We start from the raw sequence: 136,503 nt of genomic DNA on the forward strand, positions 1-136,503 counted from the left end.
CAGGACCGCCCAGCTGGTCCCTTGATCGAAAATATTATGCCCTTTTCGGTAGAAACACAGATGTGTGCCTGTCAGGTTCCATATACTGAATTTGCTCTCGACATGCCTAGGAAGAGAAGCGTTCGTGAAAAGTACTAGAACATCCATGTTCGTGTTTCAACAGCTCGATTTTTCAGGCAGTAGAGCTGAATTAATCAGAGAGGAGCCCAGACGTTCCACAGGCAGGGGCGGGGGGGAGGGCGGCGGAGAGACCAACGTCGCAGAAAAGACTGTGACTTATCAGTGCACGCTTGCCCAGAGGAATACTGTAGTGCACTGAATCTAAACCATGGTAGTCACAGAGGAAACCATTAACCACGTGACCCGCGTGAAAAATAAAAAGTTCCAGACGTAATGGAGAGAGCCAGCGTGAAGAACACATCGTGTAAGGCATCCTGCTTCTCATCCCTTTACTTGACACACCTGTACGCGCTTGCAGCAGCGAACGACACAGACGTTCGAGGACCGTGTGCCAAGCAGCAGACATTTCGATGCGGTGGGAACGAGTTACCTTAAATGGCCCGTGCGGTCAAAGGACACGTGAGGGGACGGGCACGGGTGCCGGACATATCGCGCATGCGGCGCTCACCAAAGGGCACATATACTGGAAACCTGCACGCCTACTCCACCGCTGAGCAACCCTGTGCAGGCACGTGTCATGGCGGCTACGAACTTGACCGCCACAATAGCGACATAGCTTGACGAGCTGCCGCACCTTTTTTTCTGGATGTAGGTCTCTGCGGTGTGCCAGGATGAGTATCGCTTCTTGAAAGGTAGCCCCTACAGTGGAACAGGCGAACTCAGCATTCCTGCAGCGCGTAGTTGTTTTTGCTAAATGTCCACTTTTGGTGTAGCCATCGCATTCATAAGTACACTATCGCTGCAGTATATACGTAAGTATAGACACATATGGCTTTAGGCTGCTAAACAGGCGGAGGGACTGAATCCAGGGAGAACGACGAGATGAAAGGCAGAGCCCCTGTTGTGAAAGCCCTAGGTTGGTCATTCAAGCGCCTCCAGTCTCGCGCCCGCCCTACTGTCGTTGTTGTGAAAAGCCTTCCTTCTTTGAAAGGAAAAACTAAAGCAGCTGCTAAGTTCTCGCGGCCGTTTGGCGCAACAGTTGCTGCCTGCAAGTGATGGCCTCAAAATAACCATCAAATGGACGTCAGCGCGTTCCATTTTGCGGCGACACTTTCACTGAACTAAGCAAATTCGGCAGCGGCGATACGGGGTATCACGCAGGGTCGCCGCTGTAAAAAACTGCTTCTTCTCAGCTAGTCTAAAGCAAGCACCGTGCGACCGGCAGAGTCTCCACGCGTAGCTCCGGATGTCGCAGCGCCGCCCGGGGCTACCCTCGCCTCACCTGCCGAGTGTTACTATGTGAGTGCGGGAGGGCACTGAAACGAATCTGTGAGGAGCGACGGCGAGTGGGATCACCGAGAAGCAAATCTTGACCAGTAAAGGAGACTCGAGGCAGCTGAGCGGTGAGCGTTCTGCTCTCCTCAAGTAGGCTTTTCGTTGTCAGCTCTTTTTTATCGCTGCGGCAGTCTTCTCACGCGCGGTTGCGGCAGGCGGAAACAGTGTGTGGCGGTGCGCATGCAGAATCCACGCGGCGAGGCGCCCTGAAGCACACTCCCAGAAAAAGCCGCCTCAAAAGGCGTGTCAGCCGTGCTCCGAGCAGCCTGAAATACAGAGAAATCCCGTTGCCCCCAGTTCTACGGCGAGAGTTCAAGTCGTGTCTTCAAACGAACTTTACGGCAGTGCGAGTGGAAAGGCTTGGACACGCCGCTCCGCCATGGTCCCTTCCTGGTTCAATTGCCGAACGCGCTCGGGGCTATGTCTCTCTGGGCTTCCACCGCACCCGGTGCCTTTGGTATATTCGAACAAATGTTCGCCCCTGCGCCGTAGTGTAATAAGCCCAAACGTTGGCCGCGTAGGCATTTGCTGGTTCACACACGCACACATGAGGCTTTATTTACAAATATTCTCGAAATATGTAGGTGTGCTGGAGTTACATCCAAGTGTAGCATGTTGCCACAGCTTTTTGCTGTGTCCCGGTAACCTCCAATAGTACCCGAAACATGCAAGACCCATCATCGGGGCGGCTTCCTTATCACGTTAGTTTGCTGGACTCGATTTTCCAGACGCCTCGCAGCCTCCTGCGCCTTCGCCTCTCAAATGACCTTGGCCGTCTTCTGTCATGCGCTCAACTCTCTAGCCCCAGGGCTTCATGATCTCCCTCTGCGTCCTGACGTTATGTCCCAGTGCCTTTGGCGCCGTCGCCGCAGCGAACTGCGTCTACCTGGCTCGCTGTGCGGCCCTCCTCCATCTCGCCTGCGCCGCGGGTGCTTCTTCGTCTACCTCGCACTGCCTCTCTCGCCGCCTCGCCCCGTCAGTTCCTGTTGCTGCCCTCTCGTCTCTCTCTCTTTCCCCCTCTTCGTTCGAATCAGAAAACGCGTCGACGGCAGAGTCTATCTCCTCCTCTCCTCGGCTCAAACTGGCTCGGGCACTCCACTGCTGCGGAGTCGCCGCCTCGGCGTTCCTTCCTTCGCCGGCATCCCGGTTCTCTGCTGCCTTGCTGCCAGGCGCACGCCGTCGCAGTGCCTCTCTCGCAGGCGCGTCCCTCCCGGGCGCTAGCTTCTGCGGCTTCGCTCCAGCCCCCGCGTCTCCCGCGGCGGCTCCTGTCGTAGGTCTTCGGTCTTCCCGCACGACGAGCGGAAAGTGGAGTTTGAATGCACAGCGAAGACAAATCCCGCATTGAACCAGAACCTGAGGGCACCAGACAGGACGCGTGCACGCGACAGAGGCCTTCGAAACGGAAATGTGACAGCTCGACCGAAGAACGGCACCTCCTCCGCGAGCAATACTCGCGCCGGGCCGGCGCAGTTCCCCCACAACCCCCCCCCCCCCCTCCCCGCGCCAGCACTTCCCGCCCCCTCTGCCAGCACTCCCACGTGCCCCCGACGCTTCTCAAGCGCGTGCACGCTGAGAGAAGCGAGCTGCGCCACGCGGGGAGAGAGAAAAATATTACGGGCGGAGAAAAGCAGACGTCCTCAGCGAGCAAGCGCACCTCTGGAGAGGCCGCGAGAAAGAGAGTCGGCTCTCCCTACCATGGCTGTAGACTTCCCAAAGAGAGAAAACAGACATTGCGCACTCGTTGCGGCGCCTCTTCAAAGTCTGAGGCAACGCAGTTGCCGCCACTGCATGCGAACTGTGTAAAGAATCGCACATACAAACGCCGGCGTAAAAAACACGCCAGTCGTGAGTCTCGGGCACCGCGCAATGGATACGCCAGTACCTACACAAATGCCCTAGGACGGGGAATCTAGAACGCATATGCACATATAATCATATATCTACATACTCATGGAGGCACTCGAGCAGACGAAGGCAAACACACACACTCACCGTGTATAAAAAGAAGATACGTCGCGCTGGAAACGCATGGAAACACGGTTGCATGTGTAGAATCTCCCGTCCTCTCCCTCGGAGCCGCACCAGAGTCTGTATCCCTGTCAGGTGGACGCGCGGCGAGCGAGAGCGAGAAGCCTTTCTCCTTTCTCTCGCTCGTCACTTACGCGCTTTCTGTCAGCCCTCGGCGGCGAGTTTTCCCCCTCCTCTTGCTGGGCTCCGCGTGTCTCTGCGCGGACAAACAGCTCGAGCGTGTAGGTCCGCACCGCGCGGATTTTCTCCTCGAGAGCTGCGTCCGTTCTCCCACGCGCGTGCGTCGCCCTCTCTGCGCTGGTCTCAGGCGTCGCCCGCTGTCCCTCGACAGCCTGCGCGCGGGTGTGCGCTGAAAACACTCGCGCGGAGGAGAGAAGCGCGGGCGACGCCGAGCCGTGAGGACTTGCGAACGACGAAGAGACAAAGAGCGGATGGGGGACAGGAGGTCGCAGCCTCCGGCGAGAAGGCGCTTTTGCGCTTTCTGCTGCGCTGCGCTCGGGCAGCGAGGACGCCTCTTCGCTTCCAGGAGCGTCGGACTTGATGAGCGTCTCGCGATTCTGCTTCGGCGACCCTCGCCCTTCATCCGCCTCGCCTTCAGCTTGCGCTCGCGAGGACGGTAAGCTCGTGCGCGCGGCATGGGCACACGACGCGCTCGAGGCATCAAGTGGCAGCGAGCCAGACGCACAGCCGAGGTTTCCACAGGAGACTTCGCCAACCCCCGCGCGCGCCTCTTCGCTAGAGCGCCACCGGAAGCCGACCTGAGGAAGGCACATGCCCGACGCAGGAGCAGAAAAAATGCGGTGAGGCCCTTGAGGCACGCGGAGACACCCCGGGGGCCGCGGCCGTGGCAGAGACACGACACAACCGCCGACAGACGCAGCATCGAAGGGCGCCTTTGTCCACATGCGCAGGCGTGAATTCGGCAGACTCGCCGCCTGCCTCGCAACACTCGCAGCTTCACCTAGCCGACGACACCGAGTCCGACGCCGAGGCAAGAGAAGACGAGCGAGCCTCTCGCGCAGGGCGTCGGCCTGTGTTTCGCAGCCAACGCAGGAGCTGCGAAGATGGGAAACGCAGTCCGCGTCCTGCAGCTGCGCAGAGGTTGTCAGCTGCCGCGCATGCGGCGGGTTTCCTCTGCGGGGCGTCCGGCTGACATAAGGGCGAGCACGACGCACTCTACCCGCTACGGCCGCCTTGAACAGAAAGCTGGCGCTGCTGACCTCTGCGCTGAACGCCCGCCGCGGCCTGCGGCGCCCGTGATGCATGCCTCGAGTCACACTTGAGGTGCTTTGGTGGCGAAGCGGACTGAGACAAAGAGGATCGCTCCGCATCGCTACAGGCGCGCAGAGGGACAGGAAAGCTCCACAGCGGCAAGGGCGACTTACGCGGCCGCGTGAGAAGTTCTTGAGGTTGCACACGACGAGAGGGAGGAGGTTCGCGTGCAGCTGAAGGAGCGCGACCCAGGACGGAAAGGGAGGCGGAGGAAGGCATGCTGAGACCAAGATGAGGGGAAATGTTGAAAACTGAAACGTCGACGGAGGCGAAGGCGGGAGACCTGAGACGAGGGAAGTGCGCGAGGGCGCAGACAGCGCAGACACGCCATGGGAGCGACCTCGCTCGGCGTCACTCGCGCCCTCGAGGCCGCGAAGGCGCTTCCGCGGCTCCTCGCCGAGCCCGCCTTCAAGCTGGAGGCGCTCTTCTTCTTTCCTCTTCATCGTCGCCTTCACTTTGACGCGACCCCACGACAACGGGGGCGGCGGAGGGACGTGTCCTGGCTCTCCGAGGGCTTCATTGTTTCTCGGGCTCTGGCACGTTGGGTCGCAGGCTGCGGAAGACGAGAATGAAGGAGAGGAGCAATCTTCTCCTTGTGCGTCTTCTCTGCGCGGTCCGCCTTCGTGCGTTTCTCCTCCGGCGCGCGTGTTTGCGGCAGAACCGCGCCGCGGTCGGCTTTCTTCGGCACGCCGCGCAGGAATAGACAAAGCGGCTGCTGCGCCGCGAGGGAGGAGCGCGAGCATTCTGTGGTAATTCAAGATGGGCAATCCAGACACGGGCTCCTGGCTCAAAACTTCGTCCCTCCGTCCTCGTTTTAGACTCGTCGCCGCCCCCCTTTCTCGGCTCCCCACCGTTCCGCGTCCTCCCTCTCGCCCTTGGAGCCTCGGCATCGTGCTGATCTACTCGATTGAGCCAGGCGCTCGCGGCCGTGGCGGAGGCTGGAGTGGCGGTCTATGCGGAGCAGATCTCCAGAGAAATTCCGGCTGCCAATGATGAGGAGAAAGAAGAAGGCATGCCTCCCTGCAGCGCGCGGCTGGCCAGGGTGGCTCGCAGTGTAGAGACAGGTCCGAACGCGGGCGAAAAGACGCGGTAGGCGCTGCATTGAAAGAGAGCGAACACGGGAGATAGAAGCCCGTGCGCAAAGGGAGCAGCGGAATGCTGGGGAAGGTAACCCTCAAAAAAATGAGGGCGCGGGAAGCCCGAGGCAGAGAGAGGAAAAAACAAACGACGCTGTGACACCAGTAAGAGAAGGAGAAGACCCCGCGGAGCCGGAAGCGAGGAAGCGGAAAGGGGAAAAAAACACACGTGTGTAGGGAAAGGAATCGAAACACGGAGGAAAGCAGAGCGACGCCACAGGAGCAATCGGGGTGAAAATAAGGAAGGGAGCCGAGAAGACTTCATGTGTCTCCTCATGTGCCTCCTTGTCTCCTGCGGAAAGAGAGAGCTGACTCGCTGTGCCTCGATGCGACTCGCCACACGCGCATCACCGCACATCCAGGCTTGTTCCCGCAGGTAAGATCTCTTCGACCTTCTTCGTTTTCTCTCAACGACCGTCAGTTTTTTCGTCGTCCCTGCCGTCTCAGTTTCCGTCCCGCTCGCGCGGCTCGCGGCGTGCGCGGAGTCTCTTTTCGCGCTATCAGCGACCTAACGGCAGCTAGGGGGATAAACAAAGGAAGACGGTCAGCGACCTGAGAAAAAAAGTTCGAAAAGGAGAAAAGAATAGCCTGTCTGTATAGCGAACACTGTATCGCTGCAGGCAAATGCGTTTTCCGCGGGGGTGTTCATCTTGCGCGTTTCCAGTGACACGTTCTAGAACAGTCGCCGATGCAGCCAGCCGGCGCAAGTGTAGAGACGGGCTCGTTCTCTCTGAGATTCTGCGTCTCTCCTCCACTGCTGATCTGTCAGGCAAGCGTTCAGTAAGGCTATTCCCGATCTTCGAGACAGTGGAGAACTACATCGTCCAAGGGAGACACCTCAACTTGGCGCCAGACACGAACCCGCCGGCAGAGGCGAATCATTCATATGCATATCTGCCCGTACACACGCATACGTAAACTCTCTCTCTCGATATATGCATATATATGTATGTTTATGTACACATGTGTCTCTACTGGCATATACGCACGTCAGTGATATGTAATCATGGACGTAGGCGTAGAGGAATCCACTTTAGAGGAGAAGACTGAGGAACAGGAGGTGCAGAAGGAGCGCTGTGTAGAGCAAGCGACTTCATGTGGGAACTACTGACAGTTTCCTTTAGCATCTGAAGGGCAAATTTAAATGGCTTGAGGGCAAGCAATGTGTCCCAGAGGAAGAACGACGGGGTGCGTTTCCGGTGCGTGCATATACGTAGACACGGCTATCTGATGTATGACATTCACCACATGCAAATATACAGATGCACATATATATATATATATATATATATATATATATATATGCACGAATGCATTTCTTCTACCTACTTTCCCAAAATTATAAGAATGTCCACCTGATATTTACAGACAATGTATAAATCATGAGAACATGTGATGAACTTTTTTTTGCAACTTAAATTCTCTACACATGAGTTATAATTGGAAGTTTTTGACACTGTTATATCGGGGAAAGAAAAATAGATATATACTAAATAAATAGATTAGTAGTACAAACTAAAAGAAGGCTGCAGATTTTTTTTGAGAGAAAGTGTCTTCCAAAATAACATAAAAAAAGTATACTCAAGTGCAGAAGGCACAGCCTTTTTTAAAGCATCTTCTAAAAAAAGTATGAGGTGAATACGCTGATTGAGTGAGCACCCCTCCATTAGGTACCCGATGCCAATATTACTATGCAGCTAGATGTTGTTATATCAATAAAACGCCAGTGTATATATATATCTACCTGCAGTTGCACAGAAAGCTTGGCGCCGCAGCATTCTAGGGAAGCCGGCCAATCAGGCGAGCCCACGGCGTTCTGCAGGTTGGGCGGCCTGCCGTTGCCCGCCCCCCCCCCCCCCCCCTACTCCTAAAGATGGCTCGATGTTCATGTATATGCATGTATACATGCATGTTATATACATCTTTAAGTGTAGGAGGGCTTGTCAAACACGCGAGACTTGTGTACGGGGCAACACTCGGAGTAGGCAGACAGCGTTAGGATTCACATTCAGTAGATATTTGAAAGCGCCTGCCGGTCCCGTTGACCGGGTGGAATTCATTTCAGCGGAGGAAAACGAGGTGATATATTGTGACAGGAGTGACGTTTCCTAGGACGTGTTTTCGTATTAGTCCTTTCATCGCCATGCAGACAATTAAGGTTGCATGATGCTGGTCCTGGGCGAAGACCTCGTGTGTACGCGGGTAGCGTCAGTCCACCTTCTCGAATCACTCTGGAAGCCAGGGAGTGGATAAAAGATCTCGATGAGTCAGGCCCTGATCTACACTTCCTGCCTAGAGGTGTCTATACTCTACCGAGCGTACCGGAGTCAAATCTTGCGCTGTGCCAGCCTCCATGTTCCAGCTACTTTTACAGAGAGGTTTTCCATCACGCACGCGTGTAGTTTGGTTGAACGAACTTCGGATCCACATACAAAAGTTCTTCTCAATTTATAGTGCCTCTCTGAGGAGGCTCTCGACATATCTCCGTCCGCCCCCAACACCCGGCCCCGAAGAGGCCTGATCCTTTTTCATACTATGTGTTGCAGTGCTGCTGGATAAAGCAATGTTCGCTTCGCCTGAGAATGGATTGCTGCCTCGCTTCCTCTAATGCTCCGCTCTCCCCCCTACTCTTTCGCCTTTTTTAGACACTTAGAACGATGGAAGAAGAATCTCGGAGGAGGTCGAGGAGGCGCGACCGCTTCCTCGAGTTCAGACAAGGCGTCTTGTGCTTGTTATTGAATCACTGCATACTGGCTGAGTGTTGGACTCAGAGCGAGCGACCTTAAAGTATGCGAGATGTGAAGACTCATCAAAGTTATGAATGCAGCTCGGGGTACAAGTTGAATTCACTTTGCATAGAGGAGACTACGTAAGCTGAGAGGGCCAGCAGAAAGCACGGGATATATCTCGATAGACAACGAGGTATGGAGGCGAGCGAGAACCTCTCTTTCCCGTAGTATGTCTCCATCTGGCGACGCTCGAGACATGTTGGCGACTGTTCAATCTCTAGACGGTCTGCCAAGAAACGGTATCGGATTTCTCATGAATAATGAAGGAATTTTCTCGGCATGCACCCGGTTGTCTGGGCTCTGCACCAGCTAGCTCGTCGGACGCCTACGCATGAATTTTGCCATATAATCATCGAAGAGCATTTCCTTGATCTTTTTTTACAATCAACCCTATCTATGCCGCTTTTGCTTTGAAGAATACACTTGACGACGGATTTTCTGTAGCTGTCTGTCCATCCATGCTCCGTCTGCGCGCCGGCGGTGCCTTGTCTCCTTGATTCGGGTCAGCGAGCCATTTCGATTGTCTTTGTTTCTTTTTCACGGTTGAAAAAAATTGCATATTTCGCGGCTCTTGCTTCTGTTGTACACACAAAGACACAGCCAAGTGTAAGTCTTTCCAGTCCCGAGCTCCTTAGCTGGCCTTTTCAAGGATAAGGCACGCCATCAGCGCCTCGCGGAGGTCTGCTGATTCACAGTCCTCGTCACGGGTTGGTCTCGCTTCGAAGTCGACAGGAAAAGGGATTTTCTTCAACTTCTCACGTTCTCGCTGATCTTCGCTGAAAGAACGCAAACCTGCTGGACTTAAGAAGACGACCCCTCTCCCTTCGCAAATATCAGCCAAGATGCCGGCCGACGTAAGGCAGCTCGGCGGTGTATGTACACCGCGTAGAGGGCATCCCGCACGCTCGCGGGAACTGCGAGTTTTCCGTTTGGTATTTTACACTTGCGGTTCCGCCTGCTTTAGATGTTAGCGGGATGCTCTAGCTTATCTCTGGGTACTTTTTTCAAAGGTGATGACGCGCGATCGCCGTGCGCGTTTCGTAACCGCTAGGTAGATTGTGCAGGCTGTTTCCTCCCTGTTCCTACCGCCCCTCAGCCCAAAGAATTTTTGCTTCTTTGAACCAGACTCTGTCTTACAAACAAGTTGCGCTGCTTGTATGTACAGCTGGATATTATCTTCAAAGTTTTCGACAGCAACGGAGACGGGAAACTGAATTGCCTGGAGATGCACCAAGCGCTCGGAGCCGCAGGCTGCTGCCCCTCGTAAGCTTTTCTCGTGTAGCCGGCTTCCACCGTTCCCCCATTTTTCCCGTGTCGTTTTGACCGCAACTGCGCCAGCGCACTTTCTGTTTCTAACGGCGGGAGACGGAGGCGAGGACCTTCGCGTGATTCTTGAATTCCGCGCTCGCCTCCGAGGCACACTCAGCAAGATATCTAGGAGCCCCCAAAACTCCCGTAAAGGGTCATATGACTTTGCGTCGATCTTCAGGGCGCAACGCCCGTGTCCCTACATAGGGGTATCGAGTCACTTATATATCTGTAGATATCTGCGTGTGGTGCGGGAGTTAAGCCGATGTGGGAGCTGCTTCAATCCTCTTCCAGCTGTTTTCCATTATTTGATCTTCGAGTGTAAAATCGATAGATCCACTCTTAGGAACGCGCGCAGTGATAGGGCCCAGTGGACGAGGCCGGCCTCTGGCATTCTTTTTTTGCCTGCAGAGTGGAAGATGTGCAGGAGGCTGTCAAGGCGAAGGGAGGAGACACGGGGGACTTGGCCGCGTTCAAGGAACTGTACGCGAAATACAGCGAGACGACAGTCACTGCAGCAAGACTAACACCACTCTTTTCGGTAAGCATGATCTACGATCTCTTTTTCGAAAGTAAACGCTCCAGAAGAAATGACCTTTTTGATCACAGCGCGCGTGAGCCACTCGCAATGCAGACGCGGCGGAAAGACTGTGTGGCTGGTCCATCCTCTCTGGTCTTCCTGGAAGAGGGCTATGCGGCGTATCATGTGGTATTCGAATGCGCTGCTACTTGCGCCCATTATTTTGTGGCTGGGCTGGCGCCCTCTAAGACAGCGTTTCCTCTTTTTTTTCTCCCGTAAGACGATACTTGCAAAACCTTTGCCGGGCACTGGAGGGGCCTCGGCGCCTCCGCGATGTCGGATCAAGACCCACGCAGGCATCTGGATGATGCGCAGCCTTTGTCGGATATTTGTTCTTCCCTGTTTTACTCGAGTTTCGTGCTCGGAGTCGAAATAGATGAAGCTCGGCACAGGCATCGCGGGACGTAGGCGTCTCCGAAATTTCTGGGGCCGGCGCGAGAGGCGACGTGGCTGGTTGGCCGCTATCTGCGCAGGCCGTTTAGTCTAGTGGTATGATTCTTGGTTTGGGTGCAAGAGGTCCTAGGTCCAGTTCCCGGAACGGCCCTTCTTCGCCCACGCCCTGAGTGGCGCTGATATAGAAAGAGAAACTCAGGCTTTCTGCCGAGCACCGCGAGGCTAGAACTGCGAGCAGCAGGGGGGAGAGGGTGGAGTGCGGAGAGCGCCTGACAGAGAGGGGAGGCGACGCGCGCGCTTCTAGGCAGCAGCGAGAGGCCATTGCAGGCGAACACGCATTCACACACTCGCTCGCTGTTCGGAGACCCTCGACTCGTCTGTGGCCCCCGCCGCACTTCTTTTCTTTCTGCTCGGCGTGTTCAGGTGGTCGACCCTGCGAAGAAGGGCGTCGTGGATGTGCGATCGCTGAACTACCTGCTGACAAACTTCAATGAGCGTCTGACGCAGGCCGAGGCCGATGAGTTCATTCAGGGCATGCTGGGCCTCCCGAAAGAGGGCACGGTCCCCATCCCGGACGTCGCCCGGAAAATCGAGAATCTGCAGAAAGCGTGAAAGCGCCCGCCGGCCCGCCCAGTTGGGGGGCGGGAGGTCTGCACGGGGGCACATGTCGCCGTCAGAACACAGATGCAGTCACAAAGCGGCAGACCGGAACCGGACGTCTGCGCATGGATTAGACGCCTTCTAGTGCGTGGAGTCGACAGAAAGGCCCGTTCATGGCCTCGCGTGCGCGCCGCGGTGCGGCTCAAACACGCGCAACTGCTCACACACGAGACGGCAATATTCGTTTATATATGTGTATGTCTGTATATATATGTACAAGAATATGTGCATGTGCACGGAGTACCGGTCCTGATTTCCGGGCTCGCGGTTCGAAGGGCTTAGGTGAGGCGAATATGCCAAGCCATGTCCGCTGCGGAGGGACGATAACCGAGAGGGGACAAGATCGGCCGAGGGCTCCGGGGCGGTGTATGTACACCAGAAGGGCCGGAGCCGGAGCGCTGTGCAGTTAGGAGAGGCCTTTGAGCTTTTCTTAAAGCACGTGTTTCCAGGAAATCGTTCTGTGCCTTCTGTTTCCCTTTTCTGATTGACGCCGTCGGCTCGCGTCTCTTGCGTACGGCCCGCTTCTCTGCGTGTGAATGGGTGATCTAGTCTCTTATGAATCTGACAGCTTTCCAGCAGGAAGGGCGGGAGAGTGACTAAGTTTTATTGTAGCATCTTTGAGGAATCGCGTCTGCGCGTGCTCGTTTGTGTTGAATCGTTTTGCTGAAACAAACTCGTGTTTTTCCTGTGAGCTTTACGTTGAGAATTTCCGCACTTGGAGTCACAAACAGTCCGCTCAAAGGCGCGCAGCTGCACACGCTAGCCAAGGGAAGCTGTAACGCCTGAGAATAAGAGGTCTACGATTTTTCGACACGTCAAGATCTAGCAGGAGTTCGCATCCATCAAAGAACCTGAAGCAGGGATCTCTCTCAACGGAATAAGGCCTCCACGAGATGCCTCTGCTACACGGGGCCTGCCCCTTCGTAGTCGTAGCTCCGTTCATGCGCCGCCAGCCGCGGCACGGGATCCCTGAAGACACCTAGCACGAGCTACAGTGCCAACTGTGTTTGAGCAGCGCTTGAACATTGACACAAGCGCATGCACACGGTGTGTTTCCGTTCGTGCGGCCGCTCTCTGCGCCATATGGCAGCTCAGACCTCTGCTGATACGCTGAAAGACTTCGCGCAAAGGCTCGTCACTGTTCTGTGAAATCAAGGGTGGAAACGGTCTCTTGTCGTGGCGAGGCTAAGCTGCGTATTCGCGGATGACTTCGAACCCAGGCCCGCCCGCAGAGGGAGAGTGCGGCGCTTCTCACGCCTGGGCCCATGCAGAGTGGGGCAGAGGCCTCCAGAAAGGCGACAGGCCCCGACGCCAGCGGCGTGGAGGGGGATCAGCTTGTCTGCTTGTCTTTGACGAGCCGCATGTTCGCTCCGAGGAAGTCGTTGCGGAGGTTTTCCATCGTCGCCGCCTTGCGTTCTTCCGCGAGGTTTTTCGCTTCTTCAAAGCCATGGAAGTCTGCGCTGAAGCCGCGGGACATGCTGCGCCCGTCCGCGTCGATGTAGCGGCATATCCAGCTCCCAGTCACTTGGTCAAACGTGACGCCTGCGGGGCGAGAGCGACAGCGGCAGATCAGAAACCGTAACGCACAGAGAGAGGAAAACGCGAAACGCGTGAGGCGTCGATTCTCTATTCTCACGGGCCAGGAGCCGGCGTGGAGAGCCGGCAAAGAGACGCAAAATGAACTGGGGAAGGGCAGATCCTGTAGCACGCGTTTGTTGCCACCTTTTCACCCACCTGCAGCACAGAGACCTGGTTTAGTGCGCGCCCTCGTGAGAGAAGCATCTGTTTCTTGTGAAGTGATGCCCGCTTCTACGCGCTAAGGCCAGAGAATCTGCTTTGGCCTCACCTTCCACGCCTGACGCGAACGTCGGCTTCTCCAGACGCCCTTCCTCCTGAGAGAAGCGAACAAAAAAGACAACGTGGAGGTGGGCAGAGACGGAAACGGATGCGGGAATCCAGGTCGATACAGAAAGGAGGCCTCGACAGCGATTTTTCTTTCTGCGGAACGAGAGCTCGCATTCCAACGTCAACTGGAGTCGTCCTTCGCTTTCGTGTACGAGGCGCGCCTGTCCGCTTCCGCGTAACCTCTCTCTCGCGGCTTTTACACATGTTTGCTTCAGAATTCTTGACATGGGTTATGTACCCGCGAGGCTCAACTTGTGCTCACCTCCATCTGCTTGAGGAAGTCGAGTGCCTCTCGCTTGGCCCGCGCAATGCCGAACTTCTTCACGGGGAACGGCTTGGCGGACTTCTTGCGGTTTTCGTAGAAGTAGACCTCCCACGCCTCGTTCAGCGGCTCCCAAATCACGCATGGGTGCGGCGAGACGAAGTAGCTCGGGTGTATAGACACCTCCTTCGGTCGAGCAGCATGCACTGGTCGGTATCTACACAGACACGAAAGGCAGCACAGCATTACAAGGAAGTAAAACCGAAACAGCGTAAGATGAGTGAAGGCAACGAGAAACCGAGGCAAGGAGAGAAGAGAGGACATCAAGGCAAATTGTCACCTGTCAGTTGATACAAACAGCAAGCACGAGGGAGGAAGAAAGGCACAGACGAGAGTACGCGGGAACGAGGAGAGAAGATATGCAAAGACCACAACGGTCAGCACTCTTCAAGTCAACACGCATGCCGATCAAAACTAGCTAGAAAACCTGAGAAACAAAAGCAGAGAGTTGCCACTCCAAGTGCACGTGTCTGTGGCTCAAACACCTATAAAAAGGAGAGGCAGAGCAGAGACAGGAATAGGGCCCTGCGCAGGAAGTTTTCCCCGCTTTCCTTGGATGAGTTGGCCGCAGACACACAGCCCTTCTTCTCCTTCTCACCTGTTTACACTGATCGCGCGGAAGGCGTTTCCAATCCCCCACTGGAAGACGTGTTGAACCATGCCCTCGGGCTGTCTGTACACTGTAGATTCGCCCCCCTCCTCTGTCTCTGTCTTCTCTGTCTGTTCATGAGTTTGCCAGAAGTTCCCTCCGGGAGGTGTCGCTTGCTGGCTCAATACTGATGCGGATGCTGTGCCTGCTCCGAACCCCCTTGCTTCAGATTTTTCTTCCGTGTGTTTTTCTCCGAGAGGCGCCGGCCGTCCTTCGTTCGGCTCTTCTATGACGTTCACTCCACGCATTCCACCCTCCGCACCGTTCGTCCTCTTTGCCTCCCGTGCCTCTTGGCTGGAAGTCGCAAAGCGTCTTCTGTTCTGTGAGGCACTCGTCGGCACAGACGGGTGGAAAAACGGGAGACTCAGCGCCCTGGCGAAGCTGCCAGCACGTGCATGTACAGCGCGCTCCTCCGGGCTCAGGCACGGCCCGTCTCCTCGCCCCTGCACGTCAAACTCCGAGACGGTGAGAAAAGAAGGTTTCGACGGGCGAAGAGAAGACGAGAAAGCGAGTTCTCCTGACGCCGGTGAAAAGTCGAGAAGGCAGCGGCTTTTGGGATTACACGAGAAGACGCATGTGTGGCCCAGGCAGACAGAACTGCGAGAAGAAGTCCGTGTGGCGGCATGCACTCGAGACTGAGCAGAGACAACAGTTTGAGGACGAGGAATGGAGAAAACCGAGTCAGAAAATAGAGGTGCAGCAGCAGAAGAGACTCGAGTCTGGAGAAGAGCGTCGGAGGGGGTGGGCGGAAGCCGACAAGGAAGTTGACATCCTGGGCGGCGCTGCTGTAGTGTATGTACACCGGAGTACCTGCGTCTCCACGCGGGAGCTAGAGGCGTCCGCACACCGAAAGAAAGGCTCTGCAGCATGTTTACACGAAGGTATTATATATTCACCTCCTCAGTTCGGCAACGATGGCCAAGCAGGGACGGAAGGGAGAAACGAAAGAAAAGAAGACAATTCGCTGCTCGTCCACGCAGCCCTCTGCTGGTCGCTGCAGGAAGAGCCTAAGTAATGGCATGGCACGAGGGAGACGGGGGACTCCCGGAGCTCAATCGAATCAAATGCGCAAGCTGGACATAGACGCAGAGTGGAGAGGAACCACTAGGAACGCGCAAGAAACGACGCAGGGGAGAGAGGGCTAGAGGAGGAGGCAGAAGGTTACCAAAAGCAGTACAGAGAAGAGGAGGTGCTGCAATGCTCGTCACGCTGCGGCTGTCGCAGCGAAGGCGCGCATCTTGAGGTGTAAGCGTACTTCGGGCACGTGGTAGAAGAGAAGACGGATCTGTTTGTACACGCAACTGCAGCAAACAGACTCCAACTGAGCCCTCAGATTCCCGCCGTCGACCCTCTCACCATACAAAACCTCTGGCACAGTCTAGCTCTCTATACGAGGGCAGGGCTCTCCACTCCTGGATCAATAAATTCCCTTCAGGAGCTACGGAAACCGAAAAGATACGCGGGAGAGACGACGGGAAAAAGGAAAAAACGGGCCAAGAGAGAGGCAGCGAGCACGACGAAACACGAATGCGGTGTCACTCGGTTTTCCTCTCGTCGGCGCTTCTGCATGCACTGGAAAAAATCCACCAGTGTAACGGTCGCATAGGCGTACTCTTTACCGGGGCTAAAAAAGACACACGAAAGGAAGCAGAAAAACGCAGGAGAGAGGAAGAAAAAGGAGTAAGGAGACCGAAGAGCTTGGACGACGTCAGATCGAAGGCGCTCGCCGCTGAAGAACGGGAAAACGAGTTTCCTCAAAACGCATGCAGTCTTTCCAGGGAAGACGTCAGGCAACAGTAGGCGTGCAAAGACGTCAACTCAGCAAAGAGACTACGACAGTCCAGCCAGACACGCGCTTCAAAGCCTTCCGCAGGGCTCCTTCGCTTTTTCCTCGGCCTCTCCCGCAGCACACAGAAGGGCAGGACAGACCTGAGACACGCGTCTCGCTGTCTCACATCGAAATCGCGCCTTGACGCGAAGAATCCCCGTACAATCACGGCGCTTTGTGTGCCTCGGCGGACGCGAAAGCGTCTTCAAAGACATGTATGTAAAGACAGGAGTCGGTGGGTATACACGTGCGCGTGTGCATCGATGGCCATATAGACGAGCACTTTGCAGGTACTTGCAAGTGAATATACATCATTTTGTAAGCCTCCGTAAAGAGGTGAGCGAGCACCGTGCAGCTTCTCAGTGTGACAGATGGCGGACTGTGTCTCTATGACCCCTGCGCGCGCCCCTAGTGTGCGTAGCTCTTTGCTGTTCGAATTCTTTAGCTCATTTCGCAGAGAAGGCGGAACAAGCGTGTCGGCTCGGGGGGGGACGGGGGGGGAGAGGGGGGCGGTTGGGGTCTGGCTGCGGCAACTGTAATGCTCCTCGCCCCGGTACACAGCGTGAAGAAAGGCTCAGCACAACGTTTTTACTTTCGTAGCAGAGAAACCTCGAGCCTTGTCCTTCCGCCCCGTCGCCGCATCGACCGACGACCCGAGATCAGGAGTCCGCGATACCTCCAAGACAGGAAAGTGCTCCCTTGTCGCCTGTATTGCGCTAAACACGCATCTCTTCCTGATGTAACCTTCCGCACACAGCTATCTGCCCGTACGCTCGAAGTTCGTCCGACAAGCCTCTTGTGGCTTCGTCTACGCACACTTTCTGATATCGAAGGGCGTTATTTTGCCTCAGCGTGCGGGCGACGTGGCGCCGCGAGACACGGCTCATGGGCAACGCATTTGTGTAATGGCCGAAGGAGGTCTCTCCCTTCAGCCTAAAACTGCCAGCGAACAGGTGTTTCGGCGACAGCCTCTGCGTTGCATGGCTCTCTACCGATCCACGCTCAACTCACACGCGCCTGCTTGAGGGAGAGGAACTCATTTTCTTTTCTCGGCAGCCCGCGAGGCTCGGGGTCGCAGAGACTTTTTAGGCGCCGCGCGGTTCCGGGGAATCGGTGTGAGAGACCGAAGCGGCAACCTATAGAGGAGTCAGGGTCCGCGGAAAAAGAGTTATGCTACGAGGCGGCGGCAACTGGAACTGACGCCGCCTCCACGCCGCGTTTAACGCCTCCTCGCACACGAAGCGAGAATCGCTACAGGCTGCGTCTGCATTCAAACTCTTGTCCTTTCTCGCGTCCAAAGCGAGATAGTAGACGGCGCGAATCGGTGAACGGCAGGTGACTCGGACGGAAGGCCGTGCATTCTCGCCCTTTCCCTCGCCAGAAAAAAACCCGTAAACCCTCACATCCGCACCGCTTCGGCGTCCGCCTTCCCCATACATGAAAATATTTATGCACACATATATATGTACACATACATATCTAGATATATATATACATGCATATGTATGTATATCCCTAAGCGTGTGCGGTTGCATGCGTTTTATGCGCGGAGCTCGTTAGAAAGAGGAGGCGAGCGAGCTCGGCAGGCGAGAGAAGTCAGACGAAAAGACAGACGGCGCACTCCCTAGGAGAGCTGCGGAAAGCTCAGCGGCTCCACGACGTAGCCGAAACCCCCCGGTTCAAAACTGAGAGCAAGGTTGAGGCGACACAGCGGGCAGCTGTGTTTCTCCTGGACGCACACCACCGCAAAAAAGGAAACTCATCCCATCGCGACGCGCAGCCAAGCGAGGATCCGCTGGAGGCCTCTACACATTTCCGTAGGCCACTGCCCATATACTTATACATATATATACAAATATATTCATGTACGCAGGTAGTGTGGGTAGTGCTTGTGTGGAGAGATGAGACTCGACTCCTGACTTTCCTCAAGCTGTCTGCGGCTCCTGCAGACAGCCTCCCATCTCTAGAGCCAGAGCGAAAAAGGGGACAGACAGTCGCACAATCCCCTAAAGCTGTTTACCTCATCCCGCAGCCTCTCGACGCGCAAGCATGTGCGCATCTGCATGCGCACGCAGAGATATACGTATGTATAGATAAATATATAGATATATCAAGATGCGTAAAGAGGGACTGCTAACATTTTAGCGGAGGCATACCTGAAGCCAGCGCGCAAGGCAGCGCGTGTGGAAGGCGTGCAGGCACGGCAGCCAGCGAATCCTGCGAGGGCGAAAACTCAAAAAACAAGCAAAATCAGAGAAACGAGAGGAGGCGCCAGAGAAAGTGAAACACCCCAAAAAGGTGGATTACCCCTCACACGCCAGAGATAACAAGCTAAGAAAGAATGTAAAGATTCAAGATGGGTCCGCGATATCTCAGAAGAAGAGAAAAGCGAGACAGTCCACCCAGTTTTCGGCGGCGGAACGCACAGCGGCGGACACACGCAGAAGCGGCGAATCCACTCCTCTTCCCTTTACGTTGCCTGTCCTTAATTTGTTCGTTTTAGAGCGCTGAGTAGGGATTTCGCAGCGCCCTTCCGAGGGAGCCCGCGCCCGCATTCTTTTCTGCGAATGAATGGAAAGCCCACACAGTCACGGTCTCGATACTCGCGGATAACCTGACGCTCATATCCAGCTACCTACATACGTCTGCTTTATATATCTACACAGATATACACAGCGACATCTATCTGCATATATCTACATATATATGTATAGATGCATGCAGCGTGTCTGCGCTGAGTGGACGCACGTCTCTCCGGGCTCGTATTCCGTCATGCAGATTCGGCAGTCGAAGAGTGCCTGGTCTTCTCCCTCGAGTCCCGCGAGTCGTTCTTTCTTTCCGCCCAGCGCATCGGCGCCTCCCTCCTCGTGCCTCATCTCTGAGTTCGCGGCGGTGGGAGCGGAGAGAGAGCGTTGCTTATCCTGTCTCCGCCGCTGGCTGTACCCGTCACAGGCCTCGGGCGTCAGAGTTTCCGCTGGTAGCATGCCCAGAAGCAGCTGCACGAAAACAAAACGTGGACAAAGACGTTCCTCGGGTGCGCAGATCGGCGTCAACATTCACACGTGGACGCCAACGCATGGAAATTCGCCCGGCATTGCCTCTCAGAAGACTCCAAGCGCACGTTGGCAGGAGTCCACAAGGCTCGCAGAAGACGACGCGGAGGCGAAGCAGCGCGAGAGAAATCGTCTGTCTTCTCTTTTTCAAACGCAGGCAATGAGGACATTTACGCAAGCGGCTCCTTAGGCAGACGACACAAGACAGACATCTGCAGATGTGCAGGAGTGGCGGTAAGATGCATGCGCGCTGGAAAAGAGACAACGGCAAACGACGTGGTCCCCCTTAGCGAAGACTCTTGAAAATACATACAAATGAATGCTGTTCCTGAACAAGTCTCGCGCTCAGGCCAGGGCATACATATATATATATATATATATATATATATGTCTGTATATGTATGACCTGCAGCGCCAGGCAGTGCTTGTCTGGCGTTTGAGATTACCTCGGTTATCCACTGCGCGGACGGATGGAGAAGCCGCTCCAGGTGGAGGGCAGAAGGCTGAGAAGGGTGTTCCGCGCCGGCGGAAGCCCAGCGCGCCGCTCCAGTCGCCACAGCCGCGGCTCGCGCCTCCAGAGACACCCTGGGCTCCAGGTCGCCTCCAGCGGGGGGGTGGCCGCGGGCTCGCGGCGAGGCCGGAGGCCCAGCAGCGGCGAATGCAGAGGGAAGAGACGAGAAAGACCAGAGAGACGAGAAAGGCAAGGACGCAGGAGGAGCTTGAGAGGGAGCAGCCCGCGGCAAGGAAGCGAGCCAGGGTTGGGCAGGCAAAAGACGAGGGGGCGCTGGGGAGAGAGACGACCGAAGCGACGCGCATCCGCTGAGAAGCGAGGCGGGATGCGCGCTTGCGGAAGGATCCGAGGGACGGAGAGAATTGCCTTGCGTCGTTCCGCCTGCGAGGCTCGAGCCCGTAGACGTCGAAGGCCTGCAGGCCTCCGCCTCGTCTTCTGCTCGGAGGGTTTCGCGTCCCTCCCGCCCTTGCGTCTCTCCCTCCTGCGCTTCAGGTCGCGCGGGTGCGGCCTCCACCCCGACTTCGCCCGACTCTGCAGCTCGCCTTCCACTCCGCCCCGCCCTCGCAGCTAGGAAGAGCCTGCTACTCTGCTCGGCGTGTCGCCTCCCGCTCTGCGCGCTTCCTCGTGTGCAGCTTCGATCTCTCTTCTTGTGTCGATGCTCTGCTCGCGCCTGGTTAGTCTCCTTCTGGCCCGTAGCCGCTCTGGAGGCTTTCCCTGCGGGCACAGTCACTCTTCCGCGTTTTCTCTTTTTTTGCAGCCGCAGCCTCCTCGCCGCGGGCTGCGCGGCCTCGCGCGGAGGGACACAGAGGAATCGCGAAGTCGTCCGCACGGCCTCGGCGCCGCTGCGGCTCGAGGTCGAACACGAAGACACCGGAGGAGAGAGATCCCCGGGCGCAGCGTGTCGGCAGTTACTGCAGAGCCCATCGAAGCCCGCAGACGTCTCTTTCTCTCCCGCGTCTTCCGCCTCCACGCCTTCGAGAGGGGTCGGCGCAGTCAAAGAGCGCGCGAGCGATGTGCTGTACCCGAGCGCGCCGCCATCCGTCTGCCACGTGCTTCGCCCTGCGCCGCCACACGTTCCACACGTTCCCTCCCTCTCCGCTTCCTTCTCGCGCGCCGCCTCTCCCAGACGCTCCTCGGTCGTATTTTCTTCTCCTCCTAGTGATGTGCCGCAACTTTCACTTGCCATGCTCCAGCGTCTGTCTGTCGCCGTCGTCCGCAGGCACCTCTGCGCAGCGTCTGCTGCGTCTTCCGCTCGCGTGGCTCCGCAGCTGTCTTGCCTCGTCTCCGCTTCCTCTTGCTCACATCGGCCTCCACTTCGCGCCCATTCTCCCGCGGAGGCGAACGACGCTTGAGAGGGCGCAGCGAGCGCCGCGGAGGCAGCGGGCTTGGGCGGACAGCGCGCCGGAGAAGACGTGGGAGCATGGCGCGGCGGCGAGGCAGACGAGCCAGCCGATGTGGAGCAAGCAGATGACGAGGCGCGAGGCGGCAGTGGGAGCAAGGCAGCAGGGGGCGGGGCGGCCAGTGAAGTCGACGCAGAAGCCGGAGTAGCAGAGAAGGCGCCGGGCGCCAAGCTCATGTGCTCCGTCCGAGACCCCGGAGTCCAGACATAACAGTAGCAGGGCGAGGCCTCAGGGCCAGGCGCGGACGGCGCGGCGGCAGGCGACGGCGCACAGGACGCGAGCTCCCCACGAGACGCTTCCGGAGGCGCAGCGCCGGAAGGAGCGCAGGGAGCCGGCGGAGGCGACGGCGAGGCCGCGTGCGGTGGGGCCCCGCGGGCAGGCGCAGGCCCCCGCGCCGTCGAAGACCGGTCGGAGGCCAAACGCAGGAGCCCAGAGGAGGCGGAGGAGGACTGGGGAGGAGCGACGGAGCAAGGGGAGAGCCCTAAACCGCCCGGCGCCGAAGACACTCCAACAGCGAACGCAGAGAGCGCCTGCGCAGGGATGCGAGGCGCGACGGAAGAGAAAGACGACGGCCACCGGCGCGAGCTGTGTGAATCACCTGAGAGGGGCAACGCGGAGCTTGCACTTCCCGGCTTCCACAGACGACGGAGATGCTCCTGATACTCTTCGCCGAGAGCGAGGTCGGAAGTCTCTCGGTCGTTCACCCCGCGGGCGTGGAGGAAGGAGAGACCCTCGAAGAAAAGAGCCGAAGAGGCAGAGAGCGACGCCAAGGAGCCCGAGGAAAACGAGCCGAAACTGGGGGAAGACTGAGCGCGAGAAGAAGAGGAGCTCGCCAAACGCGCGCGCGAGTCCGACGAGGGAGGAGAAGATGCATTCATGGAGCTCGGCGGTGTACAAGGTGTCGCAGGACGAAGAGAATCGAGCAGAGGCCACGACAGCAAAGCGGAAGTGGAGGCACAGGCGTCGGCGAGAGGGGGGGAAGAGAGACCGGCCTCCAGGGGCTCGGCAGAAAAGGCGGAACAGGTAAGAGCTCGCAGAGGCTGCATCGCCGCCTCGAGAAAGCGCGTGGCTTGATGCTCGCCCACGCGCCAGTGTAACCAGAAACGCTCTGCGGTTGAGTTGCGCGCCTCCACCTCCCCCACGGGAAGAATCGGCGTCGCGCAGGCCGCCGCTGCCGTGACTCGGCTCTCTCCTCCTGCGCGTGGCTCGGGTTCGTCCTCGTTGGCTGCGTCGCCGCTGCCTGGGCGGCTGCGTTCACCCTCCTTCTCACCTGGCTCGCGGGTCTGCTGGCGCCCGGCTTCGGAGGGTCGCTCGCCGTCGCCCAGGGCTTCGAGTGTATGTACACCGATCAACTGAGGCGCATTCCACAGCGCTGTCAAGGTCGCGACGCACGGACGCAGGAGCTCCGAGGCAACCGCGTCCAGCAGCGAGTCGAGCACCGCGCCTGCGCCCTCCTGCAGAGCCGCTACGGACAGCGACGACGAGAAAGAAGGAGCCGAAGAATCCCGAAAGGCGGCAGAGGCCGCCGAGGCATGGGCCGAGGCGTGCCGGGTGTCGCCGAGGCCTGGAGACGCTGTCTCCGCCTCGGCCGTCTGAGGGTTCAGCGCCTCGCGCCGCGAACGGTGCGTGTGCGTGGACAAGCCCTCAGCGTCTCGCCCTTTAGATGCGGCGCCGCTCCGCGGAGATATCTTTTCGCCTTCTAGCGCCTTTAAGAATTCCCGCCAGCCCGCCTGAGCGTCCACCGCGGGAATGAATCGCTTTCTTCTGCCTAGCCTCTCTCTGTCTCCTCTGAGACCGAGAGCCATAATCGTCTCGTCTGCTCCCGCCTGTCGTCGATACGGAAGCTGCGGACGCCCCCGCCGGCCTGCGCCGTTCTGTCCGCGGCGGACGGCGGTCGGACCATCTTCTCTCTCGTCTTCGCTCCCCTCGTCTTCCTCTCTGTCTGCCTCGGCGGGTATCTCCGCTGTGTGTCGCTCGCGCCGTCCGAGAAGTGCCTGGGCTCTGGGCGCTGTCGAGACGCTTCCTGCTTCCCCCTCTCTCCTCGCTCTGCCGTGCGTCGCGGGCGTGTCCCCTCGTTCGCCCGCGTCGAGCCCGGCACTGAAGCTCGGCCTCCGTCGCGGCCGCCGCGCCACGACGAGCGAGCGTCTCGCGCGGAGGGCGCCCGCCACAAGCGAAATAACCACGACGCCGAGGCATGCGGTGAAGAGCGCGGTCTGCGGGACAGAAAGCGACGCAGACCAGGGCGAGAAGGGGCGCACCACATGTTGAGAGAGAGATAGTGGGAGGGCGCCTGAGGCACGGAGGCGGGCTCCGGAGAGCGAATCCGGAGAAGAAAAGAGCTGTGCAGCAGCAGAAAAAACTTCAAAGAGCGAGAAGGCGACGACGCGCGTCCAGGCGCTGACGAGCAGTGCTGCCGTCGAGAAGGGCGCAGACGATATCAAAGTCTCGGAAGAAATTCCTCGCAAAACGTAAAAGACGACCAGGCCCGACGCGACAAGAAGACCGAGGAAAAGGCGCCGCTTCATCCCTCTGAAGGCGCACGCATGCAGGATGTCCCATGCACGCTGCGTCGCCCTCCGCTCTCTCTCGCGCCTGGCGTCTCGTCCACGGTCTTCTGCACTTCCGGTGTGGATTTTCTGCCTCCACGCCACGCGCCCACCGGCGGCCGGCGACTGCAGGAAACGCGTGGAAGGCGAGGAGGCACGGCAGCGGTGCGCGGCGGAGACCGGGCGCGAGCCCGAAGGACGCGGAAAGGCAGATCCCTCCAGAGAACCCAGCGAACGACCGTGGGGACGCGCCGCCGAGGGCGACGAGGAAGGAGGCGCGGGAATGAAGCCGCGCTTTTTTCGCTCACCGCGCTTCCGATCGCCTTCTCTCCTCACGCCGGCGCCCCTATCGGCAGGTGAAGGCGCTCGCGAGGGCGCGGAGGGCGACGACGGAGTCATGGGCGAAGGAGAGGCGAGAAAGGCTGCGACGCCAGAGGGAACGGAGCCTGGAGCCGCAGACACAGAGACAGCACCGAGGGAGAGAGCGGACGCGCGCGAAGAGCACGACTCCGAGGCGGCCGCATGCGGAAAGGAAGCTGCCGCATGCGAGACGACAGCAGAGACACGGGGAGAGGCCTGTGAAGAGGCGCTCGCTGTCGGTAAATTGGGCAGAGGCGAAGAGGCGAGGGAGCAGGGGGGAGGGGAAGCATCCGCAGCCCCCTCCTCCACTCCAGGAGCATGCGGCGACGACGTCGCGGCGATGGGGACGTCGGCGCCGGAAGCAGAGCCCGCGCAGGAGAAAGAGGACGAGGAGGCAGAGGACGCGGACGAGGGGCGCCGACTCAGCCAGGAGTCGTCGAGAGTGGCACGGGTGACCTCGGAGGAGATCGAGGCGCGTTTGTCCGCGGGGACGAAGATGCGCTTCTTGTCTGACTTACTCCTGCCGGGGCGCCGCAAGGCAGAGAAGGAGAAGAGAGCCCAAAAAGGCCGCCTCTCCGAGTCCGGTCCGCGTGTCCCGTGTTCTCTCCCCCCCGTCTCCCCGACTCGCCGCCGCAGACTCAATCGCGCCATGATTTTTCGACTCGAGGAAACATATGAAGCCTCGCCGGCCGCGAGGGCGCTGTGGCGCGGCGTCGATCCTCAGGAGGCCGCGTCTTCTCACACGGCTCTCCCTCTGCAGACAAGCGCGGCGGAGACGTCTCTTCCGTCGGTGGGTCGCAATGTGCGGCCGCAGGGGTAACACAGGAGTCGGCGAGTTGGCAGCTGCCCACACGCTGAATAGCGCGAGTTTTGCTGCCTGTATCGCTCGCGTGAGACCAGCCGTGAGTTTTTCCGCCTCGGAAAAATGAACACACCTCCATCCGCGCGGCTTCGGACGCCATGCAGCAGGGCCTCTTCCTTCGGCGAACTCTCTAGCCGGCCGCCTGTGGCTGCCTCGAGGAAAGATATTCCACCGTGGCGTCTGAGAATCGCGCGGCGCGGCGCGCGCGAGAGGAAGAGGCCGACAAACGCTCTTCCGCGGCGCCACAGGGCTTGCCCCGAGTGAAGGAGGCAGACGGGGTGGAGGCGGCGACCGGGTCCACGCAGAGCCAAAAAGTCAAGGCGCGCTGCGCAGGCCGGCCGTGGAGAGGAGACACTAACGTGCAGCGGAAAGGCTGAAGGGTGCAAGGCAGGCGTCAGCGCCGCAGGCTCTGAGAGGGCTTCGCAGGAAAAGGGCAGGCTCCAGAGGGGTGGTCGAGGCTCCTTCAGAAACAAATGTTTCGTCAGAGCACGCGCGAAGCGAGTGTGGAGTCGTGCTGGGACGAAGGCGGGCACACGTAGGAAGGTTCCCAAGAGATGAAACCCTTTCAGGCTTTTCTGCAGAAGGAGTGCGAGCTGCTGGCGAACTTTGCTTCCCAGACGCCTGGAGAGAGGCGTGTCCTCTTCGCCGACCAGCGGAGACTGCAGACAAGCCGCGCGCAGGCCATCGGCTGCCGCTGAGGCAAGCGGAGAGAGTCCGAGACGATCGCGCCGCGCCGGAAACTAAATTTGGCAGTGCAGAGACAGCCCGAGCAAAGAGAAAGACAGGAAATATGAGGGCAGGAGCGCCCGCGGCGGAAGAAGGCTCATCAAAAGCTCGCAGCTTCTCGCACGGTCTCTCTCGAGTCTGGCTCGCCATTCACCGGCGCGCGGCTGCGGGAGACACGCGGGCGAGAATCAATCCGAAGGCGGTGAAACAACAGTCTCTGCATCCTTTAGCTGCGTGTAGACAGAGGTCAGCGTGAACTTTCGGCAAGATGACGCGAAGGCGACACACACGCCACGAAACGAAACGCCCAACTGCCGGTGCCGCAGGTCGCGCTAAATCGAAGACCCTCGGGCCGGGACGCTCGCCAGGTACCTCCGCAGCAAGGAAGGAAGGCGTCTCTCCCGCCGAGTTTTCGAAGGTTCCACGGTGATCACGCGAAACAGGGAGCTCAGCACTTGCCTGCTCGCCTCTACGGAAAAGAGAGAGTGGGTCGCGGCGCGATCCGTTCAAGAAGAAAAGAAGGGCTGTCCTCGGAGGAGCGTGCTGTCTCTTGGTCTGCCTGTGCTGCGCACGATGGGGGTCCGCCAGCCCAAAAGGGCGAGGCGGGCGAAAGGAGAGGGACCGGAGGAGAGGAGTTCTTTTTCCGTTCTTGGGAGACAGCGAGTGTTTAGGATCTGGTGTGTCCGGGAGAATCTGGAAATCTGCAGGCCCGATGAGACACAGCAGTCGTTGCGTGCACGTGTTGTGTGCGTGGCTTACATAGTCCCTCCACGCCAGGTGACGCGACTCTGAGCAGGATGAGGGCTGCCCGTTGCCTCGAGTATTCGCGGGCAGTGTGTGTGGATCGAGGCGATGCGGTGATGAATGTGAGTTTCGTTCCTTTGTCGTGCAGTCCCGGTTTGCCCGTTCTGAGGCTCGCGAAGCCCGGGGGCAGGAAAAGATGGCATCCGCGAAAGTGTGATCGACCTGCGGCTGCTCCGTCTTTAGGGCGAGGACGGCGTGTTGGGTGGCAACTTTGCCGCGAAAGGACAGCGAAGTGCGCAAAGTGACGCACGGAACCAAAAGCTGCTTTCCTGATGCACTGCCAGCGTCTGTGCGCTTCCGGGTGTCTTTACAGCCAACGGCGGCACGTCCACGGCCGCCTCCAGTTTGCGAGCTCTAGGCAAAAGTGGTAAACTGTAATAGCTGCGGGAAAACACCAGGCGCAAGTCTCTCCCGTTTGCTTCTTCGTTTCCTCGTGTGTTTCTCCGCGTCAGGGTTACCTGGTGCGTCTTGGACCGAGCTGAGAGAGAGAGGCAGCAGGCACTGTTCCTTGCCTCGCGCGCGCTCACTGCGGATTCTCAGGGGGCCTCGACTAGGTTGTCTCTTTCTAGCGTGCGGCTTTGCTGGATGCGAGGACGAGATCCACCTAACGCTTTTTGCTGTTCTCCGTTTTTTCTGCTGCCCCGGTTCCACACATTTTCTTCGTTCGAGACATTTTTGTAGTCTGCCGCGGCGTCAGTTGCCAACGCGCTCCACGCAGCTCAGCCACCCAGAGTCGTCGTCCTCGCCAGGGGGCCGTCGCCAGACGCTCAGGCTCGCTGTCTTTCTCTCTTTCTCTTCTGAATGCTTTCTTCCGCGTCCCGTCCCTCGGTCTGTCTCTCCGCTTCGCGGCCGCGTTCCTTCCGCGCCTTCGCCGGCGTGATTACGTGACAGGCACAGCCTCGTTTCTCAAGCAACCGAGCTCGTCTCTCCTGGACGAGGAGGCAGCAGGTCACGCGAGGCTGGCGGCCTCCCCTTCTCTGCTGTGGTTTTTCCCGCGAGTTTGTCGCCGAATTTGGGGTTCGGCAGCTTTGCTTTTCCTTTGGCTCTTCGCTTCGAAGAGCGCCGTTGGCGCTTCTGAGGCTCAACGGCACGTCAGCGCGTCTAGGCGCGGTTTAGGCATCTCTTTCCGCCGGACACGTGCTGAGCAGGGCTCCCTCCAGAATTTGTGTCAATCAGGTTTTTTCTAAGTTTCTGAGCTCGCTCTCAACGCCGACGTTTTCTCGTTCTGCGGCGCCCGGCTGCGGCTCTCTCGCAGGCGCGTGTGCCTGCGACTGCCAGAAAGCACCCGCTTTGGGCTCACAGGGTGTCGTTTTTCTTCTTCTGAATCGATGCCTCGGCCTCTCTCTTGATTTCCGCCGCAAGAATGGGAGCAGGGCAGTCGCTTGACCAGCGGGCGGCGTTAGCCGCGGGTGAAAAGGCCAAGGGCGGGGCTTACCGCGTGATGAAGATTCAGCGCGGCAGTCCGGCCGAGGCCGCCGGTCTCGAGATCTTCTTTGATTTCATCACGCAAATCGACGACGTCCCTCTCACCTCGCCGACAGTAAGACCTTTTAAGAGCGCAAATCCGCGTTCTCGCACTTCTGCGTCCGCATGCGTGGACAGAAAAGTGTCACGCTTCGCAGCCGCTCGGGCAGAGGCTGTCGGGAAGACTCGCAGTGCAGAGCTGTTTGCATTCCCGTGTTGAAATATGTGCCGATTTTTGGGCCGGACGCTGGATGCGGAAACGGAGACTGCAGGGCGGGTGCTGCTTCTGAGGCACCGGAGTATGTTCCTGCAGAAAGAGCGCGAGATATGGACAGCAGGGACGCGTTTCGCTCCATTTTCTTGTGACTCGTTGCGAATTAGTGGAAGTTTAGGGTTGTTTTTTGGTTCTCCTTGCGTCGTCCTCAGGAAGAGACGCTCCAGGCCTTCTTCGCCAAAGTGAATCAACCGAATCGGCCTGAGCCGGTACAGCTCGTTGTGTTCAACGCGCGAATGCGCAGCTTCAGAAGTAAGCTTCCTCAGCCACGCGCGAGTCCGGCTCTCTCTCGCTGCAACTTATTCTTCCGGTGTGTCTTTGCGCGTAATCGCAAGCTGACGCGAAGACGCGCTTCTCCGCTCTGCCTGCGAGCAAGGAAGATCTCTCTGGACGCCTGCACCAGTCTCACGACGTCTTCTTCTGTGAGGGGGTGGGGGCCGGAGGCGGGGGTGTCTTGTCGGGGTCGGACGCGTTTTATTTCGTCTGCATGTGGGCGCGTGTCCTCAGCTGTGACGCTCGTTCCGGCTGCCCTTCTGCCGCCTGCGTCGCGCGCAAATCGCGCGGTGTCTTCGTCTATTTTCTCTCTCGGTCTCTCCGTCTCCTTCGCGGACGTCTCCAACGTCATGAGCGAGGGCGTTCGCGTCCTTGCCGTCGCGCCGAACTCGCCCGCGGCGCACGCGGGTCTCGTCGCCACGCAGGACTGGATTCTTGCAGACAACCAGGTGAGACGCGAGACGACGGCGCTAGTAAAAGACAGCTTCGCTTAATAACTACATATGGAGCGCGTGAAGACTCGTTTTAAACTCACTGCTCTTTGCCTAACAAATATGAAATCGTCTACGGAGGAGTCCGGTAGATACGCACCGTACAAAGATTAATCATGTGCGTTTCAGGAAGGCGACTTTCGAACCGCCACTATATATCTATATACATACTGATACAAAAAAGATACATACATATTCTTCGAACAAAGCAGACATCAAGAATCTAAAGATGGTAGCTAGGCCAAAGGCCAATTAAAGTAAGTAAAGAATACCACCAATTTTATGAGTATATTCACTTTTCTGAAATGCCAAATATTTTTTGTATTTTTTGAAGCCGCGCGCGAGCAGCTTGTTCTGCGGCGCAGGCGCCTGTTTCGTTAGAGATCCTCATGCGGGAGCGTGTTTTCTTCGTGTCTTCAGGGCGTCTTTCGGGACTTGGACGACCTGGTGGAGAGCGTCTCGGCCTCGCTGAAGCGGCACATGCAGATTTTCGTCTTCAACGCAGCCTCCGAGACGATTCGCGAGGTCTTCATCGTTCCCAACAACGACTGGGGCGGCGAGGGAAGGTAAGCGATCGAAAGAGAATGCTGCTTTTGGCAGAGGAGTCCGAACCCAGAGAGGCCTCGTTTTATCCATAGAGGCAAAGATTCCGTCGCAGGGGCACGAGAGCTGGGGAGAGTCCGTCGCGCGAGGAATGAGAAGGCCGCAAACTCGTGAGCGACAGTCGTCTTCACTGTCTCTCACCTGTCTTCAGTCTGGGCTGCGAGCTGGGCAGTGGGTATCTCCATCGCCTGCCTTTCTCTCGGCGCGCCCTGGCGGGCGTGACAACTTCCGAGTCTCACGCAGATTTGACGGCCTCGCCTTCGCCTCGCGCGTCCTGTCCGTCCGCGGACCCCCGGGTCTGCTCGCCTGCTCGCCCATCGTCTCCGGGCGCGGTCGAAGGCGAAGAGCCCGCGGCTCCAGTGTCTCCTTGCGGGCCAGAGCGCCCAACTAGCCAGAGGGACGCAAAGGAAGGGGCCTCCGCAGGGCCGCAGGGCGAGCGAGACGCGGAGCGGGCGTGCGCCGCAGTGCGGAAGAAAGAAAGAGACGACTGCTTGCTTCTCAAAGAGGCGAGCGAACAGGATGGCAGAGTTTCGCGCGACGGCAAGGAGGAGGTCTACATCCTCGACAGCGATGGCGCGCCCGTTCTCCTCACTGAGGGCGTCGAGTTCAACGACGTAAGAAGAGCTGCTTCTGAGGATGGAACGAGCGGGGGAGGGAAGGGGGGGGCCGCTTAGGTGTTTGTTCTGTGTCTGTCTGAAAGTCCCTGTGACCCCCCCCCCCCCCCCGGGGGAGCGTCCATTTGAGTTTCAGGGAGTTGTGGATATTTCCATCTCCTGTAGCGAGAGGCCGGCGCGGAGATGAGGATGCGTCCATTGGCGGTTTCCCGCGCGTTCGAGTGGCTGCGTCTCTGTCCTGCAACGTTTGTCTGCGCTCGTTCTCGCAGGCGTATCCTCCCTACGCGCATGCGTTCGACGACGGCGAAGACGAGGTGTGGGACCTCGTGTGTCCGTACCGCGACGAGGGCGACGAGTTCGGGGCCGCCGGCGCGGACTTTGCGTGTCGCCCCTCGGCCTCCTCCCTGCAGCCCAGCGGCTACTTCCTCTATCCCGTCACAAACTCGCCGCTTAAAGAAACATCATTCCCCCTCTGCGACGACAGAGACGGTACGCGCGAGGCGTTTGCGCCCAATTTTTTTTTTCATTTTTCAGCGCCTGGGTGCGGCATTCGAAGTAAGCTGGCAAGGCGAAAGGCGACTCAGCAGGGACCGAGCAAAAGACGCACGTGCTTGGGATGTGCGTTTGCGCTTCGGCCTTGTGTTTTCCAGGGTACGCTGCGCACAACGGTCGCTCTGCTGTCGCGGGCTCGAGTGTGCCGTTCCCCTTCGCCCTCGCGAACGCTCAAGGGAGGAGCAGAGGCCGCCGAGACTCGGACTTTGACGAGACTTCGTCATGTAAGGAAAATCCGCCGGTTTTGAGCGCCACGCAGTGTACTTCCAGCAGAGATGTGCGGGGACTTGTGTTGCTGTGACTTTTCGCAAGACTCACGCGTACCGTGCGCTTGTTTGAGTCAAAGTTCATTCTGCGTGTTGAATTTCGGGGCGCGTGTGCGTGGTGAATACACGATTCATATGTGTAAGTATAGACGCTGTAGTCGAGTCATACATATATTTCTATGTATATCTGTATTTGTGAGTTTGTCCATGGGCTGTGTACTGTCCGTGTCTTCAGGGGAACCGCTTTTAGCGAACGGGGTCGCTCCCCAGTATATGGACGCGAGTGTATGTTTACGTATGTACATATTTTTGTATGAGCTCTTTTGTCGCAGAGTGTTCCTGTGGCTGAGTATCTGTCCAACTCTATGTAGAAGCATATGCCTTCATAGTTGTTCAAGATTGAGTTCATGTGTGTGATTGGCTCATGTTGTCGTCTTTCTTGTTCTTTCAGACTTCGCCTACGACTTGCCGTACGCCGCTGCAATGGCGCGCCACACGTCGGCGGTGTTTACAGGTTCGCGAGCAAAACTGACCTGAAACTTTGATATTTCTCCACGCTCCGCGTGTGCTTCGTGAGCTGTCCTCATGCAATAAACAGGGCATGGTGCATGCATCTGAATGCGTGCATCTGTGTAGATATACGTATGTAAGTGTAGATTCTTATATATATGCAGGTGTGTGCTTTGAGAGAGGCGTGAAAGTCTTTGGGTATTTAAGAATAATTTATTAAATTCAGATTCTATTAGCTTCTTAGAAAATACCTTGAAAACGGGAAGCTGATTTGAACCGCTGACCTTCGGGGCGAAGCGCCTCTGGGCAAGTATCTGCGTGGGTGCGCGTTCAAGTGTTTGTGTGCGGGGTTGTTTAAAAGGAACTCCACGAGGTACCTGTATGACGTGTGGGTGTTTTGTGTGTTTTTCGCATTTTTCCAGGGCCTCCTCAGGCGGGCGAAGTTGTGTCGAGTTCCTCGCTTCACTAGCGTAGGCGTGTCTGCTCTCCTGAGCACGAGGTGACGCTCCATCACGTGTGGCGGGTCGTTTCTGCTGGCAGGAAAAAGCGCAGGGACAAGGCTCTCAGCGGCGGGTGCTGGGAGCCACCGCTGTCGTGCAAATGGCCTCTATCACTTTGCACGGAACTCTACACCGTGTGCGCACGGTCGTACGTAGAGAAAGATTGTGGATTTCTGTGTGTTTTTCTTTTGGGTTTTCGGCTTTTTTGTGAGGGAAGGGTCTTCTCGGCAGACATCCTTGCGGCGTGCCCACACGCGCTTTCGCCTCGTTGGCTCCCCCGCGTGTCTGCGCGCTGGAGCGGTAGACGAGAGCCGCGCCACTTTCGTGCTTCGGTTTTGCCGCATGTCGATTTTCCGAATGCAGAGAGAAAAGTTAACCTCAACTTGTGCTGTATGAAGAGGGGAAACGAACGCGAGGCACAGAGCAGGGCTAGGGGAGGCAGAGCCAGAGAGAAGCATACTGAAGCGAGTGAAGAGAAGGCGGCAAAGTGAGACAGGCAGACTGCAAAACGACGCTCGTTTGGTTTCTCGCCGGGCCCCTCGAGACGGAATAAGCCGCGAAAAGAGGCCTCTGGTGTCGCCTAGGAGCGAATCGGGTTGACAGCATACAGAAGGGCGGTAGCTGCTCGTGTGTTTGAAGCTACGTGCGTCAAACAGTGTGTCTAATGAACAGGAAGCTCGCTTTCTGTGTCGACCGAGTCGGGGGGCCTGACAAGCAGCAGGGTCTTGGTTGTGTGCAATGTAAAAGAGGAGCGTTGCTTCTTGTGTGTTTTACGAGTCTCGAGTTAAATTCAAGCGACGGACGCGTGTATCGCGTCCGCAATGAAGCAGAATTTCTTTCAACGGTGTCGCCTGTCTAGATGCAGGCTGTGCTGATGACATTTGTTTTCTAAACGGCTGTTTTAAGAAACAACGCGAAGGCTGCACAGCGGAGCCGAGCAGAGGAGATCGCGCGGGGCGCTTTCGTAGAGCGCCGCCCGACAGACAGACGGAGCCGAAGCTGCAGAAAACGCAACGCAGAAACGTTTGCAATCGTAGACGCTTGGCGAAGCTGCGCGTACGCCTTGCCAGACAGAGGCCGCATGCAGATACACAGATCGATACGGCTTTCAAATGCGCGGAAACTCACCCGCTAGGGGCAACTCCCCCCCCCCCCCCCCCCCACGCGGGGCGAAGCCATGGTTCGGCGCGGGAAGGCTCTATGTGGCATGTCAGTGAGCAGGCAGTTCCGTTAGGTGCAAATTCCGCTGAGGAGTCAATTTAGCGCTTGTGGCGAGGGGCGGCTTTATTAGAATGAATCCCAGAGCGGTGTCGCGGTGACACGCCCGCGACTGGACGCGACCTCTGCGCGAGGAAGCACATCCTGCCAACCTCTCTCGTCCCATTGTGCTGGAATGTGCTGCGCTTGCCGCAGCGGCTTCGGCCGGGATGCGCCTCGACTGCCACCCAGTACGCGCAGAAAGTGCGTGTAGGGGTCGTGCAAGCCGGGAGCTTCTCTGCTCGGGGCAGCTGCGTGTTGGGTCGGTTCGCTGTCGTCGGTTGCGAATGTCTCGCGCACCATTTGGAGTCACATCTCTGCTTCAAGCAGCCGCAGTCCCTTGTCCGCATTTGCGCCTTCAGGGGAGGGTTCTACCTGCGGTCACTGCTGAGTCAACAAGGGACTTGCATTGAGACACCGCGTGCGTTGCTTCGGTTCGCCGAGCAGCGCCTGAGAGGACCCCCCGTCTCTTCCCCCCTCCCCCGCCCGTGCGGTAAACAGCGTTGACCTCTCTCCGAGACGCGCAGTGCTGTCTCTCACCAAGCACGTGAATTCGCTGCGGGGTGGGCACGCAGAGAGAACCTCGCGCGAAGTCAGCAAGTGTGACTGCGCAGGCGGTCTCTGCGTCACAGGGTGTGTAGGGAGTTTCCAGATGTCGGTCGCGCAAAATCCGAGAAGGGGGGGGGATGTGGGGGATGTCTGCAACGCGTCGCAAGAAGACTCCGCTCCTCATTGAGGCTCCTGAGGCTGTTTCCAGATGTACGAAACTGTGTAGACAGTGCGCTGCTCCCCACGGCCAAGGAGGAAAACCGTCTGTGGAGAGGCGTGTTCGCCTGTCACTGTGAGGTGTTGCAAGTGCACGCACACCGATCAGTCTGCAGCGCGTCATGGGGGGGTGAGGCCGCGTGTCCAGGGCTGTGTTGCTGGCTTTGCGCGGAAATCGCCGAATGTGTGGTGTTATGGACCGAGGAATCCGTGATATCGGGGCGCTGACGCTGAAACCACCGCGCCCCCTTGAACAGCTGCGAAGGGCGCGTCGGCAGACTGAGAAATACAGGCGAAATGAACAGATGGGTTCGCTCGTCGGGTTCCCGCGCCCCAACAACCACCTCGCGTGGCCACTTGCCCGATGACATTCCCTTCCACGAGGTGATTGAGTTCCCGTGTCGGCGTGGGATGGACCCGGACGAGCCAAAGAATCGTTGCGCGTGCTGCTGATGAAGGTAGGAAAATGGCTGCCTTCATCGCTTCCACGTGCTTTTTCGCATCTTCCGTCCTTCTTCTGCCTGTGGCAGAGCAGCCCTGCATCATCGTCGGGGATGCGGAGGAACGTCCGGCGAGGGTGACTCCATTGCGAGAACCCGTTGAGATTCCGCCTCTCCTGGCCAGTCCGCTTCCAGTGATACTTCGGCGTCTTTTTCCGTGCGCTTTGCGCCGCCGTCAACGCACCAACCTGGCTTGCGCGCACTTTGCCAATACACCGGTCCGTCCTCGTGATGTGACCCCACAAAGCTGTTTCGACGCTCGCCACCCGACCGCCGCTCACGAGGAAGGCATCTCGTCACGTAGACTGTCCTCAAGGCATCCGGCCTCGACTCCACCCCCACCTCGTTCTCCCGCGCCGCCACCTGTCCCTCCCGCTGCTCCTTCCGTGTCTTCTGCGGCTTCGCCGCCACGTCGATCTCCTCCCGGCCTCTCTTCTGAGTCGTCGCCTCCGCGAAAGCGGAGTCGTAAATGCCTTCCGCACCGAGCCGGGGGAGAAGAGCCCGCTTTTTCTGCCTCCCAGCCGTTGGCGGCCAGCGTCGTGACACCTCAAGAGGGGCGCCTCCCATCGGGTGCCCCTGCGGTTTCCAGCGGACTCTCACTCCAGCAATTTGGCGCTCCAGGGCCTCCGTGGAGGCCTGCCTTCGGGCTAAGCTGGATATCGCAGAGGCGGTCTAGGCAGCACACTCTCTTGCGGCAACCGCTTCCGGAGGACTCTACCGACATGCTAACGCGAGTGCGGCCGTAAGTGCCCCCCGTCATGATCTTTGCGCCTCTGTAGGGAGTGTCGCGCATACGCTTCGTAGGTCAAGTCTGCTGCTACTCAACATCTGCGCGAACGACCACCACTGGCTATCACTTGTGTGTCTTTGCAGACTTTATACTGTGTGGAACTTTTCGGCGCGAGGCTCACAGTGTCTGCTGCAGGCGGCTTGCGCACGCATCTCTTTGCAGCTGTCTCCTAACACTCTATTTCGTCCCCTTTCCGAACAGGGGTCCATCTTCTCATCTCCTCGCAACGGGTTGATAAGCCAGTACGGCAAGTGTTGTTTTTTGCTATGGAGTGTAGCGCGCAGCGGGTCTGGCAAACACTTCTGTGCGAGACGCAGAGGCATCCGACGACACAAGCCGTGGTTCTCATTAAAAAAAGCATGTCTGTATCTCCGCTACTTGCATGTGTCACCCTGTTCATCCCGACTCCCGTTGCGTATACCCAACTGCGCATCCCTCGTTTAAGAATCCATAGCCGTTTCTGCCAGGCGTCGTCGTTTCGAGCGAAGCAGAGTCGCGACGAAAGGCTTCCCATGCGGCCTGCTGTCGTGGTTCTCAGGCATTCTGTCTTCTGGCAGCCTCCGGTGTTTCCTCCTCTCCCAGCCCCCGAGTTTCCGCGTCCCGGGTCGCCCCTTGCACCTTCCTCGCAGCGACCTGCCCTTTCTCTGCCCGCGCATGCGCTGTATTCCTCTTTGTCACCGTCGCCGCCGTCTGATGACGCGGATGACACAGGGCGCCCCCCAGAGAGCGCCCTCGCCACCCCGTCAACTTCATTCGGTTCCCCCGGTGCTGCTCCAGGTTGGCGTGGGCCTGCGTATCCGCGGTCCCTGTTAGCGCCTCGAGATGCGACGTCGTCTCGATCGCCAACTACTTCCCCGCATCGCCCCTTCACTCTCCCGGTGGAGGGGAGTCAGGGAACTTTGTCACACGGAGCACTGGAGGGCTCCGCGGCTGCGGTGGACGACGGTGGAAGACGGAGAGCTGTCGCCGGGGAGGGCACGACGTCACAGTCTTCGCTCGCGTCTCGTCAGCGTGGACGAACAGTCGACGATGGCGAGCGCCCCTCCACTAGCGCGCGAACTGGACGCAAACAAGAGGCTGTCTACCATTCGCCTACAGCACAGGAGGGAGACGGGCGAGAGCGCGCGCGAGCTCATCAGCCGCGTTTGCGCCGACTAGAAATGCACGTCCCGTGGGTGGCGCACCGGGTTGTTCCCTGGTACGTGTGGTTCTATCCGTGGCGTGCCGAGCCCAGGACTGAGCACTGGGAACGATGCAAGCCTTCACAAGCTTGCTGGTTTCTCCAGTACTCTTGTGGCGGTCGGAAAGTGGCCAGATGGATGACAAAAGAGGAAGTCGGTTTTTATTGGAATGTGCAGGCGCTGCGAGCTCAAAACCGTTCGGCAGCCAAAGAGAAAGCGACCCGCAGATGGAGACGGGAATATGAAGCTGCGAGACGCGGTCTAACCACACCGCCGTTTCGTCAGTGGAGGGATACCGACTACTCTCCGAAGGTGCGGAGCCTCGCGAAAGAGTCTGCGATGCGCGTTCGTTACTTGCAGAAGCAGGGGCTTACCTTCCCTGTGCCGGCTCCCGTTGTCAACAGGTTGCTTGAGTGGGAGCCTAGTGACTCCTCAGATGATGAATTTGAGCCACCGGGGACTTCCGAATGGAAGAAGTACAAGAAGAAATAAACTTCACAGGGTTTTCTCCTCGTACACACATTTGCCTTCTTCATGGGATAGAAGGTCAAAGTCGCAGATACGAGCTTTCAGATGCAACCATCTAACGCGGCCGCCCGTTCGTGGCTTTCGTCTGCTCAACAACTCACGAGACAGGAGGCACGACGGGAGCGAGCGCGCCCTTGTGTTATGGCCTATTTGAGAGCCGGAAACGTCATATAGAGATCAGGAACAACGCGTCTGCCACGCTCCTGTCTACGGGAGTGTGCAAGTCCTGCATAGGCGGATCAAAGAAACAAAATAGATGGGGGGCATTATCCCCACGGCAAGGCCCGCAATTTTTATGTTACGCTGTCCAACCACACGAGGATGCTTCGTTGACTTACTTCATGGATGTGTATCGCGGATCGGGACACATTTCAAAGACCTGGGCTGAGGCTGAAGTTATCGAAGCCGTTGCGAGCGAAGCTTGTGTGGTTTCCACCGCATATTTTTAGTGTCGCTGTCCCGGTTTTCACGTGTAACTTGTGTCGAGAGCCAGGCTGCAATGTGTGCTGCCTTTGTGTCGCCACACGAGCGGAGCGAGCTCAGCTGTCTAGTCGAAAAAGTACATGACGCGTGTACGGGCTGCTTCGTCTGCGGGCGTGCACTGCTTTGCAGCTGACCGTGCTGCGCGGATGACAGAACTACCTGCCCAGATCCCTCTCCTCGCGCAGGGTGACACAACCCATATCCCTCTCCTCGCGCAGGGTGACACAACCCATATTCCTCTCCTCGCGCAGGGTAACACCTCACTCACGATGACGTAGCGAGACGCGCGAGAGGCGCAGGGAGATGCTGCACAGGCGGCGCCGCACGCTGTATAGACACCCGAACTGCCGGTCATATTCGAAGCGTGCGGGGCGATGAACGTCGATACGGAGAGTTTCCCTCTTGAAAGAGGTCACACATCTATCACAGCACAATCAGCGTGTCTGTGCTTGAGCGACCATTGGTCATATACGAGAATCGTTCGAAAGACTGTTGATGAGAGAGCGCATCCTAGGGCAAGGCGGTATGCCTCAGAGAGGCTGCGCAAGCGAAGCGCAGCCAGATAAAAAGCGAAACGAAAATCGTAGAGTAGACCTCCAAAACACAAGGACGAAAGAGGATGGACAAGGCACGGGCCATACACGACGAAAGCAAGAACGGCACCGCCATCGAGCCGCTGCGCAAAATGCGCTGGTTGGCATGCAGCGAACACGGGAGCACCACGCACATGCAGCACGATTTCCTTCTCAAATCCTTGCTCTCTGCCAAGCTCTTTTCTCGCGAACCGCAAAAAAGAATTGCCTTTCTTTATCGCAGAGGCATCTTCACGAGTCCCAGCATTTCGTCCGCTCCTAGAGCTGCGGGCGTCTATCGTCCGCTTCACTTTTGTTTCGAGGAGCCCCCGTGGTGTCGCCACTGTCTGTGCTGTTCTATAATAGCTTTCCTCGATTTCGCGGCTCCCCGTCGTCCTATTTCTCGCTGCTGCTCAAATTCTTCTGTACATAGCGCTGCGAAGCGTCCCTCTGCCTGGTCGTTTCTCCTGCGCCGTGCTGTTCGTTTGTGCCGCACCCTGGTTCCCCCTCTTTCCACCCTCAGTCTCGTCAGCGCCTAGTTTCCCCCTGTCCTTTTCGGCGTCTGCTGCCCTGTGTGCATTCTCCGCTTCTTCCGTCTCTCTTCTGCATCCGCGCGTCCACAGGGAGCCTTTCCACTCTCCGCTCTCTCCATTCTTCCCCGTATTCTTTCCTTGGCGGCACCCGCTCTCTTCCGCGGTGGCAAACCGTCCTCCACAGGGCGCTGTGATGCGGCCTGCTCGCCGGCCTCTTACCCCACGGCGTGGCCTTCTGTTCTGCAAAAAGAGTGACTTACAGTGAGGGCGCAGCACTGCCATCCTCGCGTGCCGCGCCGGGGGCGGCTCTGACCGTTTTCGTTCGAGGAAGGGTTCCGCCGAGTCTCCTGGGCACTGTCCAGACGCCCCGCATATATCTCCCCTGGGGCACCGGGAGGGGCGGAGGGAGGTCCGACTCGACGCTCGTTCTCTTTCGTCTGTCTCTCTTCGACGTCTCGGCCAGTGCCTGAGAGCGACGCAGCATGCTGGCCGCCGCAGGGCTCGAGCGCGGGCCTTCGCCCGCCGGGGCAGCCGGGTCCCAGGAGGCTTCGCGCGCTTTCTTGTCGCTCTCCTCTCCCCCAGCCTCCTCCTTCGCGCGTTTTTCAATTGATCCAGACACCCTCGCGGCGCTCAAAATGCTCCCCGCCGCACCGCCCTCGTCCTCCTCAGGCGCCAAACAGCCAGGCCAAGACGCCCGGGACGAAGCGGAACGCGCAGCACCCCCCGCCTCGTCATCCTCTTCGTCTTCCCCCTCGTCTCCGCGTCCCTCTGCTGCGTCTGCGTCGTCTGCGCGCGTCGCGAGCGAAAACACGCTCCACGGGGCGCCTCCGGTCGTTTCGGCGTATATGCGGGAGCTCCAACCAGCGCTTCTCCCGCGGCCGTTTTGCAAGCTCGTCGCGGAGGCTGTGGAACGCGAGGAGGCGAGCTATGGGCGGCGCGCGTCAGAGTCGGGAGGCGACGGCGTCTCGACGGAGGACTCCTCTTCCTCCTCTTCCTCTTCCTCCGCGTGCGCGTTGTCGTCGGACGGTGCTGCTGTCGCGTTTCGTCCCTCCTCCGCGTCGGCGATCTTTCACTTGCCCACGCAGACGGCGACAGTGTCCGCGGACCTGTTGCCTTCCTCGAGTCTGTTTCTGCTCGCTTTTTTGCAGCATCTGCGGCGGCAGCGGCGGGAGCACCAGCAGAAGCAGAAGCAGCTCTTTCTCGCATCGCTGATCCACGCCGACTGGTTCAACCCCTCACCGTACTCGACTTCCTTCGCGCCGCTGACCTCGGCGCTCCGCGCGCTCTACGAGGCCCGACCGCACCTGTGCTTCACCTGCACGCGGCGCTTCGCCACCTCCTCGCGGAAGACTGCCCATCTGCGCGCGCACATGGAGCTGCAGCAGATGTCGCAGGCGGAGGGGGTCGGTTTTCTCGGGAGGCGCAGGGGACACGGCCTCCGGCAGAAACTCGCCGCAGCCGCGGCGGCTTCGCGCCCGCTCTGGGGCGGCCTCGCAGCCTGGGCGCAGGTGGCCTCCGCGCCCGACGTCTTCCAACAGAAGATGCTCCTGCTGCAGACGCAACTCGCGCTCTCCGCCGGCACCGACGCACACGCGCAGACCTTCGCAGGCAAGGCTGCCAGCGAGATGAGCGTGCGCAGCATGCACGGCCTCCTCGCGGAGCGCCTCGAGGCACTGAGCGCGTTCGCCGCGGCGGAGGCCAAGCAGACGCGCGGCGACGCGACGGCTCAGCCGCGCGACGCCCCGCGAACTGTGCCCTCTTGGTTCCCCAAGCGGCTGCAGCGCTGGATTGCCGACGAGTGGGGCCTTGGATGCGCGCCCGCGGGCGGAGACGCGGAGCCTGCGGGGGTCGAGCCGCCCGGCGCGGCGGAAAGAGAGGCGGACGCCGCCGCGCAAAACGCGCACATGGAGTGGAACGCAGAGACGGGAGACGAAGCCGAGGACTTGGCGCACGAGGAGGAACTCGCAGCAGGCTGCGACAAGGCTGCTGCGGATGCTGGCGGCGCCGCGGGAGAAGAACGCGGGAGCGAAGAAGGCAGACGCGAAACGCGCGTCCCCTTCGTCACACGCACCGAAATGAGGGCCTGGGCGTGGGCCTTTCAAGAGGACCGCAACTCCGACGCAGACAAAACGTCGCTCGCACAAGAAGTCGCCGCCGTATCCGCACTGCAACCCGAAGAAGGTGTACGTACACTCGAGACCGCGGGCGGAGGGCGGGGGACCGTCTGCCGAGCGGCGGAAGAATCAGACGCCGCGCCCGTGTCGGGTTCTGCGGCGGCTGGCCCGCTCGCGCATGAAGCATCCGCCACATCAAGCGATTCGTTTGTCGCAGCGTCGTCGGCGTTTGGCGCGCCTCCGTCTTCCTGCGTTCTCTCACGCGGCGCAGGCACACCTGCGCGGCGCGCTGCGTTGCGGAGTGTTCTCCGCCAGCTCACGCGGGAAGTCTGGTTGTATCTCGAGTCGTTTCCCGTCGCGTCGTCCTGGGCGGCGCACGCCGAGAGCGGCGATGGCGACGCGGGTTTCCCCCGCTCTCTCGCTGCAGCGTCTTCGCCGCTTCCCGCGTTTTCGCGGCTGCCGCTCTCTGCCGCGGCGGCGGCAGCTGCGACGGCCGCTGCGGCTGAGGATCCGCCGCGGCTGTTCCTCGACGCCTCTTCGTCGCTCGCGCACTGCGCCTTTTGCGGAGAGCCCTTTGCGCTGCTCTTCAACGAACTCCAGCAGACGCTCGAGGCGCGGGGCGCGGTGGTCGTCGCTTGGGGCAGCACGCAGCTGCTCGAGCGCCTCGCTGGTCAGCTGACGGCCTGGCGAGAGACGCAGGCGGCGGCTGCGGGAGCGCGCCAGCGTGGAGGCGGGGCGGCGGAAGCTGGCAGCGGAGCGGAGGGAAGACGGACCGGGGGCGACGAGGCGCGGGGCGCCGTCGCAGCGAGGGCAGGCGTGAAGCGCGGAGCAGGCGGAATGCACGAGTCGTTCCTGCAGGCGGCGGAGGCCACGCGATCTGCGAGTGGGGGAGGCGGAAGCGCGCCTGCATTTTCGGGTGTACGTACCTCCGGGGAAGGCAACATCGCCGACGCACTTGGCTCACGCGGGCATGGAGAGGACGACAGCGCCGTTGTCTGCGGAGGTGCGCTCCCGGCAGACAGAAGCGCGTCGTCTTCTGTCGCACGCGCGCCTTTGTCGTGTCTGCCGTCGTCTCTCCTGCTTCCTCACTTGACGCGAAGCAGCGACGTCACGGACGCATTCGCGTTGCTCTCGTCTCCCGCGCCTTCGTCGGGGGCCTCTGCGCGGCAGCAGCTTTGCAGCCGCTGGGGGATGCAACCGTCTGTGTTGGAAGTCGCGGGCGCCGTGGAGGCTGCAGCCGCTTCGGAGAAGTCGTTTCTTTCGGCGGATCGCGAGAGCGCGAAGGCGGGGATGCATGCAGACTCCGGCAGAGGCGCGAAGGGAAAGGAGACCCCAAGGACGCTGGAGGAAGCCGTGGCGCTCCTCGAGGAGTCTCTCTCTTCAGGCAACTTCCTTGCGCACGGCCTCGACGCGTTCGCTCCAATTGCCGCGCAGCAGATACCTGAGGGAGGCGAGATCAGCGAGGCGGAAGAGCACGAAGACTGCACAGCAGCGAGCGCGGCGGCGCCGGAGTGCGCGGAAGCCACGCACCAAGCCAAGAGGAGAAAGCAAGGTGGAGAGCGGGCTCCCGCGCTCAGCGACCTGCTTCACTCGTGTGCCGCAAAGGCGTCCGCATTTTCTACGCAGAACGACGATCGAGAAGGTGGAGGCGAAGCGAGCGCTGTTGCAGAGCTGGCGCGTGCGGAGTCGAGGGCGGAAGCGCCATCGGTTGAAACAAGCTGCATGCGAACCTCGGCGGTCGTCGAGGAACTCTTCCCTCCAAACGTGGTGTACATGCACTGCACCTGCTTCACGCAGTTGCTCCGCGAGAGCGAGTACCTACTTCACTTTCTCCGCATTCTGCTCTTTGTCCGCCGCGCGCGCCTCCACCGCAGGGGAGCCTCCATGTCGTCGACGCACCCCGAAACTGCGACGTTCCCTTCTTCGGCAGATCTCGGATCTCAAGCCAGCGACCTCGACAGTGTCTGCGCGAGTGTGGAAGCGGCTCTAGGGCGTCTGCTATCTTCTCAGCGGCGCCTTTTCTCGTCTACTTCTTCAGAAGCGCGGCCAGATGCACACCTGGCGTCAGCAGCTGCGAGGGGTGGCAGCGACCGCGGGATCGCCGCGGCGGAGACAGGGGTATTTGCAGATGAAGGCGCGGCGCGCACGAAGGAGGGTCGTCTCTGGGGCTTGGGAGAAAAGAAGGCGGGCTTTCTCACACAGCCCAGCGCGCGGTGTGGCGGAGGAGTGCGAAGCGCACACACCGGGCGAAGGGTCGCGCGAAGACGGTTTCGCTGAACACGCAAGCAGGCCGAGGGACGACGGAAGGCGGCGGCAGAGTCCGGCGAAGACCTTCGGAGAGAAGGCAGAGCCGCCCCCTTCCGGCGCTCTGTCACATCGGAAGATAAAGCGCGCGAGTCCGTGGAGTTGTTTGCGTGCAAGTCAGAAAGTGAATTGCCTTTTGCTCGTGTGCTTTTCTCGGTGTCTCTACAGTCTAGTGTGACTTGCCTCGAAGCTGGGCCAAGGACCGACTTTCCGTGGCTCTCGGTTTTTCGATTTTCTTTTAAATCTTTTCGTCTTATTGGGCGAAGTCCCTGCGGGATACAAGAAGAGGTGCGACTCTGTCACGGGGCAAGCTGACCCAGGCTCGCGATCTGACTCGAAAGACCGTGAAACCTGAACAGAGGGAGCACCACCTCTGCAGCGCGACAGGTCACTCTAGGAAGCACGGACATGCTGAGACAGAGACACACTTCTTGGATGCTGAGGGGCTACGTGGCCGCATGCACACGCAAAGCAGCGGAAGATCCCATTAGTTGGATAAAAAACTTATTTTTATTGTAGGTGCAGAATTACTTTACCAGGGAGCTTTTACGCACTTTTTGAAGCAAGTTTTTCAAATTCTACTCAAAACGATTTGCACTTGCATTCACTTGCGCCTTCCGCGGCGGTCATCGATTCAGCGGCGATCGCGCCATGGCTTCACGCGACTTGGAGCGTAGTATTTTTCTTTTCAAAGTGAAAGCTATTTGCGGGAAGTAGCCCTTCGCATGGGAGCGGTGCCGCAGATAGAGACTCTGAGGGAACATCGCTTGCGGATTGCTACAGGATTAAAACTCGAACGACTCGTGTCCGGACTCTAGGTCATGCGTCTGCGAACGATTTCCACCTCGGCGTTAGACCGAGGTGGAAATCCACCGGTTTTGTTAGGATTGACAGCTCATGATTTTTCTTCAAACCGAGACGTCGTTTAGCTGATCCTGCTCTGCTGTGCGGCAATACTGACTACGTTAGAGGGCTCGCTGCTTTTCTCCCTCCTTTGCAGTTAGACATCTCAATTTGCCTCTTCTGTCGCATGCGAAAGCCTAAAACTACAGAGATGTAAAGTGAGAGCGAGGTGCGCCCACAATGATCCTGGAGGACTCTATAAGTGAAGTTCGTCACTTTGCAAACACGAGGCACGAACTTCCCGTTCTCAACGTGAGTGGCGATAAAAATCTAAATATTCCTTTGGAGATCACACCAGTGTGCATACGCCTGCTGGCGGGTTTGGTGTAGAGAAACCCGAGGCTTGGGGGATGCACACGTTGTTTTAACAAGTCTCAACTGCGCACCCGTTCCCGCAGAATAAAATTTAAGCAGTTAAGAAACAGCTCAGTGACTTGATCACAAGGAAAAGAAGTAAGAGTCACGAATCCCACGGCGATGACACGACTATACACGTACCTGCAGTCTACCTGCTTGTATGTGTGGAGACAGCAAACTTTATCCCGCGCAGCCAAGCGAAAAGGCGATTACGCAGCGGACGTATACAGGCACGCAGACAAGGCGACGGGGCGTACCTTTCCTAACACTTTATATATACGTATGCATGTATATATTAATCAGTTTACTCCATAACCTAGTTAAATGTATATATGTTTGAGTGTGCATACACGAAGGTATGTCCTGGCTTCTGTTCCCGTTAGTGCCCCTACGCAGATACACATGCTTAATTTCAATGCGTAGAATATAGGCTTACGCATTGCCGCCTAGTACACAAGAGGGTACTGTCTGTCTCGCGGCGACGCGGACACAAATGCATATTTTTAAACATTTTTATATACGAAAAAAACGCGTGTGCGGAAATATGCTTTCTTATTTAGCCGGTTTCTTACTCCTGACCGCCTCTGCCGCGAAACGATGGCCGCCCCAGAGTCTGCCGCGAGCTCGCCCAGCATCGTTTCCATGCATACTTTCAGCCTCGCTGGCGGCAAAAAAATCCCGAAGTGATCCCTTCAAGCTGAAAGAACTTCCCTCCAGTTCTCTTCTGTTCTCCCTTCTACATGTACGACTTGGGACTGCTGATTTGTTCAGAAAAAAACAGGCATTCGACGCGCGTGTCTTGAGCGCCGTTCACGCGGCCGCCTTGAATTTCTCCTTCGCACACAGTCTAAATTCATCCTCGAACTCCTCGAAGAAACACTTCCGCTCCCAAGAATCTCTCGGGAAATCGCTGTCGGAGTCGTCAACTGAGAGCTCCGGTGAAGGGCTGAGACTCGTACGCTGATGAAGACTCTGCAGCGACAAAAAGGGGGAAGAATTTCCACCAATCAAGAATAAAACCGTTGTATTAGGACTGATCATTTAAAATAATATAATAATCAAATGTCGTATCCGATGTAAACGTAAGAATATTGTAAAGTATTTCCTTTACTGCGAGAGTACCAAGGGCAGCGACGAGGCCTCGGACTCCGTACCGCAGATTTAATTTCACTCTCTTTTTCCTGCCAAAGAAAAACTCCAGAAAGAGGGCCTTCAAATCTGTCTGGCTTTTCAAGGAATATCCCTCCTCTCGCTCGTCCTCTTGCTCACTAATCCAAGCAGTGACGACAACACTTCTTCGTCTGTCGCGCGGTGTTGCGCTTCGAACAGAGAAGGCGTTTCTGCGTTCAAACTCAGTCCATCAGCGCTTCAGTTCAATGCCTCGTGTGCGCATTTGTCCTCACCGCAGCGTGGAGAGGCCGCGTTTCCCCCTGGCGGCGCTTGTCTGGACAGCCGGGCGCCGCGGCGCTCCAGTCGGGAACAGCGATACCCACGAGGTTCCTCCGGCATGCGACGTTTCGCGGAGATTCGAGACCTACACAGACGAACACAATCGTCAACTCTTCGGTAGGCGATCTCATCGGTATCTGACACGCCACTCTCCTCACGAGGAAGTACCTTTCTTGCGCGCTTCAGCGCCTACACGTGCTCCACGCTCCCCCCTCTCTCTCCCGTCCCTCTGAGGCATATCTGGAGGCGGTTTTGTTCGTTCACAGGCTCCGCATGATGCGGTATTCCTCTCTCGCAGGTCGCACTCGCTCAGTTCACGTTTTTCTCTTTTCACCCCGTCCCCCGATTCGAACGCCAGAGGTGCCCTGCTCAAGACTCGACTTTCTCTCTTCTTCCCACAGGTCGTTTTGCTTACGTTCGCCAAAGACCTCGACTTCGCGCTGCCGCTTCTCCTCCTCTTTCTTCTGAGCAAGCAGACGGAGCTCGATGAACCTGAAGCCAGATGCGGCACAGCCCGGAATATAAGCCGAAGTGAGGGGACCGGAGGTGGTTAGGTTGGCCCCGGACCCTAAACTGAGAGGCACAGGCAAGCAAGCGACGAGCCCGCAGGCCACGATACAGGAACGGCATCGAAATATGCATCAAGATGACGCTCACAAGGCGGCGAAAAAGAAGAGAGAGGAGAGGAGAGCAGAGGTTCCTGCATACTCGTGAAAGAGTTGCACACAGACAACACAGAGGAGAACGACTAACCTGTTGAATCCCTTGACCTCGAGGAAGGAGGGCTCCGCTGGAACACAAGACACAACAAATCAGAGCGCGCAAAGTGCCTTGTTTCTCTGCGACGCTCTTAGGCAGCGCATCGCTCTGTACGGACAGTCCCTCGGCCTAACATCGCTTTTTTCGAGTAAAACGAAGAGAGGACGCAGAAGAGAAGAATATGAGAGCCGAAACGCGCAGCATCTGAGTCGGAACACCGAAGAAATTCGTTTCTTTTGCGTGGCGATGCAGTTTGCGACTGTTAAACACCATTTTGACTGATTAAGACAAGCCGACACCAAGCAAGGGATCGCAGCGGAGGCGTGGAAAAGAAGGGCAGCAGAGCCAGGCAGCGTAGGCGCAAAAGGAGAGTGGTTTGATAGAGAGTCACATCATCTCTTTCCCGCCTCTCAACTCTCGAAATCCCATTTTTTTATCTCGAAAAAAGAAAAGCAACACCTACCGACTGGAGGCTCCGGACTGTGAGGCAGCTGAGGCTGGAACGTGCACTCCGCCATCTCCTTCTCTTCTCTGAAAAAAATCATTTTATCGACTTTCTTTTCCTCCTTTGCTCAGCCAGGAGATTCAATTCAAATCGAAGCATGTGCAGACACTCGGATGCCCGCGAGACACCTCCCTTTCAGCGTTGCATGCATATGTCCTCTACACACGACTACCTGTCGAAACGCAAAACAGGACTCTGCCGGTCTCTCCCCCTGCGCGAGGCGGAAACGGGCGAGCTCATGCAGGGTGAGGAAGCAGCATACGGAGCCAAAGTTATTCATATAAAACTACCTTATATTGTATTTCTTGCGCGAATCGTGATGCAAGCATTTTTACATGTATGTATGTATGTATGTATGTATGTATGTATGTATGTATGTATGTATGTATGTATGTGTATCTCGTGTATATATGTATACATGTATGCATGTCAGTTTGTATATATATACACACACACGCATGTATGTATATATATATTTATATAACTACATATGTGTGCATATGGCTGCATATGTATACAAGGTGCTCAGGCGCGGTCGCTTGTGCTTGCCGCGGTGTTGAAATGCCGGTTCGCCTTACAGCTGCTGCTTGAAGCGCTGGCGGACGATTTCCTTCTTCTGCCTCTCCTCCTCCACGCGCCGCATGTAGGTCTGTCGAGACAAAGGAAAGGAGTTGAAAATCAACTTTGAACTCGATCGCAAAACGAGATCACGGAAAAACGCACGTCGACAGAACTCCCCACAAGCGACGACACGCACGCTTCTCTGCGCATCTTATCCACGACAGAGAGAAGGGTGGCATCTTTCTTTTTTGAGGCTCGCGCCTCTTCTAGAGGACATGCAAGGCGGAGAAAAAAATCTTGCGCCCGCGAGCCGTCTCCTTGCCTATGCCTCACAGTGCAGACCTCAGCCTGCGTAGAGAGGGGAAAACGACTGACTTTCTCCTCCGTCTTTGCAGGCCCCTGCGCTGTCTCAGTCGCTTCTGCGGGACATCTCCGCAGCCCTCAGAGTCTTTTCTCTCTGCGTTTGCCTCCGCCTTTTTCCTAGTTTTGTCTCACCTCCATGTCTGAGAACCGCGACTGCAGATGCGCGTAGGGATCTCGCTTCTTCGAGTCCTTCTTCTCTCTCGTGGACGCCTGCGTCGGCCTGCGCGCCGCCGAGAGGCCCTGAGAGACGCAGCGGAGAGACGCAGCGGAGAGACGCAGAAAGACGCACGCGTTCACGCAGGCCTCGACGAGCCTCGCCCGCCAAACGCAAACAGAGAATCGAACGTGAAAACAAAGCGCCCGCTCGGCGCGCCAGCCTGCGAGGCCTGCTGCTGCCCCCAAGGCGCAGAAAAACGGAAACCCGAGACGCCTCCACGCACCCGTGCGGAAGTCCTCTCGCGACCGCTTCTCGACTTGAGGCGATGCGACGACGCAGAGCGTGCCTCGTCGCAGTAAAAGTCCGAGGAGGTACACGACGAAGCTGTGGTATCAGGAGTCCCCCGAGACGCGGCGCGGAAAGCAGAAGAAACGCGCGTCTCACGCGCGTGCGCGGGCGCGTGTTCGAGTCTCTTCGCTGAAGCGCCCTTGTGCATCCTGCACACAAGGAACAGCCAAACACAAAAACCAGGGACATGAAGGCGGCGCGGAAGCGAGATAGGTTTCCCATTGTTTCCTTCTCTTTCCGTTCGCTCGCGAGACCGCACGCAGCTCTGCTCCCTCCTTTTGCTCGCCGCCTCGAAAAAGGCCCTCTGGGCGCTTCTCGCGCTTTTCTTCTCTCCCGCGAATTTGTCAAAAGACTCTTCTTTCGCTCCCTCTCTCAAGAGGCGTTCGCGCGCGGCTTCCACGCCAGCCACGATGTGTTTTTTAGGAAAAGGTCCCTGCTGTGGCAGCCTGCGCTCTGAGAGCCGCCGTCTCCCTCGCGCGGGAAGGGAGCACGATACATCAAAGCCCACAGAACGCGCCTCTCTCTAAGGCGCCGCGACGAGCTTACGAATCCTCAATCAGAGTCTGAAACGACCGCCGCTGCTTCTCCGCGATGCGCCGCGACACCTGAACGAGAAAGACAGACACGTGCGCGCGAGGAAAAATTCGAGGTCGATCGGAAGCGAAACTCTTAAAAAAATTAAAACCGCAAAAACTGTTTATTTGAAAGACGTTTAGTAGACTCTATTCAAGACGCAACCGTAAAATTATGTCTGAAAACTCGAGAAAAACTCCGAGAAAATAAAGGGACTTCCGAAAATTGGCGAAACATTTGCCTGAAAAACCCTCTGCGTCGCGTGTCGCCGGGTGAACGACGGACGCCACAAAACAAAGGACGATAAAAAAACAGACTCAACAGGCTTCCTGACTCTGACAGGCGCAGCTACACCGTGCAAAAAACAAACACGAGAGAAGAAGACCTTGAGAGAAGTGCAAATTGACCATGAACCTAGGGGCGCGCGCCTTACGGCGCAGCCTGAGGCGACACGATGGAGAACGCCGAAGCCGGGAAGAACCCACGTCTGGCGCCAGGAGTGCTGGCAGCCAGTGAGCCCAGAAAACAGCCAAGCGGCCTCGAACTCTGAGAGAAAGAGCGCGATCTCTTACTTCATCGATGCGCGGCGCGAAGGAAAACGCTTTCTTATCGGCGAACTCCGCTTGCTTCTTTCTCCGTCGCTCAACGTCCTGAACATATCGTGCCGCACCGCCCGCGACATTCCTCGATAGAGGGACTGGAGGGGCCCCTAGCAACGCTTCAAACTGCTTTTAAAAACTGAATCCCGCGCACACGGGGCTGCTAAGTCTGCTCAGTTCATAGAGCTCGGCGCGCCGCGACGACCTCTCGGAGTCTCTTCGCCATCCAGTGACCAACTGCGAAAGCGAGGCGCATACACGCCTGCAAAACGTGTAGCGATATATCTATATTGCGAGTCTCTCGAGGAGCGGTACTGCCGCAAAAATGAAGGAAATCAAACAGAAGAGGCTCAAGAGAGGGTTCGCCCGTTTCCGCTTCTTACCTCAACCGCGAGGCGGTGGAGGCGCTCATCGGCTGTCTCGAAGAGCCGCTGCAAACAAGAATAACGGGATGAAATCCAAGCTCTCGCATGCAACTCTGCAAGTAGTTTCACATGCGCACTTCCTGTACGCGCATCTCAGAGCGAGACGATCCACAAGCAAGGAGACTCATAAGCAGAGAGCAAGGCGGCAAGAAAAGGCTTTTCCGCGGACTCACGTCAGGGTGAATGAGCAGAAGTTTCTCCGTCGTCGGGCACAGCTTGGGCCTAAAGGTCATGACGCCTTGGTCCTGAAAAAACATACATAAATGCGAACAAAGACAGCCCAGTTCACACTTACTTCCACTCTCTATCTGCATACATATGAATTTATAAATAGACATATATATATATATATATATGGATAGGGGGGAAAAGAGGAGGAAAGCACCTGAGGCCATACAAAAAGATAGGTCAGATGAGTGAAGAGGCACGGCGGGAGGACCCTAATGAAACACGCCATCATCACGGAGAGACCTGCTTTCGCAGCGACCAACGCGCATAGAGCCACGCAGATGAGTTCAACAACACAGGGCCTCTGCGCCGCCAGAACGCCGAGAAGACTGGAGTGAAGAGAATTTGTTCCTTCCCTTCGACGCAACTTCACCCCAGGGCGCTCGTCTCCGCCCGCGAACTCACTTGCTTCCGTCGCAGCAGTTCGCGGCGCTTCGCCTTGACGAAGGAGTAGAAGGCCAGCCTGAAAAATTTGAAAAAGAGAGCCGCTGGCGCCACTGAGGAAGCATGCGGACAGCGTCTGCCCCCCCCCTCCCCAGACTGGGGCATCGCGGCGCATTGCGACGGAATGAAGACACGCTCTTCAACAGAAAATAAGACACACAGTGCCGCACAAACGCGGAGTGCGAGAGGTCATAACAAAAAGGAAACAAGAAGACGTGCGGGAAGATGTGAAGCGGGTGCATCAGTGTGAGCGCCGGCGCTTGAGAAGCGCCTCCCTCTCGGCAGATCGTATTTACGTTTGATTGGCGTTTAGCAGCTAGTCTACAGTCATTCAAGATATATTTATCTATCCCAGGTTCGATCTAACGCCGCGCTATACTGTGTAGATTACACGGCTTCTGGCACTTTGAGATCATCCTCGCGGCGAGAAGGAAGTGTGTTTCGAAAAGAAACTTTTAGTCGCGAAAAAGCGATTCAATCGCGGAAAAGCCTACGCCTACCGTTCGTGGAACGGCGGCAGAGACAGGGACGCGTAGGGCGCGGGCCGCCTCGGGAGAGGATCTGAACAGGAGCAGGAGCGGGAAGAAATCAAAAGATGTGGCAGCAAGACGCGATTCTCTTCCCTCCTTGCGGCCGCGGAAGCAGGGGAGAAAATGGCGCAAGAGACGAGTCGTACACCACCGGCGACATTCTACCCTGCGCTTGTGTACACGCGCTTGTCGCTACACTGCCTGCCTGGGTCGCGCCCCTTGCATCACTTCTTCTCCTTCTAGTGTCTCCTTGCGCTTCGCAGAAGCACTCACGGCGCTGCAGACTTTGTCGTTTGCTCACCTTCTGCGCGTGTCTGTCGCCCTCCGGCTCTATGCCCAGCGCCTCCGGTTCCCTCGCGTCTCGAGCTCGGTCGGGCGCTGCGGCCTTGAGGCACACATCTCTCTCGCCTCGCGGGCTCGCGGGCGCGCGGGCTCGCGGCGTTTTCGCTTCCTGCCGCGCAGAGACTCTGCGCGGAGGCCTCTTCTTGATGCAGACTGGGCATGTCCTGCGCATCGCGGTCGCTGGAGAGAACGAGATCCTTGAGACACGCTGCGAAGAGCGCATCTTCCTCGTGGTGCGCGTCCTCAGTGCCCGCACGGGGAGACGAAAGCGCCGGCGAACCCTCGCGCGGGCTGGTGCGCGCCGCACTCCGAGCGAATGAGGAGAGAAAAACGGGCGCAGACTCCCGCCGCGACTCGGCGGAAGCCTGCGGCGCAGCAGTAAGGTGAAGCGGGCGGCGGGACAGCGAGCGCTTCTCGCGCGAGGCGAGGGCACGGCTGCGGGAGAGAATCTTGGGTGCGAACGTGCAGCTCGAGAGCTCCGCATCGCGTGTCCGCGCTTCGAGTCTCTCCAACGATACCTGCTTCCTAGCCAACTCCTCGGCAACCTGAAACGCACGGACCGACCCACACGGACGCACGTGTCGGGCGCGATATCGTGAAGAAACAAACTCGAACGAACAAGAAAGACTCAGCATGAACAGGAATGCCACGAACTCGTTCGGCAGGGGAGGGACGGAGAGAGTCCAGCGAGCCGGCTGGCTCGAAGCGGCGGCGGCCGCGTGCGCGAGAGTGGAGATGCGGAGGGGGTAATCACAACAGCCAAGCACAGCGAGGTAACGCCTTCGAGGAGCCCGTCGACCGGTTGTGGGGGAGGAAAGAGATGAGCCGAAGCAGAGGAGGCCAAAGAAGCTCCAACATCGACACGGGAGTCACGCGGTGTCGGTCGCCGACCTCGCGCCTCTCGCGCGGCCGCTGCGCACTCAGCAGAATGACCTGCTTGCCAAGCCGCGTGAAGGGGATTCTACTCAAGTCTGATACGCTCGCTGCTCCTGACGTAATTCCTACACAGAGAGGGTCCCGTCTGCTTACGCGCTTGTGAAGCGGCACGCGAGGCGCAGAGGACACCGACGGATGCGGCGTGATCTGAACAGGGGAAAACCTCACGCGGCACCAACGACTGGAAGGGAAACACAAGAACCAACAGAGCTGCCCCTCCGGTCTAAAAATGCCTATAAAGTTGCAGATGTGTTTAAGGGGTTCAGGTCTAGGGCTAAGCATCCGGAAGTCTCGAAGCGCGATCGCCCGCCCTGACCGGAGCCCTGAGAGTCTTGTGCGCTTCTCCGCGGCGTTGCCAATCAGTTTTTCCACCTTGACTACACTCGCGCGTCGTGGCGCGCTTCCTCTCTCTGCTCGTGAACCCTCTCGCCGCGCGTGAAGTAGCTATCTAAGTTTCCATCGACGCAGGCTTTTCGCTCTGTCTCCCCGTCCAGCAGCCCGTGCCTCACCGCGGGCTTGTACGAGTAGCAGCTCGTCTCAATCAACCCCAAGAGACGTCGCGTCCGCGCCGTCGCCGCCGTCTTCTTCCGCGCCTCCGCGTGCAGGCGCTCATGCGCAGGAACCCCGGCGGCCTCGCGCTTCTGGCTGGCGGCGGAGCCTCGCGTCCTGCGGGAGCCACACAGCCGCCGCGAGCTGCAGTGAAGACGACCGCGGCGAGTGCAGACAGCCACGCCGCGAGGGGCGGTCGAGGCCCGGCCGGCGGAAGCGATAGCAGGATCGGTCAAGGTGAAGCACGCATTTCGGAAAAACACAGCCGCGACTCCGAAAGGAATGCAAAAATATACACAAAAATGCATAAAATGTTTAAAAATATATAATCGTGCTCTTTGGGCGAGTCGCCGCGTCGTCAGTTGAACAAGAGCGCGAACGGTACGCCGTGGCGACGCAGCGACGCGTGAGAAACCGACGCCACTACAGGCTCTTCTGACTGGAGATCCCCGCTCTCCAGCACACTGTTGTCTGCACAAGGAAATGCCCGTGCGGTTTGTAGGATCTGAGAGGCGGCGGGCCTCAACGCGGAGTGGACGCATCGAGACGAAATTCTCTGCGCATCTCACCTGGCGGTGATGCGCGGATGAAACGAGCAGGCCTTCATCTGTGGACACACACTCGACTGAAAAAAGAGTTTTCGCCGATGAGGCTACACTTGCGTGAGCAAAAACATGCCATTCTGGGATATAGAGCTAACTGAACACCATACGTATTAATACAGCGCAGTTGATCAGGGTAATCTAGTATGCTTCTTGGGAAAAGGTTGTGCAGTGCCAGAGACAGACTCCGAGGGAGAGAAAAGGAAAAGGAAAAAGAGAATGAAGAAAAACGACTGGAGGGAAAGCGCGGAAAAACGCACCTCCTGCTCCTCCAAGATCGACTTCAAAACTTGCCGACGGTCAAGGCCTTCTCGGTGCCTGCAAACAGAACCGGAAACGGGAAAAAAGCGAACTGCGTGAAATTTTCCGGAGGCCTCTGACAGACGACTTGACAAGCTGAGCTACACAAGAGTCACCCCATTTGCACCTCCGCTCCACGCGCGCATCTTTCTAAAAAGCCTCACTTGTTGTAGAGATCCGTCACGAGCTGGTCGAGCGACCTCTCGGGTTTTTTCTTTTGAGACTTTCTCGCTTGCGCGAGACCCTCTTCCTTCTCTGGCGGCTGGTGACTGTCCGCGGCCGCGTCTTGGGCGGCGTCTACGCGCCTCCTCAGCCTCTTTTCGGCGCAGCACGCGCAGCATCGCCGGGTTCCGTCGCGTCGGTGCGTGCGCTCTGCGTCGTTCTGTGCGCCGTCTACCTCCCCAGGTTCGTTCACTGCGAGACGCCCCTCCCTCTGTCCGTCTTCGAGCTCCTCACTCTCGCGCGGCTCTTCTGTCTGCGCACGCTCTTCAGCCACACGCGGCGCGGCGCCGCATGTGGCAGCGCGGTGCACGCTGGCCGGCGCTTCGCCGCGTCTCTCGGGAGAGGAACTGCCTTCCTCGCCGCTCGCACTCTCGTCGCACCTGCGCGCCTCTTCGTCCGACCCTCCGTGCGGAGCAATCAGCCGCAGAGACGCGCGCGGAGACGGGCGCATCCTCTCCCTCTCTTTCGCAGACGCCGGCGACTCGCGGCTCTTCTCTCCTCCGCTCTCCTCGTAGAGGGACGAAGGCGACAGAGGAGAAGGAAAGCGACCGCGACAGCCAGAGAGGCAAAACTTGTCTGCACGGCCGTCCGCAGCCCCCAGCAGGTCTGAGTGGATCATTCTCACTGGAGAAGAAGCCTCGGAGGAGGGAGAGAGATGCGAGCGCGGCCGCCGGAGCGGCTGGAGAATCCGCGAAATCGGGGAAAGAAGATTTCGCATTTTCTCTCGTCTCCGAGGCGATGGCGAGATACAGTCCTCTGTGCCAAGTGTCAAAGAGATTCCGCCGCTATGCAGCAGCGAAGAGAGCGTCTCGCGGGCGGGAGAGACTGGCGACAGATCTTCAAAGTCCTGCTTCGTCTCGCTCTCTTCCCACCGGCCTTCGTGCCCGCCAGCAGACAAGAGACTGTCTCCCTCCGCTGTCTCTCTCTTCTCCCAGCCCCGCGATTCCTTCTCAGACCCTAGGCGTCTCGCGCGCGCGCTCGCGTGCCGCGGAGCTTGCGGAGGTCGAGAAGGAAACGTGTGAGAAGCCGAAGCCACGGAGGGAGAAGCAGAAGAGGAGTCCGAGGGAGCAGAAGGGGCTGACGCTTTCCTGGGCGTCTCATGCAGCGCGGCTCGCACCTTCGCCGCCGTCCCTGAACTCAGACGCGGACCGGGAGCAGCGGGAAGTGACGAAGGAGAGGAAGAAGAGGAAGCGCCCGCCTCTCCCTCGACCCGGCGAGAGGCAGACCGCTGATCCGGTTCCCGGCGCGAAACTCTCCGAGATGGAGGCTGGCCGGCAGCAGAAGAAAGACAGGAGGGAGAGAGAGCCGCAGGGAGCGCGTCCACTTGCGGCAGAGATGAAGAGGCTGAGGCGGTGTCGCGAGGGGGCCCTGAGGATTTGGAGGCGTCGGGCTTCCGCAGGCCAGGAGAGCGAGAGGAAGGCCGCGACGGCAGACGCGAAGAGCTCGCAGAGAACGCAGAAGACGCGCTGCTCCGCAGCGACTTCATGAACAACGAATTGCACGCCGACGCCATTTTTCTGTTGAAAAATGCAAGGTCTGGACGCAGAGACGCGAAGCGTCTCGGAGCAAGATGAAATAAGAATGCTTGCGGGTGCTAGCAAACGAGAAAACAGGGAAACGCGGGGCCTACATGGTGACAGAGCCGAGAGGCTCAATGAGAAGATCGCGCAAGAAGACGCCACTCTGTTGGAAGCTATTTACGCAGATGCGTTCTACGAGAGAGGAAGAAGGGAAATCTGAAACCTGGAGCGAGACGGGACCCTGGTGCTCGCAAGACGGGAAAAGTCGCGCGGAGGAACTACGGAATTCTGGCAGGAGAAGAAAAGAGGCGGTGTGAAGTGCCCGACTAGAGCGAAGAGCGCTCAGTTGGCAATAAGGAAAAAAGCCTGGTCGCCTCCAGTGGAGGAGCGCGAGAGCTGTGCGGTACGAGCGACGGCTCCGACGAAACTCAAACGAAAGTAAGCCAGACCACAGAGGGGAGAAGACAAGGGAGAAAAGAGAAAGGAGTAGAGAAGACAAGGAGGCGAGGAGAGATAGGAGTGGGGGTTAGGAGGAAGCTGAGTTTTTTTCGATAGCTGCTTGCTAGGGCAACTTGCCGTCGCGATAGAAACGGGCGAATGAAAACCGCCGAAAAGAGACTAGGCAACAGAAGCCTTCTCGTTAAGAGTCGACCTGCGTGAGAGAGATATGTGCTGACTCTGTGCGTGAAAAAGAGAACGCTTCCGTGTTGTCCAAGAACTTGCGAAAAAGCTAGACCCTTTGGACAAGACACGATTAGCGAACCCTCATCAGACCCCCCTGGTTGCGCCCGCTCGCCTCTTGCTTGAATCGTCTGTCTTTCGTCCGCAACTGATGCAAAGAACCCAAGAAAACCCCGGTCTCCTTTGTTCCGAAAAGATCTGAGAATTGTCTTCGGCGTGATTGGTTTTGTGCAGCACAGGGCGAGTGCCTCCGGAGCTGTGTCGAGCTTCCACCCCCCGCTCGTCGCGAGAGAATCGGGTAAAGGAACTTGGGAGAGGCAACAGCGCCGTATGGCGCTCGCCGTTGTCTTGACCGTTCCTCTTTCCTCACTTGGGAAAAGGAGTGGAGGGCGCTGGGTGAGACAGAGGCCGGTATAGGGAGGGAACGATCGAGAGAAGCAGGGAAAGTCCAAATCTGGAAATCCCGGAAACTCTACACGCTCGTCGCTTTCTTGGCGTGGAGGGCGGCGTGCCGCGGTAGCGCGTGCGAAAGGAGGTTGAGCCGCCAGACGATGACTAGGCTAGCGGGCTAGCGGGAGGAAGCGGGAGAAAAGACTGAGAACGGAGACCAGAAAGAGACAAGAGGGGCTCAGAAGAACACAAGACTAAAAGCCGTGGGGGACAGAAAGCTTTCGAAAAAGCAAAAGAAAAGAGTACTCTCCCACCGCCCCTCGCCAGCGATTTTTTCGCATCTCGGCCGGCGCAGGGCTCGCACACGTTCGCACGCACATCCGCTGCCCTTCCACGAGAGGTAGAGTTTCTTATCACCCGCTCTGTTGAAAACACCCGAAGGGAAGTCGTTCTGCCGTCAGCGAGTTTCCTCTTGCGTGCTGAGCTGATTTCGATGGAAACAAGGTCAATAGAGCCAGGAACTTCCACGGTTTTCACACGCCGATATGTGTCCAGCGCATGACTCTGCAGCAACACGCGGTTCCCGTGCGTGGTGATTTTTCTAATCTTCCGCTCCCTCCGGGGGTTGTTTGAGCTTCTTGACAGACAAAGACAAGAAGCATATAGGTAGTGCTCTAGGGCAGTGGGGTGCGAAGATGCGAATCCAGCTGTCCACTCAAAATACCCCTCGTGTCTCCGGCTATCTGAGTTCTCCGGACTCTTGCAATTTGTCAGCCCTTCGACTGCAAGTGTTCTGCTTCAGAACATCACTGTTCCCACGTCCAGGACGACTGTCTGAAACGTTTGCATTGCTCAGAGCTCCGTCGGCCTGCCCCATGTGGTCAAGACATACCCAGTTCTACAATTTTCGTTCGCCTACTGATCGCATGTGCGCATCTTGAGAGCCGATGCGGCAAAGGTTCCGAATAAAATAGAAAATCACTGCGGCCGTAGTTCGGCTGAGCCGTCCCTTAGTTTGAATGTATGTTCATGGCCTAGCAGGCTACACGAGCGAGCGGCGAAGAATCCACCGCTCGGATCTTGGGCCCAGTTTGCCGGCTCTGAAAATGCAGCGTGCGCATCCAGACGCTGATCCAAGCTGTGCTACCACACAAACAGCCAGCCTCAGAGGCCTTATGAACTCACACCGGTTCCGCTTCTGGGCAAGCATGCAACGCGTGCCCATACGCGAGCGCCAAGAGTGCCGTCCTCTGCACCTGCGGACACTGCAGACACGCGAAATTCAGCCTGGCTTGCGAGTGCGGTCGACACAACAACCGCGAAGAGAACAGCTCAAAGTGCTTCACGATAAGGGTGAGGCGGGCGCGTGTCCTGCCGTACTGCGCGCGGCTGCCGTAAATGTCAGCGTGCCACTTGTTCACACTTATGAGGTTGCCTCGAATGCTGCGCGTCGTTGCCGCGCGTCGCAGCATCCTCTGCTTGAGTGCCGCCTTCCTTGCAAGCGGAGAAACCTCAGAGTGAGGATATCTAGCACGCAGCTATGCGTGACAAGAAACTCTACAAATCTGTCAGTGCCAGCGCAGGTGTAGTGACACTCCGTTCGGTGATGCAACGTCACTACACCTTAGGCAGCATCCGCCCAGGGGGCTTTTCTACCGTGTTTTGCGCGTTGGAGAACTCTCCGCGGAGGAGTCGCGGTTCCGTGGACTTTCATGCACTGCTGCATGGAGGAGGGACGGCTCAAGCGGAATTGTTGAATGCAAGTCATAAGGGTTTTTTGTTTCGTGCAGCTCCATCATAGAGAGAGATTCTCCCGGGCCCACACACACACACACACGCTCGATGAAGGCGCACAAAATCTAGGGACACACCACGGCGGTCACCGCGTCTTGCTTTCGATCAAACACGGAGAGACAAATAAGGGGAGCGAGGCAGCAGCGAAGAGGGCACCGCGGGGTCTCCGCCTCGTGAGGAGAGTGTATGCACCTCAAACGAGTGCGCTTCGCGCCGACAAGCCGTCCCCCGGCCTTGTTTTCCGTCGTCCTCCTCCGGCTGTCCGTGCACAATCTACTGCTGCGAATTTGTGCACGCACGTCGCTCGGAAAATAGATTTGCGATCGTGTCTCTCCCCCTAGGCTGGTCGTGTCATTTACTTGCTGCTCGCGGCTGCCTGAGCCATCTTGACAGCCTTGGAGCGGACTTCCTCGAGGCCACCGCACATATAGAAGGCCATTTCCGGGAGGTCGTCGCAGTCGCCACGGAGGATGGTCTGTGCGCTGCGGATGGTCTCGGGCAGCTCGACGAATCTGCCGGGTTTGCCAGTGAAAACCTCGGCGACGGTGAACGGCTGAGACAGGAATCGCTGCACCTTACGTGCGCGCGACACAACGAGCTTGTCCTCTTCGCTTAGTTCGTCCATACCGAGAATGGCAATGATGTCTTGCAGCGACTTGTAGTCCTGAAGCAGCTTCTGGGTGGCGCGAGCGGTGTCGTAGTGCTCCTGTCCGACGATCTCGGGAGCCAACATGCGGCTGGTCGAGTCAAGCGGATCGACGGCGGGGTAGATACCCAGCTCGGCGATTTGACGCGACAACACAGTCGTGGCGTCAAGATGGGCGAATGTAGTGGCGGGTGCAGGATCCGTCAAGTCATCTGCAGGCACGTAGACGGCCTGGACGGAGGTAATCGAACCCTTCTTCGTGGTCGTGATACGCTCCTGCAGCTGACCCAGATCGGTGGCCAGCGTGGGCTGGTATCCGACGGCACTGGGAATACGTCCAAGAAGCGCAGACACCTCGGAACCGGCCTGAGTGAAGCGGTAGATGTTGTCGATGAAAAGCAGCACGTCCTGGCCCTGCTCGTCACGGAAGTACTCGGCGACGGACAGCGCAGTCAAAGCGACACGCGCGCGGGCCCCAGGGGGTTCGTTCATCTGACCGTAGACCAGCGCGGCCTTGGAGCCGGTGAAGTCAAACTTGCCGTCTTCGAGCTTCTTCCTCTTGATGACACCCGTGGTCATCATTTCGTGGTACAGGTCGTTACCCTCGCGCGTGCGCTCGCCGACACCGGCAAAGACCGAGAAACCACCGTGCTTGTTCGCGACGTTGTTGATAAGCTCCATAATCAGCACAGTCTTTCCCACTCCGGCACCTCCGAACAGACCGATCTTGCCTCCCTTAGCGTACGGGGCCAGCAGATCCACGACCTTGATACCGGTCTGCAGCAAACCTGAACACGCGGACGCAGCGCGAGAGGCAAAGACGTGAAGCACGCCTCCACACAACATCCCAAACAGACCTCGCCGAGAAGGCGACCTCTGCACTAAGGGTCTGTGGCGAATTGCGAGGAAGCACTGCTGTACGGCGGGCTACAAAGCTGTTTCTGTCGAAGCCGCAGCCTACGATGACGGCTTCGCACGCATGCCTCAATCGTTTTCAAATTTTAAAGGCAAGAAGACAAACGAACCTGGCTCAGTCGACTGGTCAGAGAACAGCGGAGCGGCGCGGTGAATCGAGTAGGTCTTCTTCGCCGGGACAGGTCCGCATTCATCGACGGGCTCTCCGATGACGTTCATGATACGACCCAAAGTCTCAACACCGACGGGCACCTGAGCAAAACCGAAGCGACCCAAAGCAAACCATGAGACACGAAACCACGTGAGCAATGCCAATCGGGTGCGACCGACCTTCCCCGGAATCGCAGCCACACATCAGCCTCAAACGACAACAGAGGCCAAGCAGACTACTCAACTGTGACACTTTCCGCTCCTGGTCCCGCCCAGCAACGACCCACGCTTTCCGAACTCGACAACTAGCCGACACCACGGATGGTCAGTGTGTTTTACGCGCTAGCCATGCTAGGCCAGGCGCTGCGCCTGGCCACAGATTTAAGCCGCCGTGTGGAACTTGAAAAAGTGACTGGCGATTTGGTGCTAGGATTCCCAACTGTGTAGACTCACCTGAATGGGAGCACCAGTATCAACGACCTTCTGGCCACGCACCAGACCTTCAGTGGCGTCCATGGCAATCGTGCGCACAGTGTTTTCGCCTGCGACGCAACCGACCACGACACACAGGAGAGCCCACACTCCGTACACGCTTAGAACACAACCTCTCCTGTACAGAGAGGATCTGCTACGCAGTAAAGTCACCGCACAAGCTCAGAACTGACAGGGAAGGTCCTTGCTTGAAAGCATGCCTTGCCGCCACCTCCCAGGCTTCACACCTCGACTCGGCGTTCACGGAAGACGATTCGCTATCGCTGTGTGCCGCTGGAAAGTGCGCGCTTAGTCGGGCGCCGCATCTTCACGTCCTTGCTACACTACACAAGTGTTTGTCGGCTGTCCCAGTGCTGCCACACACTATTCCTCCGGCTGCAGCAACCGTAGACGCTCAGCAGAATTTCGCGCCCGCTGCCCAGCCTATAGCCGAGACGGCCGCCGGAAGCACTGAGGAAACCGCGGTAGCCGATTTTCGCCAGAAGCTCGCACTCCATAAAGAGGTCTTCCCGTTCAACTGCAACTCAGTCCCAAAACGTCTCCCGCCTAAATCTGTGTCGTCGCTCCACATCGCAGAGACCCCGCTCGCTGACCACCGGAGTACCTCTGTCGCCCAGGCTTAGTCCCTTGCTGCAAGCACGAACAGTCACCTTAAACTAATCTACGACAGAATCTTATGTAGATCTATTTTCTGTAGTTTACTCTGGCCAAAACGAAACAGGCCGCGGCCCAGGTTCGACCGCGCGACGCCTCACGCCCCGGAGCGTCGCGGCGTTTACAGAAGAGGCGTACCCAGATGCTGTGCGACCTCCAGGACCAGCCTGTTGGAGTGACCCTCGACTTCCAAACTGTTGAGAATCGGAGGAAGCTGTTCATCGAAGTGCACATCGACGACGGCACCGATGACCTGGGTAATGCGGCCGTGGTTCATTCCCGCCGCGGGGGCAGAGCCAGCGGCTGCCGGCTTCTTTCCAGCGGATGGCGCAGCAGAAGAAAGGAAACGAAGGAAGGAGCCGCCACTGCGGGCGGTCAGGGGAGATGAGCGAGAAGAGCACAACAGCGAGTTGGATGACAGGATCGGGTAAGCCGTCTTCTGAATTCCAGGAAAGGCGGCGGGAACCTGCGTGCGCGAAGCGCGCGCCAGGCTCCGCCAGCAAGTCAGCAGCGTCGGCGACGGCATGTTGAAACGCGTTCAGTGCAGACCCGCAAAAACAAAAGAGATCGGATGACAACAAATGGGAAAACTGGAACCCGGGAGCACGCGTCGGCGGAGACAGCACCCCGAATGTGCGTGTGTACGCGGAGATCCGTCGCGGAATCACGCCGAGACTCTGCAGATACGCTTTTCGTCCGTCAGCGACTCATGGGACGGTCACAACAGAGGCGTCAAAAAGAAACAAGCGCACGAACAAGAGAAAAAACAGGACAAAGAGGAGAGTGGCGGCAGCGCGAACGTGAGGGGTTCCACACGTTTCGCCAGAAGGTCGCTCGCACGCACACCCCGCCGCAGGAGGGGCTGAACAGCACGAGCACGGCACCCACAAAAGGGAGGCAAACACAAGAATATCAAGGAAAAAAAGTAGGAGAGAGGGGATTTCAAGCTGCCAGACAAGTACTCGAAGAAGACGGATGCGGCGTCCTTCTTTGTCGCTGTTACCCTCCTACTTTGGAGCACAGGCCCTTCGAAAGGTGTCTCTCCCGGACCTCTCGAAATCGATCACCGTCGGCCTTCACCTTGTGCCACTGCCTCTCTTCAGCTGTCGGCTTATTATCGGGCACGCCAACTGAGCCCCGCCCACCTCGGAACCGAGATTGTAAATTCGCTTCAGCGTGACATGAAATCAACAAAAAGTGCCCTTCAAGACGAGAATAACGTCCTTCGTTGCGGCTCTACTTCACTGGACCACAACCGGCAGGTTCCACGGTTCTCGGTGCATATACACGCCGCGCCTCGCCCGTGTTTCTGCCGCATTCGCCTTCACGGCGCGGCACCACTCGTCACCCCTCGACACTGCGGAAAACCAAGGCCCTGTCTCCCTTAACAGCTTTGACGGCAGACACGGGGGCGCCGTTGTCTCCGCCCTTATCGCTGAAATCCCCCATGCGGATCGCTGTCTGTGTCCGGAGCGCACAGATTTGTGAGCATATTGGAGTCACGCGGTAAGTAGGGTGACCCCTGAACCAACGCACAGCACCCTCCGCTGAACAGTTCTGTGGTCGCATCTCTCTGAGCTAGAAGGGGCCTCGACGGCACCGCAGGACACACGAGTACTGCAGATGTGCTGATCTGTGGTGCGAGGGAGTGCTGATTGCGTGGTGGTAAACACGGCGCGTGCGGGTCAAACCCCGTAAATGCTGCGGACATAGCAGGAACAGGGCACAGGCAAGCCCTCTCACATGTGGCTAGCGCGGGTCTTCTCTTCGCCTTCACACAACCTGCGGAGATACCATGGTCGCTTCCGTGGAACAAGTGAATAAAGCCACGCCGCGCCGGCGGCGGCCACAAGGCGTGCTATCAGTAGCTGAGACCGGGCCCAGAATATGCATACTATCGTCCGCGTCCTGCGACCATCGTTTCATGTTTGCCTCTGACGAAGGCGAAAGAGTAAACTACTCCATGCAGGCCCCGCCCGAGTAAGAAAGCAACAGGACCCATTCGGCAAGCCACGAATTGGCGCCCTTCATATCAAGCCTGGTCCTGCCCTTCCCTTCCTCTCCGGGGGGCACCGACCATTGGCTTCCCCCCTCAGATGGGAGGAACGCTTTGAGAACCCTCACCTATGATGGCAGCAGGAAAAACCCGTGAAGCATGACGAGCTGCAGAGAAGACAGCAACAACATCCGCCAAAATATGGTTCACCTCCGTTGTAAATACCTGCCCTCCGTATTGCGTCTGTAGCCCTTCATTCAGAGGTTTTTTAGGTGATCCGGTCTGCGCCTCCTCTGACACTACCGCAAATGCCCTAGCGTGAGAGGCGCTCGCCGAACGCTCTCATTAGACTTTGCGGCGCTTCTGTAGCTACTCATCATTTACTGGGTACCGCCAGAATCCTAGGAGCGCTCGCGAGAGAACCGAGCATTGAACGGCGGCCTCTCACGCCCCCTAGCGTTAGCGTAAGCGCAACTGACAAATTGGTGACTGCATGTGGTTACTTTCAATATCTTACAGAACTCCGTAGGAAATAGCTACAATCTGCCAGGTATTGCGCCTTTCAGTGCCACGTGCGTAGCAGTGTTGATGGGAGCACATTGTCTCTGTATAGGAGAGACGAAGACGCTGCAAATCACGGCGAAAGACGCGTCGACAGCCTAAGGCTTCGCAGATCCCTTTGAAGCCAGAGGTCCTTATTTCCGACCGGCCTCTGCTGTGCATTCCATGCTGATGCGACACTCTCACCATGCTGTTGCTTAACGCTCGAGTATTCGGCACATCTCCGCACGCAACGGGGGGCACTGCAATTTCTACTCTGACACGAACCAGGTGTCAAATCGGCTATAATGAGAATGGACACGCTGTAACACATCTGTGGAGCGACAGCTGCGTTGTGCTCAAAAGTCCGCCTTATCAGGTCCGCGGCATGGCCGTTCACAGAGGCTGAAGGCGTCCGACGCCGAGGGGTGACAGGCCCAAGGGGAAACCGCGCTTTCGAAAAGATGGATCAGCCGTAGGAATCTCTAAACAGCCTGTTTCCAGCTGGCAAACATCGAACTGACTAGTGATCCTTCCCGATTTTCTCTGCTTGTCAAGCATTGCAGCAAACTGAACGAAGATTTCTCTAGACACACGATCTTCCGAGCAGTGAGCTGTGCATGCAAGGGAAAACTGGCGAAAAACAGCTGGGAGGAAAGGGGGTCATTGTTCGCTGTCGTCTTGACAAGTCAGCTGTGCGGGTGGGCAGACATTCTTCCACGTTTTCTCAATTTCGCTGCTAACGTAGGGCCCTGCAAACTGGCGCATTCCATCACGACTAGGACCTCTGCTACGGCGCGGAGGAACACCACGAGAGGGCTGATTCATTTGCTTCAGTTCTGCGCGGCAGCTCGCCCCTCGGCGCGAGGTCGTTACGTCCGCATCCGCGGCGCCTGGCGGGTCATCCAGCTACACGAGGTCCGCTAAAAAAAAAATCGAGCGTCCGCGGCTCTGGTGCCGAGTTCTTCGTCACACAGCCCGCTCCTGAACAAGATCTGCACGGCTTTCTCGACCCTAGAGTCTGTGTCTTTTCTTGTGAATCTCCGACACATCGCCACGCGCCATAAGGTGCCTTAGGGTCCATCTGCCTCGCGCACGACCGCTCGCTCGTTTTCTTCCGTAGCCGTCAATCATCAGCATCCGTCTTTCTCGTGTTCTTGAGAACCATCCAAACTCGCTACCAGCCTACACCCGTCGCTCACAGATGGGCAGACAAGAGGTTTGCGACTTGCTTGCTAAGTGGCAGTGCTCCGCGTCCGCCGTCGAGTGAGCGAATAGTGCACTGCGTCTTGCGTCGGCATGAGGCCGACTTCTTCCCGGGATTCCGCATCTCTTTCTGTTCGGCGCCGTCTCTTCTGGGGCTGATCACACCGTTATTCGCCGTCGAATCTCAACAACTTTCGGGGACTTCCGGAGTCGCCAGCGCGCTCGCGGCCGACCCCCTGTTTGCGTCCTGCATCGCAGCGCCGGCTTCACGTAGCCCCTCGAGAACGGTGAACACAGCAGCAGCCCCTAAAGAAAGCGAGCCTCCTGGCTTTTCCTCTCCTCTGGGCTGCCGCGGAGGGACTATACACCGACGGCGTCCGGTGAATCTGCAGCTCACATCTTCCCTAAGAACTGGCTCCCCGCGGCGGCGAGGCCGTTCGACCTGCGTCTCATCGCTTTTTTCTTCACAGTGCACCCGGCAGGTCGCTGCCTTTTGAGGCGCATCTCAGGACTCTCGCGGTTTCTGTTTTACGCGCCGGCTTCCCTGAGGCACGCCGTGCGCCTTCCGCCACCCTTCGCGTTTGGTGCCGCTCTGCATCTGGAAATCGCGGGCGAGCGTGAGGCCTCGCGCCGGTTGCGTCCGCTCATGGTTCCTCTGTGTGTTGCCGCGCCAGTCGGTTCGATCTGTTTGCCTCGAGGCCGTGGCTGCGCGCCGCCTCGCGGCAGGCTGCGCGTCTCTGCGTGTCTGGAGATGCGGCGGAGGGTCTGGGCGGCGTGTCGAGACCGTTCGCCTCCCGCGTGTGTGAGGCGCTCGCCCGGTTCGCTGCAATCTCCATGGCGCTTCACTACGCGGCCAAGCTTGACAACTCAGGCCCTGCGCCTTTCGGCGCCGTCGACTCCTCCTGCGTCGTGCGTAACGCCTCCCGCGCTGCAGAAGACCGCCGCGCCGGCGACCGCCGCTCCAACGTGGGCACGGAGAACTCGCTGCCTGCCTCGGGTCCCAGCGCATCGTCAGCCGTCTGCGGCGCCACCGACGCGGAGGCGCCCGGCGACGCGGCGCGAGCCGGGGATAGAAGACGGAAGCCTCGTGCGTCTCCTCAGGCCAAAGGAAGAAGAGGCGGCGAAGGCGGAGGAAGCGATCGAGGAGAGGGCGCGGACGACGCTGGAGGCAGGAGTCGAGGGCGTCCGGTGAATCTCGCGCCTTTTTCCTGCGCAGAAGGGAAGGGCGCGAGAGAGGCTGCGAGTGAGACGCACCTCTCAGATAGCGCAGACCCCGAGGCGCGCCTGAAGCGGATTATCGAGGCAGACTCCGGAAGAGACTGCAACGCAGACTACCCCATTCCCAAGTGGCTCAGCGACCAAGGCGTCACGAGCCCGTTTGTCTACTTCCGCTCCTTCAAGTCGTCGCTGGGCATCATCAACTATGACATCAGCGGCCCTCCCAGCCAGCCTCTCGTGAGTCCGACCTCACTCGCGCCGTTCAAGCTGCCACTCCGCATACCGAAAATCGCATGCCAGACGCCTTGACCGCAACACTCGCAGGCAGCTGCAGGTCTGCCGCTCTGGCGACACCCCTATTCTCGTATACGTAGATATATATGTGAGAAAAAGTATATATGTATATATGATTATATAGAGCTGCTCGCGGCTGCGCGGTGAGATTGGAAGTTGGAGACCGCTGGAGCGATGCGGAGGAGCTGGTGAGGGGGACACAATGCGGTTTCGGTGCTGCCTGAACTGCCTTGCAGGTTGTCACGTTCCATGGCCTGAATGGAACGCAGCTGTCGTTCTTCGATTTGCAAAGCGTCCTCGCACGCTTCGGATACCGGACGCTGATCTTCGGTGAGAGCGAAAATCAACTCACTGCTGGCATCAGCGCATGCAGAGGCGCGTGTATCCATCTGGCATCCTTTATGCATATCTGTATCTCTTTATCTATATAGAGATATATATATATATATATGCTGCGATCAGAGTTTCGCTGGCGCAGCTTAAACGCTTCAAATTCAGCGCTTGCGATGTGGCACAGCAGCCGTCGGCGTCCAGCGGTCGCCAGTAGAGGAGTTATCGCACGCACACCTACAACCATGTATGTTTCGCTGGCTTGCTCGCGGACTTTCGCGCGTCGGTGCCTCATCCCGTCGCTTCGAATTGTCCGCCCCCTGTTCTACTGGCTTTGCTTTCTGCCGTTCCTCAAGACAAGAGACCGAAGTTCCTGTCTCCAAGCGACTCCTGTTTAACGGAAAAGTGGAGTCGCACATGCGCCTCTCTGTGCTCGTTGTTGCAGACCTGTACGGCCACGGCCTCTCCGCGACGCCGCGCTACAGTTTTTTTCTCAAGCGCTACGGCCTCAAGTTTTTCGTGAAGCAAACCGACGAGCTCCTTGAGCATCTGGGTCTGCAGAACGAGCGCATCTCCGTCGTCGGCTTCTCAATGGGTAGGGCCTGTCGCTCGCAGCCGCTGCACTCCGCAGTCGAGGCGGCCGGGGCGCAGCGTGGGCGGGCGGCCTTGTGCCACATAATGTTTGAGGTGTTCTGTCCATTCTCCGCGTCCTGTTCCTCCCGGCCTAGCCCCTCTGCTCAACTTCTGTGTAGGCAATTTTTTTCTATCCCTTTTGAGCGGCGAGCTGCTGCCAGCGCCAGTGCGCTTTAGTTTCCTGAGTAGACCTCAGCCCGCTGGCAAGTCGACGTCGGTTGTCTGTACGCGTCTGCTTCTGAATCTCTCTGTGCCTCGCTGCCTCAGCCTGCTTTTCATGCACATGCAGACGCATAGCAACGCGTATGCACACTGACGACTACCCCTGCGAGATCAGCGAGTTTTCTTGTCGGCGCGGCGTTGGAAGCGGCCTCTTTTCAAAGCGTGTGCCGCTCTATTGGTAGACGGCGTGTCGCCTTCGCCTCACGGACGCGTGCTCGCTGCACCTCGTTTCTTTCATGTGCTTTTTCCCTCTTTTCCGCTCGTTTTCTCCACTCGCGCGGCGCGCGTGTTGCTCGTGTTTCGGGTTTGCGGATCTTCAGGCTGCGTAATTGCGGCAGCGTACGCACTGCACCGAATCGATTTCGTGGATCACATCTGCCTCGTGGCGCCGGCGGGGATGCTTCCGAAGAAACCTCTCCCCGTCAAAGTGCTGCAGCGCTGCGGGTGGTGTGTGTCGCCCTGCTGCTGCCTCGTCCCCACGTGCGTCTGCCGCTGCTGCTTCAGCAAGAAGAACTTCGTTCAGGTATGCCACTGAAGACGGAAACAGCGCAGGGGGCACCTGCGCGACCCCCAGTGGGTGACCGACTGCTGGGACGGTGGGCGCGAACTCAAGGAAGCAGGCCCGTTACACTCTTCCAGAGAGGTCTTTTCCGCCTCCACTTTGCGAGTTCTGCTGGCTGGGACGCGCGCCGGGGGGGGCAGTAAACAATCGGGAGGAAAAGGGGGAGAGCCTGGCGGGTCGGCGGGGTATCGCGAAGGTTTGTGGGAGGAGGACGGAGAACTAAAGCCGCGTATGTCGCGCGCCCGTGTGTGCGGTCTGCGCGAAGTTGTGTCGAATCTGAGTCCGCGCAAAGGATTCGTATGTATAACTTCTCCGCGTGTGCCGTGAAAACAGCGATACGAGGAGGAGGAGCACGAGGAGCGCCGGCGGTCGGCGTGCCCGTCGCGTCAGTCGTCGGTTTCGGAGCCGAAGGCGGAGTTGAAGAAGAAGGGTTTTTCGTTGCGATGGAAGCGCAGCTCCAAGCGAGAGTCAGACGTCTCCCCGCGCAACGGCAGCTCCGCTCACACGGAAGCCGAGCCCGACGAGCTGTCGGCCTCGCAGTGTCAGACCGCCGCCGCAGGGGCAGCCGCGTCCGCTATCTCGTCGGCGGTGTCCTCCGCGGCCTCGGCGGTCGCTGCGGGCGCCGCTGCGGGCGCCGCGGGAGACGGGAAAATGCCCCAGGGCGAGAAGGGCGCTTCCAGGCGAGGCGAGACCGCAGAGCGCAAGAAGGCTGACGGCGAGGAGGTCGACGCCGCCTCTTCTAACAGTCCCCCTGGAGCCGGCGAGTTACTTTGGCGCAGACTCATGTGGCAGTTGTACGTGAAGAAGGGGGTCGTTGCGACTTTCGTCGGATGTGTCACACATATCCCCCTCTGGGATGCAAAAGCCATCTACGCGAAGGTCAGTCCCGCGCCGGGCAGCGAGTCTACAACAGCAGAAAGCTATCCTTGCGACCGCAGACGCAGCAGACACGCGAAAAAAGTTGGCAAATGCTCCAAGCGAGGCGCCCACGAAACCCTAAACCCTAAACCCTCCAGAGGGTAGTAGTATACAAATACGCTCGCAAAAGGAACATGCTGCAAGTCTCGTGTTGTTCGAGACGGAGCTCAAGACGTGTGGAGTTCTCTCGGCTAGGCACGGTGTGTATTCTCTCCAAAGATGCCTCTCCTTCTGACGCTGAGCGCCACAGTTCCGCCGCGCCGTGGCGCTTCCATTGTGAATCTGTGGGCTCATCGGGGTTCCCTTCTTTTTTTGGGTTGCAGACGTGGTTGCTGTGTGTCTGTCGCGTTCGCTCCGCTGCAGGTGGGGGAGACTGGCCGTCCGGTGCTGTTCCTCTGGGGCCAGGAGGACACAGTCGCGCCGATTTCGTGTTCGCACGCATTGCGGGCGTTGATTCCGAATTCGCATTTGATTGCGTTCCCGGGTTGTCCCCACTTGGTGCTGGCGGACCGGGCGCAGGCGAGCATTGCTTGCATCATGGCCTTCCTCGACTTCCCCGCGACCTGCGACATGCGCACCTGGCGCTACGCCCTGCCCTTTGACGCGGAAGGCACGTACCTGCCCCCGGCGGAGCGAGCGCCGCCAGGCACGTCGGCCTGCGCGTATCTGCGCGACCTCCACTACACGCCGCGCTACACGATTCGCCTCGGCGGCGACGCGCGTCACGGGATGTGCCTCCGCCGCAGGCCGTCCAGTGCGCCCGCGGCAGACGCGCAGCCGCAGGCGCCGCCTTCGCGCGCCGCGACCGCAGAGCCCGAGCGCATGCGCGAGCGAATCTGCGGGCGCAGACTCGGCGGCGTCTCCACCGGTCCTGCGGCAGTCGGACGAGCCGACGAGGCTCCTGAGCACGAAAGGGAAGAGAGCGAAGACGACGACGACGACGGCGAGCACGCGGCGGCGCTGCCGGTGGAAAACGTCAACGGCAGTCTCTGGAGAGACGCGCACACCGAGGGCAGCGACGCGTCTGCCTCCGAGCAAGAAGACGCCGACAGGGCGGCTTCGGCGCCACATGAGGAGACGCGTGAGTGAAGAAATCGAAGGAGCAGAAGAGGGCACAGAGAGGAGAAAGGGAGAGACATTGTCAGGGGTCACTCTGTCGTTGCGCGGCCAGCGCAGCATCGCAGTTTTTCACTCTCTAGCATCGCTGTGTGTGCCTGCGCAGGCCCGCCGCGACCGCGGAAGAAATCGGAGACAGTGCGCCTGCCGCGTGACGGATTTCGCTCTCGCAGTTCCTCGATGGCGGCGGCGGCCGCGGCGGCCTCGCCACTTCTCTCTTTTGACTCGAGTTCGGCTCAAGAGATTCTTTTACGCGGACAAGACCACGCGAGCTTGCCGTCGCTGCCTGGGATCAAGGCACACGAACGCGTCGATCTCGAGTGAGCAGGCGGCTCTTCGCCGGGCTCCGCGGTCCCGCCTTCGCTCCCGCAGCGCCTTCCGCAGTCTCCGTCACCGGAGACAGAGCCCGACGCCCGGAGGAGACACCGGAGACACCCCACACAACCTGTCTCCAGAGCCGCAGAGGGGACAGAACGGTCGGCCTGCAGCGCACAGCGTCCCTCCTCTGCAGTCCGGTTCGACAGTGCCGCAGTGTTCGTGCCCTGCAACTCAAGGGCTGCCATGAAAAAACACGCGAGTGTGGGAGACACATTCTTGTCCTCGTCGCACTTGTCAGCGAGCAGCACTTCTAAAACAGAGGGACGGCCCCCTGCGGCTTGAGGAGGAGGGAAGAGGGATCGCCCCTGCCGAAAGAGGGAGAGCCGAGGCTAGCACATCTTGCACCAGGGACTGACTGCTGCGCGGCTCCTCTCGCTCGCGCGAGGGATGCCCAGAACGGAGACGAAGCGCCGCTCGGCCGCTAGGGCGCTCGCTTGTCACATGCCACACGCGTATATGCTTCTTATGTGCATGCGTCTACAGATAGATGCGCGTGTAGATTTGTACTCGGGGGCCACAGGTGCCCGTTTCTCGGCAGGGAAGGTGGTCCGCAGAGATCAGCAACGGCAGTCTTTGCCTGGCCTCGCCAGGGTCCTCCGGTATGCAGTCGACTGGCTGTTTCCGTTTTCTCCCAGCGTGCAGTAGTGTGCTGCGCAGACGCGGTCACGCCACGAGGCGTGCCGTTTCGATCGTGATTTGTTCAAGAGAGTCCACGGCTCCACAGCGCCTCGTTTTATGAGTTGCCGAGGCGCGCGCGGATTTTTCTGCAGCGCCGTGGCACCCCGGCGTCGAAATGTGCATGCCAGCCAGCTGTGTTCGCGGCCTAAGACGTCTTTCAGGGGGTGCTGTTGAACCCGGTCCATGGCAGACACACTTCTGGCTTGCTTTTTTCGTTTTCCACAGTGCAGCGCCCCCGGTGAAGTCCTTCGCGCGGGCCGCGCGCCTGCTGGGGGGCACGGAGAGGCTGCCGTCAGTGGGAGAAAGGGAACGTTTCGATGTCGTGCGTGTTGGAAAGGGATGCTGCGCCCCTGGCTTCTAGGATACTGCGTGTGCCGCGCTGTGACGAGACGAAGAAACACGATAGGGATTGCAGGGACGACGCGCCTCGAGGGGGGTCCTGCGGCCGCGGACTCCTCTACCGGCGATGAGGAGCGGCAAAACCCGAAAAAACAACGGAGCCTCAAAGAGAGGAACTGTAGACAAATCTACAGCCGCCACGTCCCACACATATCATTTTCAGGGGCTTTGTCTGCTGCGCCGGACACATCTGTATTTGGGCGCATGCGTCTGTGGGCTACAGCGCGGGGGGCTCTTTGCAGTCACACTTTCGCCTGTTTGGGCTCTGCTGAGAAAAACAGCAACGGCCATGCGAAGCAGAGAGACGACGGCCCAGAGACACCAGTGAAGCACGGCATCTCTCGAGCCAAGCCAGTGACGGCTATCCGAAGTGCGTCCTGCATGAATAAGTAGAAATACATACCTCTGAGACGTTTGAATATACGCGCCCCCATGTGGGTATTAGTTTTATTTGCGTGACTGGAGCTTTCTTGTCTACTGTCATTGACTTTTTTGGGAGGGAGGATGAACCTCAGGGTCACAGAGACAGCGACAAAAGATCGCCACGGTGACGTGCTGGTCCGCAGCGCAGCCTCGGATATGAATATATATACATGTATGTGCAGACAAACGTATGGATGCAAGTATGCAGCATGCTCATCTGCGTTGTGTTTGTTTTTCTTCGTATGCGGATATTCATCCACTGGACACCGCCAGCGCCCAGAGGGCGGGCTACCCAAACGACTGACCCACTGTGGCGGATGCTGCATGCGTTTCACAGGTTATGTGCAGTGTTATGACTGACCAGACTGCCAGGTTTGTCCCGCTGATTACATTCGACTTTAAGGCTCGGTGCTCTCAGCCGAGGATTTTTTTCAACTCAACGCTTCTACAGCTGGCACCCTTTGCGCACTGTCGCCGGCGCCCACTTTATGTGGGCGCCTGTGACCGGGGCAGCAGCCTCCTCTCCTGTGGCTGAATTCAGTGGCGAGGCCAGGCCCTCTGGGCCCTGCCGGGTGGAGAAGCTTTTCCCCTTGTATGGGAACCGCCAAGTGTCTCTTTTGGGGTGTGGCAACGCCATCCTCGCGGTTTCGCGATATCGCAACGTGTCGGACCGCGATATTTTAGAGCACGAATGGCTCGGGGACGGAGCTCTCTCTTTTTTTGGTTCTCTTTCTCCCGCATTACTTACAACTTCGTTCAGATGAAGTCTAGGTGGATGACGGCATCACTTGGCGACGCTCAACGCCCCCCGACAAACACTTCAGAGTGCCGCTCCCACGCAGCGCGACGCTACGGAGGGCTACCGAACAGCCAAAAGTGAGAGCGCAGAGCATACGTAGGACAGATTTGAGTTGGCGCGACTTGACAACATGACAGATTGCGACACACGCTTCTTTGTCGTCGACGCAACCTACGCCAAGCGGCGTTCGCTATCAGGCAAAACACCGGAGGCATACGGGCGGCTGCACGCTGGCCGTATGCCTCCACGAAGTTCCTCAAGCACTTCACGCCACGAAAACACCTGAAGCTCTACAGTGGCTCACAAGACGCCGCCTCCCGGAAGAAAGACCTGAGAAGACTACACCCGGAGTCCCAGCACAATCTATGCCTGAGGCCGCTTGACAAACGAAAAGATCCCGTCTCCGCGTGGAGCGGCACATTGACGGAAAGAAACGGAAACCAACACACACTCTAAAGAGCGCGAGACATAGATACCCCAACAATGAACTGAACACGCGTGCGTGCGACATTGACAAGACCCTGCTGACGCCGTGATGTGCAGCGAAAAACCCATTATGTGCCACACAGATCACAACTCCCTTCGGACTCGAAGGCCCTTTCGAATGAGCGCAGAACTGCTCACAGCTGCCGCTAGGCAGCCGTAGCGTTGGTAGGAAAACCTCTTGAAAACACAAACAAAGCTGAACATGGAAAAGCCTATACAGTCTCCTGTGGCTCACACCCTTCCTTGATGGACCCCCAACGCGCAGCAGCCCAAACGCAGGCGCCACACTGAGAGCCAGCACAGCTTGGACACTCTCTACGCAGACGGCCCACGACGCCGAGAACCATATCGACCCAGCATCACGCGACAAGAACAGGACCCCTGGGACGTCAGGGCGCCTCACAGTAGCATCGCAGACAACGGCGAACATCGATTCGGAACAAACTCGCGACGCATGGCAAGCCTGCACGGCCAGAGGAGCGTGACTTGCCGCATGCGGGTAAACCTCACCACTCTGGAACAGCCTCTGCCAAGCCAGCCTCCTCCCCAGACAGCGTAGGGTGAGGAGGCGTGAGACAGCTCTGGCAAAAACAGCGGTAGGATGAGGCGTGGACGCGGCCGACTCGAACAACAGCACCGAGAACTCAAAAGAAGGCAGTTTCGTCGGGGCTAACCGGAGTCAGATAAGCTATGACTATCAGCGTACAACGGAGTCGAACAGACAGACAACGTCCTCTCGGCCACTGCCACCGAGTCGCGCCACGTACGCGCGGCACGAGACCACCTCCGGTGGACATCGAGGCACGCATCGACGTTCTGGCAGCGTGGGAACACAGACGAGAGACTTTTGCGTCCCTCTTCGGCGCCGGCTCGACGAAGGCCCACTGGGACGTGCAGACACATCACTCCGCCGCCTGGTAGAAACGGCCTTTCCCGGTGCTCAGGATAGGCCACGTCGCCTGACGCAGTGCCTCGTCCACGAGACAGAAGCGAGAAAGAAGGAGGGCTAGGGCTTATCCGCCCAACTGTCCGCGACGGCGCCCTCGGCAACGCAGGGGACGAACCGGAGATACTTGTTGCCGGCCGCTTCCATAGTTGCAATCAGAATTCGCAGTCCCTGAGAACACAAAGCACACAGCGAGCGAGCGAAGCCACTTCTATCCGGAAACGCGGCGTGGACTTCACTCAGCCTGCAATCTGAGACTGCAAGACTGCGCTCGAGGCCACCTGCCCTACGCACACCGAAGGGAGAGTTCCCGCTCCCTCGATCTTCTGCTGTCGCTGAACCCGTTCCTCGCGCCTTGCGCTGGACGGGGAGCTCGCCGACGCCGATATTTCTGTGTGAGTTCTCTCTCTATGTGAAAGGGCGCTCTGCACAACTCCCTCTGTTCGCTCAGACCCCATTTCGCACACCTCTTCCGCTTTGTCCTCCGGGACTTCGGCGATAATCTCGTCGTGGACGCACATGACCAGCCGGCCCCCGAGGGGGGCTAGCTTGCTTTGAAGGCGCACGAGACTTTCTTTGGTGATATCCGCCGAGGTGCCCTGCGTACACGGAGGAGCGCAGCGCGTGGTGTGTGGAGCACGGCACGATCGAGCGTGAATGCTTTTTGAACTGATTGGCGTCCCTGAAATCTAGACCTCCTTGCGCCACTGAATCAGCCGTTCAAAGATTCAAAACGCGCTCACGCTGCGCGCTAGAGGGCTGCAGGGCACCGTTTCACGCAGAGCTTCAGACCTCCCTCCTTCAGCAGCATCACACGCAGTGATGGTTCGCTCAGCCTGCGACTCCGAGCTGCAGCTTTTACTTTTGTAAACACTATCCTCCGTGGTCGCTCCTTCCGGTCGCCACCGCTTGGGACTCTAAAAGAATACGTTTCTTCTCTAGTCTTGCATAGCTGTGATGTTAAGGAGAATAGGACATGGGGCCTCGGCGAGCACCGCGTTGATGCTTCTCACACGCCTGACTCTCCCGAACCGCGCACAGCCAGGCCACCGAGGTGGACTCTACGGCAAGGCACGTTTTGGATCCGTAACTTACTTGAACTGGGTAGTTCAGGGACTTTGTAAAGGCGAAGTAGTCGAACAGAGCTCTTCGGCCTGCTCGCGTCCGTGTCTCGCGCGGTTGCTCGGCCTGAAATACACGGAGTCGGCGCGACGCGCGACCTCGATTCACTGAACGTCGCAGCCTGCGTCGCGCAGCCTTGGAGCAAGTCCAACACGGCCCTATGGCGCCTTCTACCGTCTAGGGTTACCTGCCCCAAGCCGGAAGTGCAGCGTCGTGAGCGAGTCACTTTGGGCTTGTCTGGCAGGCTCAAGAAGACTGCGTTTCCTGCCCGAAAGAAAGTCGGACTTCTGGAGGCCGCCGATGAGGAGGCATCTTACCTTTTGTCGCTGATGCCACCGTGTGATCCCGGGGTAGCTGCTGAAGTACTTGGCGTGGAAATCGCGGGCCTGCTGCGTTGTCATCTGCACGCCGTACGCAGTGTGCGCGTAGCCTTTGAATCTATCGGCGCTCATCCCGTAGATGAGACCGAAGTTAACCGCCTTGGCCAGTTGTCTGTCGGCCTTTGACAACGCCGAAGGAGGTTTATTCAAAATCAAAGACGCGGTCAACTTGTGCAGATCCTCGCCCTGCAAAGAGGCAAACGCAGGCAATCCCAGTGTAGGCACACACGACAGACACCAGTTCTATCGCCGGTTAGCCGCAGTCCACGGCCTCGGGAGGAGCCTCCAGAGCCTGGATCGAGTGCAGCTGGCATGCCGTTTGGCCTTTTGGCCTCCGAGAATCGTTAAGCTCCAGGGCTCAAAACAACAGTCGAGTTTGAAAGGACGGGACGACTCCCTAGCCTGTGCTGAAAGCGGCACATGACCGCTCCCTGGGAGTCGTCCGTTGCTCCTGCCTCCGTGTTAGCCCGGACAAAGACGTGTGTCGCAAAAATGCACACGCAGGAGGGCGAATCCTCGTTTCAATCTGATGAGCTGTATGCCGTTTGCTACATCCATGCATATTATGTGATAATCAGGATACATGGTCGAGCACTTCACTATCCCGATAAGCTTTCTTGATTGGAGACTGGAAACCGTTTTCGTTACTGAGTTCGGTGTAACAACTCATGTGCGTGCGCACCTTTCTATAGGCCTCAATCATTCGCTCGTCGCACGCAAGGTCTGCGGCGATTCGAAGCTCGATCTGAGAGAAGTCGGCGATGATGAACTTCCCTGGGCGCCCGGCGACCGTTTTTGAAGGCACGAAGCACGCGCGAAACCGCCGCTCTCGAGGAATCTGCTGCAGATTCGGTGAATCGCAACTAAAACGGCCGCTGCCAGCGCCGCATTGGTGAAGGCTGCAGTGGATCTTCCCTGACACAAAACAGGCAGATCTCCAGAACGTGTCAGGCCTCAATGCGCCGCGCCTCCATTCTGTCATACGCTTGCCACCCCATAAATCAACAGGCACGTGTGCCTATCCAACTCCCGAAAGCCTGCGCCAGGGAAACCCCAAACCCAGTTTTCAAGAGTGAGCATTGGCTTCAGAAGGCCGCTCGCGCAGCCTGTGCGTACGCCGCTTCTCGCCTGACGATTACAAGGTACACGGAATGAGGAGACATCGACTAACACTACGGAGGTACCAAGTCCGTAGTGACTGGAAGCGTGTAACAACGGATGAAGCCGCAGGGGATCTGAACCTGGAACTGGTGTTCACCTGTGACAGGGTTGATGTGCTGCGGCAACTTGTCAACGAAGGTCGTGATGGCTTTGGCTGCTTTTCGGTAGTCACGCAATGCCTGGACTGCAGGGTAGTGCGTCAGGCGCGCCAGCGTGCCGTCGCTTGTGTCTTTCAAAAGGCCGTCGTCCTCGAAGCCTCCTCCTCCCTCGGGGCCTACGACCCCCTGCCCGGGGTACCCCGGACGCCGAGGGCCTCGCCCGCGAGGCGACGAGGGACTGTCAGGCGGCGGCGCCGGGATGCCCAAGGCACGCAGCGCGTCAAGCATCTGTGCAACGTGCGCACCGCAGCAATGAACAGCGCGTGGATTTTTGCAAAGCAGAGAGGAAGGGCTAGCACTCCACCGCGCATCCGGTGAGAATACTGAACGGAGGCACCACTCCTCCCCTCTACCCTCGTTGCGTGAAATCGAAAAGACAGTCAGCGAATGATGGTTCAGGCATGCATGCGACAGCGTCAGCTCGAGCACTGTGCAGAGCTGTGAACCCTGCGGGAAGTCAAGAAAACACGGCTCTGAGCTGCTCAGGGCGGGAACGAATCGGATCGACCCGACGCTCGGAGCCTACTTGTTTCTGCGAGTTGAACTTCACAGTGTTCTCATCCACGTGGAGCTCCGCAGCAAGACGCTTCTTCGCCTTCACTTCTTCTTCACGCAGATGCGCCTCGAGGTCCTTCCACTGCGCGTGGTCGATTTGCATGCCGTTCAGCTCCATCGCCACGACTGAGAGCACAGGAAGGTGAACATACACTTAGATCCGCACATGCATGGACGGTCTGGAAATAGACACAAAGACCGCCGAAAATGCGCTTGGTGCCGCTGCCTACTTTAAATTTTGCTGCCCGACTGTCTCACGTTAAGAGCAGGCAGTGCACACGCGGAGCTGCCACCTCGAGGCAAATTGGCACGCGGTCTCCCGCGCCGAAGCCCTCCGGCCGTGCAAGCGCCCTCGACCACCACCATCAGACGTATTTAGTAGAAATTGGCTGTTATGGGGAGCATGAAAGAGAGGGGTTGCCTTGTGGGTTTCGTTAAGCGGCACGCATGCAAAGCGGCGCGTCCACGTCGTCTCTCCGGGCTCCCACCACAGAGGGACCCCGACTGCAAATGAACCTCATCCGTGGAGCCCCCTACCCTCTACAGCACACGAAGTCGTCTTTCTGGAGGGCACAGCGGTCTCCGTGTTTCGGGCGGCTTCCCACCGAGAGGCCTTTGGCCGCCGACGACGCCTTCTTCGCTCCTTGAGACCTCCGCGGCATGCCCAGGTTAGATCGAACCTCTTTATCCCAGCGCCCGCGCGCTCCCCGCACCGATGCTTTCTTCCACTCACCTGGTCGCAGGCAACGCATCTCGACGTCCATGACTTCTTGCAGGCCGTGGGCTTCGAGCTTTTGTTGCAGACGCTGCTGGAGCGGCAACATGACAGCCGCGTCCCTGAGAGTCAGCATAGACCAGAGACGCACGAAACATCCATCGCTCACCAAACCGTTCGGTTAGAAGTTTCCGGTCTGCTCCAGGGAGGCGCTCCGCAACCGCGGGCAGAGTTCAGCAACCGGCAACTCGGCGAAAATGCGAGACGCAGTTCGCAAAAGCGTGCACGCATTTGAATGCACACGCAAACCACTCCACTGTCGGATCTAGCGCACCCTGACAACGGTGAAGCCCGCAGGCGTGCGCTGCGGAAGCCGTACCTGGCAGCGTACAGAAGCTGCTCCTGAGAGAGACGCTTTGAGCTCCAGTCGCTCGCCTGCATGCGCTTGTCCATGAGAACTCCGAGGAAGCGCTCCACGACTTGCAGGAGCTTGTAGCCAGTTCCAAAAACGCCCGCCTCCACGACCTTGGCGGCGATCAAAGTGTCGAAGAGAGGCCCTTCGACGAAGACGCCGCCGTCTCTCTGCAGCTCGCCTATCTCCGGCGGCCGATCGCCCAAGACCGCTGCGTCTATCAGACGCATCGAGGAGTCTCTCCTCTCTTGTGCGCCCGTTTTTGACGAACTCTGCATGTTGCCGACTGCGCCTGCCTCGCTGATCTCGGCGCCCGCGCTCCGCCCTGGACCCACGTCTCCCGCCGCGGGAGACCTGCTGCTGGCTTTCTCGAGCGAGCCTCGCTCTTGGGTCCGAGCCGGCGCAGTCGGCTCGCGGCGGTCCTGAGACTGCGCGAGACCTGTGGCGGCGAGGAAGCCCAGGTCGAATTTGCCGTTGTGGAAAACCTTCCGAATGCGTGGAGAGGCCAGCAGCAGGCGCACCGCACGAAGCGAAGGCGAGTCGATCGGCAGCGAAAAGAGATCGAAGAGCAAGGTCGGGAAATCTGGCATAGCGAGCTGCAGAAGCCTGAAGAAGCCAACCGCGGCACACTCAGCACCCAAACCTGTGTGCGAGCTTGGCAGAGCCTGAGTGACTCTTCACACGCAAAGGTCACACCGGGGCCGCACGCAGAGTATCGCAAGATCGACATCCGCAGCCACGCGGGGAACGGCCGGTTCCACTGACCACCGACACGCCGCGACACTAGTTGGCTCAGACGTAGCAACTCTCCTCTCTTTTAAACAGGTAGACACAGACACTCCAAACCGCACAGCTTTCGAAGTTCAGTCGAAGAACTCCCATTTGGCCCTGGCATTCTTTCGCGGCTGTGTTCTGCCACGCGCTTTGCTCAGAACGCCACTCGCGGCCGAGGAACCCCATGAAATGACGCGAAGCACACTGTATGAGGTTCTCCATATCAAAAGGTGACGGAGTCGCTGCGAAGCCTGAACAAACCTAGTCGAGTCCACCTGAAATCACCCGAGATATGTCTTGCCAGAGGCGAAACCCAGGAGACGCAGCAGCGTAAAACGCAGCGGGATTCGTTCCCCGCCTGCCAGAAATCCCTGCGGAGAAAGCGGGGGGGACGTACCTCAGGCGGGCGCTGTAAGGGTCAAGCCCTGTGGTCTCGACGTCTACGCCCATGGAGAAACACACAGAGTTTGTTTCAGTCTTCTCTCCTGCTGCGACACCGCACCCTGGTCCCGAACTGGTCGCCGTGGCTGGCGCGTTCCTTCCCACCTTTCCAGCGCCTCCATCTCTTCCTTTTGCTTGCGTCTCCGGCGTCGCGTTTTGGGTCGAGGAGCGAGGCTGGACTGCGGCGCGCTTCCTGGCATACATCGCGTCGTCCGGATGAAGTTTCTCCAGAATTCGGTAGAGGTAAGGCGCGAGCTGGCGCATTTTGCACTCTGAGTCCACCAAAATAAAATCTGACCGAATATAATCCGTCGGGGGCTCGATAGGCTGCGCGACCTGGAGCTGGCAGGTGGCGTCGTGCTCATGCCTTTCGGCGGCGTCGCCTTCGGCACGGGCGTCAGAGTCCGCTTCTTTGCCCCCTTCCTCAGTTTCTCCCTGGTCTTCGCAGTACGGAACAGGGCCTAGCACATCTTGCAATGGAACGAGCTTGACCACTGGAGGCTCCACGTCCTCTTCATCTGCCTCTCGAACTTGCCCCAGGAGGACGCTCGTGGCATCGGAGTACTCATGATACGGGACTCCCACGCCCTGCCCAGCAGAGGGCGTCACCGCTCCTTCCGTCGAGTCTCTCTTCTGCTCCGCGCCGGGCCTGCCGCTCACCGCGTCCTGTCCACTGGTGTCCCCGTCGCCCTCTTTCCCAGCCTCCCGATCTGCAGCCTTGCCTGTGCCTTTGGCCTTTCCACGCTGCGAGTTTCTCTCCTGGTCCCTTTTCTTCTGCTTCTTCTCAAAGTCCGCCACGATCGCTGCGGCGATGCGCTTCATTGCGGGGTGCCGCTCGACGACGCGACGAAGGTCTTCGTACACGGCGGTCTTTGTCCTATTGGGGCCGCTCATCTTGATCGGCTCTGTTAGCGGCAAGGCATGGGCGAGCTCGCGCAGCAGGGGCATAGGGGAATCCGAGGAAAACGAGACAGAGACTGGCTGGGAACGCCCGGCGCCAGCCGCCACGGCCGGCGCAGTCGTCGCCTCGGCGCGCGAGGCGGAAGAGGCGTCGTGCCTCGACTGTCCCGCGTCGTCACCAGAAGCGGCTAATGCTCGAGGCGACGCAGAATCGCCTTGCATCGCGGCACCAGCGTCGAGCGCGGCAGTAGAGGGGGGCAGCTCAGCTTCCACTCCGCCCGCGGACAGCGAAGAGGCTCTCGCCTTCCTCGGCGGGCGGCGCGGCGCGGGAGGCTGCGGAGACGGAGCCGACGCCGGCGCGGCGTGTAGCACGTGTGCAGGCGGCGATCCTGCAATCGAAGACGACGAAGGCACAATGCCGCCGGTGGTCGATGGAGAATTCTGCAACAAGCCCGAGCTCGGCTTGGCTGCCCCAGGCGCATGCGCTGGAGGCGCGGCCTGGAACGCCGCACGCACACCTGCCCTCTGGGCGAACGAAGATCCTCCTGAAAAGCCGCCGTTCCTGTACAGCACGCGAGCAACACTAACGGAATAATCTGGAAAGCTCAGGCGCGTGTTGTCCATCCCAACACTAAAACCTAAACCCTTCGCCCGTAGAAGGGCGTGTGCCCAGCATTCGCTTCCTGAATGCACTCAGGTCCATGAAAGGCCACGAGGAGACAAGTCGTCTTTTCTTCCGGGCGCATGCGATAGAGGCACGAAATCCGCAGCGGAGAACGCTTGCGAACTTCCAACAAAGTGCAGGCTTGCGGCCGCCGCCGTGGCATTTGAAGGAATCGAGTGCCCGAACAGCGTATGCGTTTCGGCTTGGGTTCCACTGCACTTCCTCGTCGCTGACGGCTACGGAGGAGTCCGCACGCGCTTGCAGCCTGGGGCGTCGTCGCCCTGGTTCGCCACATACTCTTTAGCCGCCGAATTGCCGCAGAGCCTCATCGCGTCTGTTTCTTGCATCGGGTGAAACATGCGGAAACCGCGTTGAACGCGAAAACGCTAGACATAAGACTGGAGGTGACGGCATAAGTTTTTCATTAGTGTCTTTAGAATGTAAAGAAAAGATATTTTTGTCGGAGAAGATAAAACGCAGAATACCCTACGCTGCTGAGAGAGGTATGGGCCGCAGACCGCCACTCACCGAAGGCCTGACGGAGAAAGAGCGCCGCCCAAGTCAGGACCCGTCTCTTGCTCCAGTTCGGAGTCTCGCCGCCTCTGCAGCCGATCAAAGGCGTGCGCCATAATCGGCTGCTGGCTGTCGTGCCGGAGCTGCCTCAATGAGGCGTCTTCAGTGGGTCCAGGGCTGGGCTCTCCAGATGCATACTGGTATGGCGGGACGGGTTCAGGTGTTGATCTCTTTCGCCGCGACCCAGCTTCGCTTCCAGAAGAGCCACGAGAAAGGCGGCGCGCCGTCTCCTCATCTGCGGCCAAGAACGACGGAGAAAGTTCCTGGAAGAATCACAGGGGCACACAGGGCCGCAGCAGTTCAGAACCAGGCACCGCGAAGGAAACTGAATTCCACTCGAACAGATGCTGCTGCTGGCACCGCCTGCTTCGCTGTCAAAAGCCGCCTGCATACGTGCCGCGACCAGCAGCGTGAAAGGTGGAGTATATGCGGGCTCTCAAGGCAAATTCTGTCACGTTGGAAGCACCTCCGCGAACAGCGGCAGCACCTGTCAGGACCGCCAGCGGGATGGTTCGCGGGGCATATCTATGCGAGATCGTACCCTAATCGTGAGACTGTTTTTGTTGAACACATACGGCACGCTGCCAAGTTCGCCGGAAAATCGGTTCTTCCTGAGTTCCAAGAAGTTCTCGGTTTGCGACGCATCTCCAGGGTGAGGAGCCGCGGACGCCTCCACGGGCGTCATGCTCCCTCTGCGTGCGCCAGTTCGAGAAGACACCGAGGCGGCCTGAGCGCTCGCGCTCCGCCGCCGCCGCTGGAGAATCACCACGTTGTCGGCTTCCTGGGTGGATTTAACCGAGCCGAAAACGCTGGAAATGCCCAGCGGCGTGCCGTCATCCTGCCATCAAAGCGAAAGGTATCGGAGGCAAACGCGTTAGTACGCCACGGAGACATCGTCCAAGAGGAGTGTGCCGCGTCATCCCCCTCGCGCTGCCGGCTCCCGCTGGCAAGCACTGCGGGTCATACACACCTTCTCGAGTCTCCTATAGGCTCCAACCCTGACATTCGCGAAGGGCAGCCGCACAAGGCGGGAACGCCCTGGACAGCTTTGCTAGAGCAGAAGCGCATGCTTCCACCAGATGGGCGGAAGTTGGCAGCGAAAGCCTCTGCAGAAGCCAACGTCACGTGGTCCGCAGCAGTGCGCCAAGTCAAGATGCCGCACGAGACAGCTGCGACGCCGCACTGCTTCTTCTTGCGCGCGCGTCGCAAACTCAGTCCATACCTCCTTTCTAGGATGGACGACAATGGAGATGTGGACGTTCTTCGTCGTGGCAAATCGCCGGAACTTTTCAATCGCCGAGTTCTGCATATCCCAAACTTCGTGGCCTCGACCCTGCCCGCTCAGCATGAACTGAAGGTTGTCCAGGATGACGTGACCCACATCGAGCACGTAGCAAGCGTAGTCCATGGCGTCAATGACCTGAGAGGGACAGAACTCGCGCGGCAGTAGCGCCCTGAAGAAGTCGGAGTGCTGGACTGGCAGCCCAATGCGTGCTGGACAGGGTGTCCGCGTCGACCGCGCTGCTCGCGCGGCGACACACTGACCACTCGCTCCTCTTCGAGGGAGACGTGAGAATAGAGGCAGCGCAGCTTTAGGGTTTAGGGTTTAGGGTTCCGGGCCCATGAACAGCTAGAGCGTTCGCAATAAGAGATCGGACGAGGGGTGCACCGCGAGTTCACTCGTCGCAGAGGTTGAAAAGGTGCTTCGCGTTTGGGAAATGCCGCGACCCCACTACGCCTGCGTGCGCAGCGTTCGTTAGCGACCTGAAGCACCTGTGGTCTGACAGCAGCTTTGGGCCACTAAATGGCGTGGGCAGCCACGCCCCCGCCCTTCATTCTCCTCGAAAAAAATTCTGGGCTTTTTGTCGCTTACCTCGTCTACATGGGTCGATCCGTGGAACTTGAGGAAATACAGGGGGAGCGCGGCAAACTTGTCCGCAAAGAAATCGAATCGGGCTCTGTCTCCATCCAGTTCGCCGCCGCTGAATTGGCGAAGCATCGTCTTCAGCAGTCTGTAGACGTCCATTCGAGACGCATTCAAAAGCATTCATGTGTCACAGTGAGTGTGTGTGGACAGACGAGCAATCAGCTCCAATTTCCTGGTACCATCAGTTAACCCTTAGACTCTTTCGGTCTAATCTAAGTACGCAGTGCGGTAACTAGATACAAGGAACTTCACAAGCGCGGGAATTTCTCCCGGCTGCAGGCGCGACCTGGTGCATGTCTCGCTGCTGTAGAATTCATTTGTGGCGCCTCTACAGCCGGATGCGGGTGCAAATAGAGTTTACAGATTTTTCCAGCGGACGGGCATGGGCTTGAACGTACGAACACTGCTGTCGTCGCTTCTTCTACTGCCGAATGAGACAGAGTCTGCTACGGGTCGTCCTGTGGCGTTTAGCTTCAGGGTTTGTCAGGTCCAAAATCCGGCTCCAGTACTCCGCAGCGTCCCGGTTCCGTGCCTGCGCAGTAGTCTCGTTCCAAGCTGTCCTCGGTAAGGCAGCTTCTCACCTGACGTTGTTGACCTCAAAGGATCCCCAGAGAGTCGGTACTCCTTGCAAGCAGAAGTCGATCGACAGCTGCGAGAGAATCGTCGTCTTCCCCATGCCAGTCCCGCCGGTCCACACAGAAAGCTCGCCGCGACGGAAGCCACCTGATGGAAGCGAACGAAGCGCCCGCGCGAATGCTCGGCAAATGATACAGGAAGTTGCGCCAGCCGCACTGCCTTCGGAGTCCAGTGACCACCAGGGACGCAGAGCGCCCGCAGAAGCTCCTGGGAGCTCCGCCTGAACATGATTCGGTGGGCAGTGGACTCATGGACTCACGCTGATGAGGGCAAGCACTCAGGAAGACGATCCTTCGTGTCCCATGAAGGACTTCCCGTTTGCTGCGGCTGCGGCTGAGGCGACTGGTGCAGACAAAATCGCTGAATCCCCTCGCCAGAGTTTCTTCGAGTAGCCCCTGCCGGACATGCGGTAGCACCTGAACCAGTCACCTTACCTAGCAATCTTGTGAAGGCTGGGAGGGTGACGCTCGGGATGCCTCTGACACGCCCTGCGAAAATGGCACAGAGTACGTTGATGCGGTGTGCGCCAGAGACACGCAGTGCACCCTCGCCATAGAACTTCGTCGTGTTCCCTCGCGACACGCAATCATGGCTATAAAGCTTCAGCATGAAGATAAAATTGCCAATCAGCCATGTTTCGTTAGCAAATGCACCACTTCCGCACCCTCCATGCCGCCCCGTGATACCCTTTCATGTAGATACTCTCAGCCCTCAGGGACGTGTGACAAGTTCGCAACGGCTGCTCTACGGGGTAGCTTCTGAAACTGGACTTTACCGGGACGGCAGCTGGAGCGGAGCGGGCTTGTCTGTACCGTGAGTTTCTGCGTCCTCTCGCGTCACGCCGGACACCTTGAGTTGCTCCCGTACCTGGATTCATGATCTCGTCAAAAACACTATTTCTCAGGTCGCGGAACGTAAGGATCTGCGAGTGAGGAATCGGCGCGGCGCTGTCGATGAACAGTCGCAAATCGAAGCCGCGGAGCAACGCCTCGTTCGCGTCCTTGGGCACACCTCCACGTAGGTCAGGTCCTCCCGCAAGCTGCTGAAGGCGATCTGTCGCCGCCTCGCCGCTGCAGCCTTGGCCTGTGACCCGCGGCTGCTCAGCCTCTCCAACACGCTTGCTCCCGTCCGCATCGTCGTGCTGAACCTCGTCTCCCCCCTTCTTCTTTTTCTTTTCGCTCTTCTTCTCCCTCGGCGTCTCCGTCAGGTGCCCGGCTGCCGAAGCAGACGCAGCGGCCTGGACGAGGGAGTCGAAGACGACCGAGCCGCGCACCAAGTAGCAACGCCCAATGCCCAGCTTGGAAGCAAAGAGCTCAGCTCCTTCGCGACCTGCAGCATCCTCATCCATCCACTGAGTGGAAACGAACAAGGAAACAAACAGAGCTCGCCACGCCCCCACAGCTACCTGAACACACGGGAACTCGCCAGAGTGCCTAAGCAGCTGCGTGTTGTCACAAGTATCTCCAAGCACAGGCTGCGCGAATGCGGTGTGAACAGCGAGCCGAAACAGGGCTCGACAGACAGGACGCCTGAGGTTACGCCGCGCGCGGAGTTCCATACTCTGAGAGCTCTGCTGGTGAAGGAGAATGAGCCCTGTCACAGGTCCTGATGAATTCGCTGCGCCGCATGCACCGACGGATACGGTTGAATGAGCCGTGTCTGTCATAAAGCCTAAGTGTGCGACACGGCTAAAACGGATCTAATATTCTGCAGCCTTTCGCCGCTACTCACCAAAATGATATTCTTGAACCGCTCAAAAAACGGCAGAACTTGGACTGGTAAGGAGTGGGCACCCATGGGCACGGAGACAGCCGGCAGCCCAGTCTGCTGGTAGACACTCATGGCGTCGAATTCGCCCTCCGTGACGACGACCGTGTCGGCCTCCGCCGGCACAATGCCCGCGCCAAAGAGGCCCCACTGTCCCCCCGCAGGAAGCAAGCGCATGCAACTTTTCTCTGTGATGCTGCGCACTTTGACGCGCACGACGGGTACCGTTGGAGCGGGGGCACATTTGGTCTTCTCTGCATCCGACCCGCCGGACTCTCCCGAGGCGCCACTGCCTTCGGCATCAAAAGCCCCGGAGGCGACCCGCCGCGCCCGCAGCAAGCGCGTCTTCGCTGCGACTGGAGATCCACACGCCGGTTGACTGTCGAAGGCCGCAGCGACCTCCGCGTCTGGGAGCTGCTGAGAGCTCGCGGCATCGTCAGACGCAGCGTGCCAAGGAAATGTCACGCAGTCATGACTCTCCCACCTGCGGGAGCGGACGGCACACGGCACAGAACAGAACAACAGACAGCCCAACCCGTCAGCATCGGACTCGTTCCTGCTCCTTGAAACGAAGGCACAGCGGAGCAGGCAGTGCCACACCCATGCATTTTTTTCGCACGTTGGGTCACGGTGCACTGCGAAAAAAAGGCCGAAGACAGGGGTCGAGCAGATTTAGAAACGCAGTGCTACGAGTGATGACGAGAAAACGAGAAGAAGACCGAGGAACCCGAGCGACAGCTTGCCGTTCCTGGGAATCCCTCTCAGCCGCAGAGCGCCGGAGGGAAAACTGGATCATCGCAGTTACAGCCAGCCGCAGCTGCGGCATCCCGCCTGTTTCGTGGCCTCTTGGAAGACAATTTCTGCTTGCATGTCCATGTTCCATGTCGGCCGCAACGAAATAAGTAGCCGCGAGCCTTAGGTCTCGTCTTCTCTCTTCGTGGTGCTCTATCTCGTTACGCGCTGCGATAGCGTCTGCCGCGTGGGAACTCACTTGGGCAGCGGTCCGTTTGCGCCAGCATCGACAGCCGGAGGAAAATAAAAACTCCCACAACCCACTCCATACGCGCGCAGCTGCAAGGCGCCAATTCAACAAGACAACAAAGTCAGTTATGGGTATACCATGTATACCCGGCGCGGGCGAATACCATGTCCTTAACGCGCATCGGAGCAGGCACAGAGCATCCATTCAAAAACTGACCTCGCAGACAGAAGAACAGAGGCAGCTGATTTGTGCGCGGTATCCCTGAACCAACCTACTGCTTCTGAATTGTCTATCAAGGTCCCGTCCTCCCCGTGGAGCCCGTCAGCGTCCTCTAGGTGACTAGTCCAGTTGACTTGCAGAACGAGGCTGAAAGAGATTGAGTCACACATCCCGCAGAGGGGAGTGACCGGAGAGAGACTGCTGTGGTTTGAGGGGGGCACGGAGAGCTGAATGATGGAAACTAACCGTATCGAGTGTGATGCCTCGTTTCTCAGTAAGGTACTGGAGGACGCGCCGGCCGCAGCCTGCTCTCTCGTCGGCAGTCGCTGTTGCCTCCCGCCGCGCAGATTCCCCCTGATCAATCGCCTTTTTCAACCGCGTCTTCTTCTTGTCCTTTGCTGACTTGGAGTTGCCTTCGTTCTCTCGCCTGGCGGCCTCCGCAGCCTCCGCGAGCTGCTCTGCGAACGCCTCGAACCGCGGCACGTACCGGTCGCCTCCGTCCGGCTGCGCATTTCTTGCAGCGGGGGCAAGAGCCCCCTGCAAGGACCCCCCGCCTCCCAGCGGGCCTGCGAATCCCCCGGGCGCCCGGCCGCCGCTCGCAAAGGCGACTCCCCCCGCGAATCCGGGGGATCCCGCTTGAGTCGGTACCCCGGGGCCGGGGAGCCCGTCGAGGGGTAGAGCGCCCCAGGGACCGGGGGCGTACGCGACCCCGGGGGGACTGTCTCCGGCCGCGTGCAGTGCCGCGAGGACATCCTGCGGATTCAAGTCGCCTAGCTTCGTCTTCAGGTCGAAAAACGAACCCTTCCAGCCGCACCGGTGGCAGTAGCAGTTCCCGCTGTTCTTGAAGACCTCGAGTTTGAAGAGGTTGTCCCGCCGGTGCTTGTGGTCCGGGCAGTTTGGGCAGAACTTGAGCGTAAACTTATTTGGATGCTCCACGTACTCGAGGCGCTTGCGAACCAGGTAGGCACTCAGGGACGCCGCGTTGTGGAGAGTAGAGTACGCAGAAACAAAAGTGGACGGCAGCGAAGCAGGTGTCGCGGAGAGACAAGACGCAGAGTGTGAAGAGGACCCCGGCGCGAGAGCAACTTCCGCCGGCAGTGGAGAACGAAAACAGAGCACAGATCCGCACGAAGAAAACCGGGAAGAAAGAGGCGGAGTTGGCTCCAGGCAGGGGCGCGAGCAGTCAAGCGCTGTCGTGCCGGTTGACAATATACGAGAAGAGGAACCAGGGAGACGGCCTGCGAGGGGGAACCGAGCTGCCGCGTAGGCGTCGCGACCCACAGCACTGTCAGATTTCGCTCGCCGAGAGCTGCACTGGGCGCGGGAAGAAAGAGCAAGAGAAGAGGAGCGACGCAGCGAGACGGGTGAAGACAGCGTAGAGCAAGACTTGTCAGGAGATACACAGCCTGGCGAGAGGCTCTGGACACTGAGGAAGAAAGGCTGAGACGCAGTGGAGCGGAGAGTTGATGGAGGAAACGGCGCTGACCTTTCCAGCAGACCCACACATACACCGGCCGGTGTCTGTCCTCGGTGTGCAGCGAAGGACCGCGCTCTGCAACTGCGGCTGCGGTTCTGTCTCAAAGGGTTCTTTGTCCAAGAGACCGAGAGATCATTTCGTTGAGAGGAAAGGCGCGTTGAAGAGGTGAAGCTGCAGACTGGGGCAAGGGAAGGCCTCTGAGAAGGGACAAAAATAATCTTTGCGTCCGGCGAGCCAAAATTCGTGATCTTGAAGCGTCGTCCAGGAGGAGACTCAGCATGCGGCAGAAGGCCAGGAGAAGAGTTACTGACACAGGAAAGATTTCGCGTTGGCGCGCTAGCCGGTACTGTCGGTGCGGTGAAGCCCGCAGACGAACAAGGGGGCGGGCGGGGCGGGGGGCGCCGCGGCACGCATGAATCAGGGAGAGTCAGAGCTGCTGAGTCGCAGAGAGGAAAGTGTAAAGGGAGACTGAACGAAAAGAGTGACGCGGCAAGATTACAAATCCCCTCCAGGCAGAAAAAACAAAGAAAGCGGAGCGCTACCCGCCTCCCGCGACGCCCGGCATGCGGAGGAGGCCGACGCTGTTCGCCATCGTCGCATAGACACCTGACATTGTCATTGGCGTCCGATGCGCCGCGCCTTTCTTCGCGCACCCGCCTCATTTTTCTGGCACAGATTTACCTGTAGCTGGTGCATCTAACCATGGTTGTACCGTGTGCAACTTCACAAATCCGCATGTAGCGCACACGGCGTGTGTCTAGCACATCAGGCAGCTACACTTTACATCATGGATGCCACTGCACGCGTGCGCAGGCATCTATCCGTATGAGGTGCTGGAGAGCACCTGTAGTTGAAAAACCGAGACGAACGAATACGGTGTGTGAGTGGGAATGGCGGGCTAAAGGGTCCCGATGCTCCTGGGCGAACGCAAAAGGAAAAACAGCATGTCCGCGGCAGGGATTCTTGATGAGGATGCGACATGTATACACGTGCGAGATGGCTCTCCAAGCTTTAGAGGCTGGAATGTTGTCCAGATGTCAGGGAAAAGAAGATCTAAACGGCAAGAACAAGAAGGCATCCACGCCGAAGAAGCGAAACCGGAATGACGCGAAAAGCGGACGGCATGCAGTTTCCGTGGAGACCTGCCACTCCCAGGACCACTATTTCAGCCGAAACGCTTATTCCTTATGTAGCAACGCACCTAACCCTTCTATTTTGGCGTAAGAAACGAAGACGGGAAGGGGAGAGCAAGAAATGCACACCGCCACGAAAGAAGTGGGGTTTGTGTCTTGCTGCCTGCGCAAAGTGGGTGCTCGACGGATGCCAGTCGATGCAAGCAAGCCCTTGAGTCAGTGTGGAGACACTACACAGACCGCAGCGAACAAAAATAAAAATGCGTCTTCTACGACTCTCCTCCAGCTTTCCTTTTTTGCAAAAGTAGAACAAACTCTACTCACTGCTTTGAGGTCCCTATTCTCTTCTATTTCGCCAGCGCGCTTCCAAGACACTTGGCATGAACCTGCACGCGACCCGTCCCCTACTCGAGCTGACCTCACTGTCAGTGCTGTATGTAAGAAGAAAGGTTAACCAACCATAAATAGCTCAGTATACATTCGTATACGACTCTCTCAGGCACAATTGTCCGATATGCTGGAAGTAAGCAAGGTTATTCCCTACAAAATAGTCTCCTCAGAGTACAGCAAATACGTATAAAACCTGTTCACCCAAGTGCCAGTTATTTGGAGTGGAACGTGAGTGAGCCTTAGCGGGTGCCTTAACTAGGTGTGTCGAGATGAGCGCTGTTTCGAGTTGACTGCCCTGCCCTTTTGCGTGCGCACCATCACTTGCCATATCGAAGCATCCACTCTGGTGCACGGAAGGATAACGGTACGGTCAAAATTCTGGAGTCTCCTTTTTCCAACGCTGCTGCTTGCGTGCCGTGGCCAAGTATATCGAGCTGCTCCGTGGTGTTCTGTCCGAAGTTGAATTGTTACCCGCTTAGAAAGGGCAGCACTTTTTAGATGCTCCACGTCCAGGTATTCCGTCGCTCCCAGTAGGAGGCCTTAGTATATCCTGTGTTCGTGGATTGTGGAGAGCGTTTTGGTGGCGTGACGTCGCTCATCGGGAACGACGTTCATTTGAGCGAGAGAAGGCTGTTGATGGAGCGGTTGGACCCACTCATCCTAAGGCGTGCAAAAGCCATGGGGACACGGAGTACACTGGGACCGTACACAGAAGGCTTGCTCCTGCATTATGTGGTCACTCAGGTTTCCGGTGGATCACTTCTGGTCTGGGCATTTCGACCACGCATGCAGAAAATGTACAGAGCGCGTCCACTGTAGCCGGCTTACTAAGCGCCCCATACATTCTCTAAAATCCATACAGACTGAAATGCTCCTCAGAGCAAGGAGTCGAGTCGGCAGTAGTTGTTTCGGTGGTCGTTTCCTTCCGGAGCTGCTGGTAGGGTGGGATACCGAGGCTCCTAGGCTGCGACATTCACCAAGTTGTTTGTCCGCTCGCCGCCTGGTGCGTGGCATCAGACTGAGGTTGCTCACGGAAATTTTGGGGCCACTGACGTCACCCCAATCCGTTGTGCGTGTCATTTTGAGTGAGCCAGACCCGCCCTAGCACCGGGTAGTGCACGCCACCTGAGACGCGGTAGCGGCAACATGCAATCAAAATGATGCGACGCTCCCTACGCATAAGTGCACAATCCTTTGGTTGATCAGGGGAAATTGCATATGCCAAACACCCGTTTGCAGTCGATCGCTGCGGATAGCTGGAACCCAAGTTCCCCAGAAGTTGAGCTCATCTACATCTGCTGCTCGAGGCCGCGCTTGGACGCAGGGTCATCCCACCTCTCGGTGACAAGACTTACCGGTAGCTCTACAGTGAGAAGCCCCAGAACAGTTCCAGATCAAGAAGGTCGCGTGTATTTGCTGCATCTTTTGGTCCAGCGAAGAAGGGGAGTGATGTGTAAATTGGTTCAGTCGAGAATGCAATCGTGCGCGTCCTAGACAGGCTTTCGCATGCAGCTGCTCCCCCCTTCCCGCCTCCGTCTTGCCCCCCTTGAGGCGACAACGGGCACCCTCCAACCGGGCGTGAGAAGGGTTTCTTCTTTGCATCGCGGACACGCTTCTCTTCTCCAGTTCTCGAGGAAAGGGCGTCTTGGCAAACATGCGCCCTTTCGCGCACGCAATGAACTTGCAACAAGATAAGCCACTTTCGGGGCTTTGGTGTGCACGGTTGCTTCCTACAGGAGGGCAGTGCTGGATCTTCGTCGGATCCGTCGCGCCTGGCACATGAGTGTGTCTCGTGGGAATCGGCCGCTCAATTTCTTTTACAAGCCTTGTACCTAGTTCCACTTTTGTGTTTTCCTTTAGTCTTTAGTATCTGCTTTGTTCAGTGGCGGAAAAGCATTATTTCTTCGTGGAAGCTTCCATTTCTCACGCGGCGCGCGAACGAAGGCATGCCAGAACGCGTGAAAATTCGAGGCATCTAGATGCCGATCTTGGCGAGGGAAGTTGTTGTCTCGTAACATCTCCTTTGTTAGCGACATCGCACGGCGTAAGTGTATAGGTCGTCATTCAAGGCGCTGGGACGTCTGGATTCCGATTCTAGCTTCTCTCCATACCCTCTTCGTATGCACCTTCCGCGCTCGTTCTAGTTGCTCTATTCTGTGTGAGTTTTCTGCCTTCTCCTTCCTTTTCAGGGTCTCCCCTTTTTTGGGGTGGAGAAGTTGGGATAATATTGTCTCTGTGGGTTTCTTGCGGGCAGCGTCCAGCAGCGGATTGTCTTGATCGTTTTTGCTCAGTCGGCTCACCTCGCCATCGCGTGGCCTCTGTTCTTCCCGGTTTCCCGCGATGTCTGCCAAATCTTTATTTCTGTGGATTTGGCTCGCTGCTCTCTCTGTTTGCCGTCCTTATGTTCGCCGTGAACAGGCATGAACTGATGCTGGTTAATCGTGATGTATGCCAGACACATTGTCTCACTTGTCACAGGTTTTACTCACCTTCCCCTCTGCAGCTCATTCCGGAAGAAAAATCCTCCACCTAGGTGTTTTCCGCGGCGAGTGACAGCATGGTGCACATCGCTGCTGTCTGCCACGGGGGGGCTGGAAGCTCCTTTGATGTAGACCGTGGCAGGGCCCCGAACTGCGAAGGCTCCCCTATGAACTCCTCAGAGGCCGCCGCCGATGCATGCCCAGCACCGACGGGCTGCCAGGTCAGAGGCTGCGAAAGTGGGGAGCGACAGAGCTGCGGCACTCACTCGGCGGAAGCGTCTCAGGGCCGTGAACGAGGGGAAGGCCCCGTCGCGACGGGAGACGAGGGCGTCTCCAGCGATACGCAGGAGGAGGATCCTGCCTTGTGGACGTGGCTAAACGAGCGGCTGTGTCTTTGCTACGTGTCGATCCTTCAGCAGCACCCTCCCGGGAAAGCTGTGACTGCGTTCGCGAATGCAAACAAGACGGCATCTGCGGGGGAGGAGGGAACGGGCGAGCCCCACTGCGAGCGTGGCGGTTCGCCTCTGCCGTCGGTCCTCTCGGCCTCCTCGCGCTCTCCGTTGAGTTTTTTCGTCTCCTCTTCCTCGCCTCCGCCGTTCGACCGGCCGTTTCCGGCGCGGTCTGCGGAAACGGAGCACACAGCCACGGGCAGGCACTGGGCGGGGCGCGGCGCCGTGGCGGCAGCGGCCGTCCCTCCCGAAGTGACGCTGCGCTGGCTGAGCAGTCTCCCGCCGTGCCGCAGACAGAACATCTTGCAGGTTCTGCGGAAGATGAAAGAAGAAGAGGAAGCGGCGCTGTGGGGCGAGACAGACGACGAAGAGGAACTCGACGACGCGACAGCGAGTTCCTACGAAGGGCAACGCCCAGCAGCTGACGAAGCAGGGGGGGACAGCGGCCCGCCGCCCGGGGACGAAGCGAGTTCAGACGCCGGTGGTGCGCGAGGTTCCAGTGAATCCGGCAAGATTAGTTCGCAGCACAAACGAAGGCGCCTTGAAGAAGCGGGCGGTCATGACCAGGGTGGCATGAGCGATACTGGCAGAGACGCAGAAACCGCGGATGTCTTGAGTGGACAGAAGGAGGAAACTATGTCGCGCCGGGCACTGGTTGGAGATGAAGCGCCTGGAGTGCGTTCTGTTGCTCGGTTTAATACCTTGTCAGGTCCGCATACGAATATTTCACTCTCCTCTCGATCTTTCTTCCTCTTTCCACCCGAGTCGTCCGCCCTGAGCAGTTGTGTGCTGGCGGCGCACTCGTCGTTGTCTCCGTGGTCCTCGGAGTCTGTCTTTCTGCCCGCTGGCTGTGGGGGCACTTGGCCGGGGGCCGCGGGCGTCTGGGAGCAAGCAGGGGTCAAGCCGGCGTTTCAGTTGGGTGAGTTGGTCATGCACAGCTGGCAGGGGCGTTTCCAGCTCGCGATCGTGTTGGAGAGAAGAATTTTTTTCGCTCAGGCTCCACAAGGCAGTCTGGGGGGGAGGCGCGGCGCAGACGCGGCGTCGCAGCAGCAGGAGCATGCATGCTTCGAGGCGATGGCGGACGTGCTTGTGTCTCCCGTCGCGCTGAAGGAGGAGAAGGAGCGACAGAGGCGGGGCAAGAGGAGGAGGAAAGAGGACGGGCGCCGGCGGGGGGAAGACGGGGACGATGATCTGCGGAGGAAAGGACAGGAGGCGTGGGGTACGGTCGACGATTCGGACGCGGAAAGCGACAGCAGCGACGACGACACCTTCTTCCGCGCGGCCCCTGAAGGTGGCAGCCACACAGACTCCGACGAGAGTGCCTCGAGCGCGTCGCCTTCGTCTGGGCGCGGAGCCGCCTGCCGACTGCGCAAAAAGTTTGAAGTCATCTACCGAGTTGTCTGTCTGGGCTACAACAAGATAGCCACGAGGAAGAGCTTCGGCGAGTGGACTCGCGAGAGCCGCTTGATGGTGGTTGACGGCGTTGACGTTCTCCGCAAATGCCGCGCACACAACGAGCGAGCGATTCGAGACGTCAAGGAGGCGGGCCTGAACGCCTGGCAGGTCCAGGCGGAGGCCGTCCCGTCGCAGCGCTTCGGCGGCCTCTCCAGCGTCTCTGTCTCCAAGGCCCAGCCCAAGGAGGCCGTCGAGAGCGAAGGCGCGCAGGCGGAGAGGAACGCCAGAGAGGGCAGCGCAGGCGGAGCGCGCGGCAGAGGGAGAGGACGAAGGGGCGCGCGGTTCGCCAGAGGGGGGAGGGGGTCTCGGGGCGGCAGCCGAGAAGGCGGCTCGCCCAGGGAGGAGGAGGCAGCGAGCGGCGACCCTGGAGCTGAGGCGCCCCGGGGAGGGACCGCGCGAGGCAGGGGCAGGGGAAGGGCCGCACGGAGCCCCGCGGCGCCGCGGCGGCCGTCGGAGAACGCAGGCGATGACGAGAGTGAGGCAGGGGACCGCGACGAGTCGACGGAATGGGAGCGCGAAGCTGCGGAAAGCATGCACAAGCATGCGGCGGCAAGAAATTGCGACGACAAGGGCAGAGAGAGGCAAGCGAAGGCTGAGCGCTTGAGACGGAAACTGTTCGATGACATGGAGCAGCTGAAGAAGGCAGAAGAAAGTCGAAGGCAAGAAGAGGTCTCCCCCGACAGGGAAGGTAAGTGACTGAGGCCTTGCGGCGCATTGGCGAACAGCGGCGGAAGATTTCGTAGGAAACATCCTGAGGGTGCCTGCCCCTGGGTGCTTCAATGTCGAATTCCAGAGTTCTGACGCCCCATAGCGCGAGGGACCACGGGTGGCTGAGTTGCGCCGTTGCCCTCCGTTTGGCTCTCGAGGCCGTCTCTTCACGAGCGAGGATGTGCCCCCGTGTGCCCAGGGCTTACGGGGGCGAAGTCAGCGTTTTGCCTGCGTGTGTTGGCCTTGCAGATGGGTGTGCCCGCCAGAGCGGAAAGCGAGCGGAGGGCGGCAAGGCGGTGGAAAGGAAACCGGTCGAGATTCATCCTCTGTGGAAGCTTCCGCGCTGGCTGGCCGCCCGTTTGAACCAGAACCGCTCTCTCATTCTCCTGCGGTCATTTCCGATGATGCCACACGAGCTCCGAGCTGCAAGAGTTGACAGCAGTGCTGGTGCGAGTACCGGGCGGCGTGGCTCTTTGCCCGCGTCGGAGTCTCCGCCGCCGTTGGGAGAACTGACGGTCGCGGAGTTGCAGGAGAGGTTTGAGCGAGCCCTTTTCGCGTTCATCAGAGAGAAGAAGCGTCGCGAAGAAGAGAAGACCGCGGAGCCGAGACGCCCTGCAGGAGTGGCTGGAAGCAGCATGAGTACATCTATTCCATGTGTGATCAAAGCGGATGGCGTGTCTCCAGGGGTGGGCGCGACAGCGAACTCCCCTTCCTCATTTCATACATCACTATCCGCATCCTCCGCTGCATCGCCTTGCCCGTCGGCTTCTCAAGCTCGCAACGACAAGCGCACAGACTGCGCCGTTCATCGGGGCGAAACCAAGTTGTCTTGCGACTCCGCCACAGAAGTAGAAGGGACAACGCATAACCAGACGCAGGGCGTGGAGAATGCTTCGTTTGAAGGTGAACAAGGGGTGGAACACAAAAGTGTGCAGGGGCCACAGGCCGCCTCAGCGAGTCAGCAGCTCTCGACGCAGTCTACAAGAGGCGGAGAGAGCGTCCTGTCTACGTCGGGCTCGCCGAGCGTTGCAGTGAATGAGAAGACTGAAAGGGGTGCCCCGGGTCCTGCAGACGTAGAAGGCTCCACTGGCGATGCAGCTGTGTCGGGCATCGCCGAAGCCGTGACGGAGAAGGAGGGGGCAGAGGGACGTGAAGAGACCAGCTGCTCCGGAGTCCGCGGCTCCGGACCGGTCTCGTCGCCCGCTTCGTCTCTGCCAGCCGGTGATTCGGGTTCAGACGCAAAGGCGTCTCAGGACTCTTCCGCCTCTCGCGTCGAGCAAGAAGTAGCGCAGAGTCCGGTTATCGGAGCATCTGTCTCCCCTTCATCATCTTCAGCGTCCTCTCTGGCCCCGCTGCCGACGTCCGCGCCACCGCCTGGCGCAGCGAGCGGGCGCTGGGCGGCGTCTGGTTCCTACACTTCGTCCTCTCCGGCGGCGTCCACTACGACTCCGTCGGACTCTGCTTCGTCTTCTCTTCCCCCGCCTTCTCCGCCTGCGTCTTCGGGTTCAGCCCCCCCTGCGTGTGTGTTGTGTCCCTCGGCGTCCGATCTGTCGTCGGCTGGTTCTCCACTGTCCCTTTCTTTGGCAGCGTCTCCGCTGCCGCTGGCTTCTCCTTCTTCCCCCGCGTCTTGCCGCGGCGTCGGCTCGCCCTGTCCCTCGGAGATCTCTCGAGGGTCGTGGGACGCGGGCGTCGAGGCGGAGTGTGCCTTCTTCAGTTCCCAGTTCGCGCACCTTTCGGCTGCAGACGCCCAGGCTCTGTGGGGTCCGCTGACGGGTGTGGTGGCTTTTCAAGTCGACTGGCTAGATAAACACTTTCTTGCGCTTGCGTGTCACACCGAGGAGGAAGCGGCGGACCTCCGAGATCATCAGCGGAGGCAACAGTCTCGCCGCCTCTCAGAAATCGTCGGTCTGGAGCATTGGGCTCGGTGTCTCCATCCTGCGACGATGGCGCGACACCACCTGGGGCCCGTCCTCGAGAGGCTTCCTCTGCCTCTTCAAAAGCAGTTTGTTCGCCTCATGCAGTTGACTGTCCACTATCTCACTCATCTGTGGAAACGAAAGATCGAAGAGAGCAGCAGAAAAGGGGTAAAATGAAGCGCGCTCGGCGAGGAAAAGCGCTGGCAAAGAGCTTAATTCGTGGCTCGTTTGTTCCTATTAATCGTCTTGGCAGGGCTTGTGCATTTCCGTCGTCAACGTCATTTGTAGTGATTGAGCATGTCCTTTCCAGGGACCGACCGACATGTCTCCTTTGTCAATCATAGATGCATTGCAGGTGCAGCGTCCACCACAACAATATCAGAGTGATTGCTCCGGGTGCGATGCGGTCGCGCCTCGGCACAATGCAACATCAAGAGGTCTTCCCTGAGAAAAAGTACAGACAGAAACGCAGGCGTCCTACAGCGCGAGGCCTCTCGGCCGGTCTGTCGTCTTCTACCAATCTGGCGTTCTCACACGGAGAATCACTCCGGTGGCGCTACCAGTCGTGTATCCGTGTTTGCACACAGCGGCGACAACGTGGTCCTGGCGTCCGCTGTGTCTGCTCGTACTCATTTATCAAGTACATATTTATACATATTTCATCCGGCGGCCAGGCAACCTCCGGGGTGTCGCCTTTCAAGTCCTCTACATAGTTATGTGACTGAAATGCGTGAGGGGGCGGACAGAAAGGTTTCCTGTTGTGCACTGGGCCACTCCGTGTCTCAGAATAGCAGTCGTTGCAGAGATCTGCCTGAGCGGTGAAAATCAAATCTACATCTTCACAGGGCCGGTTGTCTGCAGCAGGAATCTCAGACAGTCCGTTCGAGGATGAGACACTAGTAACTAAGTATGCGGGCCTCGCCCGCATCGCAGACCTTGTCAAATCACTCATCTTAGCAGGCGTGTACTCCGTCCGTCGCCTTCTCAGAGGCTTGCAGAGATTCGAGTTTTGCTTCACACCCCGAAAGACTAATATGTTTTCTTGATCGCGTAGGTCTGGTGTTTCTGTCACTCGGCTAGCACGACTACGACTGGGCCTTTGTTTGAGCTCGGGCGGGAATGATCGTGATAGTGCCAGCTGTGTCAGTGAAGATTAAAAGCAAGAACACGAAAGAAATGGGTCGCTAGGAGCACAGTGCACACGAGTCTGACAAAAACTACCGCTGTGTTCCATCTTTCGGTTCAAACAGTATTGTGGAAATCATGCCCCAACTTCAGAATCGACGCTCCGCCAATACCGTATCTGAAGGAAAAAACTGCAGGTATAACGTTTTTCTTGGGACATCAGCGAAAATAACACGCTTGGCACCGAGGCTCACTTCTTGAAAGGCTACTACTCAGAACAAGACGTGTGGCCACATAGCGCGCCTTTACTCTAGGAGAAGTCCCATAATTGGCAGCCGCCTTCCCCATTCTCGAGAGATTCGACAACGAGCGATAGAAATGCCCTCTAGTCCTATCTCTCCCGCCCGAGTGACGCTCTTGAACAAAATTTACCCTGTTTGTCTGCCGGCTCAAAAAAACTCGTGTGAGCACATACACTGTGTCCGAGAAGCAGCTTCGAAAACAATGCATCACTGCACCTCACAGTTGCGAAAACAAACGCAGTGGTACCAGGAATACGCACATCCTCCTGTAAAAGCACACTTACGAAAAAAATTCCTCTTTCGGTCGGGGACGCACCTTCGGTGGCGTGCCCAGTAGTTTTTTGCTACAGTATCGAATCTAGTCTAAAAATCCCCGTCACCTTGCTGGAAGAACATGCCACTATTGACACTTTGGAAAAAATACAGCTCCCATTCGAATGGCGTGTCACCACAGACACGCAACAGAACCAATTCCTATAATTGGCGCGATTTTTGTGCAGTGTCTGACACGCATTTCAAAAAAGCCGGTGGACATGTATTCATACTTTCCGTCATATAACTGCTCGCACATGTACAATGAGGCAACACACCAATTTTCCAAGGGTGACCGCATCTCTGTCTATTGGTACCAGCAACCCTATTTACCTCCCTCCCACACTTGAATACACTTCCCAACGCAGGTGCGCTCAAAGAAGCCACACCACACAGCCGCGTGGTGGAAACCCCAGCCACCCATAAGGCATTTGCCTACCTGCCTATATATACATATCTTATGTCGATAAAACAGGACGCAGTTCCCTGAAAGCTGCGATAACAGAAGTCTGGGAGGCGCAGCGGCGGCGGTCACTCCTGTCGCATAACAGCGGTCGGGAAGGTAGCAGAGGTGCGAACATCGAATACGGCGTCAATCAATTCTCCCACGCGCAGTCATGGCGTTCTCCGGCTATCTATCCGCTGTACGCGTCCGCCGCTCCGTAATCATATCCATATCCTGAAAAACGAATCGCAAACTCGCATGATGAGTAACTAAACTTGAAAACGAAGTCAATCCGTTTGCCCTGAGTGTGGGGGTCCTGAAAGCCGCCCGCATGGATGTTGTGATTCAGAGCAACGAAATGAGTCATGGGCAAGTCCTACCTTCATTCAGGCGCGAGCTGACGCACGTACAGCAGGTTCGCACATTACGCAAAAGCCCCAGCAATACGCGGAGAAACTTGTGACCTTTCAGATACACTCCTGGAGAGTTTACAACATGAACTGACTGACAAGGCGCACTACCCACACAAAAACTGCGAATAATTATTACCCTTTGCGACTCACACCGGGAGAACAAAGTTGTGTGTCCCGTCTCATTACCACGGCCATATTTTTCCAAAAAAAGAGTAAAAATTAAGCAAAGATCACATGAAACCTCAGGATCTCTCGAGGCACTAGCACTCCAGAACTGAAATCTCCAATCTCACTGCAGACTTCTGCCAAGTCCACACGCGGATTCCTTCGTGCGAAAGAGCTGTCAACAGCATCTGCCAAGATCACCCTTGAAACAACCTAGCAGAGTGACCATGCAGATTGCATGCGTTTGCCAGTTTGCACGCGCCCTGCTTAAAGCTTGGGCTACCCTTTCCCAGAGATTCAGGTATATAAGGCGAACGAGAAAACTGTGTACATCTTTAGCATGGTAATGTTTGTATTGTGCCCGCCACGTCACCACTGTAAATCGATAAGAATCATGGCAACATGGAAGCTCTACTGGCATTTATCTCGTTGGAAGATGCTAAATATATTGAAGGCACACCGTTCCTTCCCAAGTCACCTACCAGCCATCAGAGCGTCATCTTCTGAGCCATACGTCTTTCTCCGCCGCCTCATACACCAGCCTGAAAGATACACGTGTAGCAAAAACGGACGAGGGAACGGTGAAACGTGGTAGAACAGGAACGAGGTAAATACGTGCCAGCCGACAGCACGACATTTGGATAGGCGGATCTAGTCGAAGCCGGATCACGAAGTGACTCGTCGCGGTTAGCGGCTGCTCGCTCGCAGAGGACGCCAGCTAAGCATGTTTGAAACGCTGTTGTCCGCACTGTTTTTCCTGGCTGTGCGCCTGGTAACGATATGAACAAGGCTGGCCCTCCTTGTGAAGTCATACCACAAATTCGAAACAAGACAAAACCGTCACAAGAGATATTATTGCTCCTGGGAGCAGCTACGAACATCTCCTAAATGCTGCCCGCTCAAGTTGCCGTAAGAGGAGGTTCCGCACTGCGACGACGTTGATTTCCTCATGCGATGGGCCAGTATATGCAAGCGAGTGTGGGACTTACGAACGGTGAAGACAATCAAGCCAATCAAAATGGCAGCCGCCACAGCGACGACGCACCACAGCCAGATAGGCGTCTCCGTTCCCGGTCCTTCGTTCAACAGTACTTTCAGCTGTTGCAGTCTACCCAGGGCCGCACATCTATAGCTTCCTGATTTATCGGATTCGCAGTGCTCGTATATCCCGCATCTGAGCCCAAGCAGCTCGCAAGCTTTATACTCTGAGCCACGAAGCGCTGAGGAGCACAGGATATGCGGGTCAAACGCGTTTGACAATATCAAGGAGGAACGGAGAAGCACAACGCCCACGTCTTGGGGAGCGGTCCATAATAACCCTTCACTCAGGCTACATACGAACTCAAGAAGTGGGACTCACGTCACTAAGCGTAAAAAGGAAGAAGGTTTTTTCTGAAAGCCACTCATGGCTACAATCCAGCACGATATCATGGGTGTTTCGCTCGCACAGACCTTCGCTGGATCCGTCGCAGTCCGAGACATGCATTCATTTGTCTGTGGTTCGGCTACGGACGCACTGTTAGCAGCCTACTGATGCGACAAAGAAAGTACCCGCGATGTAAGCGAGAGAAGCTAGGGCGCTCTCAGAACACACGCTGGCGCTGAATCCCCCAAGTCAGGGAAGGCAGCAGATTAGCTGTCTCTGTGGAACACTTACGTCTGCATTCCCCTTTCTTCCCGCTGCCCTGAAAGCCCTTCTTGCAAGAGCAGGTGTACGAGCCATCAGTTGCGGCGCACGTGGCAAAGATAGGATCGCACTTGTTCTGTCCCGCAACACACATGTCCATGCTGGTGCATTTCCCATTCGAATCTTTGACAAATCCAACATTGCACTCGCATCTGAAAGAACCGGGGGTGTTAATGCACGCGGAGTTCTCTGGGCAGTGATCTGGCTCTTGACATTCGTTAATATCTGGGGGGCAGAACCACGCAGACACGCAACGACGCAGTGACAGCAGGGTGCTTCTCGTATCGGACAATGTATTGATTCGGTAAATAATTCGTTCACCCTTTGCCTACCGGCCTCAAAACACGTAGGGCCACGCAAGCGTGACGCCTTTTACCTGGTCACAAAGCACTCAGGCTACAACACTGTCAAAATGCATAGGCGAGTATCGCGCACAGCAACGACGGCTACTGAAGAAATAAGGCGCGATTGACGTTCTGGGAGTCCGCAGAGGGGCGGCTCCTGTCAGCCCCTTCTCCAAAAACCGGGTAGCACTACCGATTGCCACGAACACCTGCTCCATGCCTGAAATAATTGCGACGTCACCTCAGTCAACCAGCGTTATTTTCGAGGCGTGACGTACGTACCCTTACAAGCCTTCCCAGGTTTGCCGTCGTTTCCTGTATACCCTGGTAAGCACTTGCAGGTCACCGGAGCTCCAATGTTGTTGATGCAGTCAGTATGTTCTGCACAGCCACCTCGATTCTCCAGGCATTCGTTGATATCTACACGCAAAGAGAGGAGAAGCAGCTAGCACTGGGTTACACGTGGTTTTTTGGCAAAAACGCTGTACTCGCACCATTCAACAAAGTCACATCGGGCAACACGGCTAAAACAGCAGAGCTCTAGAAAGGGCATGGAACAGCAGGGTGTCGGTGCATGGGGGAATCGACTGCTGACAGTGATACAAGAGATATCGCTGTTGCAAGCTGTGATGTATAACGACACATGTCCGCATCTTGTCGTTTCCCAAACGAGAATGGCGGTGCAAGACTAACGCACAGACGCTAGAATCGGTAATTCGTCGACATCTCGCATCCGGAGATTTGGTACGTTTGGACAGTTGAAGATAAAAATGCCTCAGTCACCGATCAGCCTAAACCGTCGCAAAGGTTCCAACCCTGTTTACCTTCGCATATATTGTTCTTCAACTTCCTGTATTCATTGCATTTGCACTCGTAACTTCCGGGTGTGTTCACGCATTCAGAATTTTTTAGTTTCATGTCACAAGCAGCCACTCCTATTGCGCATTCGTCGATATCTGCAGGCGCACCGGAGAGCCGCATCCTGTAACATATATAGCACTTCGTTTCGATTCCCTGCGACTGCTGCCCAGTGACTACGAAGAAAACACGGCAACGGGATCGTCAGGTGCCAGACACGCCATAGATCATTTGTAGTCAATATTCACGGAAACCCCCCTTCAAGGCAGCTATCAGCAACCAGCATCCTAAGACACTACTGAGACGAGATACTGGAGTCTTCAATAAGATAGAAATGCTAGCGCTGAAGAACACGGTGACGACATAGAACCGACACCTCTCGACCACGACACGCGACTGCCTGCAGCGGCGTCCCGTGTGCACTGTGGGCAGCGGCACTCGACTTGCTTACCGACGCATGAGGAATTGGTCATCCGTCCCTCAACCCGGAACCCCGGTTTGCATGTACAATAGAACTCTTCATTCACCGAAATGCAGCCTGTCGAATTCGGCACGTTCCCACAGAAGGGCGTCCCGCCCGCGTCGCACGCTGCCAAGCACAGATGACATCCACACAATTAGAACACCGTCAGTGTTGGCTCCTCAACAGGAACACCGAATACGAGCTACTGCCGCCTCGAAGTTAAAAGCCACTGGCGAGCAACGGAGCTCTACCTATGCACCTCTAAGATATACTCAACCCGTGTTGTATTTGTATCTGCTGGCGTCGGGCATCTGTCTGTGGCGAACTGCGGCATCGTGTCCAAACGCTCTTCCCTTCGCCGCAAACACGGCCTACCAGATTTTGATCCGGAAATCCCCATCTCTCCGCCAGGAAATGCTTCGTTTAGTTTGGACGTACTCCCGTAGTTATTTCGGCGGCGTACAGCGGTACGGCATACACTCCTCTTTTATGAAGTTTGAACCCGGTGGACGACCGATGCGGTTCATCCCTTGACAGTGTGAGCCGCCGGGTCCAGCGCTGCTCTCTTGCGCGATCTCGAATTAACTCTGGCCCCTGAACGAAGCAGCAAGGGCTGTGAAGGCAGTGCTCTCACACCTCAGCATGTACTCGTAAACCCAGCATCGACGGTGAGCGGAAGGCCGGCGCCGATACTTCTGTTCACCTGCGGCAACCACAGCCGAAGGCGTCGGTACCGGTGAACGCCACAGCCGACGAAAAAGAACGCTGAATAAAAGTCGAAAACATGTAGGAAATCCTGACGGATATGAGTAGCTGTTTTGTGTAGCATCGGCAGGTCTTCTCTAGCCCTGCACCCACGTGACCTCGACGCAGGAATGAGACGCGCATCCGACAATGCCTCGTCGATCGACTAGACTGTGTTCCCGCTGATACAGCGTCGCTTAGTGTTTTGATGCTCGGGAGTCGATATCCCCGGCATAGCGAGTCGAGCCTCCGCGGTGCGATTTTCTAAGTTCGAAGAGAACGTATATTTTTGCTGTGGCCTCCGAAGGTGAAGGCCACGGCGAGGAGCCTACGGCTGCACTGAACATGTGACACATCCGCCCCTGCATTTTAGTCCAGTAGATCACAATGCTTCTACCATGGGAGTTCCTCATGCGGTCCCCAACTCTATTCCGTGGTGTTCGGTAGACGTGCTTCTTCTGCGACAATAAAACGAGCCGTGCGAATCATAGCGGCTTGCCTTGACCCCCCACATTTGTAGTGTGGCAGCCCTCAAAAGCTGAACCAGAGTTCCGCGTGCGATAACGAGCTGACACGCTGCCGTTCATATGCCGTCTGATTCAGGCATGTCTTCAAGGATTTCCGCGAATCCATTCCAAGAGTCCCGTGAGGCTAGGAATCACTTCCGCGGGTGCTGATGGCTGCCGCGCACAGTATGAAGTAATCTGAAGCTGGCAGGCTGCAGATTTTTTCACAATATGCGCCTGACAATGATTGGCTCACAACGGTGCCCATCCAGCTGCGACGGGGTAAAACATTCGTATGCCGGCATTACCATGCCCGCAGGTATAATTGGAAGCCCAACTATCGCCTTTCGTGGGAAACGGCACTAGTGAAGTTGGTGTCAACAAACAAGCGTACCATATATTTTCTCCCTACGAGGATGCGATTAGACTGTTTCGCGTTTGTGGGACAAGCACGTAGTTTTGAATTCGGATGTTTGAACAACCGCTGGATGGAATCGTGCATCGGGGGTGGTGGGCGCTGGGAGAAGGGATATATTATTCAACTGGATTGTTGTAACGGGGAGCACAGACACCGGTTGCACAGGACGACCGCGTCGCCAACTGCGTTGAACAACCGGCCAGCGTATCTATCACAAATGAGCTCACCGCAGCTGCTCGTGACAAAATTCACATCCTTTGTTGCGTCTCGACACCCCACAAGGAGAGAAGGGAGAAAAGCCGTAGGTGCCAATAACATGGCTTAGAGTACCTTCGCCAACAGCCGTTCTTCTGAGTTGGGTCTCACGTGTTCCCCCTTTGTAGCACACCTGCGCTTCCCCAAAAAGGGGAACGCGGCATATGGGTGTATGTGTGTCCATACGTCGGATATGAGTACATCAAGAGGGAAGCCTCAGCGTAGGGTTGGGAGCCGCACACACTTGCGAGTCGAGCACACCCCGATCAGCTGCGCTACGTGTGGTGCGCCACATACACTACGATGGATTCTACCGAGTTCTCCGTTTAGCCCTCCTCGTTGCGTGAGTAACTTTGCTCAGCCTTTCTAGTCGGAGCAACGGAGGAAATCTCTCGGCGACTGGTGTTCACTGCACTCCGCGTAGCGGAACGATGGGTCTAGACCTTACGCTGTCCACCGCAGAAAGATACTCGAGGGGGAAGGAAGTACATGTTACCCAACAGTCCTAAAGCACTGCGCCCGACGCCTTCGTATTATGGCATACCAATCAGGAGCAGAGGCGTCAAGATACGATCGCTGTCGACCCTCTAGTTCACATACGAAACACACTACGGTGTTCATGAAGGCGCCGCTGCCATTATTTCTAGTTTCGTGGTAGGGCGCCCGCAATATTAAAAGCTATGTGAACGCACAGGTGCACTCACGGCGTGAGGAAGTAAATAGACACAACGCGGTTGAGAGGCTCTCACCTGTTTGAACGCTGGCAGACAGACACGAACTGAATCTGGTTGCCGCGTGAGACAGCTACGCAGGCGGGGGGGGGGAGGGGGGCAGGGGAGGGGGGTTGGGGTGCAGTAGAGACAAGAACCGTCCTGTGTTTGCTGAAGGACAAACGTTTCCAAGTTTGTCTATGGCATCTCATTAATACTAGTTTCTGGTAAGATAAACATACAGGGTTTCAAGGGTTTTCGGCACGGTGAAGTGCTGGAGGGAGACGCGAGCAGTTCCACCAGCAGCCCGGCACCAGCGTTTTTGTAGATGCCCCAACGGCTGCGCTGACTCTCCTGCCGACCTTCTTTACTACCTCGAAAAATCGCCTCTCTGCTTTCATGCAAGTGTGACAGAATCCTGCCACAGTTGCCCCGCTTGATCCCAAATGGCAGCTTCGTGCAGGAACCTCTCTTTGCTCCTACCGAACAGGATTTTTTGTGTGCTCTCTCCCGTTCGTTTGAAAGCGAGAGCTTTTTTTGTCTCGACACCGCAACGTGTGTAGCTGTTTTCCTGCGGAATCTCCGAGGCTTGCCGCACCTTCCGCGGCGGCTCCATCAGTTTCCGAAAAAACTTCCGCCCTCCTTTCTTGTCATCGCGTGTTACTAGTCCGGGTGTATTGAGGTCAGCTAGAACCCACCGTGCTCTAGCGGGTGTGATACAAGTTCTCTGTCGTTTTTGGGGCAGCGTGCTCGACGTCGTCTGTGGAGGACTCAATCCGGCTTTGTAGAGCATCTATTAATCTCTTTGGATCCATACACCGCACGGTGGTGTCTTCCAGAGTCATTCCGTGTCTCTGAAGCCTTCACATACAGGTGGACGTGCGGCTGCGGAGAAACTGGTATCTCTTTTGTGTATTCCCTCTGTTGAGTGGGCATGTGTGCTTCTGGAGGGTTTTCTCCGGTGTCGATATTGGTCCCCCGTTGGGCGATTAAAACCACTGCACACTGCGTGCGTCCTTCGTCACTGTTGGCGTGCTCATCTCTGCGGGGCTGAGTAGCATCGTAAGGGCGCTTGAAACGAGCAAAGCACAGAATGCATTGACCTTGTTCCTCGTCTTTTTCCGCTGCGGACCTTCATCTGTGTCCCTGGACGCTGAAGTCTTCACTCGCGACGTTAAGGCAACTTGTGCTTGGCAACGCGCGGCCGTTGCACATCCGTTCCAGATCTTTCCGGCGTGCAGAGCAGGGGAAAGTCGCGTCCACAGCCGCCTCAAGTTCTGCATGCGTCCGGGTTGCATCTCTGCTTCCGCTTCTTCCTCGCCGCGGACGTCCGCTGTTGTTGGAGACAGGCGACCACCCAGTGGCCAAGCGACCACGGACGCCTCTGAGCTACACGTCCGCCCCGTCTCTCCCGTCGGCTCACTCGCTGCCTCACTCTTCGCTGCTGACTCGCACGAGCGAGACGTTGCTCACCCCCACGCTCGACCACCTCTTTAGGGGCTGGCACTATGGTGTTCGGCCACTACATCCCCCCTCTGGGGCTCAAGAACCTACACAGCTACAAGTATACTTCTGGAGGCTACACGCCTCTGGATAAGTTGATGAACCCGTGGTGGGAATATGTGGCTTCCCTCGTGCCCTCGACAGTTCACCCCAACACGCTGACCGTACTTGGTTTTCTCTGCGCGAACGCAGCTGCGATTTTGCAGCTGTGGCACACGCCTACCTTGTCGGAAGACGCGCCGCGGTGGGTGTTTTTTGCTGTCGCACTCCTCTTCTTTCTCTACCAAACATTTGACGCAATCGATGGAAAACACGCGCGCCGAAACAACCTGAGCTCTCCGCTCGGCCAGCTCTTCGACCATGGGTGCGATATCATCCTCACGACCCCTCTCACGCTGGTCAGCATCGCTGTAATTACAGCTGGAACCGGCTTCTTGCAGCATTTCATCGCCATGACGAGCTCCCAGGCGCTCCAGTTCATCTACATGGTAAGGCTGCATGGGAAACAACCACGCTGTTTTCCAGCGATCCACGTTTGCCGCGGAAATCCGGCATGTGCGAGGCAATGTAACGAGTTTTGCAGCTCTGTGTAGCGTTCATCTAGGAAGAACGGGTGTCCGCTCACAAAGCACACGACTCTTCATGCAAGGGAACGGGCAAGAGAGAAACAATTCAGGCGTGTGGCTGACTGGACGCTCGACGAAGGATTGTTCTGGGGAGTCGGGACAGCGCATTTTCTACGGTCTCAGGCCTGCGCTGGTGGCGGCGGTCCCTACAGAGTGCCGCCAGTACTATGCGTGCCTCTTGAAACTGAACTACCCTTGTCAGAAACTTCAGAGGCCGTGAATCGAATGCTGCGGGTTTTATGGTGCTTTCTTGTGGAACTGACTCGACGGTGTGTGTTGTGACTCTTTTTGTTCTGCAGTGGTGGGAACTGCATTTCCACGTGTTTTACGCCGCCACAGGCTTCATCGGCGTCACGGAGGCTCAGATGGGAGTAAGTCTTGGAATGCCTAAGCGCGTGATGGGTTGGTCAGAAATGCCAACTCAAGCGGCGCAGTCGGAGTCCTCGTTCATTTTCCCTGTGTTTTTTCAGGTGATGGCCATGGCGCTGATTTCTGGAGTGTGCGGCCCTTACGTGTGGAGATACAGCCTCTTGAAGCTTCTTCCTTCGTCCTCTCTCAAGTAGGTCAAAAACTGCCCCGACAGGAATGCCTCTCGACTGTATGAATTGAGGGGGAGTTGGCAACGTAGTCCTTTGAGGATGCTCTTGAGAGCGGCGCAAGTCGGTTCGGTGCGTTGCTCAGCAGTGCGTCTACCCTCCATGCAAGCTGTCTGCTACCTGCTGAAACACATTTCTGGCATAACGCTGCAGCTTCATGCTTGCATGCGTCGCACCGACTGTCTACGCGGTACCAGTGCGGGTCAAGGACTCTCTGTTCAGAGCTTTGTACTTGCTTCACCACTAACTCTCCTCATTTGCACAAGGCAGATGAAATGATCACAGCGTGGTTCCCGTAGCTGTGTTCACCTTTCAATAGTCAGAAGCTGGTATCGGCCATTAGGGGGCGAGCCACAGCGTCGCCAGTTTGCTTGCGGTGCGTCAGCGTTGCCGCAGCGGAGTCTCCGTTGTCTCAGCGTCACGCGTAGTCAAGAGGTCGCGCTGCTTCTGTCGATGCTCTCCCCAGAGACGCGCTCACCTACATCTCGAGCGCGTTCCACGTGGATCTGACGGGCCTGCTGGTGGTGCAGGCTATCCTCATCGCGTGGTAGGTCAGTGAGACGAGCGATGGGGCGAGCCAAGAAGGCCGCCGCGACGTTGTTTCCAGCGGTGTCCGCCGCGTCCAGCCAGTGGAAGCGCCAAGGGGCCCTGAACGGAGGTCGTGTTCCGGTTTTCTCGGGAAAAGGGCCGATTCGCGTTGCTCATTCGTTGCAGACCGAGGTGCAAATGCGAGCGGAGGCGAAACGCATCGGCAGCGATACATTTTGCGTGCCTTTCCTGTGCAGCAACCTGCCGTCCCTTCTGTACTGCGTCGTTGCTGGAGTGGCTCGCGCGCCGAAACGCCGCCTCGCTGTCTGCCAGTTCCTCGGCTTTGTCTGCTACATGGCAGCCCAAGGAGCCCTGTGGCATACGTGTAAGTCGCGCAGAGATGATCCGCTAGTGCTGCGTGAGAGGTGTTTCGAGTGAGGAACTGCTTCGCGAAGGCGTCTCATTCCAATCAACGCTAACAAGCTGCTCGGTCGGAGGAGTTGCACACACGGCCTCATGACGAGGCCGCCCTGTGTGACCCTCCGTCGTGTTTCTTTCGCTCCGCATCGACTGTGTTCGTTGTCAGAAGGCGTGGCCGCTGGGCCGTGGTGCGAGGCGGGCATGCGCTTGTGAAAACTAAACGTGTCTTGTACGGTTCCTTTGCGAATCGGTGCACCTCACATTTCGTTTGGGCGCATGCCACGTCGTTGTGGCTTCCACCGTGCTCTGGAGTCGCTCTCCTGTAGGTGTGTACCGTCCCGGCTTCGAGAAAGCTCACACAGCTTCAGCTACGTTATGCGCCGATCGCGCCGTGTCCCAGTGTGGTTTGCTCTGCGTGCTTCCATCCTCTGTGGCCGTGTGGACTGTGGGGCTGGCGTCTTTTTGCGTCTCTTTCTTCAGGCCTCGAGGGAGCTCCAGAAGACCGAACCACGCCGGGACTCATCTACTTGACCGTGACAACATCCTACAGCATTTTGCTGCTGCGAATCTGCCTCAGTGCGACGTGCCGCTTCCCGTTTAAACTGATTAACCGTCCCGTAATTCCCTTCTTCCTGGTGGCGATCGGAATCGTCGCGTGCCCGTGGTGCCGCGTCCATCGATATGCTCTCCTGGCGGTAAGCGAGGAATGCATGCTTGTAAGTGCTGCTCTCGTATGTGTATTGTTCCTGATGGTGTGTTGGGTTCCGCGTCATTTCCTTTCTACTACAGCTCCTGCCACCGGCCGAGTTCTTGCGCGTGAAACTCTCCGTTGTACGGCGAACTTCGATGTCATTCGGGAGGAACCCGTGGCGTCTGCGGGCTTCTGCGCTGTTACATGCGGACTTTGCCTCAGGACGAAGAGGCTGAAGCTTTGAAAAACTGCACGCCGTTCCTCGGGTATGTTTTCCCTGCTTTCCGCGAATATATGCAGGCGGTGAACGTGTGGAACATCGCCTACCTCGCCGACTTCCTATACACAAGCGTCTCAGACGTATGTGTGTGCCTGGGCATTTCTTGTTTCCGGGTGGGCTACTGCAAAAAGAAGAAGGAGGAAGCCGAGAAGGAACTAAAGGGGTTGTCTGCGGCCTTCGACGCCACCGGAAAAGAGCTGAGGCAGCGGGAAACCGCCAAAGTCGTGCCTGAGCCCTGTACGCGAGACGAAGGCGACAACATCCCTGTCGCTGATTTGAGGGACAGCAGACGCCGAGGTGCGTAGAGATGAAGAGAAGTGCTCTACGAGAGTCACTGAGGGCCGCTTGGTTTCGCTCGCGGAGTCGTCCGCATGCGGCACCACGCAGTGATATGTTTTTTGGGTTTCACAGTGGGTGTCCGACAAAAGTGAGGCAGATTGTGTGTTGTAGAAGACACGAGCGTGTTTTTGGTAAAGCGCTCTCGGGAGCAATCTCTTCACTTTGTTTTTCGGATGTGCGTAGAGCACAGAGTCCTGCTCGCGCACATCTCACCGCTTCCTTCTACGCAACGCTCTGGGGAGGCAAATGACATCGCTGCCCGTTTTTCTTCTCACCAGCGTAGCGACAACCCTGCAGGCGCATGCATCCACGTGCGTGTATTTGCCCGGACCTCAGATGGTTACATGTGTGCGCTGTGGCTAGATATTTGTATCTGCGTGTACCGACGTCGACTCCAATTGGAAGGTGGGCACGCGGCAGTTTCCTCGATATCTGGTTGCGTCCCTGTTCGCGTTGTAGCACTCCTGTTGCCACCAGCCGCTCGCCCCTTCCCGTTCTCATGTAGTCTTGCGCGGAATGCCCAGTTTCATATATCGTACGACTCTTGCGGCCATATGCGACAGGCGACAGAGTAGTTCGTTGTCTTCGGTGTTCCGAGGCTGCGGGACTCGAGCCGTTTGCCCCCTCGCGTGGGCGGTTTTGCGGCTTCTCTCAATATAACTCTAGAGTTCATGTGCTGTTGACAAATTACCGTTTCCTGTACGGTTTTATTTTCACTTGCTTCGTATCAGTCTTGCCGTTTCGCAAAACTGACTTCCGCCGTTCGGTGCGTTTACTTTCTTTCGGTTCCATCAGTGTTGCGTGTGGCACTTGACGTGTCCAGTGAACTCGCTGCAATGCTTCTTTTCTTCAGCCCGGCAGATCGTAGCAGCGGATCCGCGTCACCTTGATTGGCGCGCAGTAGCGTCGCTCCTTCCTTGGCTTGTCTGTTCCCTATGCCAGGCCGCCCACGGAAAGAAAGCGTGGACTTAGCTGCACTTGAGGGGCTGAGCTCGCTTAGCTCGGTGTGTCAGCTACAGTTCACGCATGCGGGGGGCGCGCTTAGAAAGGCATCAAGCAGCGTCGGGTTCTTGTGCCCTGTGTACGTCGCAGGATTCAGCGGGCACCTATTTTTTTGCGCATTATCGAAATCAGCTGTATAAAATACCTCGGCATGGTCTCATCATCAGAGCTATTTGGGGGGGGAGGGGAGAAGGGGCGGGCGGAACTGGTATATCGATGCTGCGTGCCCAACATCGAGATCTCGGCGACGTAGTATTGACAGCACGTAAAGGCTGTTGAATAGCGCCGCAGGATGCAGCTGGTAATCATCACTCTTAACTTCTGGCATTCGAGAGAAGACTAGCTGTTTTCGAAATCTGGCTTCCAAGTTGGCAAGGTGGCAGGCGGGCAGAGAGCAACAGGCAGTACATGTGCGGCTTTCGCAAATGGTGCTGTGCGAGATAGGGTTTGAGTAGACCATTCGAAAAAACAGTTGCTGTGAAATTAATTAAGTTTCAATGAGCAGGTGTATCGACCAATTTATGATAGACAAGATTGAACGTAGTAGACTAATACCTGTTTTGGTAGGGCGAGCGTAGCGGTGGTTGCCCCACTTAGTGTGTGGAACTCCGCTGTGGCTGCAGTATATGAAACGCCTGTTGTGAACTGAAGAAAAGTGCTTTCTGTCTATCTCTCGTACATTCTGGCACGTATGAGGCGGTGATTCGCTGACAAGGATGGCTTCGCACATATGGTAGGGTTGATGTGTGGGGAAAGCTTGGCACACCGCAAAAACTGTCTTTAAGCGGAACTCATAGAATAGCCTGAACAGTTACACTTTCAAGCAGAGCTTTACACACTTTCTTCAGACTGAAGAGGTCCACTGTCTGCAGGAAAGCCTCTGCTTTGCGATCTTGGTCCAATACCAGAAAAGACTCAACAAGATCCACAATTCCGCCTTCTGCCTGATACAGTCCGGCCAAACGTCGTGGTCCGACCGAGGCAGAACACTGGGCGCTTCGGGCATCTTCATTGTCTGGTCCGCTTATGCAACCAAGTTTTCTACGAGGCTGTCCTTTTCGATGTTTTCGGTGGCCTGCGCTCGTTCTACGTTGATCGAGAGCGCACAAGCTTTGGTAAGGGCCTTGAGGCTGCAGCGCGTGCAGTTGCATGCCAGAAGCCAAAGCTCGCGACGGGTCTGCTGCGGCAAACTGAGTTTTTCGAGGAAGTAGAGGCAAATGGGGCATGCCTCCGTCACTTTGTTTGTTCAGACTCCGATGGCGCGCTGCAACACAGCAGGCACTGGGCTAGCTGGATAATTACGGTTTCCGAAGAAGCTATCATTGCGCCCCTTCACGCAGTAGAGACATGAAACAGCTCCACAGTTTCACCTGTTTGCGGAGCCGCTGTCGCGAGCAGCTTCTCATCTGATCCACCCCGGATTTCGGACCGCATCTCGCTGTTGCTTCTATGCGATGTCTGCCGCTGACCACTCAGAGAAAGAGTCCGGCCAGAAGGATCGATCAAATCCACGCGCAAAAATATGGAGCTCATGAGATCGTGCCCGTCGTGGTGGCCTCCTCTCTTCTCAGACACCGCCTTTTCTCATTCTAAAAGCACGGGCTTACCAGGGAAACACGCCTTCGGAGGTTTAGTGTCGATCTCGTGCAAGTGCATTGCTAGGTCCCCTTCCCTCACTTGCCTTTGGCGTCCGAGACCTACTGCTTCAGAAGTGGTTGAGCATTATCTTTTTTTTCTCAGCATAATCTCTGAAACATGTTCTTTTCTGTTTCTTACTTTCAGCGCTGACGCTTCTCGGGAGATCCCCTGTCGCATCCCGTTCCTGGGTTCCTGAGGGCGGCGCGCTGAAGGGTTTTTGTTCATGGGCTGTCGCGAGAGTTTGACAGCCTGCAGCAAACGTCGAAGGGCTAATCGCCAAAAACCGTGTGCCATCGTCCTGACCACGAGGGCTGTTACTAGTGTCTGAGGCACTGCTATGCGCTTCAGGATTGGCATCCTCAGTGTCGCTGGCGCTGGAGCAGTGGCTGGTGTCAGAATCGCACAGGCTGCGCCAACGAGGGGACGGCTGCCAGTTTTTTGCACGGTGTGAGGATATCTCCTTATTGGTTTCCCCCATTCCTGGCTTTTCTTGGCCCCTAGAATGCCAGTCCCTGTCGTCCAGCGTTTCTGAAACAACTGCATGTGTTCCAGAACGTTCTAAAGACATGAGTTGATGCTGGTGAAGCTCAGCTGTGCGGAACGGGATCTGTTGCCCACGACCACATTGGGCGCCAGGAGTGTCCGTCCTCTCCGCCAGCGAATTCGTGTCAACGCCTTCCCTGCTCATCGGCACTGAAGATGGACCTGGGTATGAACAGAACGGATCGAACTGCGGCTTTTTTAAGGAGCGTTCTCCCTCGAGCCCCTTGCTTCCGGCGACTCGATGCACATGAACCGAATACTTCGCAGCACGCCGGTGCGTATCTTCGAACAACGAAACCAGACTTCTGAGGTTGTGAACCATGGCTGGAAGAGCAGTCCTGAGTTGAGTTCCTGCCAACGAGCGGGATGTTGGTTTCCGTAGGCGCTCCCCATCCATTATGCTGTTGGGCTCTTGTGCCCTTGCGGCGTTGGCGGTAGTGCCAAGCTGTGATTCCTCAACTTTGAGTTCTGGATTGATGGCCGTCTCCAGAAGTTGGTCAGAAACCGTCTCTACGGGGTCGGCACCTTCGGAAAGCAACTCGGTGCGAGTTTTCACCTTCCCCTCAATGACGGCCGGTCGCGCTTCCTCGGCCTTCGTCGAAGCAAGAGTCTCGTCGCCAGGAAGACAGGAATTCCCTGGACTGTTTTTAGCTTCCCCTCTGCACTGGCTGCTTCGCAGCGAAGCTCTCGCTCGCAGAATGCAGTACGATAGGGACCGCCTGTGGCTTCCCTTGGGGGGCATGACAATGTATGAAACGGTGTGTCGTCTGCGCTGATTCCGAGGCGATGACGGTGAGAGAGAGGAAGGAGGAAAACTGAGCAAGGTTTCGGCAGAATCCAACGCCCGAAACGACCCAAACAGCCGCCGACGCAGCTGCACAAGACACGGCTGCCCTTGCAGACAAGCCTCCTTTCCGACGGAATGCGAAGCCGAGCTGAGATCTGGCGCTCTACGAAGTGATCCCGCATCCTCTCTCTCGAATTGGGCCGTCCGGGAGACAGGCCTCGCGTTGGCGCGATGCGCAAAGCTTCCCGTGGCCTGCGCACTCATTGTATTGGAGCACCTTTCCGGAAAAGAGAGTGGAGCGCACTGCGGAAGTGGCTCTGGCAGAGGCTTGATGCCGCTTCGGTAGCGAGCAGGCCAGGCGCCAGACTGTAGATCGGAGGCCATGCCAAATAGATGCCGAGAAAGGCGGTGTAGTCGACGGGCGTACACGACACATCGGCGAAGGACGATCCGCTGCAAGGTTCTGCCAAAACAGCGCGAAGAGATCATGACAACGAAAACTCCCAGAGCTTCTTCACGAAGCGGAGCATCCCTACAGTTGCCGGACTTCCCACGCGTGGGGCTGAAGCACCCTTCAGCTTGTGTCCGTACAGACTACACACTTGAAGGTCTTACCCTTGGCGAAAAGAACTTGCTAAACCCATGTTACAATGATTTGTATACAATGGTCAGTGAACAGTCTATTTCAGCCGGTCACTCTGTATCGAAATTAGATGGAATGAAGGCATTGCACTGTGACGGTCACGAAATACACGCGGCGAGTCTTCAAGTCGGATGCCTCGAGTCGCGTCGCAGTCGTCGCTTCCGCCTTCAAGGCCAAAGGTCCCAGTGCATTCAGTTTCAAAACACACCACATGAATATCCAGGCAGGGTTAGATCCGTTCTTGCGTGCTTCTAGACTCCTATGGTTTCACTGATGTGCGCTCTGCGACGACGCACACCCGCCGCTCTCCGCTGAATCATGCGTGGCGTGCCTCTCAAGTGCCTACCGGCTCTCCTGAAATTCCGCGACCGTCCTTTGAATTTGATTTGTCAGTTGCCCTTTCGCATGAGCGAACTGCGATTGGATGAGTGCAAGCCTCCTTTCATGGGATTGTCTGAGTTCCTGGAGCTGGGAGTTTCGTTTTTCTATGAGGGACTGGACCATAAGCGCTCCCTTCAACTCGATGTCTTCCATTGTTTCGGAGCCCATCGTGTCCATATCGGGAAGAAGTTCCTCCGAAACGCTCCCTCCCTTTCGCACGACACCGTCGCACGCACTTCTCGTTTGTGCTCGCTCTTTTTTTATTTCCTTCTCAACCTCTGCAAGCTTGGCTTCCATGTATTTTCGTGCATCTAAGACCTGCTTGTGAAGCCGGATTTCGATGCAGTGGAGACGTGCTGCATCCCGTTGAAGCTGCTGTAGTAGTGCATCCTTTTCTTGCTGGAACGTTGTCAGTACCACTTCAAGTTCTTCAGCATTGTTTTCAAGTTCTATTGCACGTGCCCGCGCCTGTCGCACGTTTTCCATCGAATCACTTTGCTGGCTCACTAGCGTTTCCCGTAGCTGACTTATCCACAAGTCCGGTGATCCCGTTAGGCCCCCATGGGCGTACGAAGGCAACGCAAACATTGCCATCCCCATCTCCTTCGCAAACGGTTTCAGGACCTCCTTCTCGTGGTCTGTCAAATTAAGTTGATTCATGAGCGTACACACAAACGCTCCTGTCTCCGCCTCTATCTGCTGTCTCCTCTGCGTGGAGTGCGCTCCCGGTCCGCTTGGAGCGGATACAGGGACTTCGGTATCATGTCGCTGACCCACAACGGAGGACGAGTCACACCCAGGACACTCTGCAGAATGAGGCATGTGAATTCCGGACTGATGGGGCGAAGCGCCCCTCTGAGCCGTGTCCGTGTGCCTTTGTACCATCCCGAGCCCCCTGGAGTGCCTCGCACATGCCGATTTCTGGTCATGCATGCGTGCGGGCTCGGCGGAGGCCGGAGTGGTGTCACACGGAGTTTGACGATACTGTTGAGGCCGATGGCTATGGTGGTCTTTTGCTTCTCTGGTATCCAGAGCCAGAGCTGCGGGTAAAGCGCCGCCACCACCTGGGAAACTCGACCAACGTCGCCTGTGCAAAGGCAGCTCTGTACACGTGGCCATGCTGCCGACGTCATTTACGCGAGCTTTCCTGCCTGTTTCCGAGGCAATGCCTCCAGACAACTGGGCCTTAACCCCCGTGCTGAGCGATACGTAACCCTTTGCGCTGTGACGACTGCTTGCTCGAAGTTTCATCGTAGACCCGACCAACACCTCCACGTGACCACTGGCCGCGGGCTGAAAGCAGGGAGAAACGAGCGCTTCTTGGCCTGCCGTTAGACTGCGAAGGGGGGGAGCAGGCACCGCGACATATGCTTCCTTGCGCTGTCGTAAGTTGGTCTCACACTGCATTTGTCCCCCTCTCGCGTTCTCCTGATATGAAGCAGCGTCGGGATTGGGACCGCTCGCAGCACCGCGGGAGATGTTGTTGTCAGTTGCGTCCGCAGCCGCGCAGCGTAATTCTTTAGCAGATTGGATGGTGAAAGGTGAAGAGGAAGGCGGCAGAAGACCTGCGCACGAAGCACTGGGTGAATGAACTTTTCCCTCGATCAACTCGAGCGGCGGCCGCCGGTCTCGTTCTGGGCAATGACCAGTATTGCCCGGTAAGGCCGCGCAGGATTTGTCCACGGGTTTGTGCTCGTCAGGCCTCAGCGTTGAGATCACAAAAGCGCTTTGTGCTAAGGCGCCGCCGCTTAGGTGTAAAAGCACTTTCGCCAGATATGGCTTCGGCGGCTCGTCTCGAACACTTTTGTCGGCATTGGGAGCTGCCAGGTGCTCTTTGGCTCTTACTAACCAGTGAAGCGTTTCGCCAAGACTCGCGAGATTGCGATCTAACGTCTCCACAGAATACTTCCAGCTTGTTCGATCGCGCGCCTCGATACTGCCCTGAGTACTTTTCCCCTGATCTACTAAGGCGTCTGTTCCTCTAAGGTCCACGAATGTCAAGAATGTAGTTTGCCCTTTCTGCAGAGGTCGATCGGCACTCCGAGAAATATCCGGTGTCACAAGGCCTTTTTCTGCAGACCCTGCCGAAGAGGAGGCCGCCTGTCGTGTCGGGAATGCATCCCCTGAGATTCGCCTCCCCACCAACGCAGCCGTTAGCGAGCCACGGCAACCAGCAACAGGCAGAATGCGGCGAGAGGCGATTTTGATCATGTACGCTGCGCAGCTCTGGCTCCGAGGCCGCTCTGATTCGTCTCCAAGCGCACTGCATTGGTGCATGGCCCCAACGAGCAGGGTGAGAGCCTGTCGAGCAGAACTTAGTTTGACTTCAGACACCGAGACTAAGGGCACATGCTCCTCTGCAGACGTCACCAGGGGTCTGTGGCTCGTACGGCCTCCTTCACGCATCGGTCTACAGCCTGTACGTGGACGACTCCCTGGAGTCGCTCTATCTGGGCAATCTGAGCGGCCGGTGGAGTGAGGTCGACAGCGCCCGGTGCGCATTTCACTTTGTTCATGACACACTGCCTCGACAGAGGAAGAAGCTCTAACGGGCGTCGCTGTGTCACCATCTGTATCTGAGGGTGATTCATCCCGTGGCTCCCTCGATGCTGTTGTTGAGATCAGATGTTGCCGCGGGCTGCTGTCAGCGGCTCGGTTGCAGTTAGAGCGCACGTGAAGCAGATCTCTTGTCGCGTCCCCGATCACTTCAAAGCAGCTCAGGCTAATCTCTGCCGTCCTGTCTTCTATGCGTTGGTACAGTAATCTGAATAAGCTGTCGAGACACCGAGGAATAAAGCCCCGTGGATCAGCAGCGGCAATCGCATCGCCACATTGGTTCCCAGAGCCCGCAGACTGCGGATGGAGGATAGCTGTTTTCTCAGGCCACGCGTTTGCCTCTCTACCAGCCGACAGCAGCGTCAAGGGTGTAGCGTCGTCTCCAATTGCTGGACTGCTAAGAAAGAAGCAGTACGTGTTGCGGCCACCATTTACTGTCGCGTGGACCACCGGGAGGCCCACAGAAGCAAACACATCCTCGTCTGATGCAGCCTGCGACACTAGCCGACAGAAGCGATAACTGTTGCGGAGTGCGACCCGACGGAGGGCGTCTTCCGGCACGGCTGGGATTCCCGGCACGGCTGGGATTCCCGGCACGGCTGGGATTTCCGGCACGGCTGGGATTTCCGGCACGGCTGGGATTTCCGGCACGGCTGGGATTTCCGGCACGGCTGGGATTTCCGGCACGGCTGGGATATCCGTCCCACTGGCCAGCGGGAGCCCCGTCGCTTCTCTCTGCGTCAGAAAATCCTCCCCCGGGGAGTGAAGAAGCACAACAGTTACCGCGGCGCAGGCGAACTCTGCGCTGCGTCCAGCAGCCCCTGAAGAACCTCGTAGCCGACGAGCAGGCACACACAAGCTCGGAGGCGCTCGGCCAAGAGAGTTCTCTGGTCGCTCCATTGGGCCATGCGTGAGGGGAGGCCGGATTGCGTCTATCGAATCAACGATCTGAACTGCATTTCCACGCGTCATCTAAACGTTAGAGATCCACTGTAGGGCTGTTGTTTCACGCGGTCGAAAACTTTATGCTTGTACCTCAGGAGTGTTCACTTGTGACCTCCCCGCCATCTGCGGCAGGCTAATGGGCCACTCCACGCTTAAGGAAACCTGCTGTCGGCTCTGCAGGATATCCGGGCTGTCGCGTGCTGTGCCAAAACGGTGGAACAGCTAGCTATCCACTGTGGCTCCGAAAGACAGACCAACGCGACGAGGGTCAACGACCCGGTCGATATGAATGCATATATTGCATCTTCAAACCTAGACAGAGCGGCACGCTGTTAATAATTCCCTTCTGTCACGCTTCCTCATTTGTATTTGCTGACGTCAAGAAAAGGTTGGTTTTCTTACGCTTATTCTTCGTGCCCATTCATGGATATGGAACAACGTGTCCTTAGAAACAAGGGGTAAGAGAACGCTTTCCCTGGTTAGGCAGCAAACCAATCTTCCGGTGTTATCCACGGCTAACTATAAAAGGCTTCTAAGAAGCTTCAACAGCCTCAAATGCAAAAACTGGAAACAAACGTTCGGGCCCGAATGCCAGTCGCGACGGAGACAGCTCAAAAGCGGGGCCCCGCGGCACGCCCACAATCCGCGGACTGAAGCGGTCTTATTCAGCAGACATGACCTCCTCACTCCCTCTTACTTGAATTTGCTTATTTGCCACTGGTAGTCTCGTGAATGGGACTGCTGCCCATGGTTTTCAGTTTGTACTGCTGAGCGTCTGTCCGGAAAAATCTAAAGTGGGCGATACACCCCTGGGATTGCTATCGGGACCCATGGAGGTGAAAGCCCCACGGCAGACCCGTCTGATCCTTTCCAGGAACAACTCAGGAGGTGCTGGTCCAATGCGCACACCTTGGTAACATTTCTAATTGCGTAATTTAGGTGTGCATCCTTGCTGAACCGTTCGGGAAGTTGATTCTCCTGGAGTGGCATCAACCAGATACAACTCAGTGTGCGGGAACCGCTTTTTCGCGAAGCGACGGCAGTGTCTGGGTAGGCGACTTTCCCCCCCCCTCCTTCCCCACGATGGAGCAAGCGGAATGCGAGCGAGCCCTAGTCATTTCATCTACTGGTGGATCTCTCGTATGAGTATTTACCGAGCTTTGGACACGCGATTTAGCTAGTTTGCACAGTAGAAAATGTTCTATTGTGCAGTGTGCCAAGACCAAGCTTAATTCCGACAGCACCAGTTGAGTACTGCAGAAGTGGGAATGCTGGCTTGACACCTTACCGAAGACTGACATTAAACCAGCTGACGAGGTCGCCGACGTATCACAACTCAACTCTTGTAGCAAGCAGAGGGGGGGAGGCGGTGAGGGAACCATACCTCCTGTTTGCATTGCTTGAAAGGTATCAGCAAGAATCCAGTTCTACACAGCCGAGACAACAGAGAGATACCTCTTTTTGAGGTGCTTCTCAGTGGTGGCTGTACCTATTACGGAGGAGCCCCTTCCTTCTTCCCTTGCCACCCATTTGGCGGCCTCTGTTTCAGGAGAAGACCATCCGTTTTTTGTAGGGGTAGAACGATGCTTCTTCACTCTAACTTGAGGTTCCAAGCTTCTTAGACCCGTCAATCAAGACAGCCGAACGAATAAAACGCGGCCTGAAGGTAGTCGGTCATATAGTACGCAGAAAAACGCCGCCGCTGTATCTCATGTTATGTCGCAGAGAGTGCACCTGTGCCTGCTGTGTGTAATCGTTGCGAAGGCTCTCTGAACTTCGAGTTCAAGCAGCGGGTAGGAAACGGGCCAGAAAGCACTTAGCTATGTTCCACAGCGCTCCAGGTTTGTAAATTGAAAAACGATTCATATTTCCTGAAAAAGATGGGTTGGAAAAGAGTAGCGTGTCAGCTGCCTTTCCAGCTAAAGATAAAAAAACGATAGGGATATCCGCACATAATTCCCGATAACGAACACGAAATCAATTCACTGATAAGCTTGAGACACTTCATCGCTGCGCATACGAGGCGGGAACTCGTTTATTGAGGAACCGTCTATGCATCCTCTTCAGCCGAAGATTCTTCTTCCGCTGGCGACGACTCTTCCACGCCTCCTTCTTCCTCCTCAGGAACCCCGTCACTTGACGGAGCCTCTTCACCCGAGGCCTCGTCTTCTCCCGTCCGCGTTGCTTTTTCAGGCTCACTAGCCTCGTTACCCGAGGGTTTAGAGCCTTCCTCTGGCGCGGATACCTCTTCAGCATGGGGAGATTCTCCCCTGCCCTTGCCATCAGTATGCGAGCCTTGATCAGGTGGAGCTTCCTGAGCCGACGCCTCTGTTGCTACCGGCGCCGCAGCCTCTGGTTGACTAGCTTCGGCAGCCTTTGCTGAAGTTTCCTCCTCAGAGCTCGTCTGCGTGGCCTCTGCAGCCGCGGGCGCGGCGGCCGGTTGTTCCTCCGATGACTGAACTGCGGCAGAGGATGGGGATTCCCCAGCGGGAGGAGAGGGATTTGGCGCCTCCTCCGCTCCCGCTGAAGCACCCGCTGCTTGTTCACTCACAGCAGCCTCCTCAGGAACCGGGGCTTCCACCTCTGGGTGATCCGCTTCTGCAGGCTCTGTTTTGGTCTCTGGCTCCTCTTTACTACCAGACTCAGTTACGTTCGGCTTCTCAGTTTCCTCTGCAGGAGCGTTCTCAGCTTTCTTCTCCTGTGTTGCTCCAGACTGGGCTTCGGCCTGTTCGTGCTTCTTCACTTCTTTTTCACCGCTTACAGCGGGCACCGCTGTGGTTTCCTCCCTCTCGGCGGCAGCTGCTGAGGACGTCTGCTCGTGCGGACGGATTGTTTTCGAGACGACTGTGACTGAGGCGAGCTCTTCTCGCGCCGTGTGGCGCTGTTGCTCCTCTGCTAATTTTTCGGCATCCTTTCCATGCTGCAAGCTGACCTTCAGATGCGGGTTGCAGCCTCCTACCTTGCGCATTCGCACTGCATACATGAGAAGAGTGGAAGAGTGGACCAAGATCCAGCCAGAGTTACACGAGAGAGTGGAGACGGCGCTTTTCAACACCTGCGACGCGGGAACTAGGCCTGGCGGGGCACTCCTGAGATGTACGCCCCGTACACCAGGCACTACGTATCTGCATGCACATTCTGGCTGGAAGTTGCAGTGACTGTGACTCACCATGCTCGGCCTCCTTGGTGAAGGGGAAAAGCGGTACTTCAAGGTAATCGATGCCCTCCTCTCGACTGAGAGAGTGCCGCACCATCGGGATGTAGCACAGAGAGTCTTCTTTCATTTTCTTTTTCTCTTCCTTAGAAACGTGCTCATTCTTCGATTGACCCGCCAGAGGCGGCGGCACCAGGCAACTCTCTCGGAGCAACTGCCACTGGCAGACTTTTCTGCGCAACACAATGGGGATTGAGAACATTGCGTGGAATTACTCAGTGCCTAGTGGAAGAAAATCAGAGTGACACCCGCTTACTGTAGACGAGAGGTAGAAACGCCCAGACACCGGGTGCCAAAAAAGAGAGGTTCAGACAAAACCGACAAACAAATTATCAAGGCGGATATCTACAGCAGATTTTACCAGCCCTGGGTGGACCAGTCAGAGCGGCAAGGGGAGGCCTCGAAAGACTGCCGAGACATCACAGCGGAGTGTGCATCGAGCAACCTAGATGAGTAGAGCGCGTTACCGAGCACTGCAGGCACCTACTCTGTCCAGAGGTTTTGTTGGACTAGATAGTCTCTCCAGCGGGTGACAAATCGTTTTTCGATGGCATCGGTCCACTTCGTTTCGATCGCCTTTTCAGCCTCCTCTTTGAGAGACTCCTCTTGCCACAGATTGGCTTGCTTTCCGTGCTTGGCTTGCATGGCAGTCAGCCGTCTGCGGAGTCGGCGCTTGAGGCGTTTCGCCAACACTTCGTGGCTCACAGGAATTTCCTGCGGCACGATCATGAACTCGGGCGGGACAGGCTGAGAGTAAAGAATATTTCCTTGGGCTTCGGTACAGATGTCTCGGAGATCCAAGTGCATCTGCTTAACTGGTGGCAGCCACAGTCGGTCGCCTTCTTCCCAGCATTGCTTCTCCTTTGCAGTCGGCGTACCCGAAATGGCCGCCGGCTGCATCAAGTGTTGGGCATGCGAGACAGCGTTCACGTCCATCTGAACTTCCACGCTCATCCAGGAAAGCTGAGAGGCAAACAGCGCACAAGTAGTCCTTCTTTGACAGTTACCTTGCCCGCAGGTCACACACTGTCATATTGTTAGACATGGTCCTTTGATTCATCGACAGGGACTGTACAGGTCAACCCCGACATATGAACTTTTATCACCAGTGAAACTATTTTATTTGTGCTGGCCCCTGTCAACTTACCTGTACCGTCATCTCCTCTGCTTTCGTCTTGGGATCTGTCGCCGCGGACTTTGGCTGCCAGAAACCCGAGTAGAGCCAAACTGAAAACGTGCAATTAACAGCCACAACGTGCACATTTATCTCCGCATGTCTGGATGAATGAAGATAACTTAGGCAGTCACAGCACTCAGAAACACTGTACTTGGACGGGTAAGAAACAGATCAGAACACGATACCGCTTGCTGTCTGGTCGTGCTCTGTTTCTGCTGCAATCCCGCAGTCTCATATTATGATGTCGAGCCCACATATTCGCATCGCGGAGGCTTCCAGTTTTCTTTATACTTGCCAGGCAGCGGAACACTGGACGCACGCACATTCAAATTTTTCCAGATCCGTAGCTGCGAAGACTCAAGAAATGAAGGCGTGCGGACGCATCCACCGTGCTATACCGTAAAGAGCATTCAAGGTTGTGTCCACTCCACCTACTCTTCGCCAACTGATTCGGCAGACACCCCTCTTTGGAATGGAATTCCAGCCTCTCGATGTCCACAACATTAGGCTCAAAGCCGTAAGTACGTCTTTCCGAAATGTGAATTCCCCGCCGAGGAAGCCACTGGCAAGTGGGATACGGTAGTGGATCGCCTGCGTTCGACTGCTCGCTCAAGAGGCTGGCGTCGTCCTCGCTGTAGCGGCTGGACTTTGTATTCGAAGCGAAATGAGGTGACGACGGTACGGTCTGAAGAGGGGAACACGCCGATACCGCAAGGATCACAGTGGGGATATTGGTAACGCAGGTTGGGGATAAAAGGCCGCGCTATGTGGAAATTGGTGGGCTCCACCAAAGAAAGCAGGAAGGAAATTTCGGTTTAGGTGTAGTACGCATAGTATGCCTGACGGCCGACATCGTGAGCATTTTCCATGGATACAGTGTGCGACTTGCTCATTTGAAATGCAGATCCGTGTTCCAGCGCCGAGACAGCGAGGCGGCTGGTGAACACCAGCACAGCGCGTGCGGTGCCGATGAGTTTTTACTCTGCCGAGACGCCTCTTCTTTTGTTACGTCCTTCAGATATGCGTTCAACACATGTGTGCGCCCTTCGCGTGTCTTACCTGCCAGGCTCCACAGAGGGAAGGAAAGTCCCCTGTCTCTCCATACTCCTCGGGGGTGCCTCCCGTTTGCTTCACAAAGCCAGCTCTGGCCTCGCGCAGTTCCTTCTGCGCCAGTCGGTGGTACTCGGCGGATTCCGTCCCCGTTTCCTTTTTGAATAACTGCTCTGATTGACCGCGACTCTGTCGGTCCTCTCCACGCCCCTGTTGGTTGTCGCCCGCCGTTTCTCCATTTCCTGTGCCGTCTTCGGACCGCTCTGCCTCTGACGGGCTGGCTTCTGCACGGCGGGCGCTCTCTTCAGGAGGCACCTCCTGAGTCTGCTCGTTCTTGGCTTCTTCACCGTTTCTAACCGGGCTTCGCTCTTCACTGGTCCCCAGCTCGACATATTGCTTGAGGCCAGACCACAGCCCACCGCGTGAAGGCTCGGCTCCAGTCTCAATAAAGGATGGCAACTCAACTGACTCCGCGGATGCCTGGACGTGTGGAAGAACATGGCGACCTATGGGAACACAACGCAGAGTCATAGAGAGGGAACCTCTCAGAGAGATTCCAGGGTTACATCCTTATTGGCTAGTGAGCCTAGTTCCCCAGGACTCTAGGGACACCAGTCTGAAAGAGAGTGATGAACTGCCAGACACCATCTGGACGTTTTGCTTCCGTTTCACATCTTCTCCCCTCTGCAGACGGACAGCTGAGAGAGTCTTTCCAGATGATAGCAGAGTTGGACAGAAAATGCAAGAGCCATTATGTGGCAGCGGTGGCCACGTCAACGCGGATGAGGAAACTGAGCCACAGAGGACAACCGGCACCTTATCGTAAACGCATGTGCACCCAGTGTACCATTCATTTTCCCAATACGGTGCCACAGAACAGAATCTTCCTTTCGCTGCGACCCCTCAAGGCGCGGCTTGGTTGGCAGGGGGCGTCTAGGCTTGCCAGGTGACCCTTTCTCCTTCTGCGAAGCAACTCGTCCACCGAGCCGCATACCTTCGTGGAGATTACCTGCAGCTCCCCAGACTAGCGACTCAGGCCGTCGACCTGCGAAATAGGTCTCGTGGCGGCCCTTGTCCCCTGAAACGATTGCTCCATCGGCTCTGTGCGGAGTCACGGCTGGAACGAAAAAGAGGATAGTCCAGAGAGAAAAAGAAACAATGGCCATGACCCCAGGACAGAAAAGGATCTGGGACCGGCAAGTGCGCGGCGCAAGATAGCCATGTTTTATACCGAGGACCGAATCAACTTCGGGCATGATGAAATGAAAAAAAGAGTGCTTGGTCTGAAAAGGACTGACGGCCTCTACGGCGGGCCTTGCGAGTGGAACAGACGTTGAGCCCGTCGCCAATGGGGCTTGGTGAATGACCGCCAGCAGGGATTAAGGCATGTCACAAGACAAACCAAGACGATGGACCGGCTCAAAACAGAAGAAACGTTAGTAAGGCGAAAACGAAGCTACAGAGAAACTCATGGAGAAGAAACCAGCCAGGAAGAGCCAAAAAAACACGTGCAATTTCCGCTCGCGAAATCCACACGCTTGCAACGCTTGGCCGCACCGCTGCTGTCTTGCCGATTTGTTTTGCGGCTGGCTGTCTGCCATGGAAGACATAGCTGGAAGCCGAGAGCCACCTACATCAGAGAAAACGATGGAATTACTGGAGAAGCGGACGAAAAAACCGTGGTTCTAACGGGAAATACGCAGATATAAAGCAACATTGAAGCCTCAGTCAACTATCCGCGCACATGACCCTTGAAGCAGCCGCTCAACCCACTCTCGCACGACGCGTGCCACGGGAGAGCAGCTGCGTTTCGCAATCAACACGAGGGGCGGCTACCCACTTGCGCGCATGAGACCGCGAGCGCGTGGAACTCAGCAGCACGGGCAGAACATGACAGTGCCGTCAATGCAGAACTTCATCCCCATCTGCTAGTCCTGCAGATAATTGGTTGAACTCAGGAGCCTTTTGAAAGCGCTTCTTGTCTGTCTCCTATTGAAACCGGCGCTTGCGATACAGCTTGTCGATCGAGCACCGAGGAAATCCAAGGTGACTCCCCGTCGAGGTGACGGTTTGGCCTGCCACTGCGTGTCACCCTCGTTACATTGGACAGCAGAGTGATTCTGATGCTTTTTTTCAGACACAATATTTTTGCTCTCTCTCAGGGTACAGCCAAATGCCGCCTTCATGAATATCACTCACGAACGGCCGGCGACCCGGAATTTCTTGCCGGCGACTCCCCCTGAGCTTGCCGGTGAGGTGAAGCGTTTCAGTCGGACGCAATGGCAACAGGAGATGACCCAATTGTATCTCACACATCACGCGAGTATTTGCTATACGCACCCGAAAGTCGTGGAGGGTTTCAAATCTTATCAATAGAGCGGTGACATGAACTTTCATGGCTGGCAGTGCACAGCTCGTTCGAAAATATCGGCGTGACCTGTGTGATGATCCGGAACATCCCTAGCCTCAATAATTGACGTCTGCATAGAAATCTTCCTCGCTCACAGAATCGTTGGGGTGCCAAAAGCGGATCGCTACCCCCAAGTGATGTGCGGGTGTCTACTGTGTATCTGCTCATATATTATTGGCGCATCACTGCCGCCACAGCAACGCCTCCGCAGTTCTTAATGCCTGCTTTGTGCAGATGTTATGGCAGCTTCTTTGTACCAAGACATACTTGTGGTTCAGAGGTCGTTCTCCTGGGAACTAACGCGATCTATTTTCTAGCCCGATTAGTGAACTTTTGTGGTCTGACTCTAAGTACGCAGTGAGCTAATTAGATATACATTTTTTTTATAAACGACGAAGAGCTGCAAAAGTGTACTGTAGCTAGTAGAATCTTCTATATTGGCGAGCGTTCTCAGCCGCTCTAGCAACTGGGCCCTGCTTGAGAGTGAACCGTGTAAGGCCAGTCCAAGCGATGTCCGACGTGTTGCTCAGCCTCCCACGAAATGCATGTAGATAAGGGACGATCCAACTTTTGGATAGTTTGTGAATCCTTCACAGAGACTGCGGTTGTCTTTGATGACAGCGACAGCTACTAGTGTTGCGGTCTGTACTAAGCGTGGAGCCGACTACACACTGTCGGATGACAAAGGCAACATGCTCTAGTGAATTACACATGGTAGGCCGAATGAGGAATACCATTTCCCATGCTTCGGCATGAAGTGGCAACGTACAATTCAAAACAAGAGGCATAGGCGCACATACACCGCCGCATTCATTCGCATGTGACCGCAGTCTGACGCAGACCGTGAAACAGGCCCGTCGGGAAACCGACAGCTCTGGAACAAAGGTGGACGGGCAAGGCACCAACAAGCGATCTTCTCCAGATTCCAAACGAAGGAAACAAGGGGAAAATAGGCGACTCCTGTATGCCCGACAGAGCTGCAACGTAGGAATCAAAGCAACACGCCGGAGTAAATGCCTCGTTCCACCTTAAGACCCACAGGCATGGACCTTGGAGAATCCTTGTTACTGCAAAAGCGAAACACGTCGTACCACCGAGAGACTTATCATCGGTCAATAATCAGTATGCCTCTTCGCCCACGACTGCCTCACCTTGCTGGAAGCTTCGCCACCATTGTCCTCCGTAGATTTTCGCCATTCCACTATTCTTCTGCAGCTTTCTTCTCCTGCTTCGTTTTATCCCCCTCTGTGCTCTTTGAATGGCGCTTCCTTCTCTTCATGGCACCCCTTCGGCGAAGTTTGGAGCCCAGCTGGGGTGCAGGTTGTCCGTCTCCTCCAGATGAATTGCCGTCACCCGTTTTCTTTGCTTTATTCTCGCCTCCGTCGGTCGGCTCTAAGAGGGTGACCATGGATCTGGCAGAGATTGCCTCAGCGAAGACAAGGGTCCTGCTCCTTTGGTCGGCACCACAGTCAAGGGTTCGACCACCGTGATTGCTGACTGAAAACGCGTCCAACAGAGCTGCGACGGCAGGAAGAAAGAAAAATGTGAGACGGCCCCTCATCGTGGCGTTGAAGTCCAGCTGAGAACCGCAAGAAGTTGCTGAAAGCGAAACCCTCTCGGACCGCGAGAATAGGCCCAGTCACACCACAACTTCCAAGAGAAAAACGTGCTGAGACTACGCCTGTTCCAGTTACCACTACAGACCTGGTCGGTGCAAACCAAGGTTGTTTCCGCGAATCATGCGCACAATTATGACCTACAAAGACGTGGTACACAGGATTGCGGCGGCTGCGACGTCAACGACATTATCTCGAAAGAAAAAGACAACTGGGGGACGCGTGCATCGCGATAAATAGCTGTCTGCAGGATCTTCTTGAACGGACACGGGCCGCTGCCGGACGATAATCAACGTGGCCGTGTCTTGATTTTCCAAGGGGCTTGCTAGCTCACTGGCGTCTCTTTTTGAAAGACACGGCTCCTATGAAATCTTCGTTAGCTTGGACACCCACATTCGTAGGTGGGTGGTGTCTCGCCGACAAGTGCAAACGGCGTGCCGCTGTTCCTCGTGTCCGGCACGGTGAGTTTAGTCAAAAGTGAGAGCATTGACGCATTCATACGCGCTCTCACACTGGACGCGTCAAGGCAACCTGGTCTGCAGAGCACTGTTCAAGCGACAGACTTGGGATTCCCCTAGAGGATGCCTTTTGGCGTGTTCGCCTCGTGCCTGATGATCTGGCTCGTACAGTAGCTGACGAATCAGAGACGTACACGTATTATGCTGCACTCACCGACTTAGACCTCCTACCTTGAGAGCAAGCACATATTTTTTTGATTAGGATTTTGAACCCATGTGACAATATAACCCCCTTCCTAAGGCACGGTGAGTCCGTTTTCGCCGGAGGAAGGCTCGTCACTTTATCATCTTGCTTGCCTCGTTCTCCGTGGACAGTTATGCAGCTGGTGAAAGGTATCATGTATCTTCAACTCAAAGACATCAGCTTCGCGTAGACAAGGTGTAGTGGCAAATCTGATGGTCTGCGACGGTGTTCAGGACACGTCACTTCTCAGCGGTGGAGTCTCATACTCACGATGAGCTTGGATCCTGTCGAGGTCTTTCCGTTGGGCGGCAAGTAATTCTTCCACATACTGTAGTCGACGGGCAGTGGCTCGATTTCATGAGGTTACGGTGGGGAACGTCCTGCCCAAAACTGAGGAGCACAGACATAGCTTTACTCTACCGGCACTATTTCTCCTGTCCAAATGCGATATAATGTGTGGAACCCTAAAAATGTAGCTATGGTAATCGCTCTTCCGGTTTGCACCATACAATTTCCCTGGTTGCTGGTAGCGGCCACGGCGTGTCTTCGATGCACGGGCAACGCAACTTCACTTCTCTGGCAGTGAGCCGTGCGCTAGATCGGTGCTCGGGTTGGGACGGAATCTCAGCAGCAAGGTCCGTCGCCTCCTTTTTTACTTGTCCTCCCTGTATGCGCTTGCCACGTCGTCGTTGAACACGCACGGGGACGACTTTTTCCGTGCCCCTCCAGCTGCTGTGTTCTGCGGGGATCTGCCAGGAGCAGCTGACCCGAGCGCGTGAAGGGGGGTGGTAAAACCCAAAGGCCGCCCTCGTCGTGTGCACAATGGCAGACCCTGCACGAAAGCGCCAGGGGGGCGACACATCAACCCGGGCTGGGACTGTGCCAGCCTGCAACCCCCTGTCGGGCTTACCAAACTTTTCAGTACGTGCACAGTGCTTGACAGAATGAAACTCTCGCGTGCGTAGCACACCGCAGCCTATTCGGCTTACCAGAAGCAGATGCGACACACAAGAGGAATTTGCTCCAAAGAGACTCAGGCCGCGACGGAGGCTCAAGCGCATGCCCGCCTGGACGAAGTACATGCAGCTTCACAGTATCCTGCGTTAGTTGATTAGACCCCGAGGCCGGTACCAATGTCTTTCCATACCAACAGTTTGGTCTGCATATTTCCGGGGGGATTTTGCGTGGTCGCACCGTTTGGAATTGCTTGTCAATCAGAACGAGCCCACTGGGGGAAGGACAGCGACTAACGAACTTCCCTGAGGTCCCTTGTCTTGAATTGTACGATTCATCGTGACCTCTACTCGCCTTTTTTCTGTTTGCCGACGCACCCAAATCCCAAAATTCTTTTCCGTCCAGCCAACGGACCCCACCAATGTACACGCGAATACGCCTTGTGCGGAACGTATCGACGCCGCCTTGGCCTTCGGGGCATCTCCGTCAGCATGACAGTTGCTCAGCTCCCATTCAGACAACTCTTCGTATTGCTGTACGAGTCGGCAGCGTTTTCTTGTTCAGTTTTAGTTGGCGTGGCCGCTGCGTCGCTCACTCCACCCGCCTCTGGTGCGCCATCCAGCGCGCCTCCAGCGATGTACTCAGCACGAGGCGTCCCCTGTAGGCGACGCCCATGTTTCAATCGGAGGTCCATGGCAGGCTTTACTTGCGTCTCCTCCTGTGGCCTCGTATGTCTTTCCTCTCCTGCGCACGCACCAGGGCCCGCTATTTTCCCTTCTCCTGTGACTCGCGTGTAGCGGTGAAGACGATAGTGGCTTGCCATTCTTCTGCTTGTCCGGGTTCAACTCAGCTTCTACTGAGACCTGGTCTTCAGCGCGTCGTTGTGTCTTGCTCGGCCTGTCGTTCTCGGGCTTTGAAACGGCTGACGCGTTTGACTGCAAACTTGTGGGCAACCTCAACGTCCTCAGGGTCGCCTTCGGCACAGACACCTCAAATATGCCCGGCGAAGCGAAGGCCGCCCACGGCGAGTGTGCTGCGCGTCGCTTGGTCTGGTAACACTGTCTCTCCTGCCACGAAGTGGAGCCGCAATGGTGTTGACGCGAGAAGAGGTTTCGGCTTCTTCCACTTCGTCCAACCGACTTCGACCCGCGAGCGCCGGAGCTCCAGATCCTTTTCCTGCGACCAGGGGTTTTCAAAGCCAGGAGGAACCTACTGACGCTTCCTTCCTCTCGGACAGAAACGCCTGGGGCAGGCTCGGAGCGGACGGACGGGAGTCTTCCGCCGAGTGTGGACGCACACCGGACTCAGCGTCTTCCGCGTATTCTCACTTCCGCCGTGAGAAAGCAACAAACCCTTGGAATGTCACCGGAGAAGAGAGGACTGACACGAGCACGCACCCGAGCCGGGCAATGTCTCAGGCGTGCGGTTCGTTCGCCGGGTCGCTTCGCGTCTCGGGGCAGGAAATGGAGAGGCCGGGAAAGCCGCAGAGGAGCGCAGTCCTGCCAAAACGAAACCATAGCAGACCGCTGGTGCCTTCCGCTGCTACAGAGCCACGGGGGGACAGGATGGCCGTGGCGCCGTCTCGGCGGAGATCGCCTCGACTTGAGAAATTCGGTTTAAAGAGAGGAATCGACGGCAGCGGCAGTGCTTCGCCAGTGCTCGGACGCCCCGCTGCCTGGGCGAACGGGCGCGCTCCATTGTCTTGCTCCGCCGCTGAGCCTCCTGGACGGAAGGATACAAAACACGTTTGCAGGGGATGCTCACGTGGAGTCTGTCTCTGCTGTGTAGCAGCAAAACAGCGCGCCGGAGGAGAGCTGGAGAAAAGTGCGTCAATCGCGTCTAGAGGGCGGAAACAAATGGCTCCAGCGGACACAAAGCACATCACAAACGGGAAGGGCGCGCCAGAGAGGCGGAGCTCTCGACCCTTGGCGACTGCGTCGCGAGTGAACCGTGCGACGGCGAGACTGAGGGGGGAAGTTGAGTCAGGCAGCAGTGAGCCTGTAGCTAGACCGTCTGAGGGACCAGCAGAACACGCTCAAGGGTCTCACATGGGACTGACGGTCAGCCTGTCCACCAGACACTACCCAAAGGGGCAAGGAGCTGCACGGGCGGATGAGGCACAAGAGCCTCCTGCGTCTGCCCCCTGTTCTCGTCCCATTTTCTGCACGCCGACAGGAGGGACGTCGCGGGCTTCATCAACTGCTGACGGCCGGCTAAGCTTGGAACGTACTACGCTTTTCTGTCGAACCCCTGCCTCCGACTGCTCAGTTTTCTCCGCCACGCCAGGCGACCGGCCGTTTGCTTCGCCCTCGTCTTTTCCGTCCACTACTGCTCCGCCTCCTAGTCGGCCGCAACCGACGCCTGCCTCAGCCACCAGCCCCGGCGAGCCGCCTGCGTCGAGTGTGCCTCTCTTCCAGAGCCGTAGAACCACTTCAGCAATCCCGTTCGGAGCCACCAGCATGCTTGCGAGTTTGCAAGGCACCCCTGTGACCCGCTCTCCTGCCAGAGACCCTCCGCCCCTGTCTCAATGGCCTCTGCGACGCTCCTCCGCTGCGTCAGCCGGTTACGAGAACGAGGTTTCCTGCCTCAGTGTGAAACGAGTCGCAGCAAGCACGGCGAGAAATGGCTGCCGCGCGTTGGAAACGAGTCCGTTGCCGTCTCATGAGGAGGCAGAGGATGGTTCCGCGCGAACGACTTTTGAGGCAGGAACACCCTTACAGTGCCAGCGAGGGCAGAGACGCACACGTAGTCCGATCCATTTTACTTCAGGCCACTTCTCTCTTGCTTCGGAGACTAGAGTCAAGAGTGGTGGGACCCGAAGAATGATTGAGGCGACTGGCACTCCCGATTGGGGCGGAGTTCGACACCACGAAGGGCAGGCAGCACCTCCGCCCAGCCAAAACAGCACTCAGCAAGAAACTGAATTCTCAGGGGAGAATCAAGAAGGCGCAAGCTTCAGGCAGGCATTCACTGGACGGCGTGTAACTTCGCATGGGAACCAGGAGCCAACGTCCGGAGGAGGATGGAGAGTGGAGCAGGAGCATCAACCGAGCGATCTGTCTTGCTCACCGCGAGGACTAGGCTCCATCCACCCAGGATTGTGTCCCGAGTCCGCACCTCTACGTTCCTTAAGAGGCAGCGACGACCCGGATGGGACACACTCGCGAAATACAGAGCGGCGCACCCGCAGCAAGAGACCAAGGGAACCCTCTGGCCGAACGCAGGCGGAGATGCCAGTCCTGCTCGGTCGTTTATCCGTCAGAGCCGACAGAGGCGTCGAGAGTTCTGGCGTTTCCGTCTGCGTGCCTCACGCTGACGTGAGGGGAGCAGCAGCGGCAACGGCGCGCAGCAGAACGGACGGCGCTGCGAGCGACAAAGCAGCTGCAGCTGATGCCGTCTGCGGACTCGCGGACCAGAAGCAAGGAGCCGAGCGGAGCTGGTGCGCAGCCGCAGAGCGGGTAGACACAGGAGAGGATCGGCGATGCAAGCAGAGTGTCGGCGAATCGCAGGAGGTGATGCCAGCCGGCGAGAAGAGAGAGTGTGAGGAGGGCAAGGGCTCGACACACATGGGCCGTCAAACTGCACTGCGTTCAAGGCACGCACGAAGTTCGTCGCGCATTTCGTCTCTACATCGAGCCACATACAGAAGAGAGAACTGCACAGAGTCGTCTGCCCGCGTTCGACGTCAACCTGAAAGGCAGACGTGGCGCAATAGTGACGACGAAGAAAACCGTGAGAGACAGGAATGCGGCCCCAGCGAAGGTGACGAATGTGAAAAGACGCGTCCGTTGCGCGGGAGCGCACTCGGGACACAGCAGCAACCTACGGAGTCAGAGGAGGTGCGGCCGACACAGGCTTCTTGCGCCGCATCTTCTCCCTCGTGCAATCGAGAGAAAGGCTCTCCTACTGCGGGTCGCTTTTCAGAAAGAGGAGGCGGCGCCAGGCATAACACGCAACCGGCTGCAGTGCTGGATTCTCCTTTACTTGCTACTTCTTCGGTTGCAGGTCGCCTGTCGTCAAATGTGTGTGCGTATTCGTCACTGCGTGGAAATCCACTGGAATCGCCTCAAAGCTCCCTTCGGAGAGCCTCGTCCCTTCGGAGAGCGTCGTCCCCTCGGGGCGGAACGGAGTCGTCTCTTTATCTGAAGGGTCGAATCAAGGAACCGTGGATGCAGCGTGAAGCGAGCTCTTCGCAGCTAGGCGGCCTGAGATCCGAGACCGAGTTCGCCGGGAAGAATCCGGTCTACGGACAGGAAACGACTGCGCAGGCAGTCCTGCGTTGCAGAGAGGACTCCTTCCAACTTCAGTGGAGCCGGGACTGGGCGTCGCGTGAACCGGCCAGGCGGGATCCGGGAACGAAACAGGGGTGGCGCTTCCTCAGGGACATCCGCACGTTTGCAGACGATTCTCATTCTTCGCTGCTGTCCACGAATGCACAGCGACAAAGGACGAAGGCAGAGGAGAACGGAAGGAGCAGTTTTTCGGACCGGTGCATACAGACTCCTATCACGCGTTCGATCTCAGCTCCCGGCTGCGAGCCGCGGAGCCCCGGTCGGTCGCAGAGGAACGGCACCGATCTCGGAGACAGGAGACCGAAGGCAGAGGGACGGCGACCCGTGATTTCTGCGCCTGACGGCTTTGCGAGGTCGGAGGCCGCGCGCAGTGCGTTTCCCACGCTCTGCCTCCCTGGGAGGGAGACTGGGCGGATGGAGCGAGGGCCTCGCCCGAAAGACAGAGCAGCGAGCGAGAGAACGGACGCCATCGCGGGTGGTGAACAACCCCTCTCGCGGGACATGCTAGCCCGAAGCTTTCGGCGCTCCCTTCGCTTACCGTCGATGACCAGTCACTTCGGCGAGCCTACGGCGACCGCTGACAGAGCAGAGCCGGAGGGACCGCGGTTGCCGAAGTCTGCGAGGTCTCTTTCCTCGCCTTCGCTGTCTGATTCCTTGTCCAGCTGCACATATTTCTCCAACCGGGTGGAGCAGCCCTCCCACTGCAGCAGAGCCTCAGACCCAGGCCCTTCCTCTCCGTGTCGTCCCGCGTTGCCGTCGCAACGAAACAA

The 136,503-nt window shown here is 57.5% G+C and overlaps 17 protein-coding genes and 1 non-coding gene across 18 annotated transcripts in view; 9 read left to right on the top strand and 9 right to left on the bottom strand.

Moving 5' to 3' along the window:
• Positions 1-2,337: 2,337 nt before the first annotated feature.
• BESB_002020 (uncharacterized protein) lies at positions 2,338-5,645 on the bottom strand (the record flags this gene model as incomplete). Its single annotated transcript, XM_029358957.1, has 4 exons — positions 2,338-2,808; positions 3,194-3,250; positions 3,618-4,241; positions 4,869-5,645. 4 exons carry the CDS (start codon positions 5,643-5,645, stop codon positions 2,338-2,340), a joined length of 1,929 nt encoding a protein of 642 aa, XP_029221870.1.
• A 3,877-nt stretch (positions 5,646-9,522) lies between these two features.
• Positions 9,523-11,573, top strand: BESB_002030 (calmodulin CAM2; the record flags this gene model as incomplete). The annotated part of the gene is made up of 4 exons (XM_029358958.1): positions 9,523-9,534; positions 9,846-9,943; positions 10,400-10,529; positions 11,385-11,573. 4 exons carry the CDS (start codon positions 9,523-9,525, stop codon positions 11,571-11,573), a joined length of 429 nt encoding a protein of 142 aa, XP_029221871.1.
• On the top strand, positions 11,041-11,112 carry BESB_011620. Its single transcript has one exon. It is a non-coding gene; the product is annotated as a tRNA-Pro (tRNA).
• A 1,378-nt stretch (positions 11,574-12,951) lies between the features above and the next one.
• BESB_002040 (AP2 domain transcription factor AP2VIIb-2) lies at positions 12,952-14,745 on the bottom strand (the record flags this gene model as incomplete). The annotated part of the gene is made up of 4 exons (XM_029358959.1): positions 12,952-13,163; positions 13,468-13,513; positions 13,789-14,005; positions 14,447-14,745. The coding sequence occupies 4 exons, from the start codon at positions 14,743-14,745 to the stop codon at positions 12,952-12,954; spliced, it is 774 nt and encodes a 257-aa protein (XP_029221872.1).
• Positions 14,746-17,949: 3,204 nt separating this feature from the next.
• BESB_002050 (uncharacterized protein) lies at positions 17,950-24,846 on the bottom strand (the record flags this gene model as incomplete). The annotated part of the gene is made up of 4 exons (XM_029358960.1): positions 17,950-18,054; positions 18,482-18,542; positions 19,074-19,321; positions 19,825-24,846. 4 exons carry the CDS (start codon positions 24,844-24,846, stop codon positions 17,950-17,952), a joined length of 5,436 nt encoding a protein of 1,811 aa, XP_029221873.1.
• Positions 24,847-27,950: 3,104 nt separating this feature from the next.
• On the top strand, positions 27,951-32,103 carry BESB_002060 (gorasp2-prov protein; the record flags this gene model as incomplete). The annotated part of the gene is made up of 9 exons (XM_029358961.1): positions 27,951-28,127; positions 28,478-28,577; positions 28,833-29,047; positions 29,510-29,655; positions 29,844-30,306; positions 30,576-30,795; positions 30,957-31,082; positions 31,576-31,638; positions 32,057-32,103. 9 exons carry the CDS (start codon positions 27,951-27,953, stop codon positions 32,101-32,103), a joined length of 1,557 nt encoding a protein of 518 aa, XP_029221874.1.
• A 2,519-nt stretch (positions 32,104-34,622) lies between these two features.
• On the top strand, positions 34,623-37,119 carry BESB_002070 (uncharacterized protein; the record flags this gene model as incomplete). Its single annotated transcript, XM_029358962.1, has 2 exons — positions 34,623-35,398; positions 35,985-37,119. The coding sequence occupies 2 exons, from the start codon at positions 34,623-34,625 to the stop codon at positions 37,117-37,119; spliced, it is 1,911 nt and encodes a 636-aa protein (XP_029221875.1).
• A 2,106-nt stretch (positions 37,120-39,225) lies between these two features.
• BESB_002080 (uncharacterized protein) lies at positions 39,226-43,134 on the top strand (the record flags this gene model as incomplete). Its single annotated transcript, XM_029358963.1, has 1 exon — positions 39,226-43,134. One exon carries the CDS (start codon positions 39,226-39,228, stop codon positions 43,132-43,134), a length of 3,909 nt encoding a protein of 1,302 aa, XP_029221876.1.
• A 2,097-nt stretch (positions 43,135-45,231) lies between these two features.
• Positions 45,232-55,826, bottom strand: BESB_002090 (uncharacterized protein; the record flags this gene model as incomplete). Its single annotated transcript, XM_029358964.1, has 20 exons — positions 45,232-45,393; positions 45,825-45,955; positions 46,286-46,362; positions 46,624-46,660; positions 47,093-47,160; positions 47,713-47,783; positions 48,191-48,298; positions 48,499-48,712; positions 49,110-49,168; positions 49,709-49,786; positions 50,119-50,166; positions 50,334-50,405; positions 50,794-50,851; positions 51,333-51,393; positions 51,664-52,249; positions 52,734-52,787; positions 53,150-53,306; positions 53,759-53,796; positions 54,052-54,109; positions 54,256-55,826. The coding sequence occupies 20 exons, from the start codon at positions 55,824-55,826 to the stop codon at positions 45,232-45,234; spliced, it is 3,708 nt and encodes a 1,235-aa protein (XP_029221877.1).
• A 3,227-nt stretch (positions 55,827-59,053) lies between these two features.
• On the bottom strand, positions 59,054-62,081 carry BESB_002100 (ATP synthase beta subunit ATP-B; the record flags this gene model as incomplete). The annotated part of the gene is made up of 4 exons (XM_029358965.1): positions 59,054-60,132; positions 60,370-60,511; positions 60,863-60,951; positions 61,694-62,081. 4 exons carry the CDS (start codon positions 62,079-62,081, stop codon positions 59,054-59,056), a joined length of 1,698 nt encoding a protein of 565 aa, XP_029221878.1.
• Positions 62,082-66,131: 4,050 nt separating this feature from the next.
• Positions 66,132-70,914, top strand: BESB_002110 (uncharacterized protein; the record flags this gene model as incomplete). The annotated part of the gene is made up of 7 exons (XM_029358966.1): positions 66,132-66,752; positions 67,046-67,139; positions 67,585-67,734; positions 68,315-68,517; positions 68,890-69,435; positions 69,838-70,555; positions 70,697-70,914. 7 exons carry the CDS (start codon positions 66,132-66,134, stop codon positions 70,912-70,914), a joined length of 2,550 nt encoding a protein of 849 aa, XP_029221879.1.
• Positions 70,915-74,759: 3,845 nt separating this feature from the next.
• On the bottom strand, positions 74,760-90,266 carry BESB_002120 (putative helicase; the record flags this gene model as incomplete). The annotated part of the gene is made up of 21 exons (XM_029358967.1): positions 74,760-74,870; positions 75,167-75,298; positions 75,795-75,887; positions 76,139-76,387; positions 76,884-77,116; positions 77,460-77,748; positions 78,047-78,201; positions 78,809-78,912; positions 79,170-79,808; positions 80,374-81,879; positions 82,510-82,817; positions 83,096-83,392; positions 83,777-83,974; positions 84,428-84,566; positions 85,063-85,204; positions 85,552-85,605; positions 85,985-86,468; positions 86,849-87,368; positions 87,876-87,955; positions 88,332-89,511; positions 90,244-90,266. 21 exons carry the CDS (start codon positions 90,264-90,266, stop codon positions 74,760-74,762), a joined length of 6,936 nt encoding a protein of 2,311 aa, XP_029221880.1.
• A 3,376-nt stretch (positions 90,267-93,642) lies between these two features.
• BESB_002130 (uncharacterized protein) lies at positions 93,643-98,270 on the top strand (the record flags this gene model as incomplete). Its single annotated transcript, XM_029358968.1, has 2 exons — positions 93,643-96,157; positions 96,427-98,270. The coding sequence occupies 2 exons, from the start codon at positions 93,643-93,645 to the stop codon at positions 98,268-98,270; spliced, it is 4,359 nt and encodes a 1,452-aa protein (XP_029221881.1).
• A 2,197-nt stretch (positions 98,271-100,467) lies between these two features.
• Positions 100,468-104,217, bottom strand: BESB_002140 (microneme protein MIC7; the record flags this gene model as incomplete). The annotated part of the gene is made up of 7 exons (XM_029358969.1): positions 100,468-100,511; positions 101,338-101,397; positions 101,845-102,075; positions 102,513-102,767; positions 103,169-103,306; positions 103,711-103,842; positions 104,196-104,217. The coding sequence occupies 7 exons, from the start codon at positions 104,215-104,217 to the stop codon at positions 100,468-100,470; spliced, it is 882 nt and encodes a 293-aa protein (XP_029221882.1).
• A 4,131-nt stretch (positions 104,218-108,348) lies between these two features.
• On the top strand, positions 108,349-111,789 carry BESB_002150 (CDP-alcohol phosphatidyltransferase superfamily protein; the record flags this gene model as incomplete). The annotated part of the gene is made up of 7 exons (XM_029358970.1): positions 108,349-108,831; positions 109,269-109,340; positions 109,440-109,528; positions 110,032-110,112; positions 110,351-110,478; positions 110,994-111,208; positions 111,505-111,789. 7 exons carry the CDS (start codon positions 108,349-108,351, stop codon positions 111,787-111,789), a joined length of 1,353 nt encoding a protein of 450 aa, XP_029221883.1.
• Positions 111,790-116,053: 4,264 nt separating this feature from the next.
• On the bottom strand, positions 116,054-120,273 carry BESB_002160 (uncharacterized protein; the record flags this gene model as incomplete). Its single annotated transcript, XM_029358971.1, has 2 exons — positions 116,054-116,246; positions 116,783-120,273. The coding sequence occupies 2 exons, from the start codon at positions 120,271-120,273 to the stop codon at positions 116,054-116,056; spliced, it is 3,684 nt and encodes a 1,227-aa protein (XP_029221884.1).
• Positions 120,274-122,368: 2,095 nt separating this feature from the next.
• Positions 122,369-127,015, bottom strand: BESB_002170 (rhoptry neck protein RON10; the record flags this gene model as incomplete). The annotated part of the gene is made up of 7 exons (XM_029358972.1): positions 122,369-123,291; positions 123,488-123,705; positions 124,020-124,495; positions 124,680-124,759; positions 125,145-125,394; positions 125,769-126,265; positions 126,754-127,015. 7 exons carry the CDS (start codon positions 127,013-127,015, stop codon positions 122,369-122,371), a joined length of 2,706 nt encoding a protein of 901 aa, XP_029221885.1.
• Positions 127,016-132,529: 5,514 nt separating this feature from the next.
• Positions 132,530-136,503, top strand: part of BESB_002180 (uncharacterized protein) — a gene marked incomplete at both ends in the record, with an annotated part of 5,766 nt that continues 1,792 nt past the window's right edge. Inside the window, one exon of the mRNA XM_029358973.1 lies at positions 132,530-136,503. This exon is cut by the window's right edge and continues 1,792 nt beyond it. Within this exon, the coding sequence (XP_029221886.1) occupies positions 132,530-136,503 (3,974 nt within the window).

This window comes from Besnoitia besnoiti, chromosome I, assembly GCF_002563875.1.
Source record: "Besnoitia besnoiti strain Bb-Ger1 chromosome I, whole genome shotgun sequence".
Taxonomy (NCBI): Eukaryota; Apicomplexa; class Conoidasida; order Eucoccidiorida; family Sarcocystidae; genus Besnoitia; species Besnoitia besnoiti.